Raw genomic sequence first — 144,179 nt, 5'->3', positions numbered from 1 at the left:
ACTGCTCTTGATGTTTAACACCACCAAAGAGTCACCTTGCAAACACAGACACACATACAGTGGATGAATGAGCTTTTTCTATTTGCAGTTTTGGTGGTTGTGAAATGTTTTTTCAACCTGTTTGCAGGTACATCAAGGATTGCTGTCCTGGTCCCAGCTGACTGACAGCTAGTTCAGAAACGTAGCAAGCATGTCTTTAGATTATTTACTTGGTTATTCTACATAAAGTTAAATTCTTTGTCTAAGTTAGTGGCACAAGTCATTCTGGGAAAATTAATGACAAAACTGACTGACTGAGTTTATTTACGAAACACCTTAAAAGATATTAAAAAATACTGAGAATAACAAATGAGAAGTCGAGAATGTCAAGCAAGTCCAGGTATATAATAAATAAAACCTATGAAAGCAACTTGAAAACCGACTGAATTAACTGCTATCCAAAAATGTTTAATTAAAATTTCAGAATAGTCATAAAAGCTTGATAATGTAGAGTTAAAAAAACACGAGAATACTAAATACATTCTGAAATGAACATCAATTGAACAAAAAGTACATTAAAACTTTATAATACTATTGGGAAATTGACTAATTCTAAATATAACTGGAAATCATTGAACTTGTTAGATTAAAACTTGATGATACTGACGGAACCTTGAGAATACCTCAGAAAATTAAATTAAAACTTGACAATACTTACAGAATACTGGAGAACATTCATAACCTGAGATTATTGATCATATGTATAGTTTGATACTTTATATATATATATATATATATATATATATATATATATATATATATAATTGAAAAGTAATTAAAATCATAATACTGACTGGAAACTTGAAAATGAAATGAAACCTGATAAATTGGAGAACATGCTGAACCATATCATGATGATAATTTAGATTAAAAAAGACTGATAATATGGAATGGAAACAGTCATTAATCCATAGGTTACATAGAGTGCTTATCTGGGTCATGGGGGGGGGGGGATGGGTGGCAATTCATATTAATTACAAGTGATGTGATGTTTTGCTCAAACTCAACAGGTAGAGACAAACTACAGGAGGGGAAAAGCTGAGGGACGATTGTGTTGACGCTGGTATTAGCCAAGTGGATGCAGCTGTTAGCAGGAAATAAAAGTAGCATACAATAAGCAGCCCACAGTCTTATAATCAATCTTTCCCCAACAGTTACAGTAGAGGCATTCATCACTGCACTCTAAATCTTGTAGTTACACTCATGAGCTTAATGCTGTTTGGTATCTGTAAATGAACACTGTCCGTTTAGATTACAGAGAACTGCACTCTGGGGTGGCCTGAGAGCTGACTGGCCTATTGTATCAGTTCCTGGAAACCCAATCTAATACAAGCGTTGCTGACCACCCATCTGCACACTAACTGACCTAAATACTGGGTAACATCTGTGGGGGCAGAGATGCTGGATGCTGAGGGATGGATGGAGAGTGCATGCGTGTATGCAAGCATGTGCGCATGCCCGCTCGGTGGTCTGCTTGACAATGACAGTGTCAGAATAATAACATCTCTCATTCAGCGCAGCAATGAAGGATCTCTCAATGTCATCTTCCTTGAAGAGAGCAAAACAGAGCTTTTATATGGGAGCCATAGAAAACCCAGCTGAGAAATTAAAACTGAGCAGAGGCGACAGGAAGCATCATGACATGGCTTTGTGTTCCCTGCAATGCTGCGGCTACACAGCAGTTGACAGGATGCATTAGACAATGCCTCACTGAAGGGTGACTGACCTAAACATGTGACCTAAGTGCTGTCCTAGTTTTAAGGGTGGCACAAGAGATCAGGAAGATTTTACTCAGATGTGTTTTGTTACTGGCTCCAGAATGACTACACTTTTGAGAGGATGAACGATAGTGCTTATACAGATTTTTTTTCTTTTTTGCAGCAGTAAAAACAGCTTGGGGGGAGCACTGTTACCAGGGCAACTTGTTTTCCCACACGCAAGTTGACATCAGTGAGACATCAGTGGAACATGGGGGGTAACTGAATATTCATGAAGGGCAGGGACCCATTTCAGCCCAATAACCCCCCCCCCCCCCCACCTCAACCACACACATGCACACAAACACACACACACACACACACACGCACACACATCCTTGTACTGATATCTTTATGAGGACTTTCATTGAATGAATACTTTCCCTATAGCTCCTAACCCTAAACCTAGCCATCTCAACTGGCTGCCTGGCCCTGACCTTGATCCTAAACCTAACCTGAACTAAATACTAACCTTGACCCTAAAACCAAGTCTTGACCTTCATCAAATGGCCCTTTGAAGATATGAGGACCGGCTAAAATGTCCTCACTTTCCAAAAATGTCCTCACTCTGTTGGTTAAATACGTATCTAGTCCTCAATATGTAGCAAGTACAAGAACACACACACACACACACACACACACACACACACACACACACACACATCCTCAAGCACATAGATCTAGTCACAAAATTGTACACACACGCACACACACACACACGAAGTACAAGGACTTGTTCCATTCCAGCAGGCACATATTCATGTCATGGCTCACTGCATTCATTCATATCAAAGCGCATGCTCATTACATACAATGGCAGAGCACACACACACACACACACACACACACACACACACGCGCGCGCAAGACTTAAGGCCTCACACACCTCATCTAACTCCTCTCGTAAAGATGTAGACCCGATAAACATTTCAACAATATTTCTTAGTAGTGGTTGCTTATGGACCCATTAGTGCATTTCTTGTTTCATTACAAACTAACTCAAGGCTGAATCAGCCATATGCAGGATAAAAAAAAACAAAAAAAAAAACAATGACAAGAGGCAGCTTCCCATTAAGCAGATGGTCACTAGCAGCACTAACAGCTGGATTTGTGGACATTGTTTGACATTGTGATTAATAAACAGGCCCATTTCAGGGCCGGTCCTCCTCTGTATTCTTCTTATATTGGCATGCAGAAGCGACCCGTAAAAACCAAGGAGGAGTGGACAGCGCAATGAGAGGAGAGACTTGGAAGTGATGAGAGGCTGAGGGCAGTCAGTCAGTCTGGACGTTTGGCACCCAGACAGCAGATTCCATTTCCATGCCAATCTGCCTTGTCTCTTTTTGAATCAGACTTGACCTTCACAGGCTGATGACTCCAGAGGCCCAGGCCTGGGAGAAGCTTTCTGCCTAAAACCAGATACATTACAGCACCAAGCATGCACAATGGGAAAAACATTTCCCCTCCGTGCACGCCATAAGAATGAACGCACACACACACACACACACACACACAAGCTCAAACCATCTGAAAAAAGTCTGTCCCACGATTTACTGTAAAGGAATGATACAAAGGATTGAAACGAGACCAGATCGTCTTCAGAGAGCCAACCCTCGGCGCAGATGGCTCTGTTTTTCATCTTCGTTCTCATGAGAGCTCATTTTCTGTGCTCTGTTCAGCAATTTCACTGTTTTTCACAATTTGAGTTTGTTTCTATAAAACACCAACAGAATCTAGTTCAACAAAACAAATAACAAACAAAACAAATGACTCTCCAGGGTCCCTCCTTTCATCAGTTTTCAACCTCCCCCTCCTCCTGAATGTCTGACTACAATCACCAGAGGTCCAGGTACCTACCCAGCACCCATCCTGTTTTCTCCCCCTTGGCGTTTAAAGCCAGACTAAAATAGACCTTTACAAGTCATCTAATGAAAGTGACTCCAGGCCCTTTGGTTAATTGACCACCTTTAATGAGTGTCAAACTGTGGCGGTCATCAGACCGGGAGGTTGCTACGGGTCACTGCTGAGGTGACAAAGAAAGAAAAGAAGAAGAGAAAACAGTGAGGGAGCAAAACAGAACAGATTCTTCTGCTTGTTCGGAGCTCTCTGCGTTAGCCTGTGTGCCAACAGTGTGATGAACATGAATTTGCAAATGTGCATCGCACCGCAGGGCAGCACCTGTCCCTGACATATCGTGGAAACCAGCAGTCACATGGGTGGATATTCTGTCATATTCCAGATTTATTTCCTTTCTCCAACAGCCTCATTCATTTTCCTGCCTCAGCAGCAGCTGGCCTCTTCTCCACAAACAAATCTAATAAACAAGTCAGGGGAAAATAGAGAAATCTTCAGTTTCGCCTGCTGGGCTCTCCGTCATTCTCCATTTCTCCCTCAGGCCTGTGATTTAAAAACCTGAGGCAGTGAATGACCATGATTATAGTCTGTCATCTTTAGAGGTGTGTGTTCACCCATGATGGCCTAATTTCAAAAACAAACACACACACAATGCCCTTCTTTTTGTTTTCAGTGCAAAAGCTCCTCAAGGGTACTCACTCATACATGTGCAGGCACGTGCGCCCACCTAAAACCTCTGTGTTATTGGATTGAAATGGAGCCCACCATACATTTCCTCAGAGTATTGATTTAATCAACTGCGTATCATGTTGAGACCCGTATCATCTGATGCAACACACACCACCAGCGGCAAAAAGGAGCGATCCATCACCATTTAGCTGGACAGGCCCTTGTAGTCTAAACACGGAACCATTACGCATGGTTTAACATGGACAGTTTGACCTCTGGGGGGTGACAAGGTCAATGACATCATTAGACAGGAGTCAGCTTGTGTGCTGGAGTGAAACTAATTGCTATCAGACCTCAATCACAACTAATAAGTTCTTAGATACTCATATTATCCACTTCTAATATGCTGACTGATTTGTTGTCGTTTCCACGCCAACACAGGGAGAAGTGAGTTTGCACCTCATTTTAGTTTGTTGCTACGGTAGCTCTGCAGATCCCTTTATCCTAAGGCCCTGTTAATCTATTCAAAGGTAGCTAAGCTTACAAAATAGCTAGAGGGTGATTTCCCACACACAGATAAAGCCAAGACTTGAAAATCACTTTCAAAGCCAGCTCTCCTCTTAAGATGCTTTGAAGCCCAGAAGAAGAGTTTGAAAAAGCAGCACATGGGAACTTGAATTCTCTTGAGTCCAACAGAAATAGTTGGACTTTGTTATCCCCCTTTCACCCAGCATCCTGGTAGGATGCTCCTGTCTCTGGTCTTGTCACACCAACCTGGGCTCGCCGTGGAGGCGCCACACACAGCATCAGCCATCAAGGCTTTGTCAGCAACCTCACTGGACCATGAACGCAGACTCAGGAATGTCATCTCAGTCAGTATTGACCTAGATGGGCACATGCAAACACACACAGACGCAAGCAGAAGTAACCTGATCCAATGACACAGGAGCTCCCTCAGTGTGCGGCTAACTGCCTTATCTCCCTCTGGCCGCGCTCCTCTTTCCTCTCAACATTCTTTCAGGTATTTGGCCGAGACCTTTTCTCTTTGTCTGCCCTTTTCAAAGCCTTGCTTTATGCTGTGAGCCCTCCAGCCGTCGCACTGCAATCTCTCTCTCTCTTTCGCTCTCTTTCTTTCTTTCTCTCTGTATTGCTTTCTCTCTGCTCCAGACATCTCCCTAACTTGCTTCCTTGCTTTCTCCTCCCGCCCTTCACCATGTCTCTCTCACATCCCATTGTCCTTTCCTTCCTAATTTCCCCTACTATCCCTGCTCAGAATTGAAGATACCACACCACCTGTGCTGTGTCCCAGAGTTTTGTGTGTGTGTGTGTGTGCGTTTGTGTGTGCGTGTGTGTGTGCGTATGTGTGTGTGCGTGCGTGTGTGTGTGTGTGTGTGTGTGTATGTGAAGGAAAAGGGGGAAAAAACAGTTCGTTGGCCTGTGACAACAGTGGACAGAGGTTGTTTGACTAATGGGACCTGAGATCTGGTCTTTGTAATGGAGAGAGTTCCTTTGAAGAGACAGGTGGAGTGTTTCTGGGTACATATATGGGGGTGGGTTGCAATCAGTGTGCATCTGTGAAGGGTTGTTCAGCATCTTCAAAAAGCACCAGACTAATCTGTCGTGGAATAACTGACAAGTGATCACACTTCAGGAAGTAATTGCACCCTGCTACCTACACATACGCTCCTCTCTGGATGATCTATGGATCTTTTTTACCCCTCATGCACTTCTATATGAACACAATCAACACAATACCTGTGCAGCTTTTGGAGAGCTTTAGGACTAATCAGCTCTGACAAGTGGAACAAAACAATTTAATACAGGGCTGATTTCACATCTGAGCGGCTCGTCATTTACATAAGCTTTTCACAGTCTGCTCACTGAGCTGCGACAGGCATGTGGTGCACCCACAGAGACCGGAAGGCTGTTCCAAATATTCTACCCCTGACCTCATCAAGGAGAAGTCTACACAGTGCACACTCATTAGAATACACATGTGTGCTCATGTATCCGTGCCCACACACACACACACACACACACACACACACACACACACACACACACACACACACACACACACACACACACACACACACACACTTCTAGAGTCCTCGGCAGTAAGAGGAAGCAGTGGCGCGTCTCTCTGCTGACTTAATGTCTTTTAACAGTTTGGCTCCAGGACCAGAGGATGGTCAGAGCTGAGCTAAAGCCAAAACTGATCATCTGTGACGGCATGAAAAACCCGAGGCAAAGTGTATGTATGTGTGTGTGTGTGTGTGTGTGTGTGTGTGTGTGTGTGTCCTCCATCGCTCACTCTGTCTCTCTCTCTAATTTTCTCCATTTCAGTCCCTCTGCATCTGCATGTGTGTGCATGAAGTGTGTGTCGCTGGTGGAGGCTACAGGGGACAGAAACACCAGAGGACTGAATTACCCTGGACAAAGCCATTGACAGAGGCATTAAAGTGACAATAGAATATTTACAGCGCACAGTGCTGATTCACTCTGCTGCCTAATATGCAGCACATCAATATCCCCAAGAATGCTGGTAGCACACTGCAGTACATCGCAGTGGAAATTAGCCAGGCGTACAGTCTTGCAGACACACAGAAGAAAGTACTAACTGGTGCTGACTTGAAGGCAAACGGGGGGAGGATGAGGGAAGGGGGGGCGTAGAGCGGAACACAGCAGAGTGGGGAAATAACTCCTGCTCTGCTTGAGTACCCTGCTCTCACCACAGAGGAGGATAGATGGCTGTGTCCCCTTGCAGTGCTCTACCTCTCAGGTGGCCTAAAAGACACAGTCACCTTGTCATTTAATATCAGACCACTTAGAGAACTATACCTGAAGAGTATTTATGCCGATGGGGATTGGTGGCATAATTACGTGTGTCTTTGTGTTTGGAAATGATTTGATGCTCATAGCCCAAAGGCCTCATGGCATACCCCACTCCATGAGAGTGCCTCAGAGAAATCTGCATCAGATCACACAAAAATGTCACAGAGTTTGCGAACTTTCCTTCCCAAATAACCGCTAACCACTGACTTGTTCCCCATATTCACAGCCAGTTAGATCATGCTCACATGCAAGACAGACCTCTCTGCTCTAGTCTCAGTTTCACAGTCCTAGAGCTGCCAAAATAGCCAACATATGTTTGGAAAATGAATGTGCTGCATAGAGGTCAAGCAGTTATGCAGTGCACAGTTCAGTTCTCATACATTTAAGTGTGGACCACCACATACTTAGCCTGATTATGAAGCTCACTGCCATTGCTCTATGCTGCTTTTTAAATATTTTATATCATTCATAATTCACTAGGTCTGGAAAGTTAAGAGCACTTATAACGGTTGTAATATGAGAGAGGAAACAAGTTGGTGGAGCACCACATGTAGACAATGACATATTGACACAGCGCTGATTAGATATGTACAAATGACTGCATTAGAGAAGACATAGAGACCAGTATATTGCATACTGGCATTAAACATAGAGTTGAAATACATGTAACTGTAATTCACAAGTATGGCCTTTATCAAATGAGCCACACAGCCTTTGTTTGTTGGCATTAAACACATGATATCAGGAAAGGATTTGCTGTCTTTCTGCAACTGTGCTTTTTGCTGGAAACCTTGTCTACCTATACAGAAATAAGTCTTTAACGAGAGGGGGCATGGATAAAGCTGCATTAGATCATTTTGTAAAGTTGAATGTTCACCTTTTCAGCTATTATAAGTTTGCAACTTGGCCTTAGCAACACCAATATTTTTTTTCATAACTTTTTTTCATAACTAGAGACTGCATAAGATAAAAATCAGACAAAACAACACCCTACAAAATCCTGTGAGACTCAGAGCACTCCACTTCTATTGTAAACACCAGTTTTCCCACCAGGGATCAAACTAGTGCACTGAAGTCCATCCATCCATCCATCCATTTTCTTCCGCTCATCCTGTTAAGGGTCGCGGAGGGGCTATCCCAGCGGCTTTCAGGCGAGAGGCGGGCTCCCCCCCTTACAGGTCACCAGTCCATCTCAGGACCAACACATAGAGACAGACAACCATTCACACTCACAGCCACACCTACGGTCAATTTAGAGTATCAATCAGCCTCGTCCCCTCTTGATGTCTTTGGACTGTGGGAGGAAGCTGGAGTACCAGAGAGAACCCACACAGGAACAGGGAGAACATGCAGACTCACACAGAAAGATCCCGAGCTTCAGCTGGGACTCGAACTCGGAACCTTCTTGCTGTGAGGTGACAGTGCTGACCACTGCACCACCGTGACGCCTACACTGGAGTCCTCAAGTAATAACTTCGCAGCATCTAACGCAGTCTCTTTACCATGGAAGGGATTTTTTTTTAACTCTTGCTAATGACAATCTGATTGTAAAAAGGAAGCTTTATCATACAGTTTTATTGCTGCAGAAACAAATTTCCCAAAACAAAATGACATATTCTGTAAAATGGTAAACAGACTCAATTTTATATAGTGCTTTTCTGCCTTAGCGGCACTCAAAGCACTTTACAGTGTGATCTCATTCACTCATTTAAACACACTGATGGTGGAAGCTGCCATGCAAGGGGCCAACCTACTCATCAGATGCAATTATGGGTTCAGTATCTTGCTCAAGGACACTTCGACATGGTCACCGGGGTCGAGGATCGAACCAGCGACCCTTTGGTTGCTAGACAGCCACTCTACCCCTGAGCCATGCCGCCCGCTTCTGTAAATGACAGAAGTTTGCAAATTTCAAATCAAATATAAAATATCCATGAATGGTGACACCTATAGTGCAGCACTTTTGTCTCTATCTAACGGCACTGAAATCTTTCTCAAACAACTGTTTATGGGGTGATGTCATTGCCTGCACTCTTAGCCAACTTTTTTTTTACACTTAAAATGGGGCAAAACTGTTTAGAGCCTCACAAAACCTCTGCAAAATGATTTCTTTCACAGCAAGAACTTGACCCATTTGGTCCCATAGGTTTGGAAAGTTCAGAGGAATGGCATGATTATATATCGACATTCAAGTTAGCAAATGGCTAACCAGATGTAGTTTGGCCAGGATAAATCTTTGCTTATCCTCCAGGCAGCCTCAGACACAAAGTCCATGAAATTCAGAGAGATTTTGCATGAGATTTATGAGCATTGTGAGAACTGGTTTGCCGATGGCTTGGATGTAATGGATGTTCATTTATTCGGAAAAGTGTGGCACTACAGCTTTAAAAGACTCGTGACACTAATTGTGTAGAGGTGGCATGGAGACATTTTTGAAATTCCATTTGATGAGCAGAAAACGAAGAATACAACCAAAAACCATTTGTTAAAATGTTGCAAACAAGCTTTGTTTACACTGTACTGACAAGAACATCACTTACGTGGAGTAATGTTCTCTGTGGGAAACAATTATGGAAGTAATGTGACCACAAACTCTGACTTTGCACTTAAAACTACTTACAATGGTCAAAAGTGTTGTTTTATCAAACCATAACTATTTATTCACGGTGGAGGAAAGTCAGCACCATCCACAGCAATACCGAAAGTCAAAAACTCAGAAACATATTGTAATAATGGTGGTTAATACATATTAATACTTAAGGATTTTCTTTTGGGCGGCACGCTGGTGCAGTGGTTAGCACTGTCGCCTCACAGCAAGAAAGTTACAGTTTGTGGCTGTGTGACCAAATGGTTGTCTGTCTATATGTGTTGGCCCTTCAATGGACTGGTGACCCGTCCACGCACTTCACGCCTGATGGCTGCTGGGATAGGCTCCAGCCTCCCTGCGACCCTTAACAGGATAAGCGGTAGAAAATGGATAGTTGGATTTACTTTTGTTGCAAGTGTACCTGTTGTGATACAAAAAGTTATTTGTTTATATGTTATTACCTTTAGATATAAATATATACATTTTGTTTTTCATTGTCTTTCTTAATGTCATGCTGAATGAGTGAGAAACCTGCGGTCATAATAACAAAGAAATAAAAACACTTCACTCCAATCTCCTGCTTTTTAACTTTTGATGAAAAAAATCAGCAACACACAGTAACACGCGTGGAATAATATCTAAGAAAAGACATTGTTAGAAAAATCAAATGCATCAAGTTTTCTTTAACGCTGACAGATGTTATGGAGTTTGACAACCATGCAATCAACTTTTGAAATGTGTTTCTTGTCAGCTGCAGCTACCGGATTGAGTATCTGACTAAAACAAATTAAAACAAGTGCCGCAACATTATTCATCGTGTGCAAATGGTGTTTGACAGGACTACTCATTGCATTTAAGAAACAAGATGACATATTTAGTCATTCTAAATTATAACTTAAAGCAATGTGTCGCCTAAAAAGTGTATTTTGCCTTTCAATACTCACAAATGTTGAGCTCTCAAAGACATTTTTATCTCCTGCATCATTTCTGCATGACTCCAGAATGCAGAAAGAGAATGAGGGAAAAATATCTTTGGGAGCTAAAGACACGTCTTTGTGCAGACTTAAAAGACATTATACTTTTTTTGGGTGAAGTATTGCTTTTACAGGCGCATGGATACAGTCAAAGCTACTGCAAAGAACTGATAAGGGATACTGTGAGACTTTCTTTTTAAAGTGGGAGCAGGAGCAGCAGTCCAGAGGTGTGGATATTGACCAACAACAGACAACACATGAAAGAGTCCAGCTTGTCTTCTGTCCTTCATTAGAAATTGTGCGGGATGCAGCTGGGTGTACTTACCTTTAATAGTGCTGATAATTAGCCCTGCCAGTCTACATTCTCCCAACATAAACACACTGCCACTCACACACACATACACACACACACACGCACGCACGCACGCATGCACGCACGCACGCACGCACGCACATAACACTGCACACACCAAAGACTTTATTACACACTTCTACAACACACACACACACACACACACACACACACACGTACATAACCCCGCACACACCGCAGACTTTATTACTTGTAAGGGAATCATTATCAGGGATAATTTGAAAGCAATTTTGAGGCTCACCTATTACCTCTGTTTTGGTTCCTCCTGGTCATTAGCAGAGCTGTCAGGAAGATTGAATATTACACATTTAGAGGGGGTCTCTGGCTCCAGGTGTCAAGAGAGGTTAGGTAGAGCAAACGCACTGACAGGCCATCATGGCAGAAAGCCGTGGCCTGTCCCCTGAAATGCAACCACATTTGTGTTTCTTGATGAAAAATGAGTTTGTTTAGAAATTCTGCTGGTTTGTTTATTTATCAAGGGGGGCGGGGGGGGGGGGGTGAGATAATTCTGCCTCTTATTGGTCCAGTCAGTTTTGCCGGAGGCGCAGGAAGAAGTTAAGCATGTTTTGCCACAGTTTTTTTTTTCTTTTTTACAGTGAAAGATTAATCTCTGTTTCAGAAGATGTGCTAGAGAGGCAGTGGAATATCAATAAAGAGTCCAATTATGAATTTGAGGTGCAGCCATTGTCTGTGGAAACCTTCCTCTTTGCTGGATTAATTATGAGGCTGCCTTTTACCTGCTGATTTCATTAAACCTTTTCATGTCTCAACTTCCATCTATTCTTTGAGCATTAATATGCAGATCAAAAAAGAGACCGATTTTTTTTCTGGCAAACAGCGAGGTCATGCTTAAAATTAGCATATTACTAATTTACATAAAATTGCTCCAAAGACACGGTCTCGTTAGAGTCACAGCTCTGGGTGCAGTAACTCATCGGCTCAACCGTGACAAAGTTGAGTGGGCTTGTTATTCTAAATGTAACACTATTAATTTTACACTGGTACATTCCGTCTTATACACATGCCTATATTTCGCCTGAAAAGCAGCATGTTCATGGTGTGTGATTTACATCTCTTTTATTGGATATAAGTCCATTTTAAACTTCAATCACTCAGCTAAAAGAACTGGAGACATAAAGATGTCTTTGCCAACGTTGGGGAAGTTTACAGAGAGGCAGTAATGGAAAAGACAAGATGAATAATCTGCATGAGTGTTGTTGATATTTACAAGCTGAATGGAAATGTCATCGTCTCTATAGAGCCTCTTTTTCCCCCCTGTGCCTGCTGCCTGGGTCTGTTTTGTATTCTCTCAGCACTTTAAGGTAAAGCCAGAGAAAATTAAATCATGAAATCATTACTGAGAAAGGTCAGAACATAAATATTTCATAATCTGATATTTTCTATGTAAGATTGAGTTTATGCATGGTGACGTTTAAGGCTGTGAGATTATAGAAATGTCTGGCTAAGCCGAAGTTCAAACTGTGATGGCAGGAAAAATCACTTTTTGCTAAATGTTCAAACTCAGGCCAAAATTTGGACAATGATGGATGAAAAAATGGAACCACTGCAGTTCTTTGTAGTCTTTTGTCCAGCTGTCTTGCATAAGTTAATCCTTTTTACAACTTGAGGCAGATCAATAAGAATCTATACCTGCTAATAAAATGGTTGAGTAACCCAAGTCTCTGCAGCATGTCCTGGGGTGCTGAGGCCTGCAAGTCTGTGCACTCTGGCTCCCCACACCCTTCCCTTTCTTAATGATCAGGATTAGAGTGGCTGGGGCCTCTACTGTAGGAGGAAGCAGCTGCTTCCATGCTCATTATAACCTCACAACTCCATAGAGTGGTAACAGCTGGAGCACACGTTTGGAGAGGGAGAGTGCTGGGATATTACGAAGATCTCATGTGGGAATAAGCATTCCACAATGAGCACTGAGCTGCAGCGCTGCGGCATCGCATGACAAGCAGATGACAGGGAGAATTTAGGTGAACTGACTGATGCATTAACACAATCATTTGTTTAGGTGTTCTGTAATTTGATGTCTTCAGCTGATGTCTGCTAATCACAAATCCTGCTGGACTTTCTATTCATGGAAGCACCCACATTTCTCTGGAGATGAAAAGATGGATTCATGGCAGAATAACAACAGAATGTCACTTAATAGGGCACTTTAATCAAGGGCTATAGTTTAGTTAAATGACCACAGTTATCTCCACCAGACTGTATCTGCTGTTGATAATAACAAGACGAGGTGGGCTAATGAAAGGGACGGTAGAGTGCGCTGATAAGTTGGCTGAGCCACAGTCCAGACTCAAATACTACCTTTAATGACTTTTCATCCTTTGCATTTATAATGGTGCAGGGGGCTTGATAAAATGGTGCAACATTCAACAGTGGCAGGCCATTCTCTGAACAGAACATCTCATGATTGCACCTGTACTCCAAGTTTAGCCACAGCAACGCAGACAATGCGTTTGTCTTTCAAATAGTCACGGCTCAAAAAGATGTTTTTTCACTTCCTTGGGATGTCAGAATGCAGACAGATCCAGCCACAAATATCTAGGTTAAAGCTAACATGACAGACCGTGAACAACAGCTGCAAAACAACAGAAAAACTGCTCAAAAACAAACTCTCAAGCACATTTCCCAGTATAATCCACGTCTTCTTTATCCAGCCAAATGCTCAGCAATCACAAACATTTTGATTTGAGCTAAAAACCCCTGGCTAACCCCTTGATGCTTACTCACAGTAGTGCACAAATTAAAGTTTTTGTGGATTAATGAACGCACAACAGGATAAAAATTGCTTGGATTATAGCGGACGATGTGCATCAGAATTTGTGGATGAACATTTGGGGATTTTTGCCATTGTTAGCCATCAGTCACCATTTACCTCAAGCTAAATATACATGGCTGCCCCTTTTTGTATTCTGAAGTCACAAAGAATCAACGCATTTGGAAAAAATTTCTGTCAGAGCCCAAGGCACCTTTTTTTTTGACCAATTGAAAAGTAAATTACATTTTTCAAACTAAGTATCACTTTAAAAATAACATTTAAAAAGTGAATGGCAGGAGCTGCCTCAGTGGACATTTCTTAATACCTGCAGAGATTGAGTTTGCTTCCATTTCAGTTATCTGATAACATCCATTTTTGTCTCCTGGCTACATCACAAACCCCCCTGTGGAGAGAATGTGAAATATCCCTGCTGGCTGGTGAGGCCAAGGCTGGGGCTGAGGCGAGACGGACTCTGTAAATTACCCAACACCTCGCCTTCTGTAATTCTCCACTAATTGTCTGGAAGGTTCTGCATTCAGGTGTGGAATAATACTGACCGGGCGGCGGATTGAAATTCCACTGCACCACTCCCTGGGGTCACATTCACAATATGCAGCACTACAGAGCTGTGAATCTAGAATTTAGCCTTCTGCACAAGGTAATGAAGAGCAGTATGCATTCAGAGGAGTTCCTCCTCCACTCTGATGAGGCAGTGGCACCTGTGGGCCTATTATCGCAGCGCTGCTATGACAGGTACAGACGCTTCCCACCCAGACACCCTGAACTTTCATTACCTCTGAGGAGGTGCTAGAATCATAACAAGGACTTTTTATGTTCCTACAACCGTCCTATCATGCTGGTATAGAGCTCCAATAATAGGATAAGACAGAAAGAGAGATATGAATGTAATAAGGAAATAAAAGAAACACCAGCCCAATAATGGACGATAATGGAAAATAAACAAAACAATAAGCAAAACAAAAGAAAATATTTTGCATGATAAAATATCACATAACAAAAGCTCCACAGCAGCCAAAGGCAACTTCATAGGAAGCCTCCTCTCCTTTGTCACCCTCCTATTGAATGTACGGGCACCATGTGGTTATGCATATATCCTGTACAAACTCCCTCCTATTGATGGCTAATGAAGTTGACACTGGGCTTTCAACTATTCATGACCTGAAGCCTGAATTATTTGTTGGGTTGATGTAAGCAGGGAAACTGTTTGGGGTGATTCATCCCTGAAAAAAGCAACCCCCCCTTGTGGGAATCTTCTTACTCGGTATGCCTTTGATTTCAGAAACCCTGTCTCTGTTTCCTACATCAACCCCTCACCGTTTACAGCAGCTCCTTGGGGTGGATGCTCCATGCAGCTGTGGGTATAAGAGAGAGAGAGGGGTGGAAGAAGCTAAGCTAAAGCTCATTATGCCTCTTGCTTACAGGCGTTGTGTGGATATTCTATTAGCCATATCTAAAATGTAATTGTACCGTTGGGGGGGACAGTGTTGTCGGGGTGCCAAGCTTTCTCTCAGCGACTAGCGAAGTGTGGTAATCTCACACACCATCTCATTACAGTTTAAACCCCAGCAGCTGCTCGCATTAGACTTTTATTACACGCTGCCGCTCACAGCTGTGCTGGCATAGCCCCGGACAGGATGGTGAGAGATGGGAACAAAGACAGACAGACACAGGGATTCAAACACAACATTTGGCCCCAACCAAAAAAAAAAAAAAAGTAGAAATATTGAAGCAGAGGGTTGTAATGACCCTAACAGCCTCTCAGTGTGATAACGCCGCAGCACCCGTCTACCCTAGACCCTAAACCGAGGCCAAGGACAGTCGCACAGATGGACCAAGTCAACCCCGCTCAGATTGGGATTCAATCAAACCTGCTAGAGCAGTGGTCACGCAAAAGCATCACGCAGGGACAGCTTTCATAAGCATTTGTTTCATTCAGAAATCAGCATGGGAGCAATACTGCTCCGTTATCCCAACAGTCACATCTGTTCTACACAAGTGTGTGTATGGTGTGTGTAACTATGCATCATGACCACCTACAGATGGATGGTTTAATCTAAGCAAAGAAATACATAAACATAATGCGGCCACCACAAGCTACCACTTCAATACACATTGGCATGGATCCTCTGGAACACAGTCCTTTGAAAATATTCCCTTATTTGGTATTGGATAATGCAGCAACCCAAAATCTCTCATAGCGTCCAACTGGGTTGAGATCTGGTGCCTGCGAAGGTCATAGCATATGATTCATTTTCATGCTCATCAAACCCATCAGTGACGTTTCTCTGCCCTGTGTGTGAGCATCTGCAGTTGTTATGTTTCTACTCTCATTTATTCAGACCTCTCCTATAATTTCTCACGCATCTATATACATGTTACATGACAATATGTCTCACAGGCAGGGTCCTGGCCAAGATTTTAAAACCCCCACCCAAAGGAAATTTGGACCAGACACGGTTGTTTATCCTGGAGCTACATTTTGATTTCTGTGAGAACTGTGTTTGTATTCATTGGACTTTTGATTTTTCATTCTAATTATTTTGGCAACTTAATTATATTTGATTGTGATTCATTTTTTAGATCAGTGTTAGTTTGCACGACTATTTGAATAACCAAAAAATACCATGAAATAATGTGATACAGTTTAAAATTGATATCACTCCCCTCTAAATTAAATTAATTTCTTCTAAATGTTAGATTTCCCAACATGAAGATTTTGACACAGTCTGGATTAATATTCTGGTGAGGGAATAATTTGGGAGTAAAAGCGATAATATGTTAATATGTTGATATCAATCAAAAATTAGTTTTCAATAATAAAATTAGGAAGAAAATAAATTCACATGGAGAATAAAGGACAATCTCATTGCCCATGGTCCACACATACAGTGATTTTATTGGATGGTTCATATTGTTTATAGCCAACAGAAATGACATAAAACAATTATGGAATCCATTTATCGAATAATTAAAATTCAATTGATTCTGAGAGAAATTGCAGAGACACATTGATTCAATTACCCTCGATGTGTGTGTGTGTGTGTGTGTGTGTGCTTGTCTCCATGTCTCACCTTGACTTGAGTGTGAATGCGGCATACTGGCAGAGGACACTGGGACGCAGAGCCCAGCTGGGGAGGGAGATGAAGCACAGCTGGGGATAATTAAACCCAGCACTGTGTCCATGAAGGGGCTGGACATTCAGGCTGGCCTGGTGTACCCCAGACTGAGCAGCTTGGATTGGGCCTGATACACCACAGTCTCCCTTCCCGTGTCCCAGGATCAGAGGAAAAGCACGTCTGACAGGGACTCAGCAGTCAAAATGTATCTGGATAAAAACCCAAAGCCACAGCTTGACTTTGTTGTTTTTTTTTTCCCCTAAATGAACAATACTTTGTGATGTGTGCATTGCGGTGACAGACAATGCACCAGTGGAGTCATGTGAAAATATAATTGGCTGGGCCACTGATAACACGGAGGTTAACTGTAGCAGACCTGGCCAACTTCATCGGCTCTAAATTTGCTTTGGCTCTGTATGAGGCGTGGAAGCTGGCCATATCACAGCCAGGACTTGCCTGCATCAAGCTGTGGCTGGGGTTTGTATAATTTCAGGAATGTTTTTTCCTGTTTCTCCTCCAAAGGGCTGATTAATTTACAATGGCAGTGCTCACTCTGCTGCACCGGTTCTGTATCATTTGAAATGAAAAGGTTTACTTTGGATGCTGTGAACGTTCACGGTAAAGTGAAACCCCTCTCCAGAACACCCAAATATCTTTTAAAAAACCTAAACAGCTCGCCAACTCAAACAACTTTAGAATGGATGAATTGACCTGTCCTATAAAGGCTACGCTTGGCTCGATGATAAAACAGCACTCTCCAAGAACCATCAAACTCCTGGCTGTTGCCAAAGCTGCTGAGGTGAATGACCTAGCGCACAAAAATTGCAGAGTGATTAATCAGGGAAAGCTTGTGTTGAGGAACACGCTGCTGGCTAACCTGCACTATCACCACTGTTTGTTTGAATAAGTTGTAGTGGAATGGCAACATTTGATTAAAAAAGAACTGGGCTGGCTCATTAATGATGCTGTTAATGGCGTCCTCCATCATTCTTAAATCACTACGTTTTTGCACAAGCAGTCAATACAGCATACATTTCATCACCTCTATAAAGTTACACTTGAGTGGTCTGTAAAATCTATATTTTATTTGACAATTATTGAAAGCTATATGTGTGAATTATGGTCTTTATCTCTCTCTCTCCAATGTACGATTACCTTCTAAATAATGCACCACTTTACACACAATGCCACTACTTAGCTGCCACATTCACCTGTACGTGACTTTAATTGGCCGGCCGTTTTGACACGTAACTGTGGGGTAAACACAGGTGGAATTAATAGCATTAATCACGGCCCAGTTTCATTTAGGGAGGCCAGGGCCCTGCTTTTATGCAGGGAGCAGGATCTTAATTAATATGATCAATTACATGTGTTTACCCTTCTATGACATGTCAAAACTGCTGCTGTGAAAAGGTGTTGCCTTTGCAATAAAAAGGAGTGAACAAGGGGTGCACTTACAGTACATTAATAATAGTAAAATAATGTTTCCTTAACTGTTCGCTACCTAATCAATTTGGTGTTCAGGTTAGTTTTCAGGATACAGCAAAGATGGATGGAAAACCTGGAGGAGGCTTGAGTGGGGTTAGAGGGTTAGAGTCAGAATCAGGTCTTACTGAAGAGATTCATGTTCCCCACTTTACAGTAAGGGTCACGCTTATTCAGCATTCTTATAAGCATGACCTAATTGTCATTAAAGTACCCTTATTGTAAGGTGTAACTGAACAAGGCACATCATTTGCTGTGCTTAGGTCAGTTATTTTCCTTTTCTTGTACATCAGCTCTTTGCTCTCTTTTCTGAGAATCTGACTTCATTACAAAAATCATTATTATGTACTCCTAAGTAGCATAGCAGCCGCAGGATTTCTGACTTAATCCCACCGTGCCAATTTAGATGAAATGACAGTCATTGGCCATTAGCATTTATTGCATGAGCATGTATGAAAAATCATATTTCAACAAAGCAAAGCTTCCTTTTCCACCATGGATCTTGTATGAAGTTGCTGTGAATGACAAACACACAAAAAGACACAAGATGGGCAGACACACACTTATGCACAAGCTATAATCAGTCAGGCATGCGTTGCAAAATAGGCTCTGGATGCTTTATCAAGTGGATTATAGGAACCACACTGATAAACCCTGTGAGCAAAGCAGCACACAAACAAGTCATCTGTTTGTTCATTTGGCTGTCCTGTTTGCTCCGGTCGTTGTAACCAGCAGAACATGAGGATGACACTCATTTCATATCAGGTAACTATAGAGATTAGCAAACATATACGCTTCAATTGCCAACCTGGCACTGATAACAGTGTTCCGTGCCTCCGCTATACACACACACAGGGTCACAGAGCAAACCAAACAGGTTAATTTCACTGCATCTTCACATCTGTGAGAGGCTCATTAAAGCAAGGCTTGATAAATGTAGCTAACCTCGATGAATTAAAGCAACCTCACAGTCTTTTCCCTGGCTTGTTTCTGCGATGCTTCATGTGTGGTGACACCTCCTTGCAGGGAGGAAACACACTCCACACCTAAAGTCCATCAGGCTTTAGCGGAAGGCTCTACACAGCTTGTTAAAATAACATGTATGACCATGTAGGTGCCCTAATGAGCGATAAGCTAGCTGGGAGAACTGTGTCTGGATGGCAGTGAACATAAATCTCCCGTCCTGCTCTCCACCCTGGGGACATCCCGAACACCAAATCTATGTGTGTGAATCTACAGAACATGTGTGTGTGTGTGTGTGTGTGTGTGTGTGTGTGTGTGTGTTGTCTGTGTGCGTGCATGTGTGCATGCAAATACACATAATGGCAATAGTAGCGTCCTCCTGGGAGTCTCATCTACGATAGTTGAAAGAAGCAGGTTGTTTGAATTATGATCTAACGATAGTGTTCCCCTCCCTCTCCATAAATGAATCCAATACTGGCATATCTATCACGGACACAGGACATGCACTCAGCTTGCCTCTTTTTATTTGGAACGACTTTTGGAGATCAACCCAGCCAAACTGTTTTGTACAAACCACCCCGCAGGTTATGATAATTTCTTTGTTTTTACATCCCCACTACATAACCTGGAGTCTGTGGCATCGTTCAGATTTATCTCACAAGTTTCTTTACTTCCTATTTCCTGAGTGAGCTGTTATCCGCTTGGAACCTAGAGCAGTGGTTCCCAGTGTTCCAGTGTTATACCCTCAGAAACATGCCACCTCCTGCTGTGGACCCCCTCTACTTCCACAGATGGAGCTAGCCCCAGCAGTGTCTAGGCTACCACTGATAAAATTAATGATGCCCTTTTCAGACATTCTCTTCTTGGGCTCTACTCTGCCTCTGACTGAGGCAATGCAGTGAGATTAAGGATACTCTAGTTTGCTTTTATTTTTATTTTATTTTATTTTTTTGGGGGGGGGGGGCATACCTCCTGGCACAATTGAATGTACCCCAAGGGTTACACCCATGCATATAAAAAAAATGTGTTCACTGGTTTGCGGTCTTACCTCACCTGGCAGGACAAGTGGTGTAGTTGTATAGTGAAGGTATGAAACTCCATTAAAATATTGATTTGTGGATAAAGTTGATCTCTTCCACTGTGGGGTGTGAGCTTAACTGTCTCCATGAGAAAGGCATAGAGAAAGAGAGAGACCGAGACAGAGACAGAGACAGAGGTAGGAGTAGTATGCTTGTATGTATGCCACAGGAATGTGTTGCCGAGTTTGTGTGCATGTGAGAGAGGCCGTGTGTGAGTTATATCGCCCCAGGGAGTCGCTATGGTCATATTTTAATAACTCGCAGTATGTTGGATTATGTTCTGTGGGCTTGTAATATCACACCGTCAGGGCAAACAGATTCTGTGTTAGCCAGCCCTAAGCAGCAGCAGCAGCAACAACAGCAACAACAACAACAACAAAAAAAACATATCAGGGGACTCAACAAAACATTGTTTTCAGTTCTGCAGCACTTGTGAAAACGTGAGCTCCCACATGATTCCAGTTCAAAGGTATGCCTTCACCATTTTGTCTGCCTCAGCACGCACTGCTCTCTCCCTCACTGGTACAATGAACAGAGCTCCAGGTTTAATAGGCCTTAAGTAGTGCACCCCCTTTGCTGCCTTTGAAGAGCAAACACTCACTCGTACACACAAACACATATGCTCACACATTGCTGTGTGAGCAATAAAAAAACAGTGGAACAGTGGCTAGTTCTCTCTCTGACACTTCAAAAGGGGAGCTGAGGGGAGTCATGTGTGGAATGATGTGTGTGTGTATGTGTGTGTAGACCAAGGCCAGGATGCCATTCATGGTTGTAGCGTTGTGGTTTTAACTGCTTTCAGGCTGTGGCTGGCAAGTTCCATACAGTAGTTTTAACATCTCAAGTGCTTCTTGTGTATTTAAAAGATTTGCTTCGGTGTCTTTTCACACTCAGACATATGAACGTGTGTGTGTGTGTGTGTGTGTGTGTGTGTGTGTGTGTGTGTGTGTGTGTGAGAGTGAGAGAAAGAGAGAATAAGAGAAGGAAAATGGTAGCAGTATTACTCATAACAGCCTGTTCTATAAAGCGATAAAGATCATTTGAGAGCGAACACACAGCCTGAGTGCATGTGTGTGCTTGCATGTGAGCACATAAGCATGTTCATTTGTTCGACGGTGAGCTATCAAATAACTCAGGCACTGAAGGAGAAGGGGAATGTTACAATTAGCCTGCTGCCGAAAGCATAGCCCCCATCGTATGAAGCATGTTTACGCTTTAGTCATGCTGTAATTACATATGTCGTCTTTTGTTTTCTATTTCCCATAAAGTTGGAAACATAATGAGGGAAAAAGCAAATTAGGTAAAAAAAAAAACAAAAAAAGATACTTCACAGTGCTGTTTTTGTCTTCAAGCTCATTGAGGGCTACAAAAACGTCTGTGGGCTTTGAAAGGAATAGAGGACTGTAAACATGGACTTTGCTGCTCCAGATGGGAAAGCTGAATGCATAATGACCCAAACAAGCTTGATAGAGCTAGACATAGAAGCGCTTTCGTTTAGGAAGACCAAAAAAAAAAAAAACCTTATTACAACATTTTTCCCTTTTCTTGCCTTATTCTCTATGATATCCATTTCCAGCTCTAAGTGGTAAGGAGATGTCTTCATTAAATGTTTAAGGGACCATGTTTCATTTCTTTTTCATTTTCTTTTTTTCCCCAGCCGTGCCCAATAGGGAGAGACCATGAATAGGCAAGTACAAATGATAGAAAAACAACAAAGAATAGGAGTGACTGCTCCTAATGGGACTGTTTTCAGCAGCTGCATTAACAAGGCTGTTTGATTTCCGTCTCCTAAGTGAAGTTGTCAGCCCATGTGTCCAGCGTGCTATGTTTAGGATGTCTAAAAGAGTTGTGTTTTCTGGCACCAGCATATAATAAATGCTAAAGGGGTGACCTTACGTCTCTTTCCCCATGTTGCTCTACTGCCATTCTCAAAACAGAGCGAGAAATCCTCCGGAGCCAAGGTCAAGAATCCATCACAGGGGTTTTTACAATAACACACATTTCCATACTGGCTTTGTGAGAAACAGGCCTGAGGGAACAGGATTCTTCTCAAAACATCAAAACGCAACCTATAACTTTCAATGTCTCTTGTGTGTAGCAGAGGGTTAAAATACTCCTAGTGTCATTCTTTACATATGCAAATGTTGAAATACTAAATTGTATGCTTTCATTTCCATAATGGGAATCATGAATATGTCTTATACTTGCTTGGTTGGGTTCCAGCTACGCGAGGAAACTAAATCTATATTTGGCACTGTGAAAGGAAGAAAGGTTAGCAAGGACTGCCACAGTATACGTTCAAAAAAAACCCCAAATTTTTTCATAGACTCGTGTAATGTGAAAGAGTCTTATGATTCCGAAGTACTTTACTCTCACTGTTTTGATGAAAATGTATCGCCTTGTCCTTGGAAATGTTGCACAGCAGTCGATATCGCTCTGTAGTCTCAGTAATACCCTCCGCTGTGAAGGCAATAGACTAAAGATGCTTTTCGACTGGTGAAACAATAGGGGGGGGGGGCATTCTTTTGCAGAGTCTGCATTATTGGATTTGGATTGTAACATGGTAGTATCCAGTTGGGCTGAGAGAATATCAAATTGGAATCACAATAGACAAGGGCCGATTGTTATTGCACCACACTCCCATTAATAATTCAGTCGTTTTGACCCGTGACATGGTTTCCCGTAAAACAATGTGATCCTCTGAGGGCTGATAGAAATATTTGAAATCACCAGTGTGTGGTGCACATGTGTCTATTTTGACCTTCCCTGTATGACACAGAACCCATGCCTGAGGCAACCACTACAATTATAAAATTTAGCCGACGACAGGAGAGGAAAGTGTAGGGGAGATGGAGACAAGATATCAGAAAGTGTGTGTGCACAGCAGCTGAAGAAAGCTACAGCATTTCCTGAACCAAAGACATGCCTACCCCAAGGGTGCAGGCAATGAGCACACCACAGAAATGGAAGGGCCTTATACAAACTATGCACTTAAAAACTAAGCAGCACTCTGAATTGGAAAAGCAGCATTACAGAGCAAGGAATCAAATATCCTTACACACTGTTTTACGGCTCACTATTGATGTCGTACTTCTAACTTAAGCCAACGAAACGCTCACACAGACATAGATGAATGAGGAGAATGTAACACACAGCTGCAGATGCCCACGGAAATAACAAAATGCTTACACGCATGCAGCGAAAAAGCAGGGGTGCCATTTATCAGGCTGCAGACAGGAGCCTTGGACGAGGAAATCTGTCCAGTGATGACTGTAAATGAGGGCTGTGGCGGCGTTGTCACATCGGGTTTGGCTGGAACATGGTAGCTGTGAGGGGCTGAGGGGCATGGACACAGATATAATGAAGGCGGAGATGGTTGGAGCATGGGCAGACACTGTGACAGCTAGTGGTGCTCTGCTGCTACTGCGGAAGGGTAAGGAGGGGAGAGGTAAATTGAGTGCAGAGGCAAAGGCAGTGATCAAGACTGAAAAGCAGAAGGGGAGATAGAAAGAGCCTGCGGAAAAACACAAGGCTAATCACTACTGGATTGGCGAGGTGATCCTGGTGTTATATTAGAGGAATATTTACTCTAATTAGAGTCCGCTAATGTGTCTCCAGGTATAAAGGCTGTCGGCACTTTCCTCACAATAATTAGAAGCACAGAGCAGGCATTGTCCAAGAGAACACCGCCGAGCTCGCTTTGTACATCATTAACAGTTCACTGACAACAAAAGCAGAGTTAATAGAATGTAATGTGGTCTTCTCTCATCCGTTTTTTTCAAATGGTCATTAGGGTAATGCAGAATAATTCCTTCCTTCTGTGCTCTGACCAAAAACTCAACAAGCCCTCCCATATGCCCCTACCCCAAGGTCTTTCCTTCATATTCCCCCACTCCCCTTGACAGACACTTTGCTCTAGCCTCCACATCAAGATGATAAATGTGATTTCATGGCATGATACAATCATCAGTCTCTGTAAAACACACAAAATCCTCTATAAAAGAATTAATTCTGCTTTGGAGAGATGGAGCCAAATGTATAGATTTACAATTCCACACTCTCGTTCCCCACCGTGTTTTAATGCATCATAAACACTTGGTGTTTTTTGGTCTCAGCTCCAATAAAAACAGAGTGCGCGGGGGTGTGATATCTGGAGCTGGGGGAAATTAAAGCTGAAGTTCCTCTCCTCCTCAGTGCACTCTCAGTGCACGCACACACACGCACACACACTCGCACACAGTTAATCAGCAGCCCAGAGAGAAATCTAAGACTACATCTACACCCAGTGGAAGGAACCTGATACAACCACATCTTAGCACCCCTCCCCACAGTCCCCCTTTCTCTCAATCATCAACATACGGATGCTGAAAAATTACACGCAAGTTTCAGAAAACATATGATCAACTGAAGTTAATGAAGACTGAAAGTGATCTCAAACAAGGTAACCATAGAGGCCCTTAAAAAAAAAAAACAGACTACATTACAAAACCAGAGGATATTCTCTTCTTTCCATTTCTGCTTCTGCTGCTATTTCCAAAAGTTCTTTCAGTGTGCGGTGACAAACATAACCCTTCTGACTGGCGGAAAAATAAATCATACTTTCATGTGAAGACAAATGCCTTATCCGTTGGGAGTAGCCTCAGGCTACAGTCACATAATGGTCTCCCTCTCTCTCTTCCTCTTTTTCTCTAAAGGCAGGGAGTTTCCCCGGGACTGGTGTAAAACGACCATCCAGACCCGCCGGAGGCAGCACACAGCTAGTTCACTACAGATCACCAGTATAGGAGATGTTCCACTTTAAAAAGTAAAGTAAGAATTTAAAACTCTTGGGTGGTGAGACTTAGTTAAAGCCCCAGAGGCAAAACTGCTGTTTCGCTACAATTATTTAAATAAACAAGACAAAACCCATCAGTCATATTTTTAACAGTTTTATCGAAACAACATCACTCTCGATGCATGACACAAGGACATTATTCATGTCTGATCCTGTGACTGAGCCATAAAAATCATGGATTTCCTAATGCTGCAATCCCCTGTCCTTTTGGCCCAGTGCAAGCTTGGCTGGGAGCAGGGAGGGCGGAGGGGCGGGTGGGCCAGCTGCAGAAGTCTGTCTCCTCTCCTCTCTCTCTCCTCTCCTCTCAGTGCTATCAGGTTGCCACTCCTCCTCCTCCAGCCCATTACACAGGCCTCTTTATGTTGCGCTAAAAGCTGCTCATGTTCAAGCACTCCTGGGAAAAGCTCCTTAAAACACATCAGGATGAGAGGCCCGGTCTGGTAAAATATTAATAGGAAGTTAATTGGTTGTTAATGGACTGGTACTCGGGTAGGAATCGTCCCCCATTACATAGGCCACCGAAACAAACCACTCAGAGGTGTCATCTAACTCTTTTCTGGTCATTCTACCTGTAAATTGTGCTAACCCGGTGTTGAAGACATTTTATTAAGTTTTTGTAAGGTCCTGCAACAACTAGGGGAGACAGGGGTTGGTTTTCACAGTCTTCATCGCAGCAGAACTAGAGGGCGCTGTGTCATCATGTTCGCATCAGACGTTTTGCCGAATGTTCCAGTTGAACTTGGAAACCAGAATTCCCAAGTAGAAAGTTTCAATTGGAACCAAAAGCTCCAACTGGAAACTCTGAAATACATGATTAAACCCAAAAAAGCAATTCAAAGTTGCAAAAATTGTGATTTTTTCCACAGGAAATACGTGACTGGCACCATGTTTGTAGGGAGGCTAAAAACATGGTGCCAGTCATGTTATTTTAAACAACCTGCCATGCCAAGGCTTCAGCACACTTGGATTCCACGAGATGTACAACATGGAGTAATTTTATGGTTTTGCAAGTTATTTTTTGAACGTTTAAAATTTGGTCACCGTTCAGTTTAATTGTTTGGGTGATTACTGCAACGCCTTTTCCTGTGAAAATCCATCATTGTTTTTGTGGACTAAAATAAATTTCACCCGACATTCCATCAGCATGAGGGAAGTAGATAACGAGTCAATTTTTATTTTTGAGGGAGCTATCCTTTCAAGTTAATTTTCTAAAATTTTAATTCCCTACAAGAGGCCTTTGGTGATGATGTAGGTTTCTGAAGGGATACTATAGATTTGTTCACATAATAATAAGTGTGCCAATCCCAGTTGGGGAATCATGGCACTATGTGAACCATCAAAGTCCTGTCACGTTTATGAATAAAAGATAAGATATACATTGGCTATCTTTATAAACTTTATGTGAATGAACAGATATCCCCTAAACTACCTTTTGCCAGTTGTAAATTGCTTTTTCGTCTAATTGTCCTTTTGACTTTAATTCATTCGGGAGTCTTTGTGTTTAAAGTCTTTGTGTTTTGACAATGGAACAAGGTTTAATCTTCTCATATACGGGCTTTGCTAATGTCATGGAAGTTTTTTTAGTTTCTAATTTTGGAAATTCAAAACAGTGACCAGGGGAGACTTTTTATGATTTTTTTGGGGGGGGTTAGATTAATTTCTATTTTGGTTATTTTTGGATTAAAATTGTGTAGGTGATTAGTCATTTTAAAATCAAATAACCATTAAAAGGGGAAGTAATTAGTTTTCATCTGAGCTCTGTTTGAGGTAGCCAGCGAAAACCATGTGGTCGTGAGTACAAACCTCTGTTTAAAGGTCGGACTGCGATGACAGTCACGTTTCAATCCACTCTACCTTTTTCTCATGAAATCACTCAAGAGAGATGATCAGCATTGCAAACATCTATGTTACATTTATGTATGAGGATATTTATCAACACTGTAAATTTTACTTCTCATATGAATGGACAAGCAGCACTCTGAAGTGGACGAATACAGAAGTGTTGAATGTATTCGACGGATAATATCCATTAAAAAAAAAAAATTAACAACCCCCAAAAACTTCCTTGCAAGAGGTTACAGGAATGAAAATAAAGAGAGTATTTTATTATTTTTATTTTCAAACATGTGACCACCAACCCTGGTCTCCCCTATTCTACCCTGAGTTTTGTATTGTGGTGTTCAGTTACAATTTAATTAGCATTACTTTGCTTTTGTGTTTCTCTTGCTCGCTGAGCTAAAGCTCCTTCCTTTTGTCATTTTTTCCTTCAATGTACACATAAGGAAATGGTTTTAACTTTTGTTGTTTGCGGCCACTGTGTTTGTGCTTTCTGCGGTTGTTGTTACCCAACAGGAAAAATCCCTCTTCTGCTAGAGTAGGCATGTAATATTGATGCAGAGCAGACTCAGAGAAACACAGAAATCAAATGGAATCTAAACTAAGTTCAAATGTCGACATCAACACATACATTTTTGATTATTGCAAACCTACAAGACGCCATTCCTTTTAAGGGGAGCCACAGGGGCATGTGTAGCAGGGAATATATATTTAGAAATAAGTGATATTTCAGCATTTCATCTTTCCATCCCAACTTTGTTCAGCACCATTTCTTCAAGAGAAAGAATTGTTCGAGGACCTTTTACAGGAAACAGTGGTAGACTGCTGATTTACTGTGTGGGATTTTACGTTTCCAAATAAAACTCAAAGTTGTGTCATATTGGAGCTCCACAGATATTCAACTCAGACAGTATTTAGTACTTGTCTCCATTTCTTACTTAAAAAAAAAAAAAAACTGTGATAGCAAAAAAAGGACTCCTAAATCATATTTAAAGTTTATGGAAATTAAACTTGAATTATGATTTCTCTTCATTCAAATGTATTTTTTTTTATTTACCGCATCCATTTAATGTCATGAACTCCTCTCTGGTGACTATTTAATGGCAATGTCACTCAAACGCAGAGTGAATCTGTCTCCAATTCCCCTACAAAGCAAATGTGAATGGATCCAACAGATGTTTCACCGCTCAACTGCTTGAGCTTCAATTAGCTGATGCAGATTTAACAGCCACCACTAGATGGTATTAAAACAAAGGCAGTGATTTCAGATCAGCAGACATGGCGGTTTCACTCAGAACAGAACACATAAATCAGTCAGGCTTATGTTCTGCTTTCTCGCTGTGACTTATCACCTGCCTGGTTTGAGGCTGAGATAATCCAGCAGTGGCAGCAAAGTGTGTGATGCTGTCTAAAGCCTGTGTCCACTCCAGTGCGTCACAGACTGAGATGGATCTATCAGACTAAGAAAAACAGGAACATGACTATTTCATTAGCATGCATATCAAGGAATACTTCACCCAGAAAGTGTTTTTTTGCTTTTCCAGTACTCACAAAGAAGTGTTGAACTCCTGTAAATGTTTTATTCACCACTGCATCACTTCTTTTCTGAGTCCAGAATGCACAGAGTCAGCCTTACATAGCCAGAATATATAGTCAGCTAATTGAGGTTAGGTGTGCCCCTTAATGGAAACATCCATCTACAAACTTTAAAGTGCATCATCGATGTAATCCACATCCTCTTTGTCCAGTGGAAAAGTCAATAATTGATAAAAACTTTGATTTGAGCTAAAAACTATGACACTTTAAATGTGGTCCTCATTGATGTTAGGGCCAAGAGCAACTAGCTGACACATTCAATTGAGACGACTGACTCGCAATTGTTCACACTAGCGTCACACTTGACAGATAGTAATTTGTTCTTAAATGAAAAAGTGGTTTGGGATTACTGAGCGTACAGCTGAGTTACACCGGAGGCTGCCCTTGAGCGATTGTAAACAGACATTTTTGCTGTCAGTAGTTGGTGGCAATGAGGAGCCATTAGCTTCAAGCTAACTTGCTCTGTCTTCATTCTGGAGTCACAAAGTGCCACAGTCACGAAGAAATGTTTTTTGGAAAGATCCAGGTCCTCTTTATCCAACAAGGAATCCAATCAAACTATAAACCTGCTAGCAGGTTTGATTTTTGTTACTGTAGCTGTTGTTCATTTTGCATTCTGGAGTCACAAAGAAGTCACGCAGGGATGTCACTTGAGATTTTCCTGAGGCAAAAAAACAACAACCTCGAAGTAACTTTGAGACACGAGACCTGATGAGGTTTGTGGGATAAAAAAAAGGAGACGTTCATGCTTATTTTTATTACATGTTAGGCTGTAAACTTTGCCATAAATGATCAGATTTGGGTCTGGATGTCTAATGTATAGCATTTAAACTGTCAGAAGCTACAATTAATGCATGTTGATTCACCACAAAAGCACTTGCAAAGAACACTTTAAGAAAGTACACTGGTAGAAAAGTTACAACAGTAGGAAACTCTGAAAAAATTCAATAATATACGACACTCAAAAACAAGCAAACTTTTCAAAATAGCTACGCATAGTGCTTGTCAACTAGTAGGTCTGTGGACGGGGCTTCTTGTGGTTTCATCATTTTTGGGAGTGACCTATAGCATAGTGATATTCATAAATACACGTGAATTTTTCAGGCCCTTAAAATTGTTCTTTTCTAGTCGACATTTGATAGCGTTTGACATTCGGTGGCCAAATACGGAAAAGAGCAACTTTCAGAAATGTTAAATGCTTTCTGGCCAGACGGTTTTTCATAGCATGCATGGCACAAAAGCTTTCAAAGAAAAACTTTCTTCACCTAAGGTGCGCATAATAAAACTCACTGTGGAAGGAAAGTAGTACAAAAGTCATACCACTGCACACAAGACAAGCTGTGATGAGGCTAAGAACGTGATCCTCTCACGAGTGACTGACAGAAAATTAAGTATTGTGTTTGAAAAAGTCAATGTGCAACAGGCACTTGATGACAGAGAGCAGGCAGCAAGAGGAACGTAGATGTAACTAGATTACAATAGATTGGAAGAATGTACTGGATTCCTTTCTGTTAGTATCTGTTCATAGTATTACCCTGTATGTAAAGACAGGCTTCTACGTCTTCCCGCAGAAAATCATAAACCCTCACAAGCCAAAAATGGTCAAAAGCACTGATGGTCAGAGCCCATGTGACAAATGGCACAATCATACTCTTCTCTAGGCAGCGTTGTGGAAAAGGATGGGCTTGACCATGCCTGAGAGGATCTTCGGCACGTGGACACTAACAATCTCCGAGATCATCTCTGGAAAGTTGACGTGTGTCTGCAGGGACTTAGCTTCAATGAACAGATCATAGGTGAACTGGTGGAGCTTCCTCACGATCTGCCAGAGAGACAATAAAAGACCATTGAAGGTGATGGGCTTTCAATTCTAAAACAGAGAAACTCTGGACTATAAATAAGGGAAAACAAAAGACATTAAAGCCTGGATTTTGACACAAGCTTTAGAAGGTGATTTTAAAAAGATGACAGTCATTGTAGCAATCTAAGCTCCACTGGCAGGGTAAAGCCAAAGGGGCCCAAGCTGCAAAGTCTTGATCAACTCTGTTCTCCTGCCTACGGGGCCCTGCCTCACAATCCCTGCCTGCCATCCATCTCATGATGCTTTAGAAGATCTAAGACGGGAGTGTGACACAGACAACGCTGAGCCTTTCAGGGAAAATCCACAAGAGTCTGAAACTCTCTGTGGAGGAAACTTCCCAGAATGCGACTCTTCTGAGCAATCTCCATCAGAAGCTTATTATTTTGACGCCTGAACGTTCCAAATAGCAGTGGGGGAGATAAATTAAGTCCTGTACTTGAGTAGAATTTCATACAATTTACTTGACTTATTCCCATGTTATGCCACTATAAATTTCAGGGAAACACATTCACATCAATATTTTTCCATGATTTTCACATCTGGGAGGACAATTTTCCAGACCATAAGTTCTGTTTACACATGAAAAATGTCAACGTTTTCTTTTCAACTAAAATTGATGACAAGCTACGTGGTTTGATTCACCATTAAATGAAGCAACAGTAATCAAAAAGAGATTTTTATCAGTCAATCTCACCTGACAATCTCACTTACGCTAATAGGCAGGCGATGTGAACCAATTTTCATAGTTCCAAATTATTCCTTTTTTAGGGGCTGAAAATGGCTGTTTTCACATTTCATGACTTTTACGCCAGGTTCAAATGACTTCAGATTTTTTTTAAAAATGAAACTTTAGACATCTTCAGTATGATTTTGAACTGGATCACTTTCATGTTGGCCATTATTGCTAATGTTCCATGGCAGCCATATTGAATCATACAATCTCATCAACACCGTGAGAGATCTGCTTCATTTTTAGTCTGCTGTGTACTTCCATAGTCCTAGCCATATAGTATTATTGATTTTTGCAAAATCTTTTGTATCTCTTACTTGTCCTGATGGATTTTGTACACCATGACATGTAATTCTTTCAGTACTCTGTGTGTGTGTGTGTGTGTGTGTGTGTGTGTGTGTGTGTGTGTGTGTGTGTGTGCGCTTGCACACTTTTTTAATTTGTTGGGTATGCATCGGGTTCAATGCCAAAAGATACCCAAGGCAGTTGATCAAGTCTGGTTACTAATTACTAGATGATATAAAATGTTTAAAATGCATCAGCTTATCAAAGATTAAACTGGTGGTTCTGGCTTTTGCAATGTTAAAAGCAGCATGTCACTGGGTTCACATTTCAGTGGTTGAATATTAGAACAAAAGTCCAAAAATTTAAAACATAATTGTGGATTCATGTTCTTTAAAAATGATCTCACAATAGCTAAACCCAATCGATCTTCCTGCCTATAAAATCGTACATAAAAATACAACACTAAAATGCTAGGGACACATCGACTTTTCACTATTAATAACCTAAAGATGTCATATATTTCTATTTATATCAGTCAGAGGGAGCAAGACTGCACTTTTACTGTCATACTTAAACTTTAATTTTCTGCAACTACTTAAGTTTTTTTTTTCTTTTTTACCAGAGTAGAATTGTCATGGAGTATTTGTGCTTGCAATATTTTACACTGATGTATTTTACACTTCTTCCACCACTGCTTAACAATAATTACACTGACTGAGTACTACTACAGGGGAAGACTGTTGATTGACACCCTCTAGTGGTTACCCGTGTTGCTACTTCTCACCCATTTTTTTTTTTATACAATTCTACAGATGTTAAAATCAAACAAACATTAACAAAAACTTAGAATGACATGAAGAAAATGGAAGGGCACTTGGTAGAGCACATACCTCCTCCAAGTCCCCACGGTCCTCTAATTTGATAAAACCCTGCATAAAAATCTCCATAACATTTTGGCCATCACCCAAATCCTCTGGCTTCATAATTAATACAGGCTATCGGCTAACAGAGCTAGTAACAAACAGCTGTCTACATGATGGAGGTAAACTGATTCGATACAGGAATGGAAAGAAATCCCAGATACAGTCAGAAATGATTTATTTAAAAGACAAAATGCAACTTTGTTTAATACGTGCTTATATTTCGGATTACAGGTCCATGCTGTTGCTGCTTAGCTAATTTAATAAGTGCCATCAAATGGAGTTTAGTTAATTTTCAGCTAATTTTTGAAATTATCTTGCTAAATAAAACATGCAAATATCACAAACCTTTGTGTATTTTGTCTTTGTTTTACTTATTTTCGAAAAAAATCACAAATCTAATGGTCAAGATAGACCATGGCTATGCTAGCGTCCTTCTGAAATATGCCATCCTTGCTGCGCTCTATTGAATATTTTGAGTATTTTGTGCAATTACTGTTTTTGTAAGAGGAATTTCATTGGACCAACTGTAAATATTATATAATGCTTTCATATTTGTGTATGTACAAGGTGCACTATTTTGTACATTTATTGAAGTAACCCAAAACTATTCTGACTAGGCAAACATTTTCAACATATTATGTTACTAGTTAGGGCTGCACGGTGGTGCAGTGGTCAGCACTGTGGCCTCACAGCAAGAAGGTTCCGGGTTTGAGTCCCGGCTCCAGCACAGGATCTTTCTGTGTGGAGTCTCCATGTTCTCCCTGTTCCTGTGTGGGTTCTCTCTGGTACTCCAGCTTCCTCCCACAGTCCAAAGACATCAAGAGGGGACGAGGCTGATTGATACTCTAAATTGACTGTAGGTGTGACTGTGAGTGTGAATGGTTGTCTGTCTCTATGTGTTGGTCCTGTGATGGACTGGTGACCTGTCCAGGGTGAACCCCGCCTCTCGCCCGTTGACGCTGGGATAGGCTCCAGCCCCCTGCGACCCTCAATGTAGGAATAAGCGGAAGATGACGATGGATGGATGGATGTTACTAATTACAAAAAAACTGATAATCATGGAAATCAGATTGGTGGGTAATTTTATGTTTTTATTATATAATCAAACAAAATCATTCTGAGAGCAATACTTTCCACACTGCCTTCAAAAGACAGCTTCAAAAGCAAAACTTTACAATCTGTGATCATGTTTTTTTTAACGTAAGTAAAACTAGCACGTAATTTTGTCAAGGTTTTGTTTGCAAATAATAAAGATTTGTTTGCAATTTAAAAACCTTTAAATGTGGGTCCGATTTTTTTTTATGTTTGCCATTGGATTTGCTTTCTCGTACACAGAAGTATTTTATTGTGTCTTTATTATGCAATAAAAAAATGATTTGAGAGCAAACTTTCGTAACCGCAGTCTTTTTTTTTCCAAACTGCGAATCAAATTAATTTGTGATTTTCTTATCTTGTTTGCTGTTAAAATTGAAAGCTTTGCTCTCAAAACCGTTTTGGTTTGCATAATAAAGGCATAAAATATCTCAGCATTAAGTGTTTATATTAGTATTTGAATATCAGTATTCTGTTTGAGAATAATTATCATATTAAAGATACATCTTCATTATCTCTACTGTTATAACTGCTATGATTGTTTTCTATGTATCCCAGTATCTCTCTCTCTCTCTCTTTTTCATCACAGACCGTCAAGGCAGATGGCTGCCCACCAGCTCTGCGCTGACGTTTTTTGGCTTGCTAAAGGCAATTTTCCAGTGTTGCCAAATGCTTGCCCGTGGGACATTGTAGGGTCTCTTGAAACTAATTAAAGAGTGTGGTTCAAGACCTCTATTACTTAAGTGTCATGAGATAACTTTTGATTTGGTGCTATATGAAAAAAAACGGACTAGAAAACATTTCTTTAAAAAAAAAAAGGGTGTCTTATCTGAGTCACAGCTCAAATTTACTCCAGTGTAACAGAATGAAATATGCAAATGGTTTGAAGAACACCAAAGTTTCTCGCTCCAATGCTCAACAACAGAGCAAAGTCCAGCTATGGCCATTTTTACCTCTGCTGCTTTGACTTGGACAAAGAACATCTGGTTCAGAGTATTTCATAGGAAATTTGGAGAGATGATCAGGAGGACATATTGTCACTGAGTACAACACTTTGCAGGTTTCAAATACACAGACTTGAACCTTCTTAAAGAGTCAAACAAGCAATGTCCTTCTCATCTTGCATGATGGTCCATAAACACACACATTAACGTCTGCTGGTAAAATCTGCTGTTTCTAAATATCTTTTTGACACTGTGTAGGGTTGTTATAATACAGTTATGCTCAGGAACTTGAGGATATTCACTGATGCTGAAAATGGCATTTTGTGTTTCCCTATCAATGTTGTTGATATTTCCTCATGTGATTAGTGTTTCTTGTTTTACATCTCCTAATGATTACACAGTACATATTTCTGTACAGTTGCTTTCCTGCATATTATATTTCTATTTATTTTCTAAGATGTTCCTTTGCTGCTGCAACACCTGGAGCTTCCCTGTCTGTGGAGGGAATGCAGGATTATCTTGTAATCTATATTCTATTCTAATCCAATCATGATTTCAGCTATTTTTGCTGCAGTGTCTGTATCTATTATGTTCTGTCCCATATATGAAATATTGCAATGATAAGTTAAAACAGGAGTCAGATAACCCTTTTGTTTAACTTCAGATGATAGAACAATTCTGCACAAAGTGGAGAAATCATACATCATGTTACAGTTAGAAGGACAGAAGTATGATTCTTGTGCAGTCTGTGCAAAATAAAATGACCTCAAATCTTGATATTAATGAACCAAAATGGTATAATTGTTTGTCAAAGCAATGTTTGCTAACTCTGATCTGCACTGTTGCTCGTTCAAGTAGTTCTGTGACACTTAACTGAAATGACATTCAAGCCCTAGTTCAAAGTCACAGTACGGTGTGTTTTTTTTTGTATGTGAAGCAGATTTGTGTGTATTACCGACTGGAGGTAGTCCAGCAGCTGTGTGAGCTGAAACAGTCTCTGTGTACGGGTGGTCTCCCCGTGGTGGCTGGCCAAGCGGTCCAGCTCCTTGATGTAGGAGGTCCGCAGTTCATCAAAACAACGCTGGTTCTTCAGTCCAGCCACTGGCACTGGCACCACAAAGCCAAAAAAAAAAAACACAAAATTTATTCTCACAGACTTTATCAATACCATCCATGCTCTAAAGCACAGATGTACTCTACTGTATTCATATTTCACATGCTGTGTTGAAGCATTTTGTAGACGTGGTCCCTCTGGCTCCAGTGGACTCACTGATACTGAAGAGGACCAGGGCCTTCATGCACAGGAACTCTTCCTGAGTGACCTTTAGCATGTAGAACCTTTGGGACAGCAGCTTCATCCTGACACAGTGTTCATACATACTCGAGACTTGCATCCGCTGGCTGTGAGGAAGGGACAGAAAAAAAAGCAACAAAAAAAAAAATACAAAGCAAGAGCAGAAAAAGAAACACAAGGTGTGAAAAATGAAGCCAGGAGAGGGTCAGACAGTGAGGAATATAAAAGGAGGAAGACAATTAAGAGTGGCAGAAACAAGCGTGAAGTGAAAAAGAGAGAAAAGCAACAGAGGTGAGAAAAATGAGTGGGATGGATAATGGAAAAAAAAGAATGAGAGAGAGGCATAGAAAAATGGAGGTCAGCAACAGGGGCAGGCGTATCCATTACCATGCAGGTCAGAGGCAGCCCAGTCGAGTGACAGACGTTTAATGCAGACAGAACGAGGATTATCAGCTGAGTGAAAGCTGCTTGTGGCTGAAGTTAGCCTTTCCAACTGCATCTCCTTCAAAACAATTGTACTACTTGGTAAAAAGGTGTTGATTTATGAATATCATATCTCACAAAGTCCTTGTTAAGTTATCTAAGTACGGGGAAGAAAAACACGAGTCGATGTGTCTGAAATATTTTAGTCGAATTTAAAACTTGTCAAAGTGAAAAAGGAAACAACTGTCACACTTGTCACGGGCTCATGCTGGTTTCATGGAGATGAAACAGATTTAATCATCTTAGGTGATCCCACTGCGGCCACGTACAAGAGATGCAAAGAATATGGTGAGGAGAACAAACAAACTTCTTAGTTGTCTCACCTAAAAAAAATGTGATTTTGTTTTCCTCTAAAGCTTGTATTCCCCTGTGATTTTCAACCCAGTGCTGATGGCAGGAGAAATCCTATGATACGGCATCGCAATGATTGCTGCAGCTGTTACACGTCAAGAAAACCATCTTTCTTTGAAAAGGAGACTGAGCTGGATTTGGCGAACCTTTTTTGTTAAGTTGAAACAAATCCTCAGGATTCCACACAACTATTCAAAGTGAATATTTTTCATTGACTCACTCATTAAAAACCAGGTCTGGAGCAAAGTAGAGCATGGAGCTGTTAGTAAGGGTGTAGGACCTCCAGCCTAAAGCGAACACCATCACCCCCATCCATGACAACTGAATCACTGTCATCTGATCATCCACATGCAGGTCGCGGAAACCTGTGAACAACACTTACAGTCAAACTTCTGCTTCCATAAAACTTTATTCAAAAAAGAAGAAAACTTTTGGAAGCCCTCCAAATAACAAGAGAGAAAGAACATCGCTCCACTGCTGGCCATTTGCAGCCTGCCGTCCTTGGCTTAAATATGAGCACACCCCCCTCTAGTGGTTAATACTTGAAGAGGCTGGTTTATATCGGACGCCTGGCTAACTGCTGCTGCACTACCTTTCCTGTGGTGAGTGCTTACGTTTGACAAATGCAAGATATTTTCCTGAAAGCTTTACAGCCTTCCTAAATTGCAATGAAGCTTGAGTTACACAAAGGATGCTCATTTGTGTCTGATTTGCCTTTCAAATGACATCCCCTCTTATACACACCAATGACAACAATCTGACCTTGCCATGTTTTTTGTTTGGTGTAATTTTCTTGTCTTGCACTTAACAAACATTACCAAAAATGTAAGGCACTTAGTAATGACAGGCATGCCTTAACCTGTTTACCTGGCATCGCCTTGGCCCAGCGTACCACAGTAACCAGTTGTCTTTCGCCAAGCTCATTCAGACTGGTTAGCAATGATGCAGAGCTGTCTGGCTGTGCAGGGTCATGTCCTGCATTAACCACGGCTGGCTCAATAGCCTGGAGCACGCTGAGCAGGGACAAGCAGGAGCGCAGAGTTGGGGGGATACCTAGAGCCAAGGCATGCTGGGATGCTGCTGAAAATACACAGAATGATTCCATAAACAGTCCTGGCAGTGAAACGAGTTACAAGGTACATGATGAAAAGATTGGTTGGACGTGTGTTCAAAATAACGCAGGACACTAATCTCACCACCTTGAGCCCTGGCAACTGCACTTCCGTGCTCCAAGATGGCATCTTTCCTCGCTTGCCTCTCCCCTCGTTCACCATGGCCACAAAGTGCCAGAGGTTGCTCCTCTTCTCCATTCCTTGTCTGGCCGGCTCCCTTCAGCCTGCGACCTAGAATCCACCAGACAAGTAGGAGGAAAACCAAATTTAGGAGCAGAAGAACTGGAATACTGTAAATGGGACTATTTTAAGATGAAATCCAGCCAAGAAGCTGTTAATTATCATAACCAAGTGGGAAGGCTCTTGATCGTTTGCCACTGTGCATAAAAAAGGCATTTTTGGCCTTTGCTGGAACACATTTGTTACACTGTATTTAAGCTAGAACATTTTATTAGTCAGTTGTGATCCAGTGCGTGAAAGATATCTGATACCACCTTTCAAACACACACCCCACCTCCTTTCCTCTCTCTTTTCCTCTAGTTCCTCACCTTTGAGGCTCATTCCCGACATGAAGCACCTCTTTAAACGACACGAAGCACAGTTTTTCCGCCTCAGCTTGTCAATGGTGCAGTCGTTGCGGCTGGCACACAGGTGATTCTGTTTACCTGGAGGCATATAAAAGGTCCTCGGGGATGAAGAGGCAACAACACCTAGGCTTCAACTCCGAGCTACAATATGTAGGTGTTCACTGATAACAAATGACTTGCCCTCCTAATGTCAGGTCACTGTGCTCTGGTTGCCTGAGTGAGTGAATGAGTGGGTGTAAGAGATGAAATCAGCGAATGGATAATTTTATGTGCACACTCGCGTGTGTACTCGCGTGTCACACCCACCTGCAGCGGCCCGTTTAAAGAATACTTTGCAACTGCCACAGGTGACTGCTCCATAGTGACATCCAGAGGCATCGTCACCGCACACCTGACAAACTCTCCGGTCCGACAGGTACACACCTGGAAACAGATCCTCATGCCTGGACACAAATATTTACAAGTGAAACAGTTAAGTACTTATGAGGCAGCATGAGGCTGTACTTCTCTGCTCATCTGTATTGTCTAGTTTTATTTAAATTGACAAAAATATTAAATAAGTCGAGACAGAACAGATAAGCAAAGAATGAACAGTGTGAAGGTCAGATTCAAGTCACGAGACCAACCCTTAATGAGTGTTATGTGTTACGGCATTTGGGGCACTAATCCCTAATCCATGGCTGCTGTAATGGGAGATTTACCTTCTCTAAAACTGAATAATATGGAAACAAGTGACAACAGACACTGAGTTGGCCATTACATATCTCAGAAGGAGTTAAAAAAAAAAATCAGAACATGTCCTTCCACTCAAACCCAGGATCAGTAACAGGTGCTGTATCTCATGTTTACAGCTACAATGATTTATTCACTGGTTAGTCACAGCATGAATAAAAACAGCACGTTAAGGACAAAGGGTGAACTTTAGAACTTTGATTCAGTCTGGAAAAAAATTACTTGGTCAAGGCTGAGAGGAGCTTATGGAGCCGCGGCACAAATACAGTCATGGTGATATGCAGCTACCTCAGGAGTCGAACAGAACAGTATACCCAAGAAATGGCAAGTGGCCATGAGAATCACGTGTCATTTTAGTTTGAATTGTCCTTGTCAGCCTTTGGAATCTACATGAAGAAAGCAGCTTTGAATGAGTGTGTGAAAAGCTCAAGCTCCACTAATAGAATGTAAGCAAATCTAACAATGGCAGGCTCATTAGGGGCAAGTGTGAGGGGTTGGTAGATCCAAGCATAAACACAGTTCTAGCTTAATTTTCTCTTAAGTATCTCACAGAAAAGAGATGGGATTGATTGAGTGGTAGGAGGGATGGCATGTGGCTCCTCTTCTACTGAAAAGCAACCCAGGTTATCATAAAGAGTATCTTATTTACCTAAAACCTCTATCCGTGCAGTCTACCCACACTGAAGGTTCGGTCTTGATGGTGGAAAAAGTGGCCTGCTCGTGAAGAACTGGACTTTGGTAACTTTCCATTTGGCCATATCCTTGTGCCGTCGCTGCTCTCATGCCAATTTTACCACTTTGTTCGCCATTGTTGTACCACACACACTGGCATTCCTGTCTGGATTCAAGATTACAGTATTTACACAACAAATTATGTCCCGCTGATCCGCCCCTCTCTGGTTCGGATCGCCTGAATGCGCGCTCGTTAGCGCACCACACGCCCGGCACATCTCTGTATAAGTTTGGTTTGTAGGCAGAAAAGGGATTTTCGAGCTGGTCAGCTTGAGAGGGCGCGGGCAGGTCCTTCCCTGGGTTCAAAAACAAGTCCGATTCCTTGTAGACGTATGTGGAGATCACCGAGCCGCGCGTCAAAGCTTGCGCGCTGTCCATTTCGCTTGATCGCAGCAGATCCATACAGCTGACCTGCTGCTGCTGCTGCTGCTGCTGATGATGATGATGTGTGCACACTTCTCCGAAGTCAACCTCTCTCAGGTTGCTGGGTGGATGCCTCGTGTTTAGTGAGTTCATGTTCTCAGCTGCCCCTAACTCCGGTGCTCCTTGAGAACTGCTCCTCACCGCGGGCTCGCAGTCCGTCAATGCGCCGCTGGAACATTGATTCATGCTGAGCGGCGAAGCCAGCGGATCCAAACCAAGGGAAACTGACACTGCTTGACTGAGCTCAGCGGTCGTCGGGCACGCACAGGTGTCCGTACTATCAACCCGATCCCGTTCATTTATTATGAAAGAATTTGATGTTCCCTCTACAAGGGACAGACGAGGGTGAAAGGCCATCTTCAAGGGATCGTAGTTGAAGCGTAAAGAAACGTGTTGCTGTACTAACAACAAATGAACCAACACTTTCCAAGCAAGAAAACGCCTACCCAATGAGCCTCCGGTCATGAAAGGAAACCCATATCAGTACGGACGTTGCTGCTGCTGCTGCTGCAGGGAAGGGACGTCCCGCAGATTTGCTCCGAGAGTTACGCAGGCGAACTTTATTTTCCTTTCTCTCCGTCTTTAACCAAAACCTACACTTTAACACGACTTAAACTCACTTCCCCTCGGTCGGAAACTGCTTAGTAGGAAGACTCGTGTGGCTCCACTGAAAAATAGTCTGTTGAATAATTAGGCTGCACAAACTATTGCTGGATCTCGCGAGAAAAGCGATTTGATTCGCTTGTATTTTCTAAGATAGCCTGTTACTATTTACTCAGAAAGGGCATACACGCGAATAGTAACTCATAATTTTTCAAATATTTACAAACGTATACAACAAAAATATTGATATTCCAGTTCGGTAACTCTTTTTTTTTAATAAAAAATCAATTTAAAAAAAAGCTGGGGTGAACAAAAAACTAGGAAAACATCTCAGTAACCTAGTAACAGCACCATGAATGACAACATATAAAATGATTTTATTAAGACAAAGTACAACTTCCCCCTGTCAATGGCAACCAAACATTACGGGACCAATCCCTTTGAAGTGAGATTATTTCAAGTATGTTGTGTTCCTTGTATTAGTTTATGACCTATTTGGACACTTTATAGGCCACTTGAGCAGGATTATTATCATTATTATTATCATCTTTTTATTATTTTAAAGGCCCCACCCCTTTATTCAGCCGTAATCAAACATTCTACTGTGAAGTTGATTCTCAGTCCAATGCACTAGAGGCTTCAGTTTCCACATCATATCCTACTTCTGTATGTTGAGTATTGGATCAGGATTGACTTTAAACTGTGATGCCACAAATCATGCCTGTGTATGTGTTTTAATATGAACTTTAACCAAGGATGGTGCAAATGCTGCATACATCATTCTTGTGAATCTGAAACATTCAAATGTAAGAACAGGAATGAGAGACATATTTGTAACCAGAAGGAGTCATTTGAATTTTTTTTTTTTAAAGATAAACATAGCTAAAGAATGAGACTGTTTTGCTGTCCGCCTGTTTTGGATTTGTAATGGTGACATTGCCTCAACTCATAACTAACAATTCAATGTAGCACACACTGTGACTCGTCCTGGTTCTCTACTGTCACTGTAACCCTGGTGTATCTCTACACATCTTGTTAATAGAACATATAATATTATAATATGTTGCTCATAGTTAAATTTCCATCAAGCCCCATTCTTACTGTCCATGTCCTTGCAGCCTGGTCTTGGTTACAACAAGGCTGACTAGTACCAACCTTCCCCGCTGGCACTGCTGCTGCTGCTAGAGCTCCCAACCACAGGCATAGCACTTATCTTTGGGCGTGTTGTAACATTAGCTTGAAGGGATTTCTTTAATTCTTTCTCTGTAGCTTTTTGGTTGCAATTCTCATCTTCTGCTGGTGATTTCTTTAGATTCTGTGATTCTGAGACTTTGTCTGGTAGCTTTTTGTAAAATCTCCATATATTTGCACAGTGGCTGAATGGACTTTTCTGTCATTTTAGGTTTGGCTTTCATCTCGAGTTGAGCGTGCAATAGCCCAGGCATTTCCTGCGTCTGGGTGGGCTGTCAACATCCCATGCAGGTAACTTTTGCATCCGGCAGCATTAGTATCTTAATTTTTGTTTAAAAAAACAACAACATAAATGTGTGTCACGCGTGTGTTTTTCTGGACTGTTTTCTGTGAAGGACTACTGGACTCAAGGGACCCAATGTTTCCTGTTTATTCTGAAATATGCCTATTAACCTCATATTTACTTTTTTGATTTATTGCCTGTTTTTGTCAGTTCGCTTGCCCTTGCCTGCTTCCCTTTGTCTCCACAACCAATCAGCTCCTCGTTTGAGCTCAGGTTCTGCACCTGGCTCTTGTTGCATGATTGGTTCATTGTGGTTTGATTTTGGATTCTTTCTGTCTTTGTCAGATCTGCCTTTGATGCACTGTTGTAACTTCAACCATTGGCTTCATTATTCACTTTGCCTTAGGTTAGTCTAGTTTCAGTTCTTTTTGAAGTGTCACAGTTGTTCAGTTCCGGCCTGACAACTGTTTTAGTCTCAATTGTGGGTTCTCAATGTAATTTATAAGTTTTTATATCTTACAACATGTCTGGGGGGGGGGATCTAACTTGAAAGCCAAGTTCTCCTTTAATTTCGAAAGGCAACATGGATTGAATGGTTTACTGGGAATGACACATCTGTAGCTGTGAGTCAGAGGCTGCAATGAGATTGCCCAGCATCTGATCAACTTTAACAAATGTTATAACACAAATTCTTCAGTCGGAGGTTTCCATCGTACTGCCATAAAGTTAACATAGCCATTTACATTTAGTGGTACATTTAACTATTTACAATTAAGGATTTTGAAGGTATACCTTGGCCTGTTTGATTTTAGATAATCACATTTTTTTTAAAGTTCAAATTCAAGAGGTTAATAGTATTTGGTATATTATCCACTGTTGTTATATGTAAATGCAATTACCTTATCATTTAAATCAATCCTTTGGAAAAGTCCAAGAGATACTTTGGAAAAAAAACTGGCTGTACCTAGTGGGTAGAGGAGAGCACATGTTCAGATTTAAATTCACTACTTGCTTTATTAAAATTACCGGACTATAAATGAACAGGAGATGGCAGAGGGAAGTGAAATGGGAGGGACTGAAGAAGGTGTCAGGATGGGCAACATTTGGAATACTGCGATCTGGTGGTAAAATAATAATAATAGAGCAAGCTGATGAGGAGCAAAATATGATAGCAACACACTTTTAAACCTTCTCAAAATGGTGAATCTTTGGTAAATTCAGCCAAAATCACGAATGCTGATTGAGGTTAGTAATTCCAAAATATAAATTCTATCTAAGGGACATGCACAACAAGAGAGAGCATTGTTTCTACACTTGGTGATGAAAAAAATAATCTAGGATGACCTTTTCAACAAGGTCTTTGCTTGCTTGTTTTGCTTGCTTTTGGGGCCCACTTGAAAATGTTGTGTTCACACCTGGCAAAATTAAAGAAGTTGGGTGTGAAATGACTCAAAACAGCCTCTCGACACTGCGATCTTATTTGACGAGCCGGAGTTATGAGGTTAGATCATGTTTCCCTCCACTTCTTACTGTTCCAAATGTAAGGTCACGGAGCAGCAATCTGCTTAGACAGTCTGCTTAATCTGTTTAGACAGTCACAAATCCAAAGACGTAGCTGAACTAAAGTGTTAAAACTACTGAATGAGCAAAGTTAGCAAGAAAGCAGAGTCAAAGTCTCCCTGATGATTAAAGGTGTGAAGGCAGTGAAGGAAGTATCCAGGCAGGCAGATGCCTCTGTAGGGAGAGCAACAACAGCCCCTGTGGGAAATGGTGATAATTTGTTGAAAAGAACTATATACTAATTGTGGGCAGTATGTTTGGGTTGTTTATGGCAGACATGATTAACTGCTCAGCACAGACACACAGAAGTCCCACAGTGAAGTCAACTGAGAAATACATCAGAAGCAAAGGACAGAACTTGAGAAGCAGCAGAAAAAAGTTTCAAAAATGGTTTCAAATTGATCTGATAAGCCTCATATAATATTCATACAAAAAACTTTGTTGAAGGTACAAGATGATTTTGTGCAATGGGGAATAGGGGTGGAAAACCTTGAGGGGTGGCAACAGTTGTGAATAGAACAGTTATAATTCAATCAAAACAGAGAAGGAATGAGAATCAATTGTAGTCAAACTATGGACATGAAAGGACAGCTTAATGATAGTCAATTACTGTAATAGACTGAGCTCTGACATACTGAATGCTGCGGGGGGGGGGGGAGTATGGTGTGTGGATTTTAATGGGCATGGTACATCTTGGTTGAGTAATAGTACAGATGCAAATAGGTCTAGAATGGAGGAGCTCATAGAGGATAATGTGAATTAATAATGGATTTAACAGTAATAAAATTCAGTTGGGGGCGGCACGGTGGTGCACTGTCGCCTCACGACAAGAAGGTTCCAGGTTCAAGTCCCAGCTCGAGCACAGGATCTTTCTGTGTGAGTCTCCATGTTCTCCCTGTTCCTGTGTGGGTTCTCTCTGGTACTCCAGCTTCCTCCCACAGTCCAAAGACATCAAGAGGGGACGAGGCTGATTGATACTCTAAATTGACTGTAGGTGTGACTGTGAGTGTGAATGGTTGTCTGTCTCTATGTGTTGGCCCTGCGATGGACTGGCGACCTGTCCAGGGTGAACCAGCCCCCCCAAGACCCTTAACAGGATAAGTGGATGAAAATGGATGGATGGATGGAAAATTCAGTTGGTTTCAACAAATTGACAGACAGCAAACAGAGCTATTCCAAAGACTGCTAATGGTAAAAAAAAATAAAGACTAGTCAAGCCAAGAGAAACAGAGCACTCGAAGCTCACCACATACTGGATACAAGCAAATGTACCCCCAGTACATATTAAAACATAATATGTACTGGGGGACAGTACTGTAATACAAGCGGGGGAGAAACACAACTGTCACAGAATGTGTCACTTTCATTTTGAGTTGATCTATCTTGATTGAACAACTATCTGATGATGATAGTTGCATTTTTGATTGTGAGAGTGATGCAACCCTCAGAGATATGGACACTGATGCAGTCAAACAGTGGGTTTACTTTATTTTTGATGAAGAATAAAAGATTTGCCAATCAGTGAGAAGAATAACAGATACCGTAAATGTTGCTGCTGAGGATACTTTAATACTGCCATTGCAGGTGTATATAAGGACAGACAGGAAACAGACAGTTCATTTTTTTTTTTTTTATAAAGGATGGAATCGATGCTGCTATAATCTGGGCTGTGAATGGGTTTTTTGTCTGAAAATAAATTTCAAACAACGACTGAAATTTTTCTCTTATTTCCACATGAAATGTGATTAAAGCTTTAAAGGCATCGAAGCATACTATGATTTGCCATTATATCCAACTTGCTATGGTAGGTCAATTATCTATCTATGCAGTATTCTGCACCTATTTAATCTGATCTAATCAATAATACATATCTCCAGCATGAGCGGACTCTCACATGGACTCAAATTCATCAATACGTTGCTTGGTGTTACCCTGTCGAATCTGACGAAGGGTCTTGTATTTGTCACGGCCTGCCTTCACATTCTCAGCGTGGATCAGGTCATTGGGGGTCTTTTTGCTTTCGTCTACAGCTCCAGCCAGCTCAGTGCTCAGGAACTGAAAGGGAACACAAACACACAGTGAATGAAATCCTCTTACCTGAGACAGCATCCCCCTCCTCTCAATCCCAATCTGAAAACATTCTATTGTCCATCGTTATTAAGTCCATTTTTGTGTTGGACATGCTATGCAACATCATACGATGTCTTGTTTGGCTGGGAAATAGAGTGGTTTTATTCCAGTAATAATAAGCTTAGGTGTGGAGGAGATATGCGACTTGAATGAAACCAATTCAATGACAATGTACCTGCCACAATGTTTAATTATGTAAAGTGCACTTAGTCAGTGGTAAAACACAATTAAGCTGCCATCTTTACAGCAGTCATAACCTCTTAATTTGTTTACAGAAAATACAGCAACACTGCTAAAACATAAAAAAAACAGCCTGTCAAACCACAACCTGTATGAGGGGGGTATGGAGAAAGAATGAAAAAAAAAATATATCATGGCTGAATGTGATGCTATCCTATTGATAGGCTCGCCACCGTGTTTAGCTGAATTCTTTCCACCTGATTATCTCTCAAGCACAATTTGCATTTCACTGTGATGCTCTTGTCCCTTTCATTCACAAGTTAAAAATAACACAAGTTTTTTTTTCAAGTCAAAGAGAAATGGAAACTTATTATTATTAATGGATTCCTAATTTGTAAAAGTAAATGACTAATTACATAAACTGCAATAGCAAAAGCATAATTACGACAAAAGGTAATCCAATGTACTATAACAATTTGTAAAGCAACAAATGTAAGAAATTCAATTTGATACTGATTAATAAACATGCAACATATAATTTCACAATGTATAACCCATCCATCCATCCATTGTCTTCTGCTTATTCCTGTTAAGGGTCGCGGGGGGGGGGGGGGGGGGCTTGAGCCTATCCCAGCAGCTACGGGGAAGAGGTGAGGTTTCCCTCTGGACAGGTCACCAGTCCATCACAGGGCCAACATAGAGACAGACAACCATTCACACTCACATTCATACCTACGGTCAATTTAGAGTATCAATCAGCCTCGTCCCCTCTTGATGTCTTTGGACTGTGGGAGGAAGCTGGAGTACCAGAGAGAACCCACACAGGAACAGGGAGAACATGCAGACTCCACACAGAAAGATCCTATGCTGGAACCAGGGCTCGAACCTGGAAGCTTCTTGCTGTGAGGCGACAGTGCTGACCACTGCACCACCATGCTACATTGTTCCATGTATTTATTGTAAATGGCCTTGCGGCAAAGCTGATGTACCTCCATGTCCCACCAGGGGGCTGCAGCCCGCACTTTGGTAATCACTTCTTAAGCAGATTTACCAAAAATCCTGATTGTTATCGACCTTCCACTCAAAACTTCCATTGTCAACCTCTTGGGAGCACTGATGGAAATGTCATAGGATCACAAAAGTCAAAAGGGTACATTGTTTCCAGACCATGAAGCTTTAGATAAAAAGATGGTTCCAAGGCCTCATTCAAAATGTGATTAACAGTAGGTGTTGGAATAATTTATTGCTGTACTGACTGGTGGCATGAAAAGTGAAATGAAAAGCAAAGAGGGTATGTTTGTCTGAGAAGCACATGAATCTTTGCTGGTACATCTAAGAGTCAAGCTACTTGTCTGAATAATTTAAACATTCAACTGGTCTGTGGTGCAACATGGAAAAATTAGGGGATTACCAAAGACAGTGGAATTCCCCCTCTGGGGAACATGACTATACCAAAGTTGGCAATTCACCCAATATTTGAGATATTTCAGAGGGATGACAACTGTAGAATTTCTATCGAAGGAAGTTTGTCATTAGCATGGAGACAAATAAATTGACTTTCGTCCTTTATTTGATGTATTTCCAAAGGTCATTAGAGGAACCTGCTTTAATATTCAGATCAGGTCATCCATCGTTATCTTCCGCTTATTCCTTACTAGTAAGGGTCGCGGGGGGGCTGGAGCCTATCCCAGCATCTACGGGCCAGAGGCGGGGTTCACCCTGGACAGGTCACCAGTCCATCGCAGGGCCAACACATAGAGACAGACAACCATTCACTCTCACATTCATACCTACGGTCAATTTAGAGTATCAATCAGCCTCGTCCCCAAATTTCATGTCTTTGGACGGTGGGAAGAAGCCGGAGTACCAGAGAGAACCAACGCAGGCACAGAGAGAACATGGAGACTCCACACAGAAAGATCCCGCGCCAGAGCCGGGACTCGAAACCAGAACCTTCTTGCTGTGAGGCCACAGTGCTGACCACTGCACCACCGTGCAGCCCCTCAGATCAGGTCAGTTGTTTCAAATACATATTATTGAAGGTATTCTCTGATTCATGTACTGTATCTGCACTCACAAAAGTATCAGGACAGCTAGTCTCTTTCAGAAATTGGCCTCTGACCTGTAGTCAAGTCAGAGAACAGCTCATTTCAAAAGTACATTTCTCTACATTCATTTAATGTTACCTTAAGGTTTTTCTGCAGTCGCTGGTTCTTCTGGGCCTCTGTTACTCTCTCCTCTTCACTGCGGTCACGAACCATGCCAGGAGACATCAGCTCAGCACTTGCTTCTGCACTGCTTTCATCCGTCTCATCATGATCATGTATATGAGGGTGGACTGTGTCCTGGATGTGGACACCCATGAGTTTAGTCTTCAGCTCCTCTTTGGTTCTCTCCAAATCAGCTTCTACCAACATCGCCTGTCAACAAACAAGACTTGCAGTGAAGCATGATGGTTTAATATGAACACGCAGGAAGATTTGTTCTAAGTTGTCATATGCACAAATTTAAACATTTATTTTATTTCTGGTAAAAGGGGCTTTTTACCATACAAAGGGAGCTTATTTTATTGCAAGAGAATGGTGAAGGAATGAGTCCAGAGGTTGTCTCAAATATTGACTGTTATCACACCACATATGGAGGTTAGCACAGAAGAAGCATGAAGCTTAACTGAGGTGACTGACATCATGTGTCTGCGGTTGTTGTGTTTTACCTAACATTAGCTTTTTACTATTAGCAGTTGCGTTGTCACATTTTAATCATACAAGTGGTGTTCACTTGTGTTGATCATAAGGCTTACAAACCTTTGTTTGCCACTGGGTTTATTTTCTTTATCAACCCAGAATCCAAAGTAACAATGGCATTGGCTTTTGGTAGAGTGAACCCAGGGCAAAGGTAATGTTCTGGTTAGCCAACATACATAACCCCTTTAAAACTCTCTTACTCAACATCATCATGTCAGTCTACACAAATGTGTTGGTACATTCCAATTTCAACATCCTATCCATTTCTTGATAAAATAAATCATAGATTACTTGTGCGCGCTTTAGATAAATCATGGGTTCAATTTTCCCATACAAACCACATGCACTGTAACAGTCTTGGGATAATCGTCTTTGTTTAATTTGTTACTTCTATTTTACTTGGGTTTATCACTTAGTAGTGAGAGATATCCCCCTTTGCTCATGTTTGATTCATCCTTTATCTATTTCACAGTTCTTTCATCAAATCTCACCCTTTTCTGCCATCTCATTGCTTCCTCGTCCTTTTTCTTCTTGGCATCTTCCAGCTGGGAGATCTTAGAGGTAAGCTCTGCTAGCTCAGTGGCCTATACACATGTGCACACAAATGGGAAGAGAGTTAAGAGTGCTCCCGATCTAAGGTCACTATGCTCTGTCTGTGTGCATGGGTGTTAGTGAGAATGTGTGTGTGTGTGTGTGTGTGTGTGTGTGTGTGTGTGTGTGTGTGTGTGTGTGTGCATGCGAGTGTGTGTCTGCGAAGGCACACATATTTACAAATTTGAGCTCAGAATCATTTTCTTTCATCTAAATCTAATGAACATGCTTGTTCATAAGAGGGAAAAAATACCTTTACTCATTTTGCAGATGCTTTTATCTAAAATGATTCACAAGTGGTGAACATCCCTCATGCTTCAGTGAAAAAGGAGACCTTGGAGTAAGCACTAAGTACCAAATCTCTTGAACAAGACAAAGAGCAAGGAGATGTGGTGAAAACAAGTGCGAACTAGAAATGTTAAACATGCATCGGAGAGGAGGTGTTCCTGGAGGAGATGAGTTCTCAAGAGGTTGTTGAAGGTAAGGAGCTATTGGTGGCCTGTTCGACGATCAGAAACTTGTGATGAGAGCAAGCGTTTGTGGGGATGGCAATGTCAGATTGAAAGGGAGCGCACGCCAATGTGATTCAGTTTATACTGTAGTAGAATATTCTTGTCTTGACCTGCTTACACACACTAAATCATTATGTATAAATATATATAAAAAAATGTATATATTGGTTTTTAAAGCAGGCGGCACGGTGGTGCAGTGGTTAGCGCTATCGCCTCACAGCAAGAAGGTTCTAGGTTCGAGCCCTGGTTCCAGCACAGGATCTTTCTGTGTGGAATCTCCATGTTCTCCCTGTTCCTGTGTGGGTTCTCTCTGGTACTCCAGCTTCCTCCCACAGTCCAAAGACATCAAGAGAGGATGAGGCTGATTGATACTCTAAATTGACTGTAGGTGTGACTGTGAGTGTGAATGGTTGTCTGTCTCTATGTGTTGGCCCTGCGATGGACTGGCGACCCCTCCAGGGTGAACCCTGCCTCTCACCTGAAGGGTGCTGGGATAGGCTCCAGCCCCCCTGTGACCCTTAACAGGATAAAGGTAGAAAATGGATGGATGGTTTTTAAAGCTATACTTCACCCAAAAATTGTATTTTGCCTTTCAAGTACAAACAAATGGTCTTACAAAGACAGCATCACTTCTTTGACTCCAGAATGCAGAAAAAGCCAGCAATGTAAATATAGCTTGAAGCCAACAGTGACTGACAGCTAACAACAGCTACAACATCAAAAGAAAAAGCGCCCAAATCTGTTCATTTACAAACTCTAAAGTGCATCATCTGGTTTAATGCTCACTTTCTTCTTTCGGCAATATGCTCATTAAGTCATAACTTTGAACTGAAACAAACTATTAGCATGGATGAGTGTTTGCGAGTTGGTTCTACAAAACACACCAGCTGGTCACATGGTCGATCACAGAATTGCAGAACTGGAAGTGTAATGGTGTATTCGTTTTCAACTCTTTTTATTGAACTCTAATTAAAATGTGTGTTGATTAAGGGGTGTATGGAGACGACAAGAAGATGTAAGATGTGGATTATACTGGATGAAGCACATAGAGGTTCGTAAAATGACAATTTTGGAAAGTTTTGTTGTTAGTTAATGGCCATTTGCTTCAAGATTTCTAGAGTCACAAAGAAGTGATGCAGCCATGAAAAAACTTTTTGTGAGTTATACCTGAGACACCTATTTGTGAGTACTTGAATGGCAAATAAAGTTCTTGGGTGAATTATCAATTTTCATTTTTTGGATCTGGTGAAAATCTACTATTCATTTGAGAAGGAATTAAGTAACATGTACCAGGTTTTCTTGGTTCTTCATTTGTGTCTCAGAATGTTGTAACAGGGCAGCCTTAGCCTCCATAGCAGCTTTGCGGTCCTTGTCCAGGCTCTCGGCCTCCTCCTGTGCCATTGTCCTCTCCTTCTCCAGCTCAAGAGCTCTGCGAGTTTGCTCCTCCAGCTCTACAACACATATACAATTGTGCACAAACATTCTACGCATACGATGACTGTCCTGAAATTAAAAATATATCAGCATACCATTCTTTTTAATGTTCTTAAACAGAAGAAATAAAAGTGAAGTTGAACAACATTTGTATTCAGAAAGTTGTCAGACCATCTTGAGCTCTCTTTGTCTGCTCTTCAATCTGTCTCAATCTCTCCATCAGCTCCATGGTCTCACGAGCAATCTTCTCTGTTTCCTTCTCAGCATTTTCTCGCTTTTTTTTCTCACTCTCGAGCAGAGCCCTGACAAGAGAATTGTGCATAAATACACATCTGAAAAAAATGATATCCCCTGGCAGTTCTTTCTTAAAGCAGAGAGAACACACTGTAAACTGTAAAAGAAAAGACATCTTCATTTTTCCCCAACTTTACCTCTCCATCTGTCTTTTGTTCTTCTCCTCCCTGGCCTGCGCCTTCATCTGCTGCACCTCGATGGTGTCAGGTTTGCGTCTGCGCATGTACAAATCATGGTTCCCCATACACAATGCCAGTATACGCTTGTTGATGCGAAGACGAGGTACATAGAATATGAAGTCCTTTAACAGAAAAAAAATAATTACCGAAGGTTTGATAATGACACATCACTAGCTTTTCATTTGATGAAATAGTAAAAGACATCCAGCCTGTCTGACTTGAGGTACTGTATGCAGGAAAACCCATTCCTTTAAATAAATCCTCCTTCGAAACTGGGCGGACAATCCATTCCATTTAGTGATAAGTCTCGATGGTAGCTTCTGCATAGCCTACCGGTGATTTCTTGTCAATTGGTTTGATGACAAACTTCTTGTCGTTGAAGGAAATATTTCTGATCTCACTCCAGGGGAAGCCGATCTTCGGAGTCATCCTGTTGAATATCAGTATAGTTTACAATAGCGAAACATAGCTATTATGTGAGGAATCTGGAAATGAAAAAAGAATACTGAAAAAAACAAAAAACAGGCAGCACCGTGGTGCAGTGGTCAGCACTGTCACCTCACAGCAAAAGGGTTCTGGGTTTGAGTCCCGGCTCGGGCACGGGATCTTTCTGTGTGGAGTCTGCATGTTCTCCCTGTGCCTGTGTGGGTTCTCTCCCGGTACTCCGGCTTCTTCCCACAGTCCAAAGACATCAAGAGGGGACGAGACTGATTGGATACTCTAAATTGATCATAGGTTTGAATGTGTGTGTGAATGATTGTCTGTCTGTATTTGTTGGCCCTGCCATGGACTGGCGACCCCTCCAGGGTGAACCCCACCACACACCCGTAGCTGCTGAGATAGGCTCCAGCCCCCCCATGACCCTTAAGAGGAATAAGCAGAAGGAAATGGAACTGAGCCATGCTAGCCACTATGTGGGGCAAAATAATGTATATTATAATGCTATATAATACTCAAAGTGGGATAAGCATACCCCCCGGGGTACCCTCCATCCTCTAAAAGAAACCAGAGTTCTATAATTTTCCCCACTCACATCTTGGGAAAACCTGTTCCTCCTTTACCTCGTATTGGCTGTGACCATGATTCATCTTCCCCCACATGCTTAAAGGTAAATTATTAGACAGTCAGCAGCAGAGTAGAACTGTTGGTGGGTCAACTGGAAATGCACACTCAGTAAACCTGTGATTATTTCCTTCTGGGTCAAAACAACTAAAGTTTTCTAACACTAATATGATGCCTAACTTGCTCAAATATGGATTTAACAGCCTTGCGTGAGTCAGTACCGCAGCTGAAGACCAAGTTCCAAGTGTCAAAACCATCTACTCTTTGGCTTCTAGTAACACGCCTTGACAGAGCTGGCTTTAAGGATAGCTGTGTCAGCCTAGCTACGAGTGACGGTAGTTCCATCTGGGTGGTAGAGGAAGTACAGGGCTTAGAAAAGTTTGGGATTGATGTAATGCAATGCTAACATCAGGATGCTTACAATAAAGAAATAGCTTGCAGATGCCAAGGAGGTATTACACCGTGTAAAATCTTGCTTACCACCTTGATTAGCATATTAACATCTTAGCATTTGCAAATATGCACTAATATCATTGGTATTTAAAAAAAATGTCATTGCGATGAAAAGCTTGGAGATCATGAATGAAATTTCACTTATTTTTGCTAAAATGAACAAACCAATCATTTTGAACACATCTTTTTAACCTTTTATCGGGCACACATTGAATTACTTGAAAATTCCAAATTTCAACCCGACTGTATTATTCTGGGACACTACAAGACTTTTTTTTGCTTTTACTTTTGTGACATTCAGGTATTCTATTTTTATGATGAAAACCAAGATCAATGAAATAGCTATGTATGTATCATCCTGTATCAACTCAGCGGGGCCAATACTGTTAAACAATTGGTCCACAATCCACACCCAATCCTGATTTTACAAAACTCCAGTCGACCAATAGCTGAGATATTCCACTGAAAAATACTTGTCAGCTTCATGGTGCTGATGGAAGAAAAGTCAGTGGGACATGCGACTATTAGAATGTACTGTTGGGAACCTTAGAAGTTGGTAACCTGTAGACTTTTTGCCAGATGAGGAAAGCCAAACCCGGTACAGACCATGAAAATTAAATTTCATTCACCGACAAATCGTTCTTAAGATTATACTGCTTCTTCTAAAGGTGGTGGACTTTGATTTTATTTATAGGTCCGTATCAGTCAGATGAAGTCATCAACTGTGACTTACTTGTCCTTTTTGTCATAGATGTTGAGACCCAAAGCATCCACTCCCAACCAAAGCTCTGATCCTTTCTTGTTCTTGATGCTGAAGTAGTTCACCCCATACATCTCCAGATCCTGGGCTATCTTCAGGTACTCCACCATGGCATCCTCCCTGTGGTGTGGAAACAAAGTCAGACGCTACTGAACCCCTGCTGGAAAAGGTTCTTTAATGTCTTTGTGTTGCAAGACTGGGGTACCTCAGCATTCCCTTGTGCTCTTGATGCCACACCTGGATTCTTTCCTCCCACTGATTCTTATTCAGCTTATGCTGCTCTAAAACCCTGGTTTTATCAGCAGAGAGGACACACCAGTTAGAATTCAGATGACTGAAAAGTTTCCTGGCAGTATTCATAAGGCCCAATACCTTTGTGGCAGCAACTTCTCTCTTGTGAGATATCCTGGAACGTGGAAGTCTTTCCTGTAGTCTCCATGTTTGACCTGAACGGCATATGAGGCCAAAAGCACAGCGGTCTCCGGTGGACAGTAAATGTCATCATTTAGGATGCTCTCTTTCACCTAAACACATAAACATCTGTTTTAACTCATAATTTGCTGATGTTAAATGATGACATATTCGTATAATGATGTCATATTATATTCTTGAGAATTATTCAGAGAAACCATGTGCGTTCTGGTGTTTACCCATTTTTTGTGAGCATGTACTCCCTTATGGGAAACCCATGAGAGGTAACAGATGGGACGCCCACTGGTCGTTAAGGTGGCTTCAGCATTTGTTGTGATTAAGATTCAGTATCTATCATTGCATCGGCAGGGTGACACTCTTGTGTTTACATGCTGGAGTCAAATTGGGTCAGAGTTTTAAAAATCAGGGCTGATAAAGATGCTATACCAGACATTTTGTTTTGATGGGAATTTTAACTATTTTTTTCAACAGCTTCACTAATACATTTGATGAAATGAACTGCTTTATATGATAGCATTTTATGAAAAAATGTCAGTGCTCCGGTGCATGTATTCATCACTTACCTGCAGAAAGAAGAGGCGCTGCGTTGCCTCTTGGATTAGTTCATCGGCAACATCCTCTGGGTAAAACTTTGCCCTAAACTTTATCAACAAAGGGTTGTCCCTCTTCACATCTTGAGCGGTCACCTGGGATCGTCACCCCACCACCAAGGGATTAAGGAAGAAATCGGCGCTAATTAGCCTCAGTGGTGTGAGACATTGAAATCATAATCACTGTCACATCTTTGTCGAAATTCAACTGTCTTGGGACTCAGGTTATGTCAAGTCACACAAACTTTCTCCTCACCCTCTTGTTCAGTTTGAGCCAGGTGGAGAAGCCTTTGCTGTCCTGATACTGGAGGCCAAAGAACCAGGTTTCCCTGAGCCCGATTGTTTTAACAATCTGTACACAATAACATATGATCTGATCACATGATTCATCACACAATTGTCGGTTTGTTTGTGTCATACCTGGTCAAAAAGCTGTTTGCCAGTGGTGCTGGGCAGGATGGCAAACTCCAGCTCAGCGTCCATGGTCGTAACTCGAACATTTATCTGCCAGAGAAGACACTGAGACTGAGATGCAGGAGGTAACCATTTTGCAAAATCACAGGAGAAATATGAAGGAGCATAGCAGGGGTGAGAAAGAGCATTTTGTAATAATTTCGTTGGTTTTGTGAAATAATTGTAAATTTGTTGGTTCTTTGACAGCAAAAAAGAGTGTTTCTTACATTCTTCTGTTCAACCAGGAGCATCCAATCACAAGAGGTTGGTGGGGACTACAATCAAAAAATGAAGCCCACAGTATATTTTAGATTTAACCGAGAACATGGGGTTCATTCCATGAAGCATAGGTACGAATGACGACAGGGTCGAAATAATGTCACCCATTAATCCTGCTTAGAATCAGATTTGACTGACAAATACGGCTTGTAAAACAGAAAAAAGCACCACAGGAGATAATCTTTGCCCAGTTCCTCGTAGCAAAGACACCATTGCCTACAACAATAATAATTAAGAGTTCCTGGCAATAAGCCTATTTATAGAAATAAAAGAGTAACTCCAATTTGACTTCATATGGGGAATGTGAAAATACCACATTATCGAAATGTATGAATAAATGTCCTTTGGCTATAGTGCACATATTTCCTCTGAAAAATAATCTTAAGTTTTGGAGCCTTCTCATATCTTTTAAATTACAGAGCAAATTAAAAAAAATTCCAATCAAACCACTTACAAATTAAACCACTTTTAGATTGACTGACTCTAATAAGAATTTAAATGAAGACACAAACACTGAAAAGTTGCTACTTACAGTTGACATTTGTATTTCTCTGATATGTAGCCGAAACACTTCTTCAGAGAGCTGCGTGTTGTAGCCTTTTCTCTTTGGAGTCATATGAAACTGCTTGCAATACCAGCAAGGATTAAACCGAATGAGAATGGACCATTGTATTGTTCCCAAGTCCTTCTTGCTTATTTAATCCAATGGCTGCACGGGGCCCAGAAAATTTCCAGGTGGCAGTCTTCGTTCAAGAGCACCTGTCCTCTTAGAATGATTTGATTTTGACTGCATCACTCATCTAATCCTGACTTGATCTTTGTTGTCCAAAACAGAGGAGCAGTAGCAGCAGCCAATGTTCTGTTAGGAGTTTCTTCTAATCTAATGATTATCTCCTGCTAGAGGTGTTTATACGTGGACCTATACATTGGTTTTGTAAATGCGTTGGTGTGCTTCGCCTTTCTCTAGCAGAATCACCAACAGAGCTGAAGCATGGATTTTAGAAACGTTATGTGCAAGGACATTTTTTTTACCTGTTCCTCCTTCTTTAAAAATATGCAATGTGGGTTTCATAAATATTAATGTTTTTTTCCCCCTCCATGTTAGAGATAATTGAAGGGCAGGGGACATTTTGAACTTTAGAATTAACTTCCATGAACCAGGGGGCTGAAGGAGAAATCATAGAACAGGCATGAAAAGTTAGAGACACAAAATAATATATGTATATTTTTTTAAGATTCAAAATGTGCGCTACTATCCCAGAACACAAACATATGAAGTGACAGGGTACTGGCTGACCTCCTAAAAGCTACAATGAAGGATGCAAATAAAGGATGAATTTTTTCTTTTTCTCTACTCTACCAGGTTTCCCTGAGCCCGATTGTTTTAACAATCTGTATACAATAACATATAATGTGATCACATGATTCATCACACAAGTGTCGGTTTGTTTGTGTCATACCTGGTCAAAAAGCTGTTTGAGTCTCCATGTTCTCCCTGTGCCTGTGTGGGTTCTCTCCCGGTACTCCGGCTTCTTCCCACAGTCCAAAGACATCAAGAGGGGACGAGGCTGATTGGTACTCTAAATTGACTGTAGGTGTGACTGTGAGTGTGAATGATTGTTTGTCTGTATTTGTATCACTGGGTGGCATGGCTCAGGGGTAGAGTGGCTGTCTAGCTACCAAGGGTCGCTGGTTCAATCCTCGACACTGGTGACCATGTCAAAGTGTCCTTGAGCAAGATACTGAACCCATAATTGCTCCTGATGAGTAGGTTGGCGCCTTGCATGGCAGCCTCCACCATCAGTGTGTGAGTGTGTGTGTGTGTGAATGGGGGAATGAGATGACACTGTAAAGCGCTTTGAGTATGGCTAAGGTAGAAAAGTGCTATATAAAATTGGGTCCATTTACTCTCTTAATTCACATTTTTACGGAAGCCAAGAGAAGTTGTAGGCTACTCATAATTGTTTTAATGCCGTAATCTCAAGTGAAATATGGCATTTTCATAAATGCTTGAGAAATAACCTGATTTGATGACACAATAAAAGTTCACTTGCCAGACAGGCTTATATTTTCTTGAAAATGGTTTCATACTTTTATTGTCCAGTGCAGGATCGTCACCTTGTGACATAGTAACTTCATACCTCTACCGCTGCCCGCATCAGGCGCAGCCACGGGTTCACGTTGCGGGCGCGCGCTCGTGTGCGCGATCCCACCAGCTATTGTGTTGTTAATAACAAGAACACAACCGTGGCCTTTCGAGTATCAGTTCACAGAACCGACCAGCTGAACGACACCGTATTTCGTAACCATGGGGGACGAACAAGAAATAATGTGCAAATTAGAAAATATCTTGGAAGTGCGGTAAGGCTTGGATACGGAATGGAGTTCTTTCAGGAACGTCACCTTAGCGAGCACTAGCCAGCCAATATGAGCTTTTGTTACTAAGCTAGCTAACATTAGCCGGTCAGCCGCGGACCTTTTTCCTTACAGGTTTCTGCTATCGTAGTCTTACTTTTGTCAGTTTGTATGTTCGGAATGCAGTCTCTATAGGTAAATACATGAGTACATACGGATAGTTTTTAATGTGCATGTTGGGAGGGTACGCACAGTAATGTTCCAGATGTGTATTAACTAAACGCCAGATGTTGACTGCTATTAATGACCGTAGTTGAGCTAGCTGGTTAGCCGGCGAGCTCAGCGGTCTGTCATTATCTCACCAGCTGGGTTCTGTTTGCTTAATGATGGGTTGATGAACAGATGTTCAAATTGTAATTCATACATACCCATACCCATGTGTCACTTTTTAACACATTTTTTCTGCTTTAATATATCGCTTATGTACAGTACTTGGGGGGTAAGGCATGTGAAATTCGACTGTACCAATATATGAAACTCATTCTGTTTATTTTTCATTCATTGGCCAGTAATGCACAATGTTCCTTTTCTGGTAATACATAAATTTTGTGCTCTGCCTAATACTTATGATTTAATCTGAAGTTTGTTCAATGTTGTCATCATCAGGGAAGTAATTGTTGATTATTTGTATCCTAGGAGGAAATATCACAACAGCTTTATTCTCTTGTCTTTGCCTCATTCTCCAGAAACAAGACTATCCAGATGCAGAAAATCAAGTCTCGTCTGAAGATTGAGTTTGAGGCACTGGAATCTGAGGAGAAGCATCTAAAAGAGTACAAACAAGAGATGGATCTTCTCCTTCAGGAGAAGATGGCACATGTGGAGGAGCTGAGGCTCATCCATGCTGATATCAATGTGGTGAGTGTGAAATTAGATAACAACATAGAGAAGAGTGATGCTAGACAAACACCATTGAGAGTATAGCTAGAATATCAGCACTGTTATGCAGCAACTAAAAGATGCCGAGGCAAAAACTGGGACATGGGAAGAGAATGGCATGGCCATGGAGAACGATTTTCGGGGTGTTCTGGGAGTATGGGAAACCAGACTCGGGTGGTTCGCTCTCTATATGACCGGTGCCAGAGCGTAGTCCGCATTGCTGGCAGTAAGTCAGACTCATTTCCAGTGGGGGTTGGACTCCGCCAGGCCTGCCCTTTGACACTGATTCTGTTCATAACTTTTATGGATGGAACCTCAAGGCGCAGCCGGGGTGTTGAGGGGATCCAGTTTGGTGGCTGTGGGATTGGGTTTCTGTTTCTTTTGGACAGTGTGGTCCTTGGCCAGAAAAGGGTTTAGTGCCATCTCAGGGTCGGGATGAGACCCTGCCCCAATTGGAGGGGTTCAAGTACTTTGGGGTCTTGTTCACGAGTGAGGGAAAGATGGATCGTGAGATCGACAGGTGGATCAGTGAAGTGTCTACAGTGATGCAGACTCTGCATTTGTCTGTTGTGGAGAAGAGGGAGCTGAGCCAAAAGGGAAAGCTCTCAAATTAGCAGTCAGTTTATGTTCCTACACTCACCTGCTCATGGTCATGAGCTTTGGGTAGTGACCAAAAGGACAAGATCGTGGGTACAAGTGACCGAAATGAGTTTCCCCCAAAGGGTGGCAGGGCTCTCCCTTAGAGATAGGGTGAGAAGCTCCGCCTTCTGGGAGGAGCTCGGAGTAGAGCTGGTGCTTCTTCACATTGAGAGGAGTCAAATGAGGTGGCTTAGGCATCTGGTTAGGATGTCTCCTAGACGCCTCCCCAGGGGAGGTGTTCAGGGCATGTCCAAATGGTAGGAGGCCTTGGGGAAAACCCAGGACACACTGGAGAGAAGAGCTCAGAAGAGCACGTTAGAGAGCCTGGTGAAGCCAGCTCAGTTGGCTTGGGAATGCCTCGGGATCCCCCGTGAAGAGCTGGATGAAGTAGCCAGGGAGAGGGAAGTCTGGGTCTCTCTGCTTAGGCTGCTGCCTCTGTGACCCGACCTGGACAGGCAGAAGAAAATGGATGGATAGAAACGGAAAGGTGTCTGAATTTGTAGCTTATACTGCCTGCCTGATTAACCATCCATCCATCCATTTTCTTCTGCTTATCCTGTTAAGGGTCATGGGGGGGTGGGGGGGGGGCTGGAGCCCATCCCAGCAGCCTTCGGGCAAGAGGTGGGGCCCCCTGTTGTATGTCTTTGGACTGTGGGAGGAAGCCAGAGTACCAGAGAGAACCCACTGAGGCACAGGGAGAACATGAAGACTCCACACAGAAAGATCCCGTGCTCGAGCTGGGGCTCAACCCGGAACCCTCTTGCTGTGAGCCGACAGTGCTGACCACTGCACCACCGTGCCACCCTGCATGAATAATATCCTTTGAAATTTTGTTAGATGGAGAGCACCATCAAGCAGTCAGAGAATGACCTGAACAAGCTGCTGGAGACAACTCGCCGCCTGCATGATGAGTACAAACCTCTGAAGGAGCATGTGGATGCTCTCAGGATGACTTTGGGTCTCCACAGACTACCGAACCTGAATGAAGAAGAGGAAAAACTCTCCCTGGAGTCAGTACACCCACACTCTCTCAAACACTCACACACACACACACACACACACACACACACACACACACACACACACACACACACACACACACAGAATGATATGCAGACACAACTACAGTTGTATATTTCTTATATTTTGAGATAAAACTCTTAACAGCGAGAGATTAGACTGGTGTGCACTTGCTCACAAGGACATGGCGTTTCCGTAAAGAAAGTAGTTCATGGAACCCTTGATCACATATGCTAACAGTTGGCGGCCCATTAATTTTAGGCTATCAAATAGTTACGTGCCAGGGCGGCCAGCGACTGATACCAATCCATGATACCCGCTGGTCCCCTCAGTTGACTCCTTACCATTGTCTAATATTTTTCAGCAATTTCAAAGTCACATTACTGTCACTGACCAGCCACTCAGTGGTCAGGTTTGGGCATGCTGAAAACCAACCAATTCCAGTCCCTGGCAAGGCAACCGGTGCATCCCTAATTCTTCTCTATCTTTTTAAGGCCAACCCAAGTTCCCTTGACTAAATCGATCCATGTAATATTGATTTTCTGCTGTGAATATTCTCGACTAACTCATCCATTAGCAAACAACACTAAGATTTAAACTGCTGAAAGAAAGAGAGAGAGAGAGAGAGAGAGAGTTCTTCTCATGTGAGAGAGCGGCTCAGCGATAGGTTCCCATGTTTAAGTGTGACAACACAAGCATATCGTGTTCTCAAAAATATATGATCATATTTAATCATCACATTTTCAATCATGATTATGATTTTTGCCATAATTGTGCAAACTACATCAATATAATTCATGTGTTCATGCACATTTACGACACATTAGCATCCCAACAACAGCCAACAATGTTAATTGACGATTATGCACACTACATCATCTACAAAATATAATGTTAAAAACCCCTTAACAAGACATGCACATAATCAAAGAAGTGCACAAACATGTTTCTCCTTTAGAATTTCAGATGGTTGGGATGGATTGGATCATTAATCAGCCTTTTTAGGAATCATTTCATTGCACAGTTATGCATTCGATAGCTGATGAACATCAATGATTCTGTTGGCCATTTCAATCTGGAGCTGCAGTTTGGCCTCATCTTGAGTGTGCATATTTCTGAAGGTGCAGACTACCTGGCTAAAGGACAGAATGTTCTGCAAAATTGATTTATAGAATATTTAAAGGATGCATTGGTCCTCTCTGAATGGGTTCAATTTTCTAAGGAAGATCAACTACTTTTGTAGCTTTCTAAAATATCCACTTACCTGGAATTTAATTGATCAGTAATTTAAATTCCAGGATTTTTACTTATCAAGGCCCACTTAACTAATTCACCCTCAATCTTGGTAGGGATCTTATTTTTACTAAATAGTGCCTGGTTTTCTCTATGTTGACAAATACAAAATGATCATTGCATGATTTAATAGCACCCGGATTCTTTCTCTCAAGCCTCCCCTCAGACCAGCTCTCAGATTTTATAAAGCCATGTTGTGTTGTTGGCATATTTGAAATGAGTATGGTCTAGAGCAGATGTTGACAGTCGTTATATCAAGGCAGACATAAACACACCCTTGAGCACCTGTGTTGGTGATTTTAGAAGATGGAAAAAATGGAATTTAGTCTAACCTCCTGATTGAGGTGGGTCAGTTGTAAATTCACAGGACAATTTTGAGATTTACTCTGAGATGGATCTGGACTGATTTGCTCACCAGCAGGTGTGGGTTTTATGCTGTTGAAGTCCACATACACAGGCTTTGCACCTGCTCTGCATGCTCATAGATGTTCTCTTCCTAGCTTTCTGTTCCATCCTGTTTAGATACTGATGTCGATTTTTGGCTGGATCCGAAATGGTTAGTTCTACAATTGTGTCAGGTCTTGATGGGGCCTACTGGCCAGGCATGGCTCGCTTTGGTCAGTTTTTTTTTTTTTTAGAGAACTGCCTGTTGTCGGACTGGGGCTCATTTCTTCTGAAGCATTTGAAAGTGAATGTAATTCTTTTTCCTCACAACACTTACAAATGTGCTGTGAATGATAATCATTGCACGTGATTTCTCTCTTTCACGCTCTCTCTTGCTCTTTCCTCTGTACTTTGCTGACGTTTATTTTCTGTCTGCTGATTTCTACAATGGAGAAAACTAAATTAGTACCAAAACTTTTATGTTGAACAAGTGACGTGTTTGTCTGTTAAAGAGAAATAATCAATGTAGTAACAGAAACTTGTTTAATATTTGATCAGCACTGCCAAGTACTAAATCTACAACTGCTGTTGGTCATTTGTAAATCCACAGGACAAGCCCACACTTCCGACTTTACTGATGCAATACTGGATTTCCACAGTGAATGAATGTGATTTGTTCCAAAAATAGCTCCTGACAATTCCCAGAAATAACCAATATCAGGAACAGTTTTAGCAGCTGACTGCAAGAGCTTATTGGACCAACATGGCTAAAGAAAAATTATTGCCCTTTCTGACAAGAAGCACTGAATAGTAAAAGAGATGACTGGTTGCTCTATGTTACAGGGATAAGACTAAGCTGTTGGAAGGAACTCTGGTGGGAAAAGGCACTTCAAAAAGAGAAAAGGAAATTCATGCTAAGAACATATAGGGGATTTATATCAAGCAAGAAACAAATTTCAAAGCCTTTATTATATTGGCTGAACGCAAAGCCAATATAAAGCCCATCAAAGAAAGTACTGACCACTGTTTAGTTCCTCACAAATGGTCATGACCAAACTGCTGAAAGAGGAGTTTTATGGACTGTTTGGCTTCGTTTTAAAACAGTGACCAACACAGTCCAGTCATAGTTTCAACACTGTTAAATGCTGCACATGTAAGGCCAAGTGGATGAAGTTTGTTTAATTTGTCTGTTATTGGCACAATAGTAGCTTTTTTCCATATGGAGTGCTTGACAATCTTACTTTTAATCAGTTTCTGCTCTATTTTCTTCTCTTCTCTGCTTCTGGCTGAGTTTGACACTCAAGGGCTGTTGTTAAGAAATAAAGTACCTGCGTAGTCTTTGTAGGATTAACAGTATTGATTTATACAATGTCATTCAAAAATCCAAGGCCGCTTTTGGAGAGTGAACAGACAGCACAGAATATACGCTGCAGTCAGAGTAATGCTCCTGAGATTTAAATTACAGAGCTCTTCAAACAAACTAACAATCCCAATGCAAATGGACCCTGTGTAAGAGGCAGGTGGACACCTGTGTGGGAGAAGGTGGACCCCTGTGAGAGATACTGTTGCTCGTGACGTAGGACAAACTAATCAGATATGCTAGCTAAGCCCTATCCCTTCACATGGGTTCCATCGTGGAACAGGTTTCCCCTGCAATGATTTTACAGACTTCTGACAGAACTAACAAGTAGCACGTTGACATTATGCTATATCTGAGGGGGGGGAAAAGAAAAAAAACGAGACCGCCTGTCTGCTATGATGAATGAGGATACAGGTTCCCTGTTGTTTAAAGACCGAAGGATATTTATCACAACTTAAAGCGTTCTCTGCATGTGAGAATTGAGTGTGTGTTTTTGTTTCGTTCATGGGTGTATTTTCCATCTCGGGAGACCTTGGCTTTGATGTGTGTGAATCCTCTTCCTTGTGCTGTCATTTATACATAACAGGAAAGTTTCATGTTAGGAACTTCAGTCCAGTGCCTCGTCGTTAAAGATGTTGACATAAACATTGGTCAAGGCAGGCTTCATATTATGATAAAATCTATTTTATAATTATACTAAATTTACTGTAAAAGGTTTTCTTTTAAGCTGTCATAAAAAATGCAGGAGACTTGCACATTTTGTTTCGCAACGTACCAGTTTGATGGTTTCTGAAGTGTGAATGCAGTTGTTAAATTTATAAAGATACCATTATGCCGTTAATTCACTACATCGCAGACACATAACTTCAGCGTCGCCACACTTCAGCTTTGCGATACTTGTGTTTTCAGTGTAGAGCGATGCGATGTGATTCAATTCAGTGTCTTGCAGTCAGTTCAGTACATTTTTGTCAAAACTTCAACTATTGTGACTGTGAAATAAATACCTGGATACTGGACAGTTCAGGTGAAGTTTCATAGATCTTTGCTGTTTGTCATAAGGGAATCAGGTTTAAAATAATGGATATTTGGATTTTTAGTAGGGCTGGGCGATATCAGGAAAACATGGGCTGTGCGATTATCGTGTTCAATATTGCAATGACGATATGACCTGCGATTAATGTATATATATTTTTTATGAAATATCAAAGGGTACCTATTAGCTACAGTACATTAAAGCATATCTTTCTGTTTTAAATATTTACAGCTAACATAGACCACAAACATTTAATAGCCTATGCCTGTTGAATAAAGAAATTGAACAGTTATTTGTATCCAACATATGCTTTTATTTTTAACATATTCATATTGCACAAGTCTCAAACTTGACTGTTGGCAAATTCAAACAATTTCCAAGACTGTAACTAAAAGCTATCTGGGAGCAAACATCAATAAAATAAATTAAACATGGCAACTGGCAAATTAAACATTTCTTCCATTATAAAGATCAAGACCTGCTAATGCTATCATCTTGCTAAACAGGCAGCAATTACAGTACAGTGATGGAGAAACCTTGAGTGAGTAATGTAGAACCACTAAATCAAGAGAAAGGGAGATTTATACATCCCAAAACTCCTTTAACACGTCTCTTATTTCAAGTTCTTACACAGGAACACCAACATGTTCACTTTGCTAGGTGTCAAGCAGGAGCGCAGACATGTAACCACATTCCTTGATGCGCTAAAGAGCCTCTGGGAGGGCGAACGAGTGGCTGCAGAGTCGCGTTCGCTAAACTCACAGAAATGGATGGTTGCTGCAATCCTTTGACGTCATGCAGCCTCTGTGTTGTCGGCTGTCTTTGAATTGTTTGTGCAGTTCTTTGTGAGGGTTTTTCAGGTGTTGATGAAGATTGGTAGTGTTTCCCCTCGTAGCTGCCACGACCGCCCCACGTGTTTTACACAGTACCTGGGCTTGAACAACGTCGTCTCGTTTGAACCCAAAATACTGCAGCTCCAAATGAGTAAGGAGCTTTTTTTTCGCCACCAGATCCACCTCATTTTCCTCGCGCTCGCTAGTTTTCTCTGCCTTTTTGTCTTCAGCCGTCATCCACGTAACGTGCCTGCCCTCGGCTCCACTAGCTTGCTAGTGTCGGCTATCACCACACACGCTGTATGTAGCTGACATTCGATTAATCAATTCGATTAATTGCCCAGCCCTAATTTTTAGTGTAATTTCTTTTGCCCTATCTGAGTTTCGGCCAAGTTTCTTTGTAAACATGCTAGCGACACTTGAGCTTCCTGCAGAGCTGGCGCTACCTTGCTCTGCTGCAGCAGCGGTAACACTGGAGGAGTTGCCTGGATGGTCCTGGTTGGCCGGCCAGTGCAAAATCCCATGGCGCCTCAGTAGGTGGTTGAACATATTAGTCGTGTTGCCGTTGTTTTTTATTTCACATTTACATATTCTACAAACAGTGACCGACTAATTTAAAACTCCTCCGTCTTTACCAAAGCCAAAGTGTTTCCACACACTTGACTGAAACGATGGCTGGAAAATGTCTTTCTCTCCTCTGACATCCACTGTGTTGTTGCGGAGATTCACGCTTCTGCCGACGCGTTCCGCTGACGTCACAGACAGGCAGACTCATCGAGTAACGTTTAACGTGTCTAAAATGCCAAAAAACACTCAATCTCTCAAGTTTGCCGTGCTTAAATCCAATGTACAGTTTCACAGTCATTGATTTAATGGATAATTACCATTTAAAACTATTTTAATCGATATATGTCGTTCGGAAAGCCATTTTTATTAAGTTGGGTATAAGTTGTGTACACTCACACACATAAAAGGACTGTCAGCTTTGCCTTCACTGAGCAAAATAATGCTTGGCCTTCATATTTTTACATAAATATTTGGCCCCAGCTCTGCTCCAGCAAATGTCCCCATATTGGCAAGATCTGTCTCCAAGAAGAGGCCAAGACAGTTGGATGGTAAGGCAGTCTGACATCCATCAACATGTCATGATATGTAGAGCAGGATATCGACTGTGTAGGGGAATGGTGTGAGTGAGGTCATAGTGTTCAGTGGGAAGACAAGCCTGGTTGATATATTTGGCTTTGTAGTAGTGTTGCTTGTGTGTCCTTTAGAAAAGGTGGTTCATCTATGATGGAGCATGTCTGTGGTGTCCAGTGTGAGTTGCAAAATTTGGAGGAATATTTTTATCACCCACAGTTCAAGCCAACCTACGCAGCCAGGTTACTTTGCAGTGATTTCACCTGATTGGTGTAGTTTATATGGCAGCCACACCTATCTGACATTCCAGTTCATTTTAGTGTGGGAGCATATAATAACAAATTGGATTTTTAATGTCAGTTGCTTATGTAAACTCTGTGTAGTATAAATAAATGGAGCATGGCTCCTCGATGGTTCAGAGGTAGTGTGGCCTTCTAGCCAGGTCGCTGGTTCAATCCTCACTTCCCCAGGTGATGGTCCCCATATCAAACTATCCTTGAGCAAGATAGTGAAACCCTAATTGCTCCTGATTGCCCTGCGACGAACTGGTGTGTCCCGCCATTTGCCTGATGTCAGCTGGGGTAGGATCTTGCGCCCCCGACCCCCCCTCCCCCGCAACCTTTAACGGATAAGCGGTAAAGAAAATAGATGGATGGATGGATGGCTCCTTGGCGTGATGACAGCACTCTTGGCTTTGCCACGTCATTTCTGGCCAGGTGGACCCCCCCCCCCAACACACACACACACATCTTTGGTCTTTGCCATATGATATCGCCTGTGTTTATGAAATCCTTTTAAAAGGTGTTATTAGCAGTGTTGTTTTCAATCAGGGACTCATCACGGAGAGAGTGACGATGGTGTCTGGGGAGCTCTTAAACTATCAATCACACATCTCACTGCCAGCTAAGTAACTCGAGCTGTTAGTAAAGGCTCTCGATAACTGTATTTCAAGGTGTGATGGAGCAACTTTCAAATAAATTAAATCACACCTCACAGGCCTGTTGGGTGTTAGGCACATTTTCAAAAACTCTGTGAGACTGCTATATCAGCACATAATGAGCCTTCTGCACCTCAGTAATTCCACATGAACATCATCACTCTGAAATATGAACTTATGTAAAAACAAGAATGACTTTGAATTCATATTTAATGAACTTGTATTGAATGTGAAAGATTGCTTTGCGCATGTTCATTCTAAATGATGATTAGAAGATATGCAACCCATTCGACATGTTCTGTGAATGAGCAAAGTTTCAGTCTATGTATAAAACCTATTTTGAGAGAAACCAGAGCATAATGAAATAGGATATCACCTTTTTAGTCTTGTAAATGAGCCAGTCAGGCTTAAAGTCCAAGGCCAAATTTCTTTCCCAGCCCTCCCGTCCACCCACCCACACACACACACACACACACACACAAACGCATTCATACAAACACTCTCACTGACTATGACAACTACTTCTCCTCTGAGTTTTACATTAAAATGAGGATGTGTGAACTTGACAGTAATGTTCTCCAACTCCAATTTCCTTTTGTATTGAGTTTTGTCACCCCACATCTCCTGATACACAGCACAGATGGAATACTCTCCACATGATTCACCAAGAAGATTCACAGCTAGCCAGGTTTCTGTATTTCTTTACTTTGAACAGTTACTTTGAGAAGCAAAAAGCCGAGTGGCAGAAGGAGCCGCACGAGCCTGCCATCCCAGAATCCCTCGCTGCCGCTGCAGCAGCAGCACAGCAGCTTCAGGTGTCCAGGAAGCAAGATGCCCGCCAGACGGCCACATTCAGACAGCAGCCCCCACCTATGAAGGTACCACTGCCATCACTCTCTGCAGAAGACAGGCTTAGTTCTTTTTTTATGCTGGTTTATTAAAGCAGTAGATGGTCAGGGCGACTAATAAAGGTGCCACTGGTTTAATTCTTACTGCTGCTCAGATTAGGGTCATTCTGGCTGAAGCGGTGGGATTAGTGTCAGTGAGTAGGCAAGTGTCTCCACTGACTCCATACCTGACTTATTAGACCTGAAACAGGACGGTGCTTTCCAGTTAGAACAGTTATCTAATAATAACATTTTTGTTTAGTAGAGCACTTTTAACAGAACTGCTGTTTACAAAGTGCTTCACAAATCAAGTTAAATGTTAAACTTTTCTTGCAGTAACTCAATAAGATAAAATTCTATTCAGAAATTACCAGCAGATAAAATAGATTCAAATTGTTTTCTGTCACTCTGTCGCCCAAACTGTGGTGTAGTGTCATATTGAATATTTGGCTATTCGAAATGTAAGAAGATGTGAGCAACGTACACCCCAAATATATGAAGATAAATGAGAAATCTAAATTACAAACTGATGTCAGATGATCAGAACTTGCTGTTGGCTGACACTGAAGTTCAGGAGTCAGAAATTAAAAGTTTGTGTTATATTAGTGTCTTGAATTGTCTCCCCCCTCTCTCCAGGCTTGCCTGTCCTGCCACCAGCAGATTCATCGTAATGCTCCAATTTGCCCGCTGTGCAAGGCTAAGAGCCGCTCTCGTAACCCCAAGAAGCCCAAGAGGAAGCCAGACGAGTAGATTCAGCTCTACATTCATCTTCACGAGGGTTTAAAGGGAACTGGCTCACCACAGAGGTCTCAGATCAGTCATTTATGTTAGGACGCAGCAGCAGGTCTGTGCTCCAGGTGGACGTCCATACCCCCCCCCCCCCCCCCCCCATTTGACTAAATGTATTAGTGCGTTCATCAAGGATCTGGTAATGTATGTGTTTGGATCAGTGCTGTGTATGACTTCCATGTTAGGTTTCTTAGCCCTTAGCCATGTAACTGCAATAACAACAAATCTCCATTTCATTTGGTCCATGTTGCTCTAGTTTACTGCCTTACATGTTGTACTGTATTTTTTAATGTTTGTTTTTGCGATTGCATGCATGCTGCCATGGTTGTCTGTCGTGTAATTTTGGGCCAATATGAAAATCTAATAGGTTTATTGCAGACTTGTTAAATAAAACACAATGTTGTTTTAATGTTTATAGTGTTAAAGTGACTGCATCACTGAAGGGAAACTGATAGCTTTGAATCGTGTTTCCCTTTTAATACAGTGATGAGAAAATAAATGGCTGTTTTGTACTAACATACGTGTTTTTTTTCATGTTTATTTCTGCAACACAATCAACACATGATTTTCACGTGCAGCGTGTCTAAACAAAGGGGAAGGAATATTTGACTCAACCGCATCATCCCGTCATTGTATAAATACTGTGCCTGTCATGTCTGCAGCTATCTGTCTGGAAAAAGGACAGTGAGGTCTTGCTAAATGAGTTCCTGTAGTGATTTTGTCACAGTAACCCCTCATTTCATCTGTTGCCAGGGCAACTCCATGTTCTTTATTTGTTACTAAGGCAACCACAGGTTGCTGTGACCTGCATATTTCCACCAAGTAGTTCCTCCCAAATCCAGTGAGGGGCATTGTAGGGCTTTTGGATAATTTGGCTCGAATTCCTTTAAATTCTTAATGTGCACACTCCTGAAAGAGCAGCATTTGATCTGTCACACTGACAAAAAAGTCAACAAGAAGAGACAAAGGATATGGGAACAGTGTTACTTGTGTGTGTTTAGTCTGTATTTTGGTATTTGGGACTTCAGTTGAGACTTTTTCCTCCTGATAAAAAGTTTTCAAGGTCACAGAAACCCGTTTCTGCTCATACTCACAGCAGACAGTTTAAAAAAGGTGTGTCTTAAAAATGTTCCTTTTAATTATCTGAACTGAAACTTGAAATGAGGTGAAGGGGTTGGGGCTTGACTTGAGGAACGTGAGTGTAGTTAGGGAGTGTAAGGTTACAGATTTGCTGTCCAAACATGTTAGTAGAAGTCGTCTGTTTCTGTCTGTCCACTCTAGTTCCTTCATGTCAATGTCTGCCCACTGTTATGGTGACATTTATTCAGGACATGAAAAATGATTTAGCTAACCAGCGTCTCCTCCTCTGTCTTGTGTAATTCCCACCATCATTTTAAGAATCTGTATTTAATTCAAACCCATGCTAACATTTACCTCAGTCACAGTAAATTAAGTGTCCGGTTTCATGAAAAAGTTTTGTAATACAATAATACGGAGCTTTCATAGTGCAACATAACCTGAGTGACATATATTTTTCACCAGAACAAAGGTCATTGGGCTCCACCTCCATCTTGTGTAACTCCTGCCAGCTTCTGAAAAGCTGTTAAGTGAAGTTAACCTCATGCCAACATTTACTGATGTGACAGTTAATCAAGTAACCAGTTTCATGAACAATTAAAACTTTATTTGCTATTCTGTCTGACAAGCTGGTGATTTGATCGTGCTACTTAAACTAGGTTACTTGCATTTCTTCACCAAGGTCAATGAGGAAATGGCAGTTTGTTTACGTCATCCTCTTAAGTGTTTACAGCAGCGGGACTTTCTGACATCAGTGTCTTTGCTGCCATCTGGTGGGAAAGCAGGATCGTGCACATTCAAGGAATCTTATCAAGTAGAACTGATTAAATGTTAGATATTCTCATGAAATGAAAGTACAAATTTAGCAACAGATTTTATGTAGTATTTATAAATTAAAGGGGAACAGAGAGCACTATTAAAAGTATGATGGCAAGTTTAACATGTTATATTTTTACAAGGCCTTCAAATGCACATTTTCAAGTCTTCGCAAATTGACTTCTGTTAGTCTTAAGTGTAAGAGTGTTCTTGTTTTACATAACTTTTGAAATTGATGGCAAAATCATCCACTCAAATCAACCACCTGATCAAATTTGTTAAAAAAAAAGGGATTTCATTTTTTTGTCATATTTATAGAAGACAGAAAACAGTAATTTTCGTTATATGTTGTTTATTATGATTATTAATATAATAATAATTATTAATAATAATAGGCCAAATATTTTGAACAAAATAACATATGATTGCTCAAATTTGTCCCACTGGTTTTGGTTTTGGCAGTTGAGGTCTATTAATTTTATTATCCATTTTTAGAAGATGGAGTTGAATTGATTTCTTTTATGACATAGTTTCTCTGCTAATATCTAATTCCTATTTGAATGGCAGAACTCTTAGATTAACGAAATCTGAACAAACACAACTGTGACATCACAAAACGCAGTGCCTGTTGCCAAATCTGACACTGCTCGGATGAGCAGTTGTTGACTTTATTGAGTCAAAGACAGATGTAAAGCGATTTCTTGCATATATCCATCAAATATCAGGAATTTGGACAATTCTGCCATATGCTGAAAAAATGTGACATGTTCCAACTTCCCTTTGAAACAAGGGAGCCTTTGATGACATGTCTGCGTTTGATAGAGGAACAGCTGACTGGCTGCCCCTCCAAAGCTTCTGACAGTCATGCAGCTGACACTGACTAAAATGGTTGCCTGAGTGTGAAGCAGGGAAACAGGGTGATGGCAGGACCTGTAAAGTAAACAATTTGACCACCTCGTTAATCATTCAGCTTGACGTATACTCTGACAATTATGTATACGTATACTATTATCTAGATGAACCTGCACGTTAAGATGTATAACATGGACGGATAAAACTATTTTTCTCTGTCTCTCTCTCTCTCTTTCTATCTCTCCCTCTGTCTCGCTCTCCCTCTCTCTCTCACTCAGACACACACACACGCACACACACACACACAGAAGTGTCACACCTCTATCACCTTTCTAATTATAAACTGGAGCCTCAACTCTCCAAGAATGGAAGTTTAGCCTGGCCCATCTGTGGCCTAAAATTAGCCCCCACCCCACAGAAGCTTTTGCCCCCTCTAATACGTGTACACACACACACACGCACACACGCATGCACGGCACAGCGTTTTCACAACTCGCGGTTCTCCCGTGGAAACAGCATACAGACTCATTAGCAGATTTGCCACGTTCTTCTGTCTTTCTTTCTTTCTTTCTTCCAAATTGATGAAGGTGAGGTAAGTGTCTCGTGAGTCCAAGGAGTTTTCTTCCAACAACATGATGTGTGTAACATGTTCTCGTGTGTTTTTGAAGCCATGCACATTATCTCAAAGTCTACTGTTAATTATCAAGATTCAAGATGTATTTATGGTCAATTCCCCAGTATGTTCAGAATGTACAGAGGAGTCGAAAATCTGTTGCAGTATAGCTCCTACACGATTTGCTTCCATGCGTAGTTCTAACTACAGTGTGGTGTGTTTATGGTCTTCATACATTGTGGATAGGACTGTCACTGTGACTTAAGTTCTAAACACAATAAAGCAAAATGACAGGAGTATTTCAGATGCGTGTTTGATGGTGTTATGGTCTCTTTGCTGTGGCAGATGGAGGGGCTCTGATGTGCTCTAGCCTGGAGTTACATTATGGTTGTGGGCCACGCAGTCAACATGAGTTTGATGGACATTTCTAAGATCTTCTCCCTGCTGCAGCCAAAGGAGGAGGATGAGGACAATGAGCATTGTCAGGCCTTGAACGATGCTGTGAGCAGCGACAACGCGATGCTTCTCTCTCAGCTCCTTTCTCAAGAGACTTACAGGAGGTGTATCAATGCTCGCAGTGGTTGGGGGGTCCCAGTAACTCCCCTACGCACCGCTGCTGCTCTGGGACACCTAAGGTGCCTAGAGCTGCTGCTGGAGCATGGTGCTGAGGTGAGATAAAGAACAAGTCTGCTGAGAATGATAGATGGATCTTTTGGATTGGGGCTGGAGGAGATAGCTGAGGCTCCATATGCCTACTGGTGGGGGTTATGGACAAAAATATTTTAAATATACTGCAGTGAGCCATTACTTGTTTCAATAAAAATCACCTACATTGCTGCTACAAGTCTTTGCAATGATTGAAAGTTGTTTTCATTGCCTTCTAGAGACTTTTAGCTTCTTTAAGGTCTTTGTTGTTCTGACAAAAATATCAAATCAATCAAAACAAACATAAAACAAGAGACAGAAAGATGCTGAAATGTTGCACTGCAGAGTCACAGTGAAGGAGTGATGTGTACATTTGTGTATAGCATTTTTAATATGGCTCCTGTCCTCTATTGTGTACCCAGTGTCACAAAAAAGGAATTAATAACCACTAGGCTTTGTTTCCTGTCTGAAAGACTAAATTGAGGGTTCAAAAAGTGCAGTCTTGTAAAAGGAAATTTATGTGTAAGAACATTTATGAAAGGAGTCCATGAACATGCTGACTGGCTGTTGTGTCTCACTTCAGATAGACAGCTTGGATGTTAAGGCCCAGACGCCTCTGTTCACAGCTGTCAGTGGGAAACATCTGGACTGTGTGGTGGCCCTGCTGAAGGCAGGGGCTGACCCGAATGGCAGTCAGTACAACAACTGCTCGCCGGTGCTGACCGCTGCACGGGAAGGGGATGTGGACATCCTTCAAGAGCTACTCCATTTTGGAGCAGAGGTAGACGTCAGACCTAAAGTTCCAGATTGGGCCTCCAATGCTACGGCGTGCAGAGGGCCGCTGTATATCTCAGCTGTGTATGGACATCTGGACTGCTTTAAGCTCCTCCTTCTCCATGGGGCCAACCCCAACTATAACTGCACTGATGAGAAGATGTTGGCCAGAATAAAGCAGCCCAAGACAGTTCTGGAGGTGTGTCTCCGCTACGGCTGCGGGGTGGAGTATATCCAGCTGCTCATCGACTTTGGGGCGGATGTGTATTTGCCCACTCTCATCATTGACAAGACAACAAAGCAGAATGAAGCGCTGGTTCTGCTGCTGAAGGAGCGAGGTAAGGCTTGAGTCAGTGGACGTTCTTAAGTGTATGTCTTCATTTTCAACTGCTCATCCATCTTTCTGTGTTCGGTTGCAGTTTGTCCCAAAACACTGATGTTACAGACTCGGCTTGCGATTCGAAGACGCCTCCCGTTTGCCAAAAAAGAGCTGGCTATCGACAGGTTGGACATTCCTCTCGTCTTGAGGAACTACCTGAAGCATGACACCTCTGAACTTTTATGATGCCTACAGGTTAACACCCAGTGATACCTCACTGTTAAACATTCAGTCACTGAACTGTCTTCTGCTGTAAGTTTGTTCTTTTTCATATGATGTTTGTGAATCATTGGTTTATGCATTAATGGCATTCTTTAAAGTGATAGTTGACCCAAAAAGTGCTATTTGTTTATCATTATATGTCTTTAAGTGACAGTGTTCTTTCCCTGCATGAATTCTTGGCGAATCCACAATAGAGAGCTGCAGGGATGATGTATTTTGTAGGTCAAACAGGAAGTTCATATCGCCATGGATTCCCTCAACCAAAAGCAATTAGATCACAAACTCATTATGGGACGTTTGATAATGAGACTTCCAGAGTCATTCAGCCTGATTAATTCACAAATTAACATCACTTTTATGATTTTTCAGGTATACTGTCAATACCATACTTTTGCTTGAAGAGCACAGCTAAATTATGCTGTGAATGAACAACACAACAGTTGCCTGATTATCATCACAACTATTTACGCTTCTGTTTTGGTCTTTTTTTCTCACCATATTTAAGACACATAAACACTTCAAAATTGTCAATTGTGGTATTTAATTGCATTGAAAATAAGTAAAAATATGTTAACTTGCTGTGAACCATCCCTCCATTCATCCATCCATTCTCTACCACTTATCCTGTTAAGGGTCACGGGGGGGCTGGAGCCTATCTTAGCAGCCTTCAGGTGAGAGGCGGGGTTCACCCAGGACGGGTCACCAGTCCATCACAGGGCCAACACATAGAGACAGACAACCATTCACACTCACAGTCACACCTACGGTCAATTTAGAGTATCAATCAGCCTCGTCCCCTCTTGATGTCTTTGGACTGTGGAGGAAGCTGGAGTACCAGAGAGAACCCACACAGGAACAGGGAGAACATGCAGACTCCACACAGAAAGATCCCGTGCCCATACAAGGGCTCGAACCCTGAACAGCGCTAACCACTGCACTGCCGCGCTGCCTGCAGTGAAGCACAGTACTCATATTAAGCATTTCATTGAAACTCCTTAAAAAAACAACAACAAAAAAAAACGACTGACTTCAGATGAGGAAAGTGGATGTTCAACAATGCTAACTTCCAGGTTTTGGAACTCATTCATGTGCTACTAGTGTACCTCATCCAGTTCGAACCTCAGTAATCCACAAACATGACATGAGAATGACACAGGCACACCATGTAAAAATCCAGCATTGGGGTCTGGCCAGTTACTGAGCTGTGACCTCAGCTGAACGCTCCGGCTAGAAGTGCTTGGTCATGCTTGTGCCATAAAGTGTAACTGAGCAGTTTTTATGTAATTTTAAATTCAGATCCAACTCTTTGTGAATTATTCATCCTAAAACTAGAAAAAGAACACCGAGACTTTACTGGATGATACATACGAGAGTTATTCGACAGATGCTTTGTATACTTTTACTGTTGATGATTCTCAGTGTCCGTTAACTTTCACAAACAAGGAAGATGCTGCCCCTTTCTGAATTCTGGATTCACCAAGAACTCATACAGCTAGAAAAAAAAACCCCTTCATGTTTTCAAGCTATCTATCTAGCAGTGAGTCTAGAGTGAATTATCACTTCAGGATGAACTACAGCTCACAAAAATGGCCATTGACCTGAAGTGACCTAAAATCTGCCATGTCCTTGGGAAGTGTAACACCACAGTTAACCACTAGAGACCACAGTAACACTGCAGATAGTTCAACACGCACTTTCTCAGCAGCACTTTAAAAAAGATAATCTATGAACTACTTTTGTCTGCCTGCTTCACCCTTAGCCACATCCTGTGATTTTGCCGGTATCTTCAATGCATACACAATCAGCTGTAATAGTCACAACACACACTGAGCCACTGTCTGCATCGCAGCAGGGCGTCTTAGATCTCGCCTGCAAAACAGTCTTGCATCTCTGTGGACTTCAAAACATTAGGAAGCGGAACGATCAACTCATACTTCAGCAAGGCCAGCTGGGAGACTACATTTGCATACGTGTCATTACTTATTGAAGATCGTTTGTAGGTTCTACTTTGTGCCTTACATATTTTCTTAGTGACTTGTCGACACCTTCTTAGCTTATTCTATGTTCTTCCCTCTTGTCTCCTGTGCTGCATCCGTGTACAGGAATGTGGCTAATGTCACACACCAGGAAATCCAACACTTTAACGCATAGTTCTGTAGAGGTTTTATTTTCAACAAAAGTACAGCTATATCAGATATAGATTTATTTTTACAGCGAAGTACAACATATTCCCAGTGCTTCTTATTACATCAAAACATATAATGTACATACAGTTGACATCGCCACTCTCCCATTCACAGTTTCTGGATTGAATAGGCATTATTTTTCATTTCTACAACAAATAAACTCAAAGGCCAGCAAGAAAGAAGATGACAAATGTCTGCATATGGTGACAAAGGAGCTGGGTTGTGTGGCTAAATTGTCTGTGAGAGGCAAAAATCCAGACCTCAAACTAGATGGTTATATACAATGAATATGGTGGAAAGCCAGTCTTCTGTTGTTGTGACTGAAAACCACATCAGATATGGCTCATTGAAGACTAACTGGAAACAAATCGTAACGGCAAGGAGTTCCTACTGAAGGTGTCGCCATGCGGAATGGGAGTGAACTCAGGAACGGGCTCATGTATACCCCAGAATAGGAGGGATCACAGAAATCTGAGCATTCAGTCTGCTAACTTGGCTGTCTTGGTGGTGGTTCATGACCGGGAAAAAAAACAAAACAAAAAAAACTGCACAGAAGGCCACCCTCTCAGCTTTCAGTACAAGGTCAGGATGATGATTATATAAGAGAAATAAAACCAATATATACATAATTCTATCATGGTGGCCAAAATATTTAATACTGCATTCAATAAATATAAGTGAGAAATCATTATACTTCAAGATCAATTTGAAACAAGAGCATGATATGAATTGCAATGAAGTGCCGTGTGTGTATGTGTGTGTGTGTGTGTGTGTGTGTGTCTTTAGGATTATGTTTATTTTTAGCTCATCCCCAGAGGTTTCACATTTATTCAGCTCTTCTGCTTGACTACAAATCTATACACAAACACCCATGATCAGTGCTAACTCCTATTTGGTTGTCATAGAAAAATTATACCCGTTTTGCCTCAGCAGTTAATAGCATTCCAAAAATAACCAGTGTAGATTGGACTAGAAAGAAAAAAAATAATGTTACAGTTTAGTTCCCATGATATCTGGGCAAAGAGAACATCAGTGCCTTTCACTTCCCCCTCATCTTCTTCTTTTTGGCGTGAAATAAAAAGCTACAACCGTAAAAGTGAGCAGGAAACAGGTGGAGAGAGAGCAGAACTCCCGTCGGTGAGATGCTGTTGGGGAAGGGGTTTCACAAACGCATGGTTCATCGTTGGAAGTTAAATGAAACCAAACAGAGTTGTCTTAAGTCTCATGCAAAATATTGGATGCCACAAGCATGCATTTACCTGGTACTGAGGTCTAACCGCACGCTAGAACTGGAACAACATTCGTCTCCAACAGAAAATACCAATATCCAAATATATGATCTGTTCTTTGTACAGTATTTACAGTGTGTCACTGATAAAGGTAAAATAGATGATTTGTCTTGATTTTGAGGTGTAACCTAACTTGACTACTGAAAACTATCAAATCATCTTGTTAAATAGATAATAAATGTCATCTCTAAACATAAGGATGAACGTTGTGCAATAGAGTTACCGCCATGTATGAGTGATATCATATTATATTAAGTGTTTCAGTCAGACAGCACAGTATCTACTTGTATGGAAATCTCCACGTTTCTGTCCGAGTGGCTCTCATGCACAAAGGGAACAAGGGGTTCCTGGTGTGAATGAGAGAGAGAGAGAGAGAGACAGACAGACAGACAGACAGAGAGAGTGAGACAGACAGAGTGAGAGAGAGAGAGAGAAAAAGGAAAAGGCGATTGCAGGAGGGAAAGTACAGGACAACTTCAAATCTGCCTGTGAAACAGAATAGATAATCACTAGTGGAATGCTGGAAGGCACTGTTAGATAGCATCTCTCCTCTCCGCAGCAGAACGGGCCAGCAAGTGGGTTTATGTGTGGCTGCATGTCTGTATGTTAGTGCAGGTGGTGGCGTGTGGAGTAGAAGGGTTAAGTGGGGGGTGGGGTAGGTAGCACTGGACCTGAGGTTAACATGGCCATGAAATTATCTTCCAAAAACAATCTCACCGGGAGCCATCTCTACAGACACCAGCAGCTGATTTCTCAGCCTTCTTTACTGAAACATAAATTACACAACATACAAAGCAATTTTCTCCAGTAGGTTATAAGAAGGCAAACAAATGACATAAAGATAACTCTTTCATATCAAGGTAGTGAATAGTGAGGATTTATAATAATACTGTGTATGCAATGTCCGTCTAATGATCTGCATCTGAGGTCAGATGTTCCGCTTATTTCCAAAAAGAAACCCTCTTAGTGATAAATTGGTGGTATCCCCTCGGATCATCTCGTGTCTAATACGTCGCATTGGAATGTATGGCGGGATCAGAGCACCTTCAGGGACCTTTAAATCAGTCTGATCAGGCCTTCGTCAAACAGTGACGAGTGACGCTACAGGACATGGATCAGATCTGGAAAAGAAGGGAGGACTGCCGAATTTCTGCACGGCTCTATCAGGGGACGCCAGCATGCTACAGATTAAATTCACCCTCCTGCCTCCCTGTGGCGCTACATCCATTATTTTCCAGAAATGACTCATAAGCTGAGGAAGTTTAAAGGTTGTCCACTTCCTTTGACCGTCTTCCCCGAGTGCTAGTGAGACGTCTTCCTAATTTCTCACACTGTAGCTTTCCATGTTCACCTGAATGAGTCAAAACATGTGAACACGGACATGAATATGTGCTATTTTTCCAGCATGAGTAATACAAAATTTGTAAGTCAACTGAAAACGCCTTTTTTTCCCTTTTTTTTTTTTTTTTTTTTTAGAGCTGACATGAAAAATAGATATTTCAGATCTTGGCACTTTTAGCTCTCGGTGGATTTCTGGAGGTAGGCCATGCTCTTTCCAAACACCCAGCGAGCTGCCAGCACAGCGCTACAGGGGTGGTCTCTGGGGACTGAGAGGGAGGAGGGGAGGGGGTGGCGGATGGGGGGCAGGTGGACCATAGCCTGCATATCTCCAGCTCCCAGCTGTTTCAGCTGAGTGGCGAGCAACCCCACAGCCCTGCGGTGTGATCACATATGAATACCCTGTCAAAACGGCTCTGTGGAAGGATGTAAATATTCTATTGATGTTCCAACTATTGATTTGTTCCCTGACCCATCATATTATGGTCGATGGCAGGTTTCCAAGAGAATGAAGCACTCCCTCTGACTCAGAAGGCAGGTGGGGGGAGAGATAGAGAGTACGAGAGAGAGGGGGGCTACTATATGAAGACAGCTGGAGAGAGTTAAGAGGAATATGGAGCATTGAGTTTGTGATTAGTGGCAGGATGGATTGAACTCAGAAGTGACGCTGACAGTCGAGCCTCACAGGTCCTTCAGATGCCTCTGCAGGGAGCTGAGAGGCCTGACGTTTTTTTTTGTTTTTTTTTAAATCTCACATTCAGAAGAATGCAACAAGCAATCTCACATAGCAGCACAGCAACAATCATACTACCGGGATGTCTCGGCCACGTGTTGGTCTCCAGGATTCCAAATGAAAGAATTCAATAATCTCCGTTGACTCCAGGACATTCAGATGATGCAGAATCTGAGGGAAAGAGTTCGGCTGGAGAAGCATGATAACTAAGAATTGTACTAACATATATGAAGTGTAAAGTTTTATTTTTTCTCACTGTTTTAAAGTCTTTAGTCCTCTTGCTGCTTTCAATTGTATATTAACATTGGTCCAAGTCTCTTGTGTGTGTGTATGTTTGTGTGTTTTCATATTTTCTTCATCTTGGGACATCCAGTGTTTGGTGCTTCTAAGAAAAATAGCTGGTCCTTGAGAAGAGTCTCTTCATTTCTTAAATGGAGCTAATCTACTAAAATTCTGCCAGAAGGGAGCCTGGCCTCTTTTGGATTGACTGAATTCAAAAACCTCTCCTTGTGCCATGTCCTCCGTTACCTCATACTGCCCCGCACTGAGGGGGTCCTGGGGGGGCGGGTATGAGGGGGGTGTGCACCTGTTTACACCTGGGAAAGCAGGTGCAAAAGAGCAAGAGGAGGGAGGGGGTGGAGGAGGAGGCAGCGCAGGGCACAAAGCGAAAGAAGAAAGAAGGGAGGTAGCAAAGAGGGAACACTGTCAGTATTAAATATGTAACTTACCCACACGCACACTCACACACACACACACACACACACACACACACACACACACACACACACACACACACACACACACAGCAGCAACAACAACAACAACAACACAACATCTACTCATGCTTGAACAGGCACACAGATGAGACGTTGCTGTTAACATTCCTGCATGTTAAACCTAAGATGTGGTCACGTGATGTCAGCTGAATCAGAGGAGTTCAGCTCTAGCGATGACACAAGGGAGACTAAAGATGCTATTCAATCAAACTCTGTCGCAGGCAAACGAGAGAACGGACAGATTACATGGATGATGACATCAACAGGCATTTGGGCGAGAGACATTGTTCTTCCATGTTTGTTGACAGTGCATTTGTTTGAATAGCACCCTCGACACTTGAGAACACAAAAGAGAGCCAACAGAAAGCTGTTAATATGCGTTGAACTACAGCCTACAGTTGCTACAAGCATCACAACTATGCTAGTGTACTCAAAAATTAGATATCAGGAGATGAACGAGTCAAAAGTTGCCATGGCATCTTGGATAAACACGAAAGGATGAGGGTCTTTTGTTGCCAAACAGGGTTAGATCAGTTTCTCAGTGGACTGTCCAGATAATGCTAATCAACAGATTGGACAGTGACTGCATGCTCCAATGCCAGCGTTAATCACGGCACCTTCCAATGCTGCTTAGCAGTTGCCATGGCATCTTATTGTGCTAGCTCTAAGGAGAACTCTAGTGCATATACCTTTATCATTTTCAAACCATGTCCATACAACATGGCCCTCTTTCTCAAGATGAAATCTATAAATGAATCTGAAATTCAAGAGAGTACTTCACCTTGTGCCAGCCACGTACACATACAGCACTTAGAAAACACAACATTTACATCTACAGGGGTCCTAATGTCAGAGAGAACAATCCAGCAGGGGTCATTGGTTAATTCATACTTGTATGGATGGTCATGCTTATTGTGCATTAGCAAGAACATCAGTCATGGTCAATGTACAAACATCTATTGCCTAACACTAAAAGGACTAAATGCTAAAGGATGATAGCAGCTTGTTTGGCATGTAGACCCTCGCTCTTGGTTTGGCGCGAATAGCTTCAAAATGTGCATATCTTTCAGTCACTGAGGGGTTGTTTACACCACAGTGGTTTTTGCTTAAAAACACTTCTCTTGTTGAATTTTGTCCTTTCGATCACAGAGTGATATCATTTTTGGGGCCTCTAAACAAAGAAAACTTTTGCAAACTGGGTTTCAGATTAGTAATGCTATCTCCATCATGTGAAATATAACTTCTGTATGCAGTTCCTGTGAAAACTGTGACAACACGGTACATTTACAGCCTCATTCATGTGTCTGCCTATTGGGCTTTCTTTGTGCAGCAAAATCTCTGCAAAATTTTCCCAAATCAGCCCCACTTCAGTGTCCCTCCAGAGGAGTAGGAGGTTTTCAGGTATGTATTCACACAAAAAGTAATTACATGACAAAAAGAAGGTCCCCACACCGAAGCTCCATTTCAGAGCTTTGATTGACGGACAGACTACATTTCCACTTCCACCTATTGGCCTGGTATTCTTACCGTAGTGTTTTCAACTTTTTTAGATCTGAGTGGATGGCGATGTTGTGATATGAATGCTACAATTTTTTTTACAAGCAAAGACATAACTTTCCTGTTTTTAGCAAAACTCTTTTCATGTAAGCAGGGTCTAAGTCTCATACACTGACTAATAGGAAAACGTACAATTTTATCTTGATGTTAATTCTGACTCGTCTTGTTGATTTATGTTGAAATGAACATAAAATTAAGCATAGAAATAATGTAGCATCGGGGTTCATGGACATTTTTTCAAATATATTTTTGTTATTTTTGTTTTTGAGAAATTTCACTGACCATATTCTCTCTGAAACATCTGTTAACACGTAAGAATTAATGAGAAATCACAGGCAAAATTTACCAGGACAAGCTAGGCAGTCTGATGAAACATAAACATATAGGCCTATCAAAATTTTCGGAAGTAAAACAATCAATTTCAATCAATCACTTTCACTGTAAATCGCTACTGAGCCAAATAGAAAAAAGGTATTTGAGTAGTAAATCTCTATGACTTTTCCAAACTTTTCTGGCTTTATTTATTTTAGAATTTGCTATTTCAAAATTCCATGCCATTTCCATGTTTTTCATGACCATATCAGTATGTTTTGAAATTTGAACATTCATCCCAACCAAAAACTAAACACTAAAAGAAAACGTAAACAGCTGATGATATCAAGAGGAGCGAGACGAAGGACCCCCATGCCATGAAGGCTAGTATCACCCTTTAAACTCATTACATCATGCAAACAGCCCTCTGTCTTTTCATTGATGCTTAACAGCTCCTTTACTACACACATCTAGTCATCCTACAGTATGGGCTGGAAAACTCAAATGAAATGTTGAAGGCAATATAAAAAAATAAAAGCAATAATGCACTTTCTATCTTACTTAGCACACAGTTTGTCTAACTCTACTTGTAAAAAAGATGTTAAAAAAGGTGCGAAAGTAAAAAGAAGAAGAAGAGTAAACAGCGATGAGAAGACAGAGCACACCAGCAAAGAAAAGAAAAGGGAAATCACCTGATATCTTCTTGTTGCCTCACCTTTGTGTTTGGTCACCTTTCTCACTGTCATGGCTGCTTGACGCTTCTGGTACTCGGAGATCTCAAAACCTAAACAACAAACAGAATGTTTGCATGTGTGTTTCACAGTGAACACAAAAGCTTTCATGCACAAGAAATGCAGTACAAATCCCAGAAACTTATTTGTCATCCTCCCCAGAGCCAGACAAGAAGATACACACCCTTCTCTCCTACTTTTGTGTATTAGGTAACAGCTAGTTAGCTTAGCACAGTTGTAGCATAGCTGTCAAAAGGTATCAAATACACTTTTCTCCTCAACAGTCTTTACCTGCATTAGGATTCTAAATTTGCTACAAAATAACAATTCAAACCAATGATATTTTGAAATTGAAGAATAAGCTATACAACCACAACTACTTTGCTGACTAGACAGAAATGTATCACATTCTCTGGCTCTTGGGGTGAATGCAAACATTTTTAAAACGTTAGTGAACATTGTGAACCAATATCCTTAAACTGATCTCAGCAGCAAGTTTTATTTGTATCCCCAGAGTGATATTAAACTGGAGAGATACATGCTTTACAAACAAACACAATATAAAAGTTTTGTGGCAATATTTGATTAAAAAACACTTTCATATCATGAGAACATTCTGTCTTGTAATTGCTTGACTAAATTCTGTTCCGGGTGAATGACTGAAGCTGTGACACATATGGCATTGTGGCTGACATCGTCTTCAGGTTTTAATGAAACATTGGAGAAAAAAAAAAGTTATCTAATGATTAAAGACTGCTTTAAAAATGTCTACCAACATATAAAGACCACACGCTTTAACAGAGAGGATGCTCTGGAGAAATTATGTCGGGAATATTACAGAATGTTTAATAATGAAACATTCAACAATGTCTCAAATACAACTGCAGAATTTTGAAGGTGAAAACCTTACCTACCACTCTTAATAGACCACATTAAAAGAATGTTTCATCAGGATCTTAGTTTTTTGCTTTTGATACTAAACCTTAATAGGACCTTGAAGGGAATATTGGTCGATGTTATGAGAATGTTCCTGCTTGCTGAATGTGTGTTCAACTGCATCATCTGTGATAACATTTGGAGCGTGACCCCATGACCTTTATGTTCTAAGATATGCATTCTGTAGCAATTATAACTTCCTATTGTGCATGAAACTACTGCTTTCCTAACAGGGAGGTGTAGAGCAGTGTGACTAACCGATTTTCTCGTCCTCCTGCACCATCTTCCTCTCCTCGTGGAAGGCCCTAAGCCAGCGGATCTTCTCCTCTGGCTTCTTGGCCAAGAAGATGTGGATCTCCTCGCTGTCTTTGTTGCACAATTTGAAAGCGTTCTTCACACTTACGTTGAAATCGTCGTCACGCCCATCTATAGCGTCCCGCACCTCATAGCGATCCATGTCAATGCGGCCCTTATAGTAGAGGATGTCCCGGCGTATTAAATCCTGGGTAAGAGGAGGGAAAGATGTCTATCAGTGTGTGTGTGTGTGTGTGTGTGTGTGTGTGTGTGTGTGTGTGTGAGTGTGTGTGTGTGTGTGTGTGTGTGTGTGTGTGTGTGTGAGTGTGTGTGTGAGTGCACTGAACCTTAGAGGTGTCAACAAGCCACCTTCCCTTGATATCCTGACAGTCTGTCTTATGCAACCCTTTCCATCTGCTGCCCAAATACACAAACACCCTGCTAGCACATTGCAGAACACCACATTTCTCAGCTAATGTGCTCAGTACTACTATCTTAATACTGGGAGTGAGGCCTTCCAGTTTACATTCATCTTACAGTAAGGACACACAGACCAAGATAAATTAGCAGTTAACTTAACACAAGGCACATAATTAGCTAGAGCTCTTTGAGTCTACTTTTTGATTCTGGATCGATCGATTGATCTATCTATCTATCTATCTATCTATCTATCTATCTATCTATCTATCTATCTATCTATCTATCTATCTATCTATCTATCTATCTATCTATCTATCTATCATCTATCTATCTATCTATCTATCTATCTATCTATCATCTATCTATCTATCTATCTATCTATCTATCATCTATCTATCTATCTATCTATCTATCTATCTATCTATCATCTATCTATCATCTATCTATCATCTATCTGTCTATCTATCTATCTATCTATCTATCTATCTATCTATCTTTCTATCTATCTATCTATCTATCTATCCATCCATCCATCCATCTATCTATCCATCCATCCATCCATCCATCCATCCATCTTTCTATCTATCTATCTATCTATCTATCTATCTATCTATCTATCTATCTATCTATCTATCTATCTATCTATCTATCTATCTCTCTAGTTATCTATTTGTCTATCTACTGTAGTTATCTATCTCTCTATCTCTCTAGTTATCTATCTATCTATCTCTCTAGTTATCTATCTATCTATCTATCTATCTCTCTAGTTATCTATCTATCTATCTATCTATCTATCTATCTATCTATCTATCTCTCTAGTTATCTATCTATCTATCTATCTATCTATCTCTCTAGTTATCTATTTGTCTATCTACTGTAGTTATCTATCTCTTTATCTATCTCTCTAGTTATCTATCTATCTATCTATCTATCTATCTATCTATCTATCTCTCTAGTTATCTATTTGTCTATCTACTGTAGTTATCTATCTATCTCTTCCAATGAATTGAAAATAATAAAAAAATATTTACTGCAAATGCCTATAAAGAAGTCAAGGATAATGAAAAATTGTAAGAAAAAGGATTAAAATTGCCACGATATAAAACTTTGGTTACACTCGACATAATTTCCCTTTAATTTAATTTTGTTTGTTATTTTATATTTTCTCATTTATCTTTTTTGAAATGTTTTTCAATTCTCATGTCTTGTAATGAGTTAAGATTCACGTCTTTTTATTTATGTGTGGAGTATGATATCATATTTGCTTGCATTAAAAAAAATCAGTATGAAAATCCCTTTACATTAAATTCATTTTTTGCAACTCCAGCATTAATTAGCTCCCATTAACCATCATCTCTATCACAAATACATTTACAGACATTTTTCAAAATCAACCAGTGAATCATTATCATCAGTCTACAGATATATTGGTGAAATAGTTTTGTCCAGTGCAGTGAGCACAGATAATCTTATTCAGCCTGAATTTATACTGTCCACATACACTCATCTGGGTGCTGTATTGCCTCAGGACACAACAACATCCAGTCATGCTAAGGTCAGTGAGGGTAAAAAGAACTAATGAGCATATAGAGGCAAACCCGATAACTTCATTTGATAAGAAAGAGATGAGAGGAAATATGGAGGACTACATGCAACGGGCCTCTAACATTTCCTGAGAGAGGCCAGTACACATGTTGTTGGAGGATGAAGTGTAGAAAATAAAATAAAAGTTCAAAAAATATAAGAATAAAATTTAGTGTGCATTTTATCTTTTTTCAATCGTATGGCAATGCCAAGACATCACTTGGAATTGAGATACCAAAGCGGTCAGCGATGATAAAAATAGAGAGGGCGGATAAGGACTGAGAAGGTTAAGAAAAACGTCTTTGTTATGTATTCTTGTGCGTAATGGTTAAGGTATTGTTCTCTTTGTACACGTGTGTGTGCCTGTGATGATGCAGTTCCTCTCTGAGTATGTGTGTGCGTATGTGTGTGTGTGTGTGTGTGTGTGTGTGTGTCAGTCTCGATTCGTGTCTGTATCTCTGTGCATGTATGAGTCTAGCCGAGCGTGAACATCCGTCTGACAGGAGAGCACAGCCTTGGTGCATTAAAGCCCAAACTACCACAGCTCCATTTTGTGAAAGGTGCTGAGTATTTGAGCGCATCTTCACCAAGGGCTCAGGCGTCTCAGACAGTATTATGTAATGTGTTTGCAGCTCTTGAGTGAGGTTGGAGAAGTCACATTTCCTTCAAGCATCTCCATCATCAGCATGTGATGCACAACTTTCAAGAACACAGGCTATGGGTGCGTGTCGGCTTATCAGCTTGTTCTCAGCCCCAAAAAAGTCTTCAAATAGCAGGGGAACAAAGAGAGAGAGACAGTCTACCTTCTTACAGAGGACCAGCTGGTGATCAAAGAGGAAGAAGACTCGCTGCTGGCTTCGTCCATACGGCTGATAGATCCATGACAACTCCCCAGTATAGATGAGCTCTGAGCTTCTGTCCAAGATATCGTCCCCCTACACACACACACACACACACACACACATTAAAGCAAAGAACAAGAGATACACATTGAGAAATTTGTAATTGATAAGCGCCAACATTCTAAATGTCCATAAAGGATGTTGTAAGTGAATTACATTGGAAAATGTATGATGCAAGATTATGTCTAGGTCTCCATGTCTGTAGTGAACATCCAGGGGATGTACTTCCAATGGTGTTGCAATTGAGGGAGAGACAAACAATCACTGGGTGTTTTAAATCAACAAGTTTGAATCTTCAGTTTGTGTTTACTTTGACGGCCCCTCTGTCAAAAAAAGGCATTACATAATGTAAGAAAAATACTTCATGATTGTGTAGCTAGTAAACGTTTTCAGTGTGGTTATGTTACTACAAGTAACAGATGGTTTACTGGAATTGCACTGTAATTGGAATTTCCAATCCATCCACTTTCTATACTGTTTATCCATTGAGGGTCCGGGGGGGGGGGGGGGGGGGGGGGGCTGGAGCCTATCCCAGCTGACATTTGGCGAGAGGCGGGGTTCACCCTGGATTGATCACCAGTGCGTCGCAGAACCATCAGGAGCAATTAGGGGCTCGGTATCTTGCTCAAGGATACTTCGACATGATCACCGGGGGAAGTGAGGATCAAACCAGCGACACTTCAGTTGCTAGAAAGCCACTCTCCCTCCAATTTTCCGAAATTTCCCAGGGCAGCCCAATTAGTCAGCATAGTCAAGATCATAAGAGAAATGCCACTTTTTTTGGCTCCAGTCAAGGGGTCCTGGTAAATAACACTACAGTGACTAAAAATCATGGTGGCTGCAGCAGAATCAGGTCTGGATTTGCTTGCAAAAGAGCTTCAAAGTTTTCAAAGATCTAAGACTTCAAAAGTACTAGAGTATTTCCAATTAGCACAAAAGAAAAAGCTAGTTGGTACATGGTGCAAAGTTTTGATGGTATACCACAGTATTACTTTTCTGGAGGATGGACCATCAGTAAAAAACAAACTTCTGTTGGTGATGTCTACGTTTTGGAGAGAGGAAAATGATTCATGGTGGCACGGTGGTGCAGTGGTTTGCACTGTCGCCTCACAGCAAGAGGGTTCCGGGTTCAAGTCAATTGGATACTCTAAATTGACCGTAGGTGTGACTGTGAGTGTGAATGGTTGTCTGTCTATATGTCTTGGCCCTGCGATGGACTGGTGACCTGTCCAGGGTGAAACCTACTGCTGGGATAGGCTCCAGCCCCCCCCGTGACCCTTAACAGGAATAAGTGGAAGATGGATGGATGGATGGAAAATGATTCATTGACATCAACTAATTACTAAAATAGTCACGGGAAAAAGTGTAAAATTTGTGAGGCATTTTCAAGCTTTAGTAAAACAGATAAAGCATTTGCAATGACACAACTGAACATTTTCACAATGCAAACCTGAGGTTATGAAAAGCAATTCACATATTTTGAGAGCAACAAGGAGACAGTAGACTACATTGACCAATGCTTGGGCTGCATGATACAGACCACACACACACACACACACACACACACACACACACACACACACACACACACACACACACACACACACACACACACACACACACACACACACACACACACACACACACACGTACCTCCCAATCCAGAACGGAAGCTTGCCATTGGGCGATCTTGTCAATGTTTTCCAGCCTCCTCTTCCTCTCGTTGATCTGCTGGGTGACGTTTCGCATTACTGCCAGAGCTGCAGCCACGTAACGGTAGTCACTATGGACACAGTTTACAAGGAATTACTCCAGGGGTATTAAAGGGTAAAGTTATGGCTCTTGGACTCTGGCCACTCCCTTAAAAAGACTTGTAATGTTGCAGTAGTGGAAGACACACGGTGGCCTATTAAAGATATAACCTCAAGCAGTAAGTCTGCTGGAGCACAGTCAAAATAACACAACAGTATTGAATTCTAATCAGCCACAGTTTACTGTGACTGCAACTATGTTAACTGAGCTTGATTTACCTCGCTGTCTTAGATGTGCTATGGATCCAAAGATAATGTATGTATGTATGTGTGAGTTTATGTGTTTGTGGCACAGCGAGCAGGCCTATATCTGGCGGATCCTCAACAGTCAAACACTGTGATCTGGCAGGCCTCGCTGGCACCTGTCCCTCTCTGGCTGAGAATGCATAGTTTATGAATGACCTGGAGCTGGCTAAGACACGCTGAATCACTTACACCATATTTATGTGGGCTGCACGCATGACTTTGCACATCTGGATTCTCATGTATGCATCTGTGCATAAGATATCCTCTGCGCATATATGCTATCATCCTATGCTCACGTATTGGAATGAATACCTTTGTAAATTGCAGGAGCACACATTTTAAGTACAACTGAAATGTGTTGCTTTGTGCAAATTAGTGCAATTTGTTTCAACTCATGCGTGCACGATGACTGGTTCAGTAGAATAAACTCAACACCTGCAACAGCTGCATCATAACACGATGCATCTGGAACACAATGACTCAACCATCCAACAGCAGCACATTCATTAAATGAAATGTGGCCCAGTTCAAGTGTGCAATACCTGTGCTCCTGCGCAGTGTATTTGAGCAGCTCAGCCAACTGGAGGGGATATTTGCAGATTTTTTGGACAGGGGTGAGCAGGAAGCCGTCTATGGCGATGTCAATCATTTGCTGGAGGAGTCGACAGGCCTCAAAGAAGTGCTGGTACCTGCCATCTCTCATCAGCTTGCTCAGCTCCATACAAGCGTCCAAGTGGTTGTTACAGTATTCTGAATAAATCCAGAAACCATCTTGCTGCAGAAGAAAGGAGTGGAGAGGAGAAAGCAATTAGCAGCTTTAACTTAACTGTTATAATTTAATTAATTAATTAATTAATCAATAATTCATTATCAATTGGGAAATTTAGTTACTATCTTTCAAGAAAAAGTAATCATTAACCCTGGCTGCTCCCAGCTGGACAGTGATTATGTCGATATACCTGACTATTTGAACTCACATGTTCTAAAAAGCACGGTCCGATTTCAGAGAGATGTGGTTCCTCTGTGTTGTACTGTTTCTCCAAGTCTCTAACAAAGCCCATCTGGAAGCGATAGATGTCTTCGATGTTCCCAAAGATGACCTTCAGCTGGTCGTCATTGAACATGTCCACACGCTTCCTGCACTGACGCAGGTAGCCCTGCAACAATATGGGTTACATCTAGGTTTAGTTCCATCTAAGATGATCCTGAAGTCAACATGGCAGGTAGGCTACGTGTTGGAAAATGTTGCAGGAATATACAATAAACACGTTACTATTGCTTTGAAACAAAAAGTCTGGGGCTTTTCTGTTTGGAGTTGACATGTTCTCCCTGTGCTTGCATGGGTTCACTCCAGGTACTCTGGCTTCCTCCCACAGTCCAAAGATGTGCAACTTAGGTTAATCGGCAACTCTACATTGACCGTTGGTGTGGTTGTGAGTGTGAATTGTGGTTTGATGACATGTGTTCGTCCTGCATCGAACTGGCGACTTGCTCAGAGCAAACAAACAACAGGCCAAACAAAACTCGGGGGCATTCACTGTGTCAAACATGCAACTATGAACGATTGTAACTATAATTGCTATTGTAAATAAAATAGACATGATGCTGGCTACTTCTTCAAAAGCACAATTATGAATTAAAATGCATTAGTGCTAGAAGGACTGATACAATATTGCATGATAGATCAATTGTTCATAGAATGAATACTGCTAGCATGAAGTAAGGCTGTCATGTCAAATATAAACATATATATATATATATATATATATATATATATATATATATATATATATATGTTTCTTCTGAAATTGAGGGGAGGTATGTTGTAAAGCTCTATTACTTACTAACCTCTACTGACATCTTAATTTAAGATCCAAGAGTCAAGATTCAGAAATAAAAAACAAAAAACTGAAATAAATTTTACTCCTGTGACTGTCTGTCACAAGCCTGAAAATGGTCTTTGGTTTGTGCTCAAAGTCACTCATGAAAAACTTCAGAATTTTTTTTAAGGATTTTTATGCATTTCATGTGTTTGCAAGAAAAATCAAATTAAATACATTTTGTTGAATAAAAATCATTAATTTTTAGTTCAGAATTTTAAGAATTGAATGGTGAATTCACAGTATTCAATTGTTAATTCACAAGCGGACGGACTTGGCTGTCTCATATCTTAGGTTTTATTTCTAGTTGATCACTCTGGTCTGATTCGTAGTAGAACTGCTTAGAATCCGGACTAGATGGCTGCACGTGTGGGTGCTACCCTCACTGTGCACATTTAACATATTGTGGTTTCTGTTTCACAAAGAGATTATTTTGGGACTGTTTTGGACTCAGGAGAAAAATATGGCTGGATTATAAGTGTGAGCGTGGGAGTGTGAAGAATTCATACTAGATCCTTGTACAACATAAAAAGCGGCTTTAGTTTCCCTTTACCTGTTTGTGTGTGTGTGTGTGTGTGTGTGTGTGTGTGTGTGTGTGTGTGTGTGTGTGTGTGTGTAGACAGGTCAAAGGGGTCTGTGTGTTTTCATACCTCACAGATGTCCTTGAGGTGTTTGATATAGTGTCTCTCTGTGCTCATGATTTCATTGATGACGTTAGCTCTCATCTGGTCTCGGTTCTGGAGGGGCGAGCCCAGACACAAACAGTCATTGGTTGGGTCCAGGTGGCCATTCTGCACCTCACTAGTCCCCTCAGCTGGCTCTGCTCCCCCGTCCTCCTGGTTCACCCACAGCTGAGGACAAACACACACACAAAGCCAAACACACAAGAACTTGGATAAGAATTATGCACATTATGTGTGTAATGTGTGTATAAGTGTATAAATCTGATGAAAAAGCAAACATTTAGGTATATTCTTGACAAAGGTTTTGTCACCTGTGACTGTGTGCACACAGATCCACACCACATACGTAAACACATCTCTCACAAACACATCATTATTTTAAGGTGAGAGATGCACTGCAAAACACTTCCTCCTGTTTCTCACACTGGTGCTCAGAGGATATCCGATCACTGAGTGTGTGACTCAAAAACTCCCCTCTGCTTATACGCATGCACATACAGTTGCACACAATCACACAATTTCTTCACACGTGCATGTACTCCTCAACACACACGCTCACAGATTCACATACATATTACACTCTCGCTCATAGAAAGGGCCAAGTGAGCGTGATTTCAGATGCCCGGCAGCCAACACCTGATGACACACAGTTTTCCAAGAGAACATCAAAGAACCGACGGGTAGAATGCCAAACACAAGATGAGAAATGCAGCGCCACAGACAAGCAGAGTGACAGGTGGGAGAGCACTGACTGCAGACAAGAACCAGTAGCGCAGCATTGAGACTGAGAAATAGTCAGAGTCAACAGTAAACAGACTGGAAAAATGATCAATATCAATATAAATAGGAATCAGTCTTAGAAGAAATAATAATCATTCCAAAATATATTCTCTGTATAAGCATTTGTATAATTTGAGAGGAAGTCATTTGAAGGTTTTACTTTTGACTCATCAGTTCTGCCTTTCTAGCGACCCTGTTGAGGATGATGTGTAACGTCATGGGAACGTTAATGTTTGGTAATGTCTTGGGTACGTTGCATGGACAGACTGGAGTGGGCGGGTGGGCGGGCAGGCTGGATGGGTAGATGAAGCTGGGGGGGGGGGGGGGAACGCACCTTTGACGTGGTGTTTTGGAACCGTGGAGTTGCTATGGGGTTGATATAGAAAACCTGTTTTGTTTGGGGTTGAGGAGGGTGGGGTTCCACCTTGGAGAGAAAGAATGACACAACAGAAAGAGACTTTTTGGTTGACAGTCAGTCAGCCTGTCTGCCCTGCCCTCTCAGGAGTGAAGATGGAAGGGTGGACAGGTGGTAATGGCCATGAGGAGGGTCTGGTGGGTGGGAAGGGAGTGTCCTGCTGGGGGAAGTCTCCACCTACAACAAGGATACTAAATCTTCTCCCAAGACTAAGAAGAGGTGTGGTGGTATAACATACAGTTGCTTCATTAGTGGAAACAGAGTTGACTTAGTTGAGCTCAGCTATGGGTGAGATTATATCATCATGTTATTAGTGTAGTGTGTTTCAAGGGGACAAGTTGAAGGTGATGCCTCACTAAAAAAGTAACCATCAGCATCTTTGTTTCTTTGTCTCTGAGCAGCCAGTAAAGGCCTTTAGCAAGCACTTCTTTGTTCTCTCGAGGAGGGCTGGTGATTATTCATTTTTCTTTACACTGATACCACTATTGAGACTTTAGACTAACAATCTGGGATACTAGCATCTTTTTTCGTCATGGAGAGATGGCAATCAATTCTTAACAGAACTAGTATCATTGTGTTGCTAACCAAAAGGTATAACTATGAGAAATAGTGAATAAATACAATCAGCAGCAACATTTGCCCGAAAGATCCTTTACAATCCAGTCGAGCTAGCCTTCTAAATGAAATCAGCAATGTTTCGTTATGATAATGATTCTTCTTCTTATTATTATTACTATTATAATTATCATTATTATGATGATTATTATCACTTCAATGATGTTTGTTTTAGGAATGAACTAAACATTTTTTTGAGGGGGGTTGCAGAAATAAAATTGATAACTCAGACAACTTCAGTCTCTGAGAAATCTGAATACTTTATGCTTCATTCAGCAATGTTCAGTCTCCTCAACACTCCTGCATAACTCAATATATTTCATTATAAAGTGAAAAGTGAAATCACGAATCATTAATTGTTTTAAATGTTCAAAGAATAAGTCTTATTTTACACAATTATAATTTTCTCATGCCAACTCTGAAAACCATAATCTGACAAATTCTATAGTAAATGAAAGTCATGCTATTATGTTATGATTTGTGAGCATCACTCTGTGTCTCCTTTGTCTTGTATGCTACGTATTTACTTACTTAGCCCTCTCTTCTGTTTTTATGAGCATGATTTTATCCCCACACTCTCATCTCCGCTTGTGCATCGCTGCTAGACTCGTTAGCAGCATCAATGAGCTCGGAATTTATTGAGTTGTGAGCTACTGAGACCCGGGTCCATCTCAATCCCCATCCTATCTTGAGCGTTTTATTATTAGCAGTAATATCAAAAAAGTATTTTTATCAGTTTGTGTGCATATGTTTGTGTGCCTTCATCTCTGTGTGGGTGTGTGTTGTGTCTATGGATGTCGGCCAGTCATGGCTGCAGCTAACTCACCCGTACAAAGCTGGCAGGGAACCATCCTTCCTCCTCATCAATCTGGCCCCACCACCAGTCCTTGTTGGAGGCGTCCAGCACCTTGATGACGTCACCTGCCTTAAACGCCAACTCCCGGTCCGCCATGGTCACATGGTCCCATACCGCCTCAGCATTGACGATTGACCCTCCACTTATCAACTGGGGGATTTTGAAGGAGACACAGACAATATCTTCTGCTTTATTCTCATTACATGTAACTTTGAAACACAGAACTGTCAACACCAATCAATAACAACATGGATCCACATGATCTAAAACTGTATAAAAAAACTGAATGTAATATAGTCTCATTTCTCTTCTCTGATTATTAATGGATACAAATACACACCCTCAAAGCCAGGCCTCCCTGGCAGCTTAGGGGCTCAAAAGAGAGCTAAACAATAGCAGTCCGCAGCACAACACAACAAAACACAACAACAAAACAAGAGCCATTAGAAGAGAAACAACACAGTGTTCAGAAGCACAGCACCGGTCTCCCCACAGGGCCAGTAATTGGCCCATTGTGACATTAGAATAATTACATGTGTTAATGTGATATAAATGCTGAGGAGCAAATACATGTGAAGGGATAATCTCCTTGCCTTCACTCTGTCAGCAGGGCTTGTTATTTTATCTGCAGCACAGTCTTTGACAAGACGTGGCAGGATGACTCATCAAATCTTTCCAACTGATTTTAGCATTATCAATTTAAAAATGTGGAAGCTATGTGACTAGCAATTCTAATTGTGTAACTATGTGATGAGGATGTTGAGTCTTGTCCGTAAGAGCACAAAAGCCTGTCAGCTGATCAGTATTCTTGAGGGGTTTTGGAGGGGCTAAAGGTTGCTCTCATTAAAGGACAGCCGACAACGCTCCTGAGAAGGACCCAGCTCTGACATCATCCATCTACTAAACACAACCCCTATCCATCACACTGAGCAGTCGTGTCCACCCATAAATGCGCACACACGCACACTCTAAACCTGTGTAAACCTGTGTATGCATCTTTGGCAAAGCTCCAACTGTTTGTTCCAATTGTTCTCTATAAAGTCGTGTTCATCAGCATTCTCCCAGCCAGAATTAACCATGCGTCCAGTCCCTGGGGCTGTGGGCAGCACAGCCAGATCTAACCAAGCCTGACAGGAGCTGCTTAGGCTCTAGGTAGGAAGTTATTAAAGGCCCAGAGACATGTCACATGAATGGATACAAAATTAGTTACTTGCATTAAGGATGCTACATAATCACATTAAGCTATTTTCATTCTTTGTGCTCTCATGTCCCTTTGGTGTACTTCTTAAAAAAGTAAAGCTCAGGATGAAAATGCACCTAATTTATTCCAACACAAAAGAGTTATTCTCCTTACATGCTGATGCAGTATGTAAGAATGTCGACAGGTTTTTTGTTTTCAGCCAAACCTCCCACGAGGATCTAAAAGCTCTCAAACTCAGCAGCTGTGTTGCCCCTTAAACCTGTCGACAGGCCCTCATCCTTACTGACACAGCTACAGGCCAGATAAGCCAATTGGAGGAGAGGAATGAATGTAGGGGAGGGACATCCATGCCTGGAAGGGAAAGAACAGCGGTCGTCATGACGACAGATGAGGATGCTTCAGTGATATTGACAAGATGATGGGATGAGGCAAGGACGCTTCAGGATGCATCAGATTATTTACAAATTTGTATGTGAGTGGACATGCACAAAGGTTATGCAAAAATTAAGACTGCACAAAATAAATGTTATTACATGTTTACATGACCGTTAGCCATATCAGACAGCCCAACAACTCTCCTAAAGATACATGCTATTCTACTCCACTGCATGCAGGTTTTTTGGATCAAAGATGTTGTTGGGTTGGTAGGTTTCATCAGGCATCACACAAGGCTGGGAGCTGAGGTAACCACAGTTCTAGTTTACATCTAAAAGCTCTTCACCACAGGAAAAGAGGAGGATTAAACATGTGTCACAGAAACAACACTGATGAATGCTGCTTCAAAAGAGTTTTCGAAATCCATTCAGGAGGACGAATTTGATTTAAATCATGTCTTGCACACATGGACGACAGACTTAGTGGTCAACCCCCCCCCCCCCCCCCCCCCCCGCCATCAGGTGTGAAGCAGCAGCATTGATGAGCCCTGGTACTGGGGTCAATCTTGCCTCTTGCTCACATACTCTGATGTCTCCTTGGGTCTAATCCTCGCCCCAACCCCACCCCAGTGCCACTCCATTTGCAGCACCATTCACTCCAAGCACAATCTCTTCAGCCCCATCAATCTGCTGTAATATAGGCAACCGACAGAACGAACGAGGGAGAGTTAGAGATCCATTCACAGCCAGTGTTACCCCCAGCTCAATTCTCTCTTCCACTAATCCCTCCATCTCTGTAATGAGATCAGCACAGGCCTCTCCAATATATTGCATCCTTTCCCCCTCTACATGGCTGAATAAATTAAAAGCATTACATAATCAATCTTCCCCAATACCTCCTGCCTTAACACAGCCTAGCTTGATCAAATAGCATACAGTAGACACAGAGAAGTGTCTTCAAGACTCCTCATTACTTGTAACTACCCATGTCATGATTGTGGTTTCAGTGCAGTTAAGCCTCAAAGATCAGAGGGTGAAATGGATGTCTTTAAACTGCAAAACCTGTATTTAGGTCAGTGCATATGAATGCAGGAGAATGACTCTCTGTGCATGGACATGATGATAGTTATGTTTTATATTCAAGCACAGAAGACTAACAAAATCATATGAAAGGATTTAAGCGATTCATTCCTTAAATCATCTTTGCAGCACAACACATCAGAATTCACTGCACTGGCAGCTCCACTGCATTCCAACATCCTCCTCTATCTGTAGCTGTAGCACCACCGCACCACAGCACCTACAGCATCCCTGCCTGAGCGAACACACACACACACACACACACGCACACACACACACACACACACATGCATGCACACGTGCGCATGCACACACACACACACACACACACACACACACACCTCTGGCCAGCCTTACCATGTTTGTGGCATGGAACTGTTCAGAAAGTGTATGCATGGAGAAGTCCGGTTCATACAATCATCATAGTTAAATCCCTTTTCAGAAGTGATGGAGGTGTTGGTCCTTCGCAAGGGCTGAGATGTCGAATGTGCTGTATTCCAGAAAGTGGTTTCTCTTTTCTGACGCACCGAGTGAGTCTCGCGGTCCGTCCTCCCTGTGTCTGCCAACCTTGTTATGTAATACACTTATACCCTGAGTCTGGGAGCCAATCAAAGATGCTCTGCCTAAAATTGGTGAGAATACACACACAGACACACACACACACCCTCCGCACATTGCCACTTCTGATTGCACAGCGTTTAACAGCGCTCCATTAGAAGGCACCTGCCCTGGAGGGATTACAAATGTGTGAACACTCGAGACGGACTTTGATTGAGAGGGGAACTGCGGATCAAAGACCCACAACACACACACACACACACACACACACACACACACACACACACACACACACACACACACACACACACATGCTTACAGGTCTGTATTTAGCCCTGTGTTGTCGCTGCTAGCCAGCTGAGGCATAACCACTGCAGTATGGTGCTATGTTTACACTCCTGTGGGGTCTCCACTCAGGAAGGATGCTTCTGCCTTAGACCACAGTGATGAAAACACCAGCCCACATGCCACAGCATGTGATAGGATTATCTATGTCCATAATACATGACCATCAAATTTTTCTTTCTACATACACATACTCAGCTACAACATTTACCACTTCACTACACACACACACACACACACATAGCACCTAGGCGCGAGAGAGCACACAGAATCAATTCCAAAAGGCAGCCCTATTAATAGGAACATCATGGACAGCTCTGGGTTCAGCTTTTAGCATATCTATTTATGACATTCATTCAAGATTCATGGAACCTGCCTCCAATCCTTTATTAGCTGCTGCACTAAGATAGATTCTCTTTCCACCTGACAAGCCTTTTCACTTAGAGGGACATCATCTGTAAGAAACGTGCACAAACACAGTCACTAATAACCTGCAGGCTTCTGAAGCCGGTGCCACACTGAAATGTGAATATTGTAGGCTGTGAAATGGGAGCTCAGTTTAGCTGCACCTAAAATGGGGGAAACCTGGAGTGACGGAGGCCCTCCTTTATTAGGCCTAGCCCAGGCTGCTATTGGTTACTGTTCTGATGAGATAACAATCAAAATCTAGGATCAGCACAAACATCTCATTTGCACAGCTATTTGCTAGAAATATCACTTGAGTGGGGAGATGACTGCTGCTCAGCTTATTAGCTGCCATGTTGCAGGCTTGATATGGCTACAGTGGAACACAATAGAAAAACATGTCCTGACGCAGCAGTAGGCTGGGAAAAGGATCAATCGTCTTCAATGACAGAATCAAATAAATCCATGCGCATTATCCACAGAATACAACATGGAGGAGAGAGGGGTACGTGTTGAGAGCAGGTTAGACCATCACAGATCTGTACCCGCACAACTACTACCACAAAACATGGCTATCACAAACGGCGAGAGGACACAAGACAGAACGAGGGTTTTGGGGGTGGGGTGAGAGGGAGGGGGTAACAAAAATACATTATGTTGTACCAACGTCATTCATTTCAACGCGTAGCCGTGATGGAGCGCCGGGTGTCCCTGCTCTCGCCCAACGCGCACTGCCTTTCTCTCCTCTCCTGTGTGACAGTGTGGTGCGCTGCGAACCGGGCCCCGAGCGCCGATCCATTAACGAGTACCGAGGATGAACATCAACAGTACGTTCACAAGCACCAGCACCGCGATCACCGTAAACACCGCGCAAGTCTGGACATCCAAGGCCATGGCGCAGCGCTGCGGGCCGATGCTGCTGAGATGCGCTCTCAGGCGGGCGGGACTCAGCTCTCCCGTCTAGACACCCACGGCCAGCCAGATATCCACCATTAGTTAGGCAAAATATGAAAAAAAAGATGCCCCTACGCCTCTTCACACTGCGTGCAGTAATTCACAAAGGCACGGGAAGAGATGCATCATCCTCACCATCATCATCGTCATCAGTCTGCACCGCGATTTCTCCCCGCTAGTCAACACCTGCCGGTGTTTCGCCTCTTCCCCTAAACGAGCGACTCTCAGGCCAGTAGGTTCTCAAAGCAAACAAGAGAGCGCCTGTGCGCAGGCTGGTCGCAGCTGCCGAGCTGCCTTCCGGTGAGTGGGGACCAGAGAGACGGGCTGCGCGCCTGAGAGGCGGTCCTGTGTTATAAGTGATCAGCGCTCGGCTGCTAGACTACCGGCATCAGCCATCAGAGCGTCGGGGGAGGGGCACAGCAAGCCCCTCGCTGACTACAATGACCACAGAGGTTGCTGGAATCATAACCTCATTCATCTCCCACCCCATCTAAAAATACCACCGTGCTCTGGTGCTTTCATGTTTATCACTAACAGCTTGAGATAAAGGCGAAATCATGCGCAAAGTGATCTTCCTATTTTATTGGTCAGTAGTTGTTTCCAGATGTAGAAGTCGTGATAACCACCGGAGCAGCAGAGACACGGCAGCCACATCAGTCACATGCTGACTAATAAAACCAAAACAAAACCAAACAAAACCAGCTTGAATCTTTGAGTTGTTAAATATAAATGATTGCACAGCCTAAATACACTTTATAAATTCCAGACCAAATTAAGCCCTCACTTACTTCTGATCTAAATTCTTCCTTTCTTTTCATGTTGTTTTGAAAGGGTCCATGTGTGCTCTAATATTTCTTGAGGTTTAAAATCATCATCATCAAAAATTCAAAATACAACATGCGACATTTCATATCTTCATTTTATAGATCTGAGAAGAATGAAACGCTCAGAGCCATCTTGTTACATTTATGATACAATTCAGGTTTTAATTCATTTATGTGCACTTATATGTTATGATGGTATGCCACGTGCCTCACATTAAAAAATAACATAAAAGCAAAATGACATGGCACTCTTGGTACGAGGGTTTGAAATGTAAGCGTTCTTTATAACAAAGAGAGCATTTGTCAAATAAAACGCCGTGGCACAACTTGATATCACATTTAAGATCTTCTGACGGTTCTAGCACGAGTAGTCCATCCACCTAGGAAGAAATCTCGGCTTAAAACTGTTCTCAAAATCCCTGTCACAATCCTTTTAACATTTCGAAGGACTAAAAACTATGCAGGAAGCAGATCCTGAAAAAACAAACAAACAAACAAAATCAAATGGTGTACTTGACTCAGCTGAGACTGCCAGTCATATGTCAAAGATTTTGTGAAAATATGAGAAAAACCGTAAGTTGGAAAAACAAATTAAAACATGAAACAAAAGGTGATTCAAATATAAATGGTTCAACTAGTCTTTGTATATTTTCATGCAATTGGTAACATTTCTTGTCTCTTGGGAAAATTCATTCCATGTTTTTTTTGTTTTTTTTTTTAGAGTTTTGGAAGATAAATTATCAAAGAAAGTAAAAACCATGGAGTTCATACTTTCAAATAAAACTATAAGCATTAATCACCGACCCTGAGGCTTTCGTACTTGGGCCTTTCAAGCAGACCCTCACACCCATGCACACACAGCAGTGTTTAGCTGTTCTGTAGCGTGAGGGTGGTGGTGAAACCTTGCATCATTTGGATTTAGTATGAAGGAGCAGACTAGTGTGGAGCGAAGATCATTTCCTGCATCCATTAGGTTGCAAGAGAGAACACAAATCATATATAATATTGTACCTGCTGAGATAACAACATAGTGCAAATTCTGATGTATATCAAATGATTGCTTGTAACATCAGGGCTGTAAGCACTGGGTGAAGCTATGATTATGACTACAATTCAGCTTGTCGACATCTTCAGGCCAAGACTCACCATTTAACAAAGACAGTCTTCACAGTATCCCATCACCAACTGCTTAAGGTGTTTCTTACCAAATTTGAAATGTATCTGGTTGACCCACCAGGAGGAGCAAATCAAAGTGTAAAAACAACATGTCGTTTCCTTCTGCCCCCAGGTGGCGCTGTGACATACTTCCCCAAAATGGAGTCCTTTTTTTGCCCATAATGTACTGCTCCACCAAGAATGGTGAAAATAAGCCTCCTAGTTTGAAACGTGATCTCCTTGGAGGAGGTAACAAAGGTGCAATAAAACTCTTGTATTGAGAGCTGACACACCCAGTCCAGAACACCCATTTTTGGTTCACATCCGCAGTCCTTTGATTTGTGGAAAGGAAACTGTATTCCAAAGAGCTCAGGTTTTCTCAACATTTGTAGTGAATTTCATGTCCAGAGCCCCATGAAATGTTGACCTGGACCATCTGTTACAAGCAGAGTGGAAACAGAACTGCAACTTCATGCCATAAATACAAAGATTACTAGAACAATAAAAAATACAAGTAAAACTACTGGAGGTAAAAATAATTAAATGTATTCTCTGCAAGAAAATGTTCATGGCTATAATATTGGTTGCAAATACCAAATCTTTTTGAGCCTGGAGATAAAATGATTATTAGTACAATCCACAGTATTGTAATTCTCATCAGTTAGCTAACCGAATGGCTAATCGTGATTTCTCAACCAGCCAAGTGGATTACATACTGTAAGTATAAAATAAGGTAAAAATATTCCTATATTAGGAGTAGAACAGTCCCACTCAGTGTACTGACAAGTGTATAAGGACTTTTTTCACTGTCCTGCTGTCCACACGCATTAATCAATGTACACTGCAGCTAATATCTCCTGCAAAGGTGCGAGCTACAAAAATTTGACAGCCAACTTTCAAACCAGCAGGAGATGATGATTTGGAATTCAGAACACAGAATTTCAACGCTTTGAGTATTGTGAGTGACAGGTCAAAATGATTCTAGCTCTGATCTAGCACACACTGTTTGCATGCACATCATTATTATTTGGGCCTCCATTCACACGTACACATGAGCACATCCTGGCCCGCAAAACTTCTCAAGTGTTCACGCCTCTTAATGCTGGCAGATTATGAGGGGAGCACATTGGGATCATGAATTATATCTTACAGGAGAATCACTTCCGTTCAGTCCCCGTACTCCCAAACCACCCAACACACACTCGCCAAACGACAGCCTGTCTTCATATTCAACCTCGAGCTTTGGGATGGATCAAACAATCCCAGAATAAGTTTAAAAGAATAACACCAAAGAAGTGCACTCTATCAGTATTTTTAAAGCCATAAATAATTTCCAGAGCACTTTCTGCACATACATGCTGATAAAAGCAATGGCTCCTGAAAGCCAGGCTTTCAGTGAGATGCAAAGAGGTGGACGAGGCATCACAGCTGAGATATGACAGCAGCCGTCCTCAAACAAGCCTTTTTTTTTTCCTGCTCTGTGCTTGTGTGTGTGCATGTGTGTGAAACGCAGACTGAGCATATTACATAAGCCTGCCTTACCTCTGTGGGCTCCTCCAATCTCCCTGACATTTAGACAACAAAGGTCACATCTGAAAGTCTAAATCTGCATGGACGGCGATGCTAATATTCTCATACATATACAGGAGACAGGGAGTTTGTAAAAACAGAACCAGCTGAGAATAGCATGTTAAATACAACTGAACTTAAAGCTTACTGTGCGTGACATACATGCTCAAGATGCAACTAATAAATATGACTTGCAGTATTTTCAGAGGGGTATTATTGTGAGAGGTGTACTGTTATAACAAGGCTTATTCTATCTGCGATCTAGGCAGATGATAAATGATTAAATCGGTATAATTTCATACAAAATCTGGGAACTGGGAACCAAAATAATATCTTACAAATGGCTGTTATATGAGAAAAATCTTAAAATTCTGCTGACCATTTCTGTTACATACCAAACAATTTAGCACGTCGCCTCCCTGTGGAACAGCAGGCTTAAATTCAAAGAATATTAAAGACTAGAGATAGCATGTCATGGTTGTTTGCCTCTGTCATATGTGCCTGTTGCAGCGATCTTGAGTCCCAATGGACACTTGAACCTCATCTGAAGAAGGCGTTCCTGAGATCTCATGCTCATGTTTGGTTAGAATGATCTTCACCTTTGACAACTGAAATGTTTTTAGTTCATCCTGGGCTTCCTGTCTATAGCATGTGTTAAAATGTATAAAAACAGGACAAATTTAAGTACATTTCTCTCTGTTCAGAAATGTGTTGTTTTTGCACTAGCAGCCACCATGATGATACCTCAACTGTGAGCTGTTTGACCTGTGGGATAACTACATGTGCAGAACACCTAAGCCAATTTGGGGCTGACTGCAGCGTAAACAGACCTCCAGCCTCATTATCTAGGTACCTTGGTCTGATTTTGAAATGGCCTCCTTAGGACTTAAGATGTATTTTGGAAGTGCCATCTTAGTTAGACACTGGAGCTAACAGCAGAATCGACCTTGGTAACACCATGTAAACACACTGGTTGTGTTATTGGGTCTGTCTGGGATAACTTTTAAACACTGGGCTTTGGGACCTTCGTAAATCCTGGGTTCTTGTCATACTTTTCAATGGGTTTCATCCATGCTATCCTCTCACAATAGTCATGAAGAAAGGATCTTTGCAGAGAAAACTTGTGATTAAAATCACAGCTGCTAGTAGACCTCCAACCAAATACAGGTCAAAAAGAGATAAATAGTTATGTTTGCTTTGAGGGTCTGATATGAAGTCTGTTACCCTCTTGTGAATATGACCATGAACCACAGACGCAGCTGCTCACTCTCCACTTGATTGGGACAAATTTCCCCATGAGAACAACTCCGGTGCACACTGGATAGAGCAGTCTAGTTAAGCCAAAGGGAGGATATCATCTGCAAAAAGCAGAGGCCAAGCTAATATCATTAAACTGTCTCCAGACCACAAATGTGCCTCAATATCCTGTCAATGAATATTACAAACAGATGTGAGCATATACTGTAGCATATACCAAGTTTGATTCACCACTTATTGAATGCTTTTTTTGAAATATTAATGCAGAGAATGACTATAACACTAGCAAACTGTTACTTTCCATCATTATTTTTACATTGACATCTATGAGAAGCAAGAAAATAAGAGTGCTAAAAATGATTTTGGACCCATCTTGCTTTTTCTAAGCATATAAGCTTTCACACAACAAGGAATACTGCTGGGTACTCACATACTATACAACTATATGGTGAGTAAATTTTGAAAATCTTTCTTCCTGAATAGAACTACAAGTTTCAGTGCTAGCAAATTAATCTGTTTGTGGTCAGTAGGTATTTAGTTTTTTTGAGACAAAGCCCACCCCACCCATTTCCGCTCCAGTCTGCTCCAATTCTTTTGTTCCCCTCCCATCCCCACGACAACCACACTGATTTCCTGCTTCCTCCCAGGCCTTCCAGCCACAAAATAAAGGCCTAAAAATAATTTGTTGGACTTCACCATTGTTCAGACATCAGCTGTTTTTTGGTTCAGATGAATTTTGCTGTTAGTGTAAAGGCAAGTCAGTGGGTCAGAGCAAGTCAAAGTGGGCTAAAATTTGTGATGCAGATATCACGTGGCATCAAAACAGTTGTAGACCTAAGAGCTCCAGACAAAATATTCATACTAATCCATGTAATACTCACAGGACCAGCAAAAACAAATTATTATTTAATGATAAACTAGTGCAATGAGTTCCGAGTGTTCTAGGGATGGTAGAGAACATGAATCAGCCCCGTAACTGTGTTCTTTGCGTGAGTTGTGGTGAGTTTGAATAACTACGTGCAGATCTCGCAAGAAAGGCAGATACTGCTGCAGTTACAGATATATAAAGTAAAAACAGGCTTCTTGAGACAAACTTGCACTTGGCTCACCTGTTTTTTTCTCAGAGTTGTGGCTAACCACTTCCCTAATTGTATTCATTTGAGAGAGTACACATTCCTGTATTTGGATTAAAGTCCATGCAATACAATAAACTTGCAGGGGACTTGAAATAGTCATGTTTCTATGTAAATGTCAAGACCATTTTAAGCAGACTTTGGAAAATCACAAAAAGAAATATAAAAAAGGCATGTTTCCATAAACTAGTTGGGAGTCAAAAATATATATTACACTCTGCATTTTTTTGTTAAAAGATGGTGATATCATGTTGTAACTAACATAATAGAAGAATCATTCTTAGTTGGGAAAGTTTGAATTGTTCTTTTGTGCTAGCCAGGATCAGTTGTGTTGCTTGCTGTCCAGAGAAAAACATGAATATCCAAGAAGATATCAGCAGCAGAACAACTGGTTAGTCGTGTGAAATAAAGGTATCTGAGCCCACTGAAAAATGGCTTCACGTTTTGCACATTTACCTGTCTTTGTTAAAGGCACAACTCTACAAAGGGATGAAAAAAAACTTGAGGATTGTTTCAAACTATTGCCCACTCAATTATAGTCACAAAACCCGATGAATGTAGTTTCCATCAACTTAATGCTCTACTTCAAAATGTCCATAAAAATACATGGAATGGAGACTTGAATTGTAATGACTGGTAATGAACTGAACTGAATGCTTCCCACCAAGGGTTATGGAGAAAATCAATAATGAGAATAGTATTTTCATTAAATCTCACAAAAACATGCTTTTATACTCAATTTTGCCCCACTATACTGCATTCTTTGTACTTTTAGCCTTTTCTTCTCTCACCAGCAAGTTCCTTCATTTGTACACATGCTGACTAATCTTCATATCTCATCTTACATATTCCACCAATTCTTTGCTTCACAGGGGTTGCTTTTAAGGACCAAAGACTTAAATATTAACCCTGGAATCCCCAAATTTCTCTCCTCCGTGACGGTGGAAAGTTTCTGTCAAATTTCCAGGAGAGGGGAAACAATGCTTCTTCTAACACTGTAACAAACTCACATAGATATGTGGGTTGTTTCACAAACTGTGACAAAAAGGAAGCATTACACATGTTGAAAATAGGCTTTTATTTATTTACACTCTTATTCTGTTCAGCGTCTGTGTCCACTTGTACTTGTATAGAACAAATTGGCCACTGGAGAGCCAAATTGAGGGAAGAGGGACACAACTAAATGAACAATGCTAGAATTGGATTGGTTGACAAAGCCAGCACTGCTTTACTGTACTTTTACTTTGCCAGTTATAAGTGTACTGAGCATACTTGCTCGTGTCACAATTCATCAGAGCACTGTCAGCCACCTGGGGCCCCACTCACTAGGATGTAAGCACAGTAGAGCCTTGACGTTTTCTGGCCGGTCCATTTGAATGTAATGCCTCCTGTGGAGCAGCATATTGTAGTAAGACTTTCCTTGTTATTATTATTTCTGGAGAAACAGGCGATATTATCTGACACAGTGGTACAGTAGAAATTCTGTCCATAAAAGTTATGAACAGAATCGGTCACAAAGGGGAGCCCTGGCAAAGTCCAACCCTCACTGGAAACGAGTCCGACTTACTGTTGGCAATGCGGACCAAGCTCTGGCACACAGGGAGCAAACCGCCTGAATCAGGAGGTCCGATACCCCCAACTCAAAGAGTACCCCCCACAGGATTTCTCGAGGGACACCATCAAATGCCTTCTCCAAGTCCACAAAGCACATGTAGACTGGTTGGGCAAACTCCTATGCACCCTCAAAGACCGCAGTTCCACGACCAGGATGAAAACCATACTGCTCCTCCTGGATTTGAGGTTCAACTATCCGGCTCACCCTCCTCTCCAGGACCCCTGAACAGACTTTACCAGAAAGGCTGAGGAGTGTGACACTATGATAGTTGGAACACACCCTCTGGTGTCCTTTCTTAAAAAGGGAACCACCAACCTGGTCTGTCAATCCAGAGGCACTGCCCCCAATGTCCACTCAGTGCTACAGAGTCCTGTCAATCAAAGACACCCCCACATTATCCAGGGCCCTGAGGATCTCATCCACCCTCAGGGCCCCGCCACTGAGGAGCTTTAAGACCACCTCAGCAACATCAGCCTCAGAGATAGGAGAGCCCGCCACAGAGTCACCAGGCACTGCTTCCTTATTGGAAGATGTGTCAGTGGGCCCAGGGTGACCTAGTGCCAAGTGCAAAGGTGGACACCCCTTATACTTGAACATGGTGTTTGCTATGGACAATCTGTGATGAGAACAGAAGTCCAATAACAAATCACCGCTCAGGTTCTAATCAGGGGGGCAATTCCTCCCAATAATGCCTCTCCAGGTCTCACTGTCATCCCAAACATGAGCGTTGAAGTCACCCAGCAGAACAAGGGAATCTCGAGAGGGGGCACTCTCCAGTACTCCCTCTCGGGAAACCAAAAAGGGGGGAGGGGGTACTCTGAACGGCTATTTGACTCATAAGTACAAACAACAGTCAGGACCTGTCCCCCCACTAGGAGGTGGAGGGAGACTACCCTCTCGTCTACCAGGTTAAACTCCAACATACAAACACTGAGCTGAGGGGCAACAAGTATTGCCACCCCTGCCCATCGCCTCTCACTGCTTGCAACGTCAGAGTGGAAGAGGGTCCAACCCCTCTCAAGAGAACTGGCTCCAGAACCCTTGCCATGCGTTGAGTTGAGTCTGACTAAATCTAGCCAGAACTTCTCAACCTCACGCACCAGTTCAGGCTCCTTCCTCACTAGAGAGGTGACATTCCACATGCCCAGAGCCAGCTTCTGCAGCCAAGGATCAGACCGCCAAGGTCTCCATTCTTGGTTGCCACCCATCCAACACTGCACCTGACCCCTCTGGCCCCTCCCATCGGTGGTGAGCCCATTGGAAGGGGGACCCATGTTTCCTCTTCAGACTGTGCTGGAGCCCCATGCTGGAGCCAGGGGGGCCTGGCTCCAGCATGGGGCCCTGTGGGTGAGAGAAAACTCAGTCCAACAATGTTGATTGTCACTGGGGTCTTTTGAGCTCGTCTTTGTCTGGTCCCTTCCCCAGGACCTGTTCGTATTGGGTGATGCTACCAGGGGCGTAAAAGCCCCCGACAACTTAGCTCCTCTGATCACTGGGACATGCAAACTCCTCCATCATGATAAGGTGGTAGCTCAAGGAGCTACATTTTCAAAAACTTTGCTATATAAAATATATGAATGCACAAAGCATGGATGCCCATAAACACATGCTTATCTTCTTACTCACATACCAAACAGGTCCAAGTATTAGGCGTTTTCACATGCCTTGAGGGAGGAATAGATGGGGGGTGTGAAAAGGAGAAAAAAAAACTAAATGTGGAGATGATAAAACACAGACAGAAGTGATGGAGGGAGGGATGACTCGTGCTGAGGTCAGGAAGGATGGGATGTGCATTAATGGGGAATGAGGAAGAAATACAAGGAATGAAGGGGCTGCATAATGTGACGGAATGGAGAGGTTTTTCACACTACAGTACATGTGTTGTAGCAGAGAGGCCAGGGAGGTCAGAGGCAGAAAGTTAAGCTAAATAATATACGCAAGTAGTGGCAGCTGCCAGAAAAATCCAGTCCATCTTTCACAAAGGCCAGCAGGATACATTCTAACTAGCAGAACACTGTACAGTACAAGCAATTAGCTTCTGTCTCATTATTTTAGGCTAGGGACAAAATGACCAAGGCTAGAGCACACACTGGGCAATTAATTGAAACGTAACCAACATTGCGACAATCAAACCAATGTTATTTGATCCCTATCGATATGGTAAATAAAGGGATTTCTTCATTCAGGCTGCCTCCATACACATACCTCCAGAAAGAGTTGTTATCTAATTCTATCAACATTCAACCAGTCACATTTGGCTCTGTTAAGTTATTTCAGAAATTGAGTTGGCAAAATTCCACCAGAAGTTCAAAGCAATGTAATTAACTACAGTAGAGTGTCCGGTGTAGACAAAACATCCTAAGTGTTGGATAGATCTTGGGTGGGGGGTGGGCGCACATCAGAGCAAATTGGGACAAATAAGATATGTGCTGTTCATTGTCTGGGAACACTGGTCTCCAGTCTGAAAAAAAGAAACTAGCTAAACTTAAATATTTGTAAAACAGGAAAGTAGTCCAGAGTACAGTCAGGTTTGCAGAATCACAGCAGTGGATGTGACAGTAAAAAGAACATGCCAACATTTAAGGAATACGCATGTTTGCTATCCTCCCCAGAGCAAGACAAGATGATAAGATACCCATCTCTGCCTTCTTAAAATCAACTAACCATCCCTGGCTAAAAACCTCACTAACATCTGCTCACACCCACATTTTTTTCAGGAGTGGGAAAACTTTAATTGGCATTCAGTCCCAGGTCAAATGACCCTGCAGTTGCCAGGAGCATGGCTTAGGTTAACATTGGTGGGAACACAAATGCTGGAAGGATAAGGTAATTTGTGGCTGGCTTCCAGTACAAACAATCTCAACCCACATGTGGCGAGCTGTCAGAGCTCCACCATTAATGATACATATGAAGAAATGAAAGCTTGCCACCTCAGCTGCTAACTTCCGTGACTTTTGGTCATCTCTGCTAAAAATTTGACCCATCTGTGGTAAAGCGGGGATGTTCAATCATCTTTCAAGTTGGTGCTGACATAGAAAAGAAGACAGCAGCTAAAAATACATCAGAACCTCTGCCACTGTCCTCCAGGCTGATTTTACAACCAAAGATTGTATACAAGCACACGATGCTACACTATGTTACTTGAAGAACGTCAATCATTACTTTCTGGGGCAATGACTGTATTTGTTATATCAAATGAGGGTGCAACGAGGGGAAGTGGATGGTATGTGTTAGCAATCCTCTGTCAAAAGTCACCAAATAGATAGGGTTCAGGATCTTGATTTGTCCAGAAGAAGAAGATTACCGACCAAATATCAGACTGGTACACCTTTCGGTGATATGAGCATGCTTAGCCCAAGAACAGTGTTAAGTACAAGGCAGTGGGGAGGGTGGACAATCATGCTCAGTGTAGTACAAAACAAGTTGGTCAAGTGTGAATGTGCTCTAAAACTTTGCTGTTCACTTCAGCCATGCAGACTTTTTACTGCCTTGCTTTGATGAAACTCCTCCCACAATTTTGCACAACTAGATCGTCTAGCTGCAGTTTCTTTTCAGCATGATTGGACCATGTAAAAGTAGAACCAATTCCTTGAACTTAATAGCAGTTGCTCTTCTTTCCATCATCAAAAATGTGTTAGCCTAAGTTTTGAGGTGTTGCGTCAAATCACGATGCACAGTAAGAAAAGAAGTTCTAACTATGTGTCTGTCTTGTAATTTTAAATTGTTCTTTGATAACACATTATGAAAAACCTTAGTTGTATTTATGCAGGGAGACTATTTCAGAGAAAAGTGTAATTGATGATTTTTGATGGACCCACTACCATTCATTGTGCTAAGCTAATTAGTGGTCAGCTGCAATGAGGTCCTTAATGCACACATAGAATGTTATTTATCTTATTTTCCTGCTCTGGGAATGATGGACTACAGGCCGATTTTCCAAATAGTAGGTGTGTTCCATTTATGTTCGATATAAGTCTTTTTTTTCTCATTAACAACCAAGTGATTTGTTTTACTTTTGTGTTCAAGCAGTTGATAACACTATATTAACAAATATATATTTCAATATAATCATGAGTCATCCTTCTAAAAAAAAAAAAAGCAACAGCTCTGCTAAATTCAGAAACCCTGTAAAAGGCTTATGTTTTAGTCAGGTGAAATAAGTTCACAGGAAAATCCTCCATATGTTGTCATCAAGAGAGGGTGTTTGCAATCTGTTTATTAGCTGACTTGGTTGACAAACTGAAAACAATGACATGATTAGTAAGATTTAGAGGCCAGATTCAATTGGCTCAGTTTTGAAAACACATAAAACAAAGTCCTTTACATTTATCTCCACAACAATTATCAATGGCAAATAGCCTGTTATTGCCAAAACAGTGACACAAGCCCTCATCAGGTACGAAATGGCAAAATAGATGAGAGTTAATATCAGTTTTTGTAGCCAATGTCAGAACATTTATATAACCACTATTGAAAACTCAAGGTGAATTTAATCTGTGCAACAAGAACACTCAGCTATTATATTAATTTAAATGTCCTATAGTTATAATTGAACAAGCATTGATTTTCTTTTTTTATCATCAATCAGTTTTTGTTTTTCATGAACCTTTATGAACTTGTGTCGTTAAGTAAGTCTACTTCAAATTCCATGGCGATCGGCCAATTAGGATGTTAAAGATCCCGTGTGGAAGGTTGTGCCCTGAGGGGGGCACGAGAGAAAGCTGAAACAGCATCCAAAATGTCAAGTATCAAGTACTTTGTGCAAAGTCAATAAAACTAAAACATTTACCGAACACACACAAAAAAATACCCCCAAAATTATTGAGTTCCTTTACATGGCAAGACCTGAGCCGCACAACCTCCTCTACAATGCAATGATTTCCACATTTATTGAACAAAATATACAATTTTAGATGTGTTGTATTATTCCATTGTAACAGTATATATGGAATTAAAACATAAATGAAGAGGCTCTCTGTGAATGATAACTGCAAGGCAGCGTGGCAGGAGAGTTTCTGCTGTAAAATGGAGCTGTCAGATAATAAAGGCTTGTCATCTTCCTCACTACGAGCTACATACTTTTTCGTTGACTTCAGGCCAGAAAAAGTCTTATTCCCTACTGTAAAACTGTCAGATATCCCTGAGAACATGGAAGTTGATGACTGTAGGTAAAATCATCTGAACTTCCTAGGAAAATAACCACAAATGATTGAACTGATGCCAGATAACAAGCACTGGCATGCCTGTAAATAGTCTCATAACAAAAAACACTGCGTGTTATGGCATAACACCACCGACCAATACATTCCCACTGTCCAAGTGTGACAGAAACACATCATTCCAGTGGCGATGGAAGGATAGAAATACATGCCCGATGAGGTATAAAACAGAATGTGCCATAACCAAGCATAAACCTGCATCTGTGCTTGCACAGGCATGTGTGATCTAACGAAATATGAAGCACAATACAAAGCTACAGTAAAACAGGATAGACCAGTGAGTCAGAGAATTAACACACAGCACATGTTCTCAGTCCATGGGAACATGTAGCCATCTGAAATTAAAGTGGCTTTTGTAGGGAGGAAAGGAAACCCTCTCAAGAGTTATGTAAGAGCAAAGGCCCCTTAAAACCTCCTGTCTCTTGCACGACCACACACAAATATGAATTCTTGAGCATGCACCAACAATAAAATGCACACACCTGACAGGCAGAAACATATTCTAGAGCTGAAACTGCCAAAAGAGGCTCTGATAGAACCACCTATACCAAGTCGTACTGTTTATCAGAACCCACTGCATGCTGTGAGCATTTTAGCTGGTGGCTGCAGTAAGTCACAGCAAATATGTGCCTGGACCTTGGCAGGTCAAATGAACACCAATAAAGGATTTCAGTGGGCCTCTGAGTCAGAGTGTGGATTGTACATACAAGCAGGTATTTTGAGGAAGGCCTTAATGCTTTAAGGGACTACAAAACAATGCTACACACTCCCAGAGTGTTTGAGGGAGATATTCATGCTTCTCAAAATAATAAAGTTGTCAATGGAGTGACTCATACACCCTGACAGAGGAATTCTGAATAAATCATGTCATGTGTATGTGTGTGAGATAGAGTGTATCATACAGGCCAAGATAAAATCCATCCATCCATCAATCCATCCATCCATTTTCTTCTGCTTATCTTGTTAAGGGTCTGGGAGCCTGGAGCCTATCACAGCTGCCTTCGGGTGAGAGGCGGGGTTCACCCTGGAGGGGTCACCAGTCCATTGCAGGGCCAACACATAGAGACAGACAACATTCACACTCACAGACACACCTATGGTCAAGTTAGAGTATCAGATTGACCTAATCCCCTCTTGCATGTCTTTGGATTGTGGGAGAGAACCCAGAGAATCCAAGCAGGCACAGGGAGAACATGCAAACTCCAAACAGAAAGACCCTGTGCTCAATTCAGGGCTCAAACCCAGAACCTTCTGGCTGTGAGGTGACAGTGCTAACCACTGCACCACCGTGCCGCCCAAGATAAAATTGTGTAATTTTGAGGACTGGTCCCTCCACGTGCATTAAAGTGTGAGTTCTTTTTTAACACTAGCCTACTATTTGTCCAATTAGCCACTGCCTGCTGACTCATGCGTCCATAATTAATAGATAGCATTGCATAATGTGATTATGGCCAGAAACATACCCAGGTTGGCTTAAATTTATAGGATTTTGGTTAAAATCTGCATGAAGACCTTAATAAGACATTCTCCTTGTCTGACAAGTTGACAGTAGAGCTTCAGGCACAGCATTAGTAACACACAGCAAACTGTCCTCTCATCTGCATGGGAATGAAGGAGAGGAGAGGAGAAGAGAGGAGAGGAGAGGAGAGGAGAGGGCAGTGGGAGAAATCCATTTAAATGAAAAGGAAGAAGAGAGGCGTCAGCATTAGCAGTTAATCCACTGCAGTGAGAAGGCTTTCTCTCTGCCTGCGGCCTCCGGGCTCGAGTGGTCGTCCTAAAAGTAAGACTGTAACACACAAACAAAGATCCATACCAAATAAACAATGCATGACTAACTCAAAGACAGCACACATTTAGTGTTGAAGCATCAACCATCCATGTGACTGCTCTACAGCTGTGTTACCATTTGTATACATTATACACATATAGAAACACACATATGTGTGTTTGTGTCTGTGTAGATGTGTGTGCGTGCGTGTGCCTGTGTGTAGTTACCTCAGTCATAAATCACAGCATTTGCTACACATGAACATCCCTCACCATTCAAACCCATTCAGACATTTCCAGTGTTATATGTCCCTATACCCCAGGGGAAGCAATGACACAAAAGTGCACATACAAAGGGAGCATCTCTCTCTTCCTCTCTCTGTTTCTCTCTCCCACCCCCCTTTCGCTCTCTCTCTCACCCACACACTTTCTCCTTTTAGCTCACACTCAAAAAGGCAGCCTAAAGATAGAAGCAAGAAGATGAACGGAAGCCAGTGAGTGTCATGGCAACATTGTGCCATGGCGCTCACAAACATTATTCAGACCAGCAAGAAAAAGTTCAATGCAGTAGTTATCATCTTTGCAAAAAAATGGTTGTATACATTTCAGTGCAAAGCCTTTGATGGCTCATGATTCAAAACAACACAAATTTATCCAAGAAAAAAAGGAACGGAGGAAAATTTGCATGTGCCATTCACGAGAGTAGATGAACCACAGTAGTGTTGTGCCCTTTTGCATTGCAATATGCAGGTGTAGATGCCCGATGGAGCCCCAGAATTGTTCACCACCTGCTAGAATGGTTCAGAAAAATTCTGCATCTCCTCCTATGAAGATCCCCCGAGGCCACTTGCAGATCAAAGAACCAATTCTGAAATGACTTCTTGTATTACTCTGAAATTAATTTTACTCAACTGACAAAGACCTTCTTCACAGACCCCAGAACACCAGGTGTATCGAGACAAGTTAAACATTGAAAGGGGGGTTTCTTGCAGTGATTGCTCCTCCTGCTCACACAGGATATTACCAGATCAATTCTTAATGCACTTTTTATGAGGTTTTATCAATGTGAATTAGACAAATCTAACAGGTGCCTTCTATAGTGATTTTTACTACAAATCTTTACTTTGAGCTGCTATTCATACTCTGCTGCAGCTCAGCTCAGAAACACCAGTGTAACATTTCTCAGTGGAAGCCCGCCTGCTGTGCTAAAATCTTAGCCGCCAAGGCACAAATGAAAAAAAAAAAAAAATCAATCCAACTAATCAATCTAATCCAACGCCTCAGTGAGTCACCCAGGAAGCCCACCCCCACCCCCATGTACACATTACAAAATACAGTTGGGCTCTAATGGGCGATATTCGAGAGCTTAAATTCACCAGCATTTTCATTGGGATGATTCTTTTTGTAAATTGAAACGAGGCAAGGGGGTTGCAGCCGAAACATCTTAAGCATCTGCACAGCCATCGCCAGATTCAGATTGAGTCTCTTTAATCTTACTCTCAGATAATTTGGGTCTGTCTATCTACAGAGGTGAGCAGGAGAGAAGAAGAAGACGACGAAGCAAAACACAGAAGCAAATCCGAAATTATAAATTAGGGACAAAACTTCACATATTAAGGATGTCAGTCAAAAGTTTCACCATTACATGATATTATATTGATTGTTTGAAGTACAATACAATGTTTGCAGATATCACAAAATGTGCCACGGTACGTTTTTGCTTTGATTTGATTCGGGGCGAGCAAAAGCAGTTCTCTTTATATCATCATCTCCCAAAAAGCAACAAAAATAGGGTGTCACTACTTATTCCTTAGCTCTGAAAGATCTATAATGAAATTTGTGAAAAATATTATGTCTTTAAAAAAACAATCTACTCCTTTTTTTTTTGAAAGCCGAATGTGGAACTGCAGAAAATGTAAGGCTGTCTGTGGATTGGATTTCTAAATAAAGGTTCACCTATGGTGGATAGGTGGATTTGTATCATTGGTCACTGAATCATTATATCAACAGATCGATGTGTCGTTATACCCTTGCAGGTACCCGATTTGACACACACTTGAAAATGTGACATTATGTTTTAATGTCTATCTTCTTCTCCTCATCTGTGTGTCTGTATGCACTCTTCTTAATTACTTAAAAATATCTAAAATGCTGGGTGCCTTCTTCAGGATGAGTAATGGCCTGAGAGTAGTGGATGACATTAATTCACACGGCCACCATCTTCATGGATCAGTTCCTTCATTATCTGATGAAACATTGACCGGTGCCTTGTCATCTCCATATTACCAGTAGTCGTGAGGGGCTATTTATCAGTCCTACTAACACTTAATTATACAATTCATTATCTTACATCAACTCATATTTCTGTCCGGTAAACACACTCACTTTGCATATGCAATTCAGATACTTCATATCACTCGTAAACTCGTCTAGGACTGAATAGTTGTTTTTTTGTTAGTCAGGACATACATTTTCTGGTCTCATTTCAGAGCAGCATATGTGGGTCATTCCAAGAAAGATCAGTGAGTATTTTCAACCTTATCCTGCAAATCAGCTGATTTTGACCTTCACACTATGGTCTGTTAGCACATACAGTGCAGTACAGAACACATTTTTTTCCTGGCATATTCGAGCCCTCATAACCACACAAACATTCAGGAAATATTGAAACAACATTTCCGAGACAAAAATTTAACCTCTGTTAAAAACCTCAACAAAATCAATTTTATATCCACTCCAGGTGTCACAATCTATGGCCAAATTCTCATTTTGTTTGGCACAATTTTTTTCATAACCCAGCAAAAAGGCACAGATTTGATATCTATGACACATAGAACAGCAGAAAGAAGCCTTGGTATGTTCTGATGTTATGGTTTCTTATTTAACTGGAAAAATTACATTTTCACAGGAAGGGAGATACAGTAGATGCTTGGTCAGACCATGATTCCTTCTTTGTCAAATAATGTTCCAGTGAGTGTGTTTTTGAGGGATGTGTTTGACTCACAATGTTGACCTGCAGTGGTTCAGAACCAGGTCTTAGCAGCCTCCTCCTCCTGCAGCTGCCAGAGTCTCCAGACCTCAGATGCACTGATGACGACTGACCAATTTCTGCTGGATCACAGGCACACAAATGACCAATTTGACAAACAAACATGATTCATAAGTCTGGTTCTAAATACAAAATAAAAATGTGAACTGGTACCTGAGTGAGGCAGGAGCAGAGCAAAGGCAGTAAGAGTGCTGGGGGGAAGAGGTAAGGAGCGACACCGCTGGAGAGATGCCCTCAGTGGAGGCTCTAACGGTGACACACCCGGAGGGCGAGACAAAGCCTAGATGGGACTCATTAGTTAGGGCACCTGCTTTATTCCATATAGTGCTTCTTTGATGCACACACACATAGTTAAATACACATACTGATCCAACTGCAAAAAATAAATTTCATTTCTAGCAAGTCTATTGTGGTGCAGTGGTCTGCGTGCATGCCTTGCAGCAAACCAGGAGACTATACATCATGCCAACCAGGCGGCCTCAAAGGTTAAAATGAACTGACTCGGAGTTAGGGCAATGAGAGGTACAGCTTATGGGAGCGATGAGGCAGAAAATTGGCCATAGAGAAAGACTGAGTGTGAGGGACAGAGAAGGAGAAGCCACAAAGAAAAAGAAAGTAAGGGAGAATGGAGAAGAAAATGAGTGAGAGGGGGAGGTGAGTTGAGGGACGGGCAGCATACAGAAATATAGGCCTCTATAAATGGGGCAGAGTGTGCTTGCATTGTTGCAGCTAACAGTGAGTGGTGTATAAATACTGGGTTAGTACTGGGCTGCCCTTCAACTTCTGTAGTGTGTTCAATTCATTATGGGCTTGGGCTATATTTATCAGCTAGCTAGTGGTGACTACAAGGGAGGAGTGAGATATATATATATATATATATATATATATATATATATATATATATATATATATATATATATATCCACTGTATATATATATATATATATCCACTGTATATATATATATGTATATATACATATATATATATATATATATATGTATATATGTATGTATATACACTGTATATATATATACATATATATATATATATAATTCCATGTGTGTGGGGGGAATTTACTGTTTATTTGTCAGGCTCTCTTTGTATGACCCCTTTTATTAATGAATGTAATGCCTGTGTTAATCTTACTCTCTGGTACAGCTCCATGGAGTGCATCTCCCTAGTAACACCAGTTTCTATCACAGAGCAGGGTCTGGAACGAGCAGCCGTCCGTCTTGGTACTGGTGAGGACTGCAAGGTAGGAGTAGGCCTGCGTCTCCGCCTGCATAGTGAGCCAATCTCACTGTAGTGGCTGTAGAGTTCTCGGTCTGGGAGGGGCCTCCGAAGATCCAATACAGCTGAACCTGGGCGAGGGCGAAGATGACTGCGCAGTGGCCTCTGACGTGTAGTGGCGTTCTGTGTGTTATGATGGGGTATGGCTGTGCCCAACAGTCTTACACTGCTGCCTGCCTGGCTGGCGATCTGCTCACACAGCTGTGATTGGCACAGATGCTCAAGAGTTTGGCCCAGATAGAGGTGTAACAACATGTTTCCTGTGTCAGGAGGTGACAAGATTGTCTTCTCCGTTGATTTACCATAATCGTATTTCATCTGACCAAAAGGTTCAACTTATATTCACGATTACGGTGCACAGGCAGTGGAAGAGGCCTTTCAATGTAGTTAGCACTTAAAGGTGTTTTAAGCCTTTCAAGTACTCATAAATACATGTCTTGATTCTCACAAACACATTTTTTTCCCCTTTGTGACTCCAGAATGTTGAAAAAGCCCTCTAACCACTTTGAAGGTAATGGTTACTGGCAGAGGTATCAAAAGAACTGCAAAAGTGCCCAAAAATGTCGGGATATATTACAAATCTTCTTCATCAAGCAGTATCCTGATAAGAAATCCCATACAACACATATGTTCATCCCCCCTCTCTATATATAAATGTACATACATACATTCACATTCACACTCACACACACACACACACACACATATATATATATATATGTGTGTGTGTATAAAGAGAGAGTGCATGTGGATGAGCATATAACAGGAAGTGTAACATTTTGTTTACTTTTAGCTAAAATGAAGTGTTTGTGGATTAATGGGCATACAGCTAGATGAAGATGAATATAAAATAGATTTTTGCATTCTGGAGACATAAGTGAAGGATGCAGAATGCAAAACATGTCTTCATGACCTCAATACACCTATTTGTGCGTATTTGAATGGTGAATACATTTTTAGACAGCCAAAAAAAAAATGCAGATTCGGATCGTTAATGTGGTGAGGAGGATTTTTGTGGCGCTATCATTTTCCCTTAACTATGATGGGATTGCACTCCAACACTCCTTCCACAACAGATTCCACAACACTTACTCTTGCATAATAAACCCCCATGAAAGTGTGCTGAGTATCGAGATGTCATATCTTGTTTTGTCATTCGGAGTTGGGCCTAACATGCCCTGATTCATTGGTGTGACTAGAAGGGACATGACTAATGCTTCCACTGGAGTGAGAAGGGAAGGGTGCCGTCATGAAGCACAGACCTCAAAATGCTCAGGGGGGATTCTGTAGTCACACACAGCCACCTTCATGAGGCTGGCTGAGCGGGAAAGAACAAGCTAGTGTGATGTTTTCACATTTGTAATAACTATTACCTCATCTCTCCAACAGATGGGGCAAAAGGATAACTATACATTAGTTGCCATATTCAAGTACTCCCAGGCTGGTGTAGAGAATGTTTAGTTTCTCTCTTTTAATGAACCACACCTTGTACTTATGGGGAAATGAGCTGCAGCTTTGGTGTCATTTACATTCTGCTTTGTTGTACTTTTAAGAGGAAAAAGAATGGTTTAAAAAGTTACATGACACTTTGATGCAATAATTACATGATGCATGCCTCTGGCAGTGTTAATGATGTAGAAGAAGCCTGAAATGGAATGAGGTTATCACACAAATGTGACACAAAATGAAAATCCTCTTTTTAGAATAGTAATACAGCATCACAAATTACTGACCTTTTAAATACATTTGTTTATTTAGATTCCATGCCTGCTTTTGAGCAAAGCTGCTTTTCTATTTACTGTCACATACCTTAAATATCTCCTCTGTGGAATCTGAGGCAGGTACGCTATTGGTTGTGCTCTCTTTATCACCTTGTTGTGATTGGATATTCACTTCCTGTCGGTAGTCGGATGGAGCATCCCTGGAATCCTGCTCATTTCCTGTGTCTTCCTCTACCTTTTCCTCTTGACAGAGGCCATTCAATGGATTCCTTTCAAGTTCTGTCTCTGTGTTTGGACCTGACTGAGTGATATGATTCTCTACTATAGTTTTGGACTGGTGGTTTGCCTCTCTGTCTATGTGTTTGTCTGTCCCCTCGGAAAGGCCATTGACAGCTTGGGACCCTGGGCATGCCCTAAAGGCTTTTAGGACCACTTTAGGAGATTGCCCGCCTGTCTCAGGTGCTGGAGCCTTGCTGTCAAAGCTGCTGGAATTTGAGGATTTAGTCACCGGTGATGATGGGATAGGCTGGGATTTCCGAACCCCTTCACTGTGAAGTGTCAGAGACACACTGTGAATGTTGTTTACTGAATGCTGCGGGGCCCGTGGAGAACTCACCGGAGTCATCTCTTCCTCTGGGGGAGAGAAGGAGCGAGATGTCGTCCGCCATTTTCTGGCAGTTTCTGCTACATTGTTGAAAAACTTGAAGAGCCCGCCAAAGTGTCCCTTCATTTCAGAGTGTTTTGGAGGCAGAGATTGGAAATCTTTGACATTCTCCATGTCTACAGAACCATAGTCTGAGTCCAAAGTCTTGTCCAGAGAGGGAAGCTCAGAATCAAAGCTCCTCTCTGAGTAAACAGGATTGGCCTTCCCCAGAAGAGAGATCCTCCTTAGGTAACTCCAAACATCTCTGTGTCTCCTTCCTGCACCCAGGTGGTTACTGGGACTACCCTTCGCGCTCGGCTCGTCCCAGCCTGCAGCCACTTTATTACAGTTGGTTGAGTTGTTGTGGCTTCTTTTTGTAAAGGAAACTCTCTCAGATGGTTTACAACCATTCTGAGTCACAGCCTCTCCGATTGCAGTGGGCTGGTGGTCGTTCAGAGCTGTGAGGTCAATATTTTCAAAGGAACAGTCAAACTCTGCTGTGTAGCCAGCATATGAGTGCCTCTTGCCATGGTGTCTAAGCGTGCCCCTGCTGGGCTGCTGTGGAGTGCCAACTTCTCGGCAGAAAGACCCCTCATCCACCAAGGAGCTACTAAACTTGCCAGTGGATAACTTCCCCGTTTTCCCTCTAAACACAGAGGGTGATTTCAGCTTCTTAAAGGAGCGAACTTTGTCAGCAAATGAGATTTTAGGCATGGAAGCCTCCCCCAGTAGGATCATAGAGTGGGGTCTCCGGGGCTCCAGCTCTGGGACAGCTCTTTTGCGGTTCAAGATCTTCCAGATGCCCCCCGTGGCTCTAGGCTTTCGGTTGACCTCCTGTCTGTCTTTGACAGGGGTCTGAAAAGACGCAGCTGAGGCCTCTCCCTGCCCCTCCACAGGTCCTGGCCCAGTCTCCTGAATATAAACACTGCTTGTCTCATTCTGCACATCCAGAGAAACATTAAACACTCGGTTGACAAACCCATTAGGGTTGTCACTCTGAGGGGCAGGGTTTTCTATCTGGTCCATGCTCATTCCACAATGTCAGCTATCAGCTCCAATGACCATGATGTCTTGGCCCTATCTCCAATGAACACCTGGATGAAAGAGAAACACATTTTAATATAGGAGTTTGGCAATAAACTGTCACTTCATGTCTTTCTGACTAGTCCAGGATAAATCCCATGAATAATGAAATTGTTTAACATTTTAAGAGACCGGGTGGCACGGTGTTGCAGTGGTAAGCACCATTCCCTCACTGCAAGAAGGTTCCAGATTTGAGCCCCAGCTAAAGCACAGGATCTTTTTGTGTGGAGTCTCCATGTTCTCCCTGTACCTGCGTGGGTTCTCTCTGGTACTCCGGCTTCCTCCCACATGTAAGAGGGGACTAGGCTGATTGATACTCTAAATTGACCATCGGTGTGGTTGTGAATGTGAATTGTTGTCCGTCTATATGTGTTGGCCCTGTGATGGACTGGCAACCCGTCCAGAAGGCTGCTGGGATAGCCTCCAGCCCCCCTGTGACCCTTAACAGGATAAGCAGTAGAAAATGGATTGATTTTTAGAGACTTATTAGCAACATTTTTTTTACAGGATGACAAATAATCAATAATAAGTTATTTGAGCTGCATAGATAATAAAAAAAAACAATGACAGGATTTAAGGTGTCACTTTTAGTTCCACTACCAGGAACCTATGTGTCATTCCTCCCATATTAGTGTGGTATTATCCAGAGTAATTATTTGAAACACTGTACCCCCTGTCCACCATTTAAACCAGGAGGCAGCGTTGTCATGGAAACGCACTACAGAGATGTCTGGTTATTTAAGGCCTGTATCACAACTCAGATTAGCTCCTCCTGAGGATGCTAGGCTAAGTATAACACAGCTGGTAATTATAACCTTCATATAACCTTAAATGTACATGGAGGCAGAGAGCAGAGTTATTAATTGTTGCAAGGATCGGCATTAATTAAAACAGCTTTACATCTGCGACAATCAAATTTCTTGATCAAACATAACGTATTAAAAAAAACAGATTCAAAAATGGAAAAAAGAAGGCTAATAACTAATATATCTTCTTGTACAAATTAGTAACACGCAGTTATTCTGATTATAGTGATATTGCCATTGTTAGTATATTGTGCTACATATACAAGCCAAAGTAAAGCGGTACAGAACTAAAATTGCAAGCTGTGAACGCGTTTGTCACAAAGATATCAACAGGATTGGGCGTACTCACTGTTTTCTTTGTAGTATGGCGTCCAAAAAATGACTTTAACGTTGCCGTCGATTTTGTACGTGAAATTGTAACTTTTTTTTAGCGTTCTTTCAAATGTCTGACGACGGATGTGAACGCCTTTTAACCACTAAAGTAAATAGCTACATGTTCATAAAGCAAAACAATGCCATTAGCAACTTTTAATCACACCAAAATAGAACTCACCTTCAGAGAACCATTAAAAGGGCACCGCATTAGAGTCCTTTCAGTCAGTCTAACACCGGCTAAACTTTTCCAGCGTATTTTAGAGGCTTAACTTCCATCCATGGGTGAAGCTGAAGTTCCTAGTGCTGATAACGATTTCCCGGTACACGGTCGTATGGTCTGGTTTACCTCTGGAAGTTCGTCATCTATCGTCAGAAAGAGAACAAACTCCCGGCGTTACCGACACACCGGTGAACTCTTGCCCTGTAAACTCCTTCAAACGCCGACACACACTGACTTGTTGTATAGCTCTCATGCAGACAGAGGGAAATACTCTCTCTCTCTCTCTCTCTCTCTCTCTCTCTCTCTGTCTGTCTCTCTTTCTCTCTCTCTCTTTCTCTCTCTCTCTCCTTCTCTCTCTCTCACACACACACACGAATTGTCGCTATTTTAAGTGATTCAAAGTGTGTCCATCTACTTTTATACATAAGATATAGGTAATTGCTATATAATTACACGCGGGAACACTGTCATTACTCTGCTGCTGGTTCTATTTTCTACCTTACCAACTAACCAGTGTTGCATGCTCTCTAGCCATGAGTTTGTCTAGGTTTGGTTTAATTTGTTATAAAGCACTTATGAAGGCACATGAGTGCAAACAAGTGATTGACTGAACTCTGGTCTCACTAGCTGATCCTCCTTTGGGATTTGTGTTGAATGTGAAAATCCTTCCATTGAAATGACACAATGGGGAGAGGGCGCTGAGATGGGCGGCGGGCGAGGGACTGAAGGAATTCACTAAACAGCTCCATTGCTGCAAAAGAGGAGATGGTGGAAGAAGGGGCCTAAATTTAAACATTTCCTCTTTGTCCTGTTTTGGGCCCATTGTCATCACATTGCGTTCTCCCTTCTGCACAGGAAGGAGTGGATCTGACATCAACGCTCTCAGGCTGACAATGCCAGGAAGCCTGTCTGACTGTATGTAAATATCTCTATGTGTCCATGCTTCCCCTGCTGCCCGTGGAGCCACTCAGTGCTCCCCGACTCTGGAGTGGTTTGAAGCTCTTGAGGGTGTAGTGATGGCAGTCGCAACATGGTTGATTTTCATGCTTCTCTTCCCCATAACGCCAAAACTGTCTCAGCAAATTAACCTTAGTTTTTTTACATGACCTCTGACAGCGCAATTTTTGGTGCTTCATGTATATCAACTCTTTTCAGCATATACTTGTCTTTTTATCTGTTGTAACAAATTATTTTCCTCATAGTTTTGTGTTGATTTACCACTCTCTTCCATTTCCTCCCTTCTTCCCTCCCTCCACTCACTTCCGCAGAACCCCAAGCTGTCTTCCTGCTGTCCCCCTCCCATCACGTAAGACATCCTGCCCTAAACAGGCCAAATATTTTAGCTGGTTTGTTATCTCAAATAAGTTAATTCCAACCGCATTTGTGTGAGCGACAGAGTGTGACGGGAAGCGAGAGAAACATATAGACTATCCGCTGCCGGTGCTGATGTGATAAGTTTTGTTGACGTTTTTTGAGTCGTGTACATTACAGCCAGTCGACTGTGTTGCCTATTTACTATGAGTGTTGAACACTGAAAACAAGAGCTCTTTGAAATGATGTCACTGGCTTCTCGTTTTCAGAACAATCGACCTCTTCCTCCTCTTCCTATGACACAGTCCCCATTGGTAGGCTTGGTGGAGATTACTGGAGACAAACATTCACCCAGTTTGGACCCAGCTGTAATTATTTCGCCAGTCTTTGTCAAACCCTCTGAGTGAAAACAGGCTGCTGTGAAAAAAACCGGCTAGACGAAAAGGGGTGTGTGTGTGTGTGTGGGGGGGATATGTTGTGATATCAAATGGGAGAAAGAAAGCATGGGAACTGGATTGGGGAGGTGTGAGAACAGCTGGTCAGATTTCAGTACAGGTGTTTGGGAAGGTTAATTTTGCTGAGTTGGACAGTGAAGATTCAATCTTATGCTGTGCCTTGCCATGCTGACGAACATTATCGCCCACTTTCAGTCTTGAATATGCCCAGGTAGGGGATGTCTTCAGAGGTAGAAGAGAGTCTGAATGACCCTGACATTCCTCACATTCCCTCCATGCTGACCTGCATAGTTCCCTGGCCTGGCTGCACATGGCATTATCGTTTCACCCCACCACTTCACACACACACACACACACACACACACACACACACACACACACACACACACACACACACACACACACACACACAAATACACATAACAACATACACACTCAGATCTTAAATCCCTATAAGTTCAGGATAATCAATTTCAAGCTTTTTTTCACAGACAAATGTATACATTAGTCATGTGACGCAAGCGTCTGAATGTTGTTGGCAATGGGACAGTCTCATCTCAACTGCTTATCTAGCAGCCAGAGAAAAAAGAATGAGGGGAGCAGGACAGGGGAATGTGTGTGTGTGTGTGTGTGTGTGTGTGTGTGTGTGTGTGTGTGTGTGAGTGTGTGTGTGAGTGTGTGTGAGTGTGTGTGTGTGTGTGCATTCAGCTGGGGACTTTCAGCATTATCAGGATGAATCTGAAAACAGGAAGGCGAGTTCCAATAAACAACAGGAACGGAAGACAAGCACAGTTCTACTTCCTGTTTCAGAGCGAGAGAGGAAAGAGGAGATTTTTTAGGAATTCAGACCAGAATCAGCTCCCTCAAACTTCTTGACATTGTGGTTTTACTTTTCTAAAAGTAAAATTTCTATTTTGTTATTGTGTAGCTAGTAATATTTGATGGTTTTGGAGTTGTATTCTGTAAGTAAATGTTGTTTTGAGAAGTGAAAGCTGTGACCAGGCAGATGGTGGTTGTTTATCTGGAGCTCTATCTTCAAGTCTTTGCAACTGAGCTGAACTCTGGTTTGTTTGTGGGTCAGCAGCATGGAGATAACCTGACACACAGACCCACACAGACCCACACATACACACGCACGCGCGCACACACACACACTCACACACACACACACACACACACACACACACACACACGCACACACACGCATCTTAGTTTCTCCCACCCCTCAGAGAAAGAGTGTTAGTAGAGGAGGGATACATAAACACACACACAAAAAAACACACACACACACACACACACACACACTCCCCTGTCCTGCTTAAACATTACAGTTCATAAGAGCTTTTTATGAATACAACCTTCCTCTTTCCTCTTAACTTACTCTGTAATGTTCTTAATAGGCCTTTAATAGTTCCTTTTAATGTGATTATATGTGATATATGATCAATATGATTACATATTTCAGAGGAAATTTGTTCATAAGTCTGTCAATCCAGCCCATGCAGAGCCATCTGCTTTGCCTGTTGCTGAGCACAGAGATCTGAAGAACACCTAATAAACAATTAGCACCGTGACTGATAGTAAAGCAGCATTCCTCTCACTGCTTTGTCATGAAGGACATTCCTATCTCCTTGATGAATGCTGACCTATGATCCCATCATTGACTCTCCTCAGTGTCCTCTGAGTAAGTGCATTTTAAACACAGATAGCCACATTACAGAGTCAATCATATATAGCTGGATATGACCTCTCCCTCCCTCCATCCTCCCATCTCTCTGTCCTCTTGAAGTCTCCCTCTTCTGTGTCCTAGTTAGAGGCGGAGGGATATGAACAGTCCTCTCCTGCACATCCACTGTCTTATCACCAAGAAGAACAACAAAATGACAGCAACATTATTGCTCTTGCTAACTTTTTTGAGCAAAACATCATGTCATTTGAATGATTAGACTTTGTAAAAGCGGCTAAAGAAACTGTGGAAAGCCTACTTATCACAGGACTTCTTTCTTCTCACGTTTCCTCAAAACATCCTCTTTCTCAGACTTTCTCACCAGCACCTGCAGCTCACACATGCACATGTACAGCTTGTGGACAATGGAAAATGTTCAACAGTCCCCCAAACCCCCCACCCCTCCAACACACAAGCCCACTGGTAAGATGTTAAGTTTCCTTTCTGTCATGGTGACGTAACCGTGTCAGAGCTTGTTGGAATTACGCAGCAGAAATACACATGGGTGAAGAGAGACATCTAGAGGAACCAGTTGAAACCTTCCTCCTGGTTTATTTTTAGAATTAGTGTGCACGTAAATTGACTCCTTTCCCATTAAAGTATTTACACTTAATGGACAATCCTTACAGCTAAAACTGGGACAACAGGCTGGATAAAATTAAACAAGCATTTAAAGCGTATAAAAGAATAACAATAAGTGCAATGGTGAGTGAATAGAATGCACAAAATGGGAAAATGAGAATGTGAGAATGAGATATGTGTTTTATGTGTGTGTGTGCGTGTGTCTGTGTGTATTTGTGTGCGTGTGTTTATGTTTGATGAACCATATTTCATAGGTATTGATTCTCTTGTTTGAACTTTGTTGTGCCTTATCATCCCCATTTGTCTGTAAGGTTAAAAACTGGTCTGACTCCAGGGCCTTGACCTGGGTCCGGGAGTGAACCTTTGGTGCGTTTCGCAACTCTTTCATAATCGTAAATTTGTGGTTAGAACACTTTCTGATAGTAAAGCTGACTCTCATGGCGCCAGCATTGTCTGTTTGTGTAGATGTGTTTAGACTACATGAAGGTCACATCTGTGCAGGATGTTCAAATTTGGTAGTACTGGTCGTGCCCAACATTACAAGTTTGGCTGTTGAAGAAGGGTTGGACACAGATGTTCTGGGGGAGCTGACTCAACCTCATCTCATCTCACAACCTTGCATATCTGTCATGGACACGTCCAGTTAAGTGTCGAGTGTAAGCCATCCCTGCATGTTGAAGAGTCATTACCCCTTTCAGGATTAAGAACTGAAAGCGGTCTTTCTACTAACACTTCATATAAGTTTCAAAGTAAGTCCAAAACTAACACAATAGAATTTGTTTTTTTTTTAATGATGACATTGTAATATGTCAAGAGGAAAGAATAAAGTAAATACCTTATTCATGGCTCTAAATGTTTTGTTAACTTTTTGAAATTCTCAATAATTACTTTTTTCAGTATGTACAAAAAGTGAATGTCGTATCGGCTTTTTAGATCATTAGTGTTCATAATGGCATTGGAAAATATCAGCTATTGGCCATAACAGCAAATGTAATATTGCTCACTGATAACAATCAAAATGATATCGGTGCATCCTTACAAAAACTATGCTATATGACATATACTGATTCAGTGGGTGTTCGGCATTACAGGTTTACTGTAGGAGGGTTATTTATGAACAAAGAGAGACTCCATATTTTCTCATGTCAGAGCTGATGGATGTCAATAAATACAATGTACTCAAAGGGATTTCAGCAGACAAGGCAGAGTCTCTGTGAATTATTACTTCCCCTCTCCCTTCCCTGTAAATACGTCTTGTTGAGTTTACACACCAATCTGCAGTTAAGAATCTCAGCCACATGATGGCACTCCAGATCTTCCAAATGAGCTCCTACACGTGCCAAAGGAATAATGGTTCAGAAAACAATCCTTTATCATTAAAAATCACACATAGTATATTTGAGTATATTATCTATTTCAAGAGCAATACCACACAGCCAAATCCAGGTTTCAGGGATACTGCAAACAAAGGAATTGATCTAAAATGATGAAACCAAACTTCCTCAGAAGATTTTAATTAACTACCAGTTCCTTCAGTCATTGAATTACTGGCCAGGGAAGGTCCAATAAGACACTGCTCCTAAACTTGATAAAAGGGCTGCTGTGATTGACCGCCATACATGTCTGCTCCTGATTTTTCGGTGCAGGATTCATGACAGAGGCACTAGGGGGCTTCTGGCCTATCTCCCGGTAATGAAGGTGTAGCTGCATGCACAGTAATTCCATAGAACCACTCAGGCATAGGTGTTGGCAGGAACTGTCTCCACTGGGGTGTAGCCTGTAGCTGTGTATCAATCAATGGATCATGGTCATATACCACCATATACCACTGAAGCTGTGACCACACGTGTGTGTGTATATATATATATATATATATATATATATATATATATACATACATACACACACACACACATTTTTTTTTGAGAACATATGCCTCAGGCTAAGAAGTAATTTGGTGTGAAAGTAAAGAATTAGACCAGGGAGATGTGGCTAGCATTAAAGTTAGATGTGATTAAAGCTACAGGCATCGATTGGATCTCTGGTGCAAGGTACCAAGCCTTGGGATGTTCTGTAGAATGGCAGAATCACTATTCAATTTTGTGATTTTCCACTGCAACACTGTGATATGATTTCATTTGCTTTGTGCATTTTCAAAAAGCATGATCTCACACTTTTACAGGCCAATTTCATAGAATTGGAGGATGCCTAATTGATGCAAGTTAGGTAATGGCTTGGTTTAAATTAAAAGCTACAAGTCAAGTGGAACTTTCTCATTCATTATTCAGTGAAGCACATCGTCCTTGCTTAAAGGCTTTAAGAGGAGAGATAAGAGCCTTTTTAATCCGTATATGGGAGACATACATCTGTTTCTTCTCTCACTTCCAATCAGTCAAGTTGAGGGGAAATCACTGGAGACAAGGTTTGTGTGTTTAGCCCATATGTGTTCATTTAGTTTCACATTGCACGTGTTCATATATTTGTGCAAATACGAGCAAAAAAGAGGTGTTCTGGTTATGAGGAAGAAAACTGTTGAATAGGTTCGAGCCTCAACCTCCAAGCTGAAGCCACTCTTGCTTTCATGTTAACAGCTGTCCAAACCCAAAATGGCCAATTACCATCATTTCCCTGCTGGTGATGGTAGAGAGATAGGCAGAGGGATAGGCAGAGAGAGAGCGAGAGAGAGAACGAGAGAGAGAGAGAGAGAGAGAGAGAGAGAGGGAACCAGCAGCAGATGAGGTAGAGAGAACAGAGATTAGCGGGAAAATAAAACCATATTTCCTCAGCATGGAAATCAGACAACACCCACCATGACAGAAGGTGAATCTATCATCTGCAAAGGAAATAGATGCAGGTAGATGGGTCCTTCTGGTGTGTGAGTACTCACAAGAATTGTTTTTATGGTAATAATTATTGTAATTATAGTATCTTTCAGTTCTTTTACACTGATTATGCAGTGTAAATAAGCAGAGAAATAATGTATACAATGTACATGCAATTTTTTCATATGATAGATACATGACAGAGAGAAACATATTGGTGGTAGCTTCACATTATTATAATTATTGACAGTGAAATGAAAACAGAATTTTCCCCCGAGACTTTCCCACTGATCTGTTTCTAAGTCTGATCTTTGCCAGGAGGTAAATACAGCTGGAGATCGAAAGATTGCATGCACATTATTTTTAATGGAAAATATGAGTTACTCACTTAGAAAAAGAAGGATGTTTCTATCCCGCATTTTCATAGTCTAAAAAAACGGATCAATTCAAGCCAATTAAAGTCAGACATGATGAATACTTAGAAAGTAAATATCACCAGAATGCTTTCAACAGGAACATACGGCTGTAAAGGGTAACCTAGGCATCCACCTCAGAATCGACAAACACAAATGGCTTCAACAAGACGAAGGTCGTGTTGAGGGAGATGACATTTCTCAGTTAGGTTAGATGAAAGATTGCCTTGTGTCTTTTCATCAGGACTGATAATACGGTGCGCAGTATCACATGTGGGTGGCTGTGGTTGCTATTGAAAAGGAATATAGAAAGAAACTGTTCTCTGACCTTCTATTCCACTGGCTAGACCTTAGCAGTGGATCGACATCAATATAAACTATGTTGTCTGAGCCTAAAAAAAAAAAAAAAAACAGAGAGAAACACTACTTTCGTGATAGATTATGATCAGGAAGTTAAAGTGAACAGAAGGTTTTAAAAACACCTGCATGGGAAAGTAATGATACTGAGACTAGGAGGAATGCCGACCTGAATGATAATCACAGGTTTTTACAATTGCTTTGGAATTGTAAAACAGGGCTCATTTTGTAAAATCACATGCACACAAAAGTAGCATATCTCACTCTCCTCACTACTTTTTTGAAAAAGCAATTTAGTTTTCCACATGACACACATGCACCCACCCACACACATACATTATCAATTGTGATCCGATCAGTACTGCACATTGAAGTCTTGCTTGTGTTGTACGTCGCTTTGGACAAAAGCATCTGCTAAATGAAATTGTAGAATTGTAGAATTGATAACAACATTTATTTATTTCTGCTTTGTAAATTCAGGCTCTACATCTGTGCTTATTTTAAAGGTCGCATTATGCACTCAAATTCCGATGGAACCTAAATAGCAAATGGTTTATACACCATCCTCCATCAGTTTGGTGTTAGGTCTCCAACATAGTTTTGATTGAGAGTATACTGATGTGGATTGTAAACTTTCAACATTTACAGTATGCCAAAAACAACAACAACAAAAACCCAACCCTACACACAGAAGAGAATCCCACCGAGTGGATCTAAGGATGATGACACATGACATGGAAACGCGATGATGACTACGGAATACTGTAAGCAATTGCTGTAAATTTACAGCATGATTTCAACAGTATCAACATGGTTTTGTTTTGTTTTTTAAATAAAGTACTTTGCCATTAATTCTAATAGGAATTTGTTAAATTACACTCCATGACTTCTTTTTTTTAAACAGAACTATGCTGTAATGCTAAAATACAGTACTTCATCGTGAATCAATCATCTAATAACAGTATCATGCAGTATCTTTGCCTTATGGAAGCACGGAGAATCTCCTGAGCTGCACGTGTGAGGCCAGAGCCTTGGTTTTCCTCATCCCTCTCGATCGCAGCAATCATTTGGTGAGTAGCAATTGCATTTATTGTAGAAATGCAAAGTCTGTAGGCCAGTGTAGGCTAAGTGAAGTTTCCAGTTTGTTTGCATTGATAATTACACTCGGTGCACATCGTGCTAGCCAGATTTAGCAGCTAGCCAAAATGTTGAAAATGCTTGCAAATTAATCCAAAAAACACAGAGAGTGGAGTTTAAGTTTTACATCTGGAGCCTACAGAAATTAATGTGTGTGACATCTGTATTTTACCTGTGAATTCATGAAGCTTTATGATAGCCTTAAACATTTAACAATAAACACAATGTACATGTCACACAACAGTTAAGTGGGTTAATATTAAGATGAGAGTGCATACTTACTGTGTTTACATGCAACTACATTCCTCCATCTTGTACTAGGCTACTGCACTGGCATGAGTCTGTCTGATGGCATGATGACAGTGTAGTTAAGGCCATAGAACAGAAGCTGTGGTTGTATTTGTTAAAAAGAGTGTTTGTTTGTTTTTTTTTGCATCATTTCAAGTGACTGCTCATTTGTGTTGATTTTTCTTTTTGTCTGATATTGCCTACAGATGCAGTAGACTATTTTCCAGTTGCCCTGATCCTCCTAAGAACTTGCCTGTCCATCACATCACACTATGTAAACTGGTCAAAGAAGCTGTTTTTTTTCCTTCTTCTTTTTCTTCTTCTTCCTGTGTGAGAGGAGTGAGAGTGGAAGAGCAGAGCGGGAGGGAGAGTTTTGGCTTCTTTTCCCTTTTTTCTCTTTATTCTTTTGGTGGTGGTTTATGTAGGTATTTGTGGTTGCACTGGTTTAGTTTGGAGAAAAGTTTGTCTTTGTGTTGGTGTGTTTTTTCCCCGCCGGCCTGTGGCTGGCTGGGCACTAGTGAGGAGCTGTCATGGCGACTGACAGCTTCTCAAAGCTGTCACAGAGTCACGGCGTCAAGGTGGGCGCCGGCTCCATGTACAGCGTGGAGGAGGTGGTGTTGGCTGTGGGGGAGCTGGTCGAGCACAACGCCGTAAAGTCCGCCGCCCGGATGAACAAGGCGGTGGTACTTTTTTTGGAGAAGGTAGAACAGGCGAACAGGTTGGTAGAAACGGGGATCACGGTGAACGGGCTGTTTGAACCCGTGCTGCCGCTGCCGCTGACGCAGCCCGCGACCCGGATCACCCTGTCGAACGTGCCACCATTCATAAGCGATAGTTTTCTCATCAATGAGCTGTCCCGCCATGGGAAGGTGGTGTCTCCCATGAGAAAGGTGCTTTCTGGGTGTAAGTCACCATTGTTGAAGAGACAGGTGAGGCAGGCGAGATGGTGAGTGAGACAGGTAAAGTTGGTGAAACAGGTGAGACGGCGGATAAACAGTGTGAGTTGAGAGTTGCTGATGTTGTGAATCCCAGTATGTCTGAAAGTGTGTCTGAGAATATATCAGAGAGTGTGTGTGTGTGTGTCTGAGAGTGTGCGTGTGTGTCTGAGAATGCGTTTGCGTCAGAGAGTGTGTCTGGGTGTGCACCTACTCCTGCACAGCGGCGCAGTAAATGCAAGAGCATGCTGTCTGCGGTGGGGGGCTGTAAAGTGACGTGTCTAACATCACCACTGCAAGTCAAGAGAAAAAAATGTACTCTGAAAAAATGTTTAAAAATGTTCCTATAACAATCAAAGGGCATAAAAGGCCTGAATATAGAAAAATATTTCCCAGACAAACTACAGTTTCTCAACTCAGCAAAAAATGTCATTAAGAATAAGGCCAACTCTGCTCAAACAAATCAGGAGGTTTTTAGATTTAAAAAATTGATGGGCAAGGCAAGAAAAGAGCTTGATTTTTAACAACATGGCTGCCTTGATTTTATTTTTTTATCTTTTTAGTGCCAGTACTTTTAACCTCTCCCTCATGGATTCTTTTAGAGTGGGGATGTTGAACGTCAATGGCGCCAGGGTGGCAGAGAAGAGAGCTTTGGTGTTTGACACAACAAGAAGGGAAAAAATTGATGTATTGTTTTTACAAGAGACACACAGCGATGTGGGAAACGCACCTGACTGGGACAAGGAGTGGGAGGGACAGGTGGTCCTGAGCCACCGTAGTACTGCAAGTGGGGGGGTGGCTCTCCTGCTATCAAGATCATTCATCCCTTCATCGCTAGTAGTAGAGCATGTTGTACCAGGGAGATGTCTTTTAGTAAAAGCACGTTTTAATGAGCAGACCTTGGTTTTTATCAATATTTATGCCCCAACTAGTGGAACAGAGAGGAAGAGCTTTTTAGAAAAAGTTAGCATGAAACTGAACAGCTGTGGCTCGGAGGAGTTTTTGATCTTGGGTGGGGATTTTAATTGTACAGAAAATGGTTTGTTGGACCGAAACCATGAAGAGCCTCATCCAGGGTCCCAACACGTTCTGAAGCAGCTGGTCCACTCCCACGGCCTGTGTCAGCAGTATTCTCTCAATGTCATACGCGATGCATGCAGATCTATTAGAGAGCTGGAGAGTGAGATCGTGGACTTGGAGACATTGAGTGCGTCCACAGAAAATTGAGGATATATTGAAATCCTCAAGTCCAAAAAAATGGCCTTAAAAGACCTGCTAGGTACTAAAGTGCAAGGTGCTTTGGTCCGGTCGCCGGTCCAGAACATCACCGAGATGGATGCCCCCTCCAGCTTCTTCTTTGGCCTGGAAAAGCAGCATGGACAGAGCAGGTATATTCACTCCCTGCTGTCAGACACGGGGCAGGAGCTGACAGACGGCACAGGTTTTTATTCCTCCTTCTACTCGAGTGAGTACGAGGAGAAGGAAGACCTATTCAAGGAGTTTTGTGGCAATCTACCTTGCGTCTCAGAGGCAACAAGTGACCTACTGGACAGGCCGCTTCAAGAGCCGGAGCTGCAAGCCGCTCTGCTAAAAATGCAGGGACGGCGAGCTCCTGGTATCGATGGCCTCACAGTAGAGTTCTACAAAGCTTTCTGGGACATTTAAACAGTTGACATTTTAGAGGTTTTTAATGAGAGCTTGGCTGCAGGCACACTACCGGTTTCCTGCTGCAGGGCCGTCATAGCCCTCCTGCCAAAGAAAGGCAACCCACAGTAGATCAGGAACTGTGTCACTGCTCTGTCCAGACTACAAGATACCATCGAAAGCTCTAGCTACCAGGCTAAGGGAAGCCATGGAGGAGGTCATCCACCGTGACCAGACCTACTGTGTACCCGGCAAGTCTATGGCGGACAATGTCCACTTAATTCGAGACATTTTGGACCTCTCTAGCCTTTTGGGGATTAACACTGGTCTGATTTCCTAGACCAGGAAAAGGTATTTGACCGTGTTGAACACCACTTTCTATGGAAAACCATGGAGAAGTTTGGGTTCCGCATGAGTTTTATTGCCAAGATCCAGGCATTGTACGCAGGCATTGAGTCTATACTGAAGCTGAACGTCAGTCTGTGTGCTCCCTTCAGGGTGTGTAGAGGCGTCCGGCAGGGCCGCACCCTGTCCGGCATGCTTTATGCACTCTCCCTCGAACCCCTCCTCTGTAGGATACGCTCAAGCATTGCTGGTTTGGTTTTACCTGGTTTTAATAAGAACATTGTTTTATCCGCTTATGCTGATGACATTATGGTTATGATAAAAAATCAAAAAGATGTTGACATTTTACATAAATTAATTGACTCTTTTAATATTTTATCAGCTGCGAAGGTAAACTGGAACAAAAGGGAAGCCCTCGCTGTCTGTCAGTGGAGCGGGGGTCTCCCAGTGCTGCCCCAGAACCTGCTCTGGAAGAAGTCAGGATTCAAATATCTTGGAGTGTTCCTGGGAGACACAAAAGAAATTCAAAAGAACTGGGAAGACATCCTGGCAAAGACTGATGGGAAAATAAAGAAATGAAGATGGTTGCGCCCCCAGATGTCCTATAGAGGTCGTGTCCTGGTGGCCAACAACATTGTAGCTTCAACGCTGTGACACCGACTGGTATGTCTGGAGCCGCCACCAGGACTGTTAGACAAAATTCAAAGACGATTAGAGGATTTCTTCTAGGACAATAAACACTGGGTCCAAAGGGTTTTTTTATGCCGAGAGAGGAGGGGGGACAGGGCCTCATCCACGTAGCCAGCAGAACTGCCACCTTCAGAGTACAGTTTGTTCAAAGGTTTTTAACAGGTCCGGCACATCTGATGTGGAGAGAACTGGCCAGCTGCATGTTCAGACGGGTGAGTAACCTTGGACTGGATGCTGCTCTGTTTTTAATTGATTTTAAATTTGTAACTTTTAATGGGATACCTCCTTTTTATAAAAGCGTTCTTATGTCATGGGCCCTTTTTAAGAGCAGTTCAAGTAAGAGCTCTAATTCCCTGTTTTGGCTTTTAAATCAACCCCTTATCCATGGTGCCAGACTAGACATCTCCCGAGAGGCCATGCCGGGGTTGACGACAGCGCTGATCCGCACCAGGACTCTCCAGTTTAAACAGGTGGTGGATGCAGCTGGACCGGCGCTGAAAAATGCCGAGGCGTTTGGGATGCTCCTGGGGGTCCGATCCACCAGAAACATGCAGAGAGTCCTTGAGCTGTGGAAAAGGAGGCTCACAGAAATAGAAAAACTTCTCTTGACAAGGTATGGCAGAGGGACAGAGCCAAACCAAGGAGATCCTTTCCCTGAACTCCACTTGAATCCCCAGCTTGGGGAAGCCTCCAGCCTGCTGCTGGAGAAGGCCAGAGCAACAACCCTTCAAACAGAAGACAAAAAGACCCTCTACTACAATTGCGTGAAGGTGATCTGCAGGAGAGAACTGGACAAGAGGGCAATGTGCGCATGGAGTAACAGGCTCAGTGGAGATGGAGCAGCTCCATGCTGGAAAGTTCTCTACACCCCCCCCCCCCCCATCAAAAAGCAGACTGCAGACCTCATACTACACGATACTAGGATACTACACGGTGCCATTGCCTGCAATGCCGTGGTCTCTGTCTTTAACCCTGCTGTGTCAAACGCTTGCCCGTTTTGTGGTCACCCTGAAACAATTTTTCATGTTTTTATCGAGTGTGAGAGACTGTCGGGTTTCCTCACTCTTTTAACTCAGGTTTTTAACTTATTTAATGTGCAGTTCTCAGAGAAGACATTCATTTATGGTATGACAGGAAAGAAAATAAGGGAAAAGAAATGGCAGCTTCTCAACTTTGTTTCTGGCACAGCAAAGCTGGCCACATACGTGTCCAGGAGTTGAGGAGCGGCCAGGTCAGGACGCGGCCTCAGTGTGGCGCTGCAACGTGAGGTGCAGACTGAGGCTAGAGTTTGTTTTTTATAAAATGTCCGGTGACCTGCAAACTTTTATCAAAACCTGGTGCCATAATGATATTTTTTATGTGCTATTAAAGACAACAACATTTTACACGTCACTGAATTTTTAAAAACTAAATTACTGACAAATTGTAGAAAAATTGTGTTTTAAATGTGTTGTTTTTAATAATGCTTTTAAGTTTGGAAACTGTACATTGCTCAAAATAAAGTTGAGTTAAAAAAATCAAAAAAAAAATCTTCTTATCTCTTTTCTCCCCATTTCTGGTTCACAGTTTTACTCTAGTTTATTGTTTATTTAACCATAACGGTCAAGTGTGTTTGGCTTGCAATGATGTTTTCATGAGGTTAAATTCGTTTAAGTAAATCCTATATTTTTCTTGGATTTCTAACACTACATCTCCATGTATATATTTGATGGCTTATAATGTCTCGTTAATCTGAGTGAGTTCCAACACTCCTTTTTATTCATTGGAATAAATCTTGAGAGAGGCGCCAAGAGAGGCAAAGTCGTGTCCAAAAAAACAGGCAAAGTCGCAAACAATGAGACGACAGTCAACCTTCATGTTTCCACTCTGCTGAGGAGACTCATGGATTTTGAGTGAATGGTGAGATGATCAGAGCTGCACGGTGGTGCAGTGGTCAGCACTGTGGCCTCACAGCAAGATTGTTCCGGGTTCGAGTCCCGGCTTGGGCGCGGGATCTCACTGTGTGGAGTCTCCATGTTCTCCCCGTGCCTGCGTGGGTTCTCTCCGGGTACTCCGGCCTCTTCCCACAGTCCAAAGACATGCAATTTGGGGACGAGGCTGATTGATACTCTAAATTGACCGTAGGTATGAATGTGAGTGTGAATGGTTGTTCGTCTCTATGTTGGCCCTGTGATGGACTGGTGACCTGTCCAGGGTGAACCCTGCCTTTCACCCATAGATGCTGGGATAGGCTCCAGCCCCCCTTACTAGTAAGGAATAAGCGGAAGATGACGATGGGTGAGATGATTAGCTGAAGTATTTGAGAAATGGAATTTGTTTTTTGTTAGCTGATCTCTCTCTCTTTCTCCCCTCTTTGCAGGTGCGCACGCATGCACAAATGCACACACGCCCAGCCCCACCCGACCCCCAACCGCCACTGTGCTCACCAGCTAAGTGTCTGTTTGTCATTTGATGGTGTGCAGGTTATGTTCAGTGGAATGTTTGAGAGTTTTTTTTCTGTCTCTCTCTCTAAACACTACAACATTAGTGAGACCAAAGTTGAAGGGTGAAGTTGCCCAGTGGGTGTACTAGACTATAAGTTTGTGTGTATAATGACAGTTGTGTATAATGTGTTTTCTTTTTTGAGTTCTGTATATTATTCATCTAAGTGTGTTCATGCGTACATGCATGCATGTCCGCACACACGCACGCACGCACACACACACACACACACACACACACACACACAAACACACCTCTCTGACCCTCTCTCTCTCTCTCTCTCTCTCTCTCTCTCTCTCTCTCTCTCTCACACACACACACAAATGAGAGGACTAGCGAGTGGGCTGAAAACTGTTCATTTCAGGTTACAATAAAAAGTTAAATGCAATAAAAAGCTGTGTTTTGTCTTAAATTATAATCCAATGACTGGAAAATCAGTGGGTGTGCTCTTCATTCACAAAGGATATTTTCTTATGGTTTGCCTTTGTAGCAGGTTTGGACAGAAATATTATGGGTTGGGGTTAGGCTGTTGAAATGTAGCCTATTTAAAGGTGCATTAAGTCAGGTTATAGTGTTACTATCCCTCTGTCAGTGTTCACTTTGCTTTGAAAATGGTTTAAGTGATACAAACTAAATTGTACAAAACTATAAAGCATTTAAAAAAAGGCTCATGCTGTATTGTCATTAACAGTACAGACCGTAACATGAATTACAGTAACAACTAGTTGATTTTCAGTAGATTAATGGCAACCATGCTTCCAGGTTTTTACCGTTTTTTTACAGGATAAGAAATGAAAAAACAAATTATACTGTATTTGTAACAGTATGTATTAACATTGTATTAACAGTATAATACCGTAAAATGAATCACAGTTGAAAGATGTTATTTTTACAGTAGAATAATGGCAACCCTGCTGCCAGATGATTACTGTTTTTTTACAGGAAAATTTCTAACTGTATGTGTCGATATGTAAGAACCGACATGGCCTGCGGATCCCCCAGGCAAAGACAAAGTGTTCACAGAAGGTGTTGAAGTCACAGCATGCAGGAACTACACCTGGTGGTGAGACATAGGAGTAGCCAGGCCCGGAGCCTCCAGGTGACACAAGCACCTGATGCACACAGGACATCAAAACGTTGTCGGGTGAAGTGGCCCCAAGCTAATAAGGAAAAGGAATGACTCTAGTTTGATGAAGACGCTGATACCATCTTGGAAGCAACTGACAAGGGGGAAGCGGAGTGACGCCTCAAGACAATGACCATGAGCCTAGCTGCAGAGAGGTTTGGGATAAAGCAGAAGCAAACAGCAAAGCTTCCCTACACCGTGAACAGCAGAGCCTTGTTGCCAGGCGACTGACTGGCAACTGACAGCTACCTCCTTAAGAACTCCTACATTGATACCTTGGTCCAGAAAGAAGGGATCACAAAGGTATCTGTGTGTCTGTAGCACAGGAGCATGGTCATACAGCTCATCAGGGAAGCCACGGAGAACAAGTGTGTACTGTGGCTGGACCTCGCAAACGCCTATGGATCCATACCCCACAAGCTGGTCAAAGAAGCACTGAACCAGCATCACATCCCAAAGAAGTTCAGAGACCTCATCCTGGACTACTATGCCAAGTACTGCCCGAGAGTCTCCTCCAGTTAAACAACCTCCGACTGGCACAAGCTTGAAAAGGGGATCATCACTGGATGAACGAGCTCGGTCATTCTCCTTGCTACCTGCCAAAAACATGCTGGTGAAGTCTGCGGAAGTTCAGTGTAGGGGGCCACTCACCAAAGTCTGGAGTCCAACAGCGGCCCATCTGAGCTTTCAAGGACAACCTGATTATGACAACTACATCTGTCCCAGGCTGCAGGTGGATCCTGAATGGCCTTGAGGAGATGATCTCTGGACTCGTAAGAGCTTCAAGCCAGCTAAGTTGAGATCTCTTGTGCTGAAGAAGGGGAAGGTTACTGGCAAGTTCTACCTCTCACTTGGCACCACCAAGATACCATTCTCACTGAGGAACCTGTGAAGAGCCTGGGAAAGGTGTTCAACTGCTGACTGAGAGACGCAGGCTCCATACAAGTAACCAACCAAGACCTGGAGATCTGGCTAGCTGCAGTGGACAAGTCTGGCCTCCCTGAGCCTGGATCTGCTCGACGTTCCTGCCTGTTAAAAGGAAGGTTTTCATCGCCGCTGTTGCAGGATGTGCTTGCTCATGGAGAATTGTTGGGTGTGAATTAATTGAAAGAGTGTGGTACTAGATCTGCTCTACTTGTAAAGTGTCATGAGATAACTTTTGTTGTGATTTGGCGCTATACAAATAAGAAGAGAAAAAAAAGAGGAGAACCAAGCCAGCCAGATGGTGGGAATGCGGCAGCAGGGAGCATGAATGAGATGGGGGCAAGCTGTAGAGCGCAAGGTCACATGGACTGAGCGGTGGAAAGCTGAACCCCATCGGATAAAATTCTTGATCCACTGGCAAAACGACCAGGTCCTGAAAGCCATAGCGGATTGCATCAGCAGTGGGATAAGTCACAGGAATAAGTCACAGTAGGAGCTTTTGCCCACCATTCCTTTCTGCAGCAGCCACCTGAAACACCTCTTCTGGCCTATTGGCAACGGTGCGCGATTGGGAGCCGGTAGTTGATCTAGGGAAACAGCTGAAGTTCCTTGGAACGTTCACCAAGACAGTGTTGAGGCCAGACATCGTTCTTACCTCAGCAGCCTCCTAGCAGGTAATTCTCTTGGAGCTCACAGTGCCTTGGGAGGACCGAACAGAGGAGGCCAGTGAGAGAAAGAGGGCAAAGTACCTCCAGCTAGTGGAGGAGTGCGGGAGCAATGGTGGATGCACAAGATGCCAACCCATCGGAGTGGGATGCCGAGGATTTGTTGGCCAATCCATCTGCAGGGCCTACAAAATACTGTGCATCACAGGGGCCCCCCAGCAAAGGGCCACCAAGTTGGCCACCAACACAGCAGAAGTGGGGTAGAGGTGGCTATGGATCGGGAGGGGAGAGGCATGGCATGTAGAGTAGCACTCCCTGGACAGAAGCTGAGGCTTGATCAACCCCAGCTGGCTTGTGATCGCAGGTTACAGGGGCACCAGATGGTGTATCTAAAAACCAGCTTGGAAACGGAGCATCTCAAAATGATGTTAGTTGAAGATTCATTTTATAGAACAAATGATTAACCAATTTCATATTTCTAAATAAACTTTACATGGTCGTCGTCCTCCGCTTCATCGGGTGGGTCTGGGTCGCGGGGGCAGCAGTCTCAGCAAGGAAGCCCAGACTGCCCTCTCCCCAGCCACTTCAACCAGCTCTTCCAGGAGGATCCCGAGGCGTTCCCAGGCCAGCCGAGAGATATAATCCCTCCATCGTGTCCTGGGTCGGCCTCGAGGCCTCCTCCTGGTTGGACATGCCTGGAAAACCTCCCAAGGGAGGTGTCCAGGAGGCATCCTCACCAGATGCCCGAACCACCTCAACTGGCTCCTCTCGACATGGAGGAGCAGCAGCTCTACTCTGAGTCCCTCCCGAATGACTGAGCTTCTCACCCTATCTCTAAGGGAGAGCCCAGCCACCCTGAGGGGGAAACTCATTTTGGCCGCTTGTATTCGCGATCTTGTTCTTTCGGTCATTACCCAAAGCTCATGACCATAGGTCATGAAAAATTTATAGAAATCAGTCATAGAAATTTGGTTCCTTGATGTTCTCCATCTTCCATCTGATGTAGACCAACCAAATGATATGAGACAGCATACAATCCATTGCAACCTCCATGGAATGCATGTAGGTGGTCCTAAAATACACTGATGTGATGCATATACAAGGCTAAGTTAAGCTGATTTTACTGTAGAGCAGGGGTGCATGTGCTTATTCCTTTGGAGTGTCAAAACTATAAATTTATGGTGCACCATGGGTCAGAAGCTAACACTGGCTTATATCACATGTCTTTTTGTCACTGAACCACTCTACCTCTCTTTTTTCCTGGCATAATAGACCTCCTGAGGAAAGTGTCACTCTGCTGCCTGATCAAATTATAACAAAGTGATTAATAATTAGTCCTACAAAATGTATTATCAGAGCATTTTTACCTCACAGAAAACAGTGAAACATTTGAATATCTTTAAAATAAGACGGATTTATTTTTATTATTGTTTACTTTCTCCAGTTTTTTTGTTGAATTGCTTACATGCCACAATAAGTGGCCTTCTAAAAATCAGATGCAGTGATTGGTTTGATCCCCAGGTCCCCACAGACTGTTGAAGTGTCTTTTATAAAGACATAGAACCTTAAATTGCTCTTTCACACATACTTACTCACTCACACTTACTGAAGTAATCAAGCCAATCAGACCTGTATTTCTGCCCCCCAGTGGGTATCTAGCTCTTGATTGGTTACCGTATTTGATAACAGCACAAGTAAACAGAATAGCAGAAAATGGTGTCTCTTGAAGCAACAAATTATAAAATTAATGTAACTGGAATAAATGCATGTGTAACTGCAGTTATTACAGAAATAGACCCAATGACAGCAAACAAATAAGAAGAGGAATATGCACCAGCGGGATTTCTTGGCAGAACACATGTTTTTGTCACTCTTATGACTGGACTTGCTGTGTGATGAGGTCAGATGTTTTGCTCGTCTGTCAAGGTGAGTACTCTGCCCTCTCATAGTTGTTCCAAAGAGGAGTGGATCCAGATGTAACTGCAAAGCTTAACTTTGAAGCTTGCAAGGTACCGATGATATTATCAGGCTACTGTTATGTTAGACAAGGTGTTAACTTGTTCAGTAAATTTAGTCCTTGCCGTCTCTGTCCCCGCCACATCTACCTCATCTTCATCCTTTCTTCTTTTACTGCAACGTCACTTTCAATATTTGGGACAGTTAAACTCACTTGTTACCTGTCCAAGTGTCTAATTGGTGAGCGAAATGAAACTCCAAATGGGGTGTGCATCTGACT

General features: G+C 41.9%; 5 protein-coding genes across 12 annotated transcripts; 2 read left to right on the top strand and 3 right to left on the bottom strand.

Annotated features, from left to right (window-relative positions):
• Positions 1-29,544: 29,544 nt before the first annotated feature.
• Positions 29,545-41,019, bottom strand: LOC147250785 (androgen receptor-like). 2 transcript variants are annotated; one of them, XM_086223054.1, is made up of 9 exons: positions 39,835-41,019; positions 38,760-38,896; positions 38,415-38,531; positions 37,954-38,097; positions 37,622-37,834; positions 36,975-37,119; positions 35,897-36,027; positions 35,582-35,733; positions 29,545-30,613 (listed from the first exon to the last, which is right to left on the bottom strand). In XM_086223054.1, exons 1-9 carry the CDS (start codon positions 40,803-40,805, stop codon positions 30,449-30,451), a joined length of 2,175 nt encoding a protein of 724 aa, XP_086079180.1. In that variant the 5' UTR covers positions 40,806-41,019; the 3' UTR covers positions 29,545-30,448. The 2 variants fall into 2 exon arrangements, with proteins under 2 accessions (XP_086079180.1, XP_086079181.1); XM_086223055.1 differs by having other exon boundaries at positions 37,622-37,831.
• A 4,452-nt stretch (positions 41,020-45,471) lies between these two features.
• Positions 45,472-56,702, bottom strand: LOC147250784 (moesin a-like). Of its 3 annotated transcripts, none has more exons than XM_086222542.1 (15): positions 56,603-56,702; positions 56,019-56,066; positions 55,759-55,842; positions 55,595-55,690; positions 55,312-55,434; positions 54,689-54,840; positions 54,522-54,605; positions 54,290-54,436; positions 52,375-52,471; positions 52,000-52,163; positions 51,740-51,870; positions 51,425-51,585; positions 49,523-49,615; positions 48,474-48,632; positions 45,472-46,032 (listed from the first exon to the last, which is right to left on the bottom strand). In XM_086222542.1, exons 1-15 carry the CDS (start codon positions 56,684-56,686, stop codon positions 45,868-45,870), a joined length of 1,788 nt encoding a protein of 595 aa, XP_086078668.1. In that variant the 5' UTR covers positions 56,687-56,702; the 3' UTR covers positions 45,472-45,867. The 3 variants fall into 3 exon arrangements, with proteins under 3 accessions (XP_086078668.1, XP_086078666.1, XP_086078667.1); XM_086222540.1 differs by having other exon boundaries at positions 45,473-46,032; positions 48,474-48,707; XM_086222541.1 differs by lacking the exon at positions 56,019-56,066 and having other exon boundaries at positions 45,473-46,032; positions 48,474-48,707.
• A 1,548-nt stretch (positions 56,703-58,250) lies between these two features.
• Positions 58,251-70,191, top strand: zc4h2 (zinc finger, C4H2 domain containing). The gene is made up of 5 exons (XM_086223053.1): positions 58,251-58,431; positions 59,172-59,343; positions 60,841-61,013; positions 68,716-68,878; positions 69,524-70,191. Exons 1-5 carry the CDS (start codon positions 58,379-58,381, stop codon positions 69,635-69,637), a joined length of 675 nt encoding a protein of 224 aa, XP_086079179.1. The 5' UTR covers positions 58,251-58,378; the 3' UTR covers positions 69,638-70,191.
• Positions 70,192-71,266: 1,075 nt separating this feature from the next.
• Positions 71,267-75,652, top strand: LOC147250782 (ankyrin repeat and SOCS box protein 12-like). Of its 2 annotated transcripts, XM_086223052.1 has the most exons (4): positions 71,267-73,013; positions 73,380-73,703; positions 74,263-74,791; positions 74,873-75,652. In XM_086223052.1, the coding sequence occupies exons 2-4, from the start codon at positions 73,419-73,421 to the stop codon at positions 75,016-75,018; spliced, it is 960 nt and encodes a 319-aa protein (XP_086079178.1). In that variant the 5' UTR covers positions 71,267-73,013; positions 73,380-73,418; the 3' UTR covers positions 75,019-75,652. The 2 variants fall into 2 exon arrangements, with proteins under 2 accessions (XP_086079178.1, XP_086079177.1); XM_086223051.1 differs by having other exon boundaries at positions 71,267-73,703.
• A 1,531-nt stretch (positions 75,653-77,183) lies between these two features.
• On the bottom strand, positions 77,184-124,326 carry arhgef9a (Cdc42 guanine nucleotide exchange factor (GEF) 9a). 4 transcript variants are annotated; one of them, XM_086223047.1, is made up of 15 exons: positions 124,001-124,326; positions 121,004-122,652; positions 119,051-119,395; positions 118,057-118,183; positions 117,859-117,962; positions 95,369-95,548; positions 93,847-93,936; positions 92,700-92,900; positions 91,147-91,326; positions 90,712-90,944; positions 89,766-89,895; positions 88,014-88,145; positions 85,171-85,414; positions 83,961-84,029; positions 77,184-81,196 (listed from the first exon to the last, which is right to left on the bottom strand). In XM_086223047.1, exons 2-15 carry the CDS (start codon positions 122,588-122,590, stop codon positions 81,021-81,023), a joined length of 3,798 nt encoding a protein of 1,265 aa, XP_086079173.1. In that variant the 5' UTR covers positions 122,591-122,652; positions 124,001-124,326; the 3' UTR covers positions 77,184-81,020. The 4 variants fall into 4 exon arrangements, with proteins under 4 accessions (XP_086079173.1, XP_086079174.1, XP_086079175.1 ...); XM_086223048.1 differs by lacking the exon at positions 93,847-93,936 and having other exon boundaries at positions 117,859-117,965; positions 124,001-124,325; XM_086223049.1 differs by lacking the exon at positions 119,051-119,395 and having other exon boundaries at positions 117,859-117,965; positions 124,001-124,325.
• Between the last annotated feature and the right edge of the window lie 19,853 nt (positions 124,327-144,179).

This window comes from Aulostomus chinensis, chromosome 13, assembly GCF_037954235.1.
Source record: "Aulostomus chinensis isolate RoL2024-O1b breed Wild chromosome 13, RoL_Achi_v1.0, whole genome shotgun sequence".
NCBI classification, from domain to species: Eukaryota; Metazoa; Chordata; class Actinopteri; order Syngnathiformes; family Aulostomidae; genus Aulostomus; species Aulostomus chinensis.
This window is presented reverse-complemented; position numbering and strand designations above follow the sequence as displayed.

What these genes read in the sequence shown, in the direction of transcription:
- LOC147250785 (XM_086223054.1), bottom strand. Translation starts at nt 40,805, where the DNA reads ATGACCGGAGGCTCATTGGGTAGGCGTTTTCTTGCTTGGAAAGTGTTG. An exon ending in TGCACGGATAGAGGTTTTAG is followed by an intron (nt 38,897 to 39,834) that starts GTAAATAAGATA and finishes ATTTGTGTCCAG; the next exon opens with GCATGAGGATCTGTTTCCAG. An exon ending in CTGGGCCAAGGCGATGCCAG is followed by an intron (nt 37,120 to 37,621) that starts GTAAACAGGTTA and finishes TGTTGTTCACAG; the next exon opens with GTTTCCGCGACCTGCATGTG.
- LOC147250784 (XM_086222540.1), bottom strand. Translation starts at nt 56,686, where the DNA reads ATGACTCCAAAGAGAAAAGGCTACAACACGCAGCTCTCTGAAGAAGTG. An exon ending in AACAAAAGACAGATGGAGAG is followed by an intron (nt 51,871 to 51,999) that starts GTAAAGTTGGGG and finishes TTCTCTTGTCAG; the next exon opens with GGCTCTGCTCGAGAGTGAGA. An exon ending in GACTGCAGAAAAACCTTAAG is followed by an intron (nt 46,033 to 48,473) that starts GTAACATTAAAT and finishes GTTCCCTTTCAG; the next exon opens with TTCCTGAGCACTGAGCTGGC.
- zc4h2 (XM_086223053.1), top strand. Translation starts at nt 58,379, where the DNA reads ATGGGGGACGAACAAGAAATAATGTGCAAATTAGAAAATATCTTGGAA. An exon ending in GAAAATATCTTGGAAGTGCG is followed by an intron (nt 58,432 to 59,171) that starts GTAAGGCTTGGA and finishes CTCATTCTCCAG; the next exon opens with AAACAAGACTATCCAGATGC. An exon ending in TCCATGCTGATATCAATGTG is followed by an intron (nt 59,344 to 60,840) that starts GTGAGTGTGAAA and finishes AAATTTTGTTAG; the next exon opens with ATGGAGAGCACCATCAAGCA.
- LOC147250782 (XM_086223052.1), top strand. Translation starts at nt 73,419, where the DNA reads ATGGTTGTGGGCCACGCAGTCAACATGAGTTTGATGGACATTTCTAAG. An exon ending in TGCTGGAGCATGGTGCTGAG is followed by an intron (nt 73,704 to 74,262) that starts GTGAGATAAAGA and finishes GTCTCACTTCAG; the next exon opens with ATAGACAGCTTGGATGTTAA. An exon ending in TCTGCTGCTGAAGGAGCGAG is followed by an intron (nt 74,792 to 74,872) that starts GTAAGGCTTGAG and finishes GTTCGGTTGCAG; the next exon opens with TTTGTCCCAAAACACTGATG.
- arhgef9a (XM_086223047.1), bottom strand. Translation starts at nt 122,590, where the DNA reads ATGAGCATGGACCAGATAGAAAACCCTGCCCCTCAGAGTGACAACCCT. An exon ending in TCCAAAACACCACGTCAAAG is followed by an intron (nt 92,901 to 93,846) that starts GTGCGTTCCCCC and finishes GTTTGTCCTCAG; the next exon opens with CTGTGGGTGAACCAGGAGGA. An exon ending in GACCGTGCTTTTTAGAACAT is followed by an intron (nt 90,945 to 91,146) that starts GTGAGTTCAAAT and finishes TTTCTTCTGCAG; the next exon opens with CAAGATGGTTTCTGGATTTA.